Source organism: Vicia villosa, unplaced genomic scaffold (assembly GCF_029867415.1).
Source record: "Vicia villosa cultivar HV-30 ecotype Madison, WI unplaced genomic scaffold, Vvil1.0 ctg.002496F_1_1, whole genome shotgun sequence".
NCBI lineage: Eukaryota > Viridiplantae > Streptophyta > Magnoliopsida > Fabales > Fabaceae > Vicia > Vicia villosa.
The window spans coordinates 192,627-336,805 of record NW_026705948.1 but is presented as its reverse complement, the minus strand read 5'-3'; the positions used below and the strand labels follow the sequence as shown (position 1 = coordinate 336,805).

The 144,179-nt window shown below is 35.3% G+C and overlaps 6 protein-coding genes and 1 long non-coding RNA gene across 7 annotated transcripts; 2 read left to right on the top strand and 5 right to left on the bottom strand.

Moving 5' to 3' along the window:
- Positions 1–20,707: 20,707 nt before the first annotated feature.
- Positions 20,708–23,517, bottom strand: LOC131638996 (uncharacterized). The gene is made up of 3 exons (XR_009294825.1): positions 21,702–23,517; positions 21,183–21,257; positions 20,708–21,078 (listed from the first exon to the last, which is right to left on the bottom strand). It is a non-coding gene; the product is annotated as an uncharacterized LOC131638996 (long non-coding RNA).
- A 58,397-nt stretch (positions 23,518–81,914) lies between these two features.
- LOC131639001 (RPM1-interacting protein 4-like) lies at positions 81,915–86,375 on the top strand. The gene is made up of 5 exons (XM_058909526.1): positions 81,915–81,974; positions 82,610–83,018; positions 85,545–85,719; positions 85,843–86,032; positions 86,289–86,375. Exons 1-5 carry the CDS (start codon positions 81,915–81,917, stop codon positions 86,373–86,375), a joined length of 921 nt encoding a protein of 306 aa, XP_058765509.1.
- A 3,441-nt stretch (positions 86,376–89,816) lies between these two features.
- On the bottom strand, positions 89,817–94,086 carry LOC131639000 (uncharacterized). The gene is made up of 6 exons (XM_058909525.1): positions 93,755–94,086; positions 92,935–93,585; positions 92,472–92,769; positions 91,749–92,288; positions 91,125–91,661; positions 89,817–90,092 (listed from the first exon to the last, which is right to left on the bottom strand). Exons 1-6 carry the CDS (start codon positions 94,084–94,086, stop codon positions 89,817–89,819), a joined length of 2,634 nt encoding a protein of 877 aa, XP_058765508.1.
- Positions 94,087–105,278: 11,192 nt separating this feature from the next.
- LOC131639002 (23 kDa jasmonate-induced protein-like) lies at positions 105,279–106,679 on the bottom strand. The gene is made up of 2 exons (XM_058909527.1): positions 106,148–106,679; positions 105,279–105,732 (listed from the first exon to the last, which is right to left on the bottom strand). The coding sequence occupies exons 1-2, from the start codon at positions 106,595–106,597 to the stop codon at positions 105,541–105,543; spliced, it is 642 nt and encodes a 213-aa protein (XP_058765510.1). The 5' UTR covers positions 106,598–106,679; the 3' UTR covers positions 105,279–105,540.
- A 5,076-nt stretch (positions 106,680–111,755) lies between these two features.
- LOC131638999 (uncharacterized) lies at positions 111,756–114,947 on the bottom strand. The gene is made up of 5 exons (XM_058909524.1): positions 114,239–114,947; positions 113,927–114,145; positions 112,745–113,280; positions 112,420–112,636; positions 111,756–112,336 (listed from the first exon to the last, which is right to left on the bottom strand). Exons 1-5 carry the CDS (start codon positions 114,945–114,947, stop codon positions 111,756–111,758), a joined length of 2,262 nt encoding a protein of 753 aa, XP_058765507.1.
- Positions 114,948–119,568: 4,621 nt separating this feature from the next.
- LOC131639003 (23 kDa jasmonate-induced protein-like) lies at positions 119,569–120,665 on the bottom strand. The gene is made up of 2 exons (XM_058909528.1): positions 120,147–120,665; positions 119,569–120,051 (listed from the first exon to the last, which is right to left on the bottom strand). The coding sequence occupies exons 1-2, from the start codon at positions 120,594–120,596 to the stop codon at positions 119,869–119,871; spliced, it is 633 nt and encodes a 210-aa protein (XP_058765511.1). The 5' UTR covers positions 120,597–120,665; the 3' UTR covers positions 119,569–119,868.
- Positions 120,666–131,152: 10,487 nt separating this feature from the next.
- Positions 131,153–134,102, top strand: LOC131638998 (uncharacterized). Its single transcript, XM_058909523.1, has 3 exons — positions 131,153–131,559; positions 131,605–132,216; positions 132,653–134,102. Exons 1-3 carry the CDS (start codon positions 131,153–131,155, stop codon positions 134,100–134,102), a joined length of 2,469 nt encoding a protein of 822 aa, XP_058765506.1.
- Positions 134,103–144,179: the final 10,077 nt, after the last annotated feature.

Here is a 144,179-nt window from a genome sequence, read left to right as displayed (position 1 = left end):
TGATCTGGTGCGTTGGATGACTCATTAAATGAAATCAAGTGGTCCAGAAATTGAGGCACATGGCTTATGACGCGCCTGCAAAACACAGAATTAGTGGGAAATTTAAAACCTGCGCGCGCGTGCCATCCAATAGGAGGAAGACACGTCTTCATCTTCAACCTTCAGCCAGGGCTTTCAACAGCGCTTTTGTAGAAAAGCGCTATAATAAGTGAACCCTAAATCTGCAAAATAACGAATAGGGGTAAACAAGCATAAAAATCAGGCGCGATGGTACCATTTGATTCGTCTTGTTCCACTGAACTTAACCATGTCCTTAATTTTGCTTAATTTTGGCCCTAGTGAAGAACCCTAATTTTGAACTAAGCAAACCCTAAAATGGTATATGCTACAAACAGCCATTAAAGTCCAATTGAAGCTCCAGAAACGACCAGAGCTTCAAACCAAACACAATTATGCATCTACATCTTGTTAAATGTGCGTGAATGATGAGATATAAGTTGGTTTTTGTTTGAACAAACCGTGGCTTTATATAGCTCGATTCAGTGAAGTTTATGACTTGGAAATGATTGGAATTGTTTCAGTGTAGCTCAGAGATGATGTTTGAATGTTTATTTTATATTGAAATGGACTGAAACTTAAAATTCGAATTTCAAGTTTCTTTGAAAATTACAAGTGGTTACAAGTATGCTATATGCTTATGGATGCTTCTGAACTCGTCTCCCTCTTGTTACTGAACTAAGATAGCTTATTTATAAGCTATGTGTGCTTACAATTGAAGCTAATATGTGCCTTAGTTGCCTTTGTTGAAACTTTGCATTCTTTAATATTAAAAAAGCTTGAATTCTTGACCAAGTCACCTTGCCTTCAATGCACCTGCCTTGCCCTTTACTTCTCTGCAGAAAGATGAAGATTCTTTGGGGTGAGTCATGCTTGGAAGTTAAGCTACCATTATCCATGCATTTTCCTTTTAATTTTAATCTTAAAGTAAGATAAAATCATGCAAAAAATGGATAAAAAAGGTATGGGCTTAGTCTTGGTCGTGGGAGGCCCATAGTAACATGGAAATGATGTTTGAATGCTGAAAACTTGGCCCCATTTGGAAAAAATGCCATTTTGAACAATGTTGATTTCATGTATTTTCCCAAAATTTAGCCAACTTCAACAAGGTGTAAATCCTTCAATTTTTGTCATATGAAGGAGATCTTGCACTTTTTGGAAACCTCAAAGAGTCCTCTAACCAATGCCTTTGGTCTCATGTCAAAATGATTTTTGAAGCTCCTTGTGTGTCCTTTTGAAAAAAGTGTCTTTTTGTTGACTTTGAAAATGACCTGTAATGTCTTTGATCATATTTTTCAAATGGTGAATCCAATGACCATGGGATCAATGGCATTTGAAAGATAATTGAATTTCCTTCAAAACAAGCTTTGGTTTGAATTTTTTGGATGAAGGATGAGAGAGTTATGATCAGTCAAAGTTGAGTTGACTTTTCAGGCAAAAACCCTAATTTTGAATCTTAGGGTTTTGTTTATTTTTGATCTTTCCTTGATGAATTATGATCATCCAATTATCAAATGATGAATCCTTTGACAAAATATGGACTTTGACAAAAAATTTCATTTTTGACTGTCTGTTGACTTTTTTGGTCAAACGGGTCGTCTGTTGACTGTTTGAGCTGCTGACGGTGCGTCTGAGTGAATTGAAGTTTAAAAATTTGTATGATGGTACTTTGAGATATATGGATGTATATGAAATCCATTTGAGCTCTCAAAAACTTGTTGCTCCTGTAAAAACAAGAAAAACCCTGATTAGGGACTGTTTGTGTAGGAGACAGTTAAGCGTACCTGATTTTTGTGCAGTGTTGAGTCTCTGCTAATCGCGTGATATTCAGAAGACTTCTAGAACAAAAATCTTGGAATTTTGAATTGTGAAAGATTGATTTGATTGATGGTACAAAACACTGAGAATTGTACCGCCAGCAGTTTGGCTGTCAACTGACTGTTCAGGTATTGACGTAGCAGTTAGAGTGAAAAATCAACAGTCAAAGTTAATTTTCTTTTTTGTTGTTTTTTGTTTTTGTTTTATGTGAAAAATGAAAGTTTATTTACATGACTTGTTAGAAAAACACAGACATAATAAATAACTAATATTTACGGTATGCGGGCAAAATTACCGATAATAACCCTGAAAATCATTTAATGCACAGAAATAGGAATATTTGACTGGCAGAAAACACACAAAATATTATCTTAGTAATTAAGCAATATTATGACAAATAGTACAACATTTAATACTGACAGTACAAATATCACATACTATATTGAACAGTACGACGAATAAACGGTACATTTAAGAAATAAGAAATACGGCAAATTTTAAGAATGACGATTAATGACCCATGCTATGAACAATAACATGTAGATGATTGGGAGTGCAACCATTGCAGGTCCACACTCTTCAGGACTATGCAGGCAGAAGAAAGTCATGATCACCGTAGCAATGGTGATGACTGTAAGAAACAGTGTCTCTATCCACTTTGCCATTCTTGTCAGGGAAGAAGAGAAAATAGATATGAGATAGGAATTTGAAAGATGAGTTGGAATTTGATGTGAGATTTTATGGAAGAAAATGAGAGGTATTTATAGAATGGAAAGAAGGAAAGAGACGTTGGGGAATGATGTGATTCCGTACAAAAGGAAAATTTGAGTGGAAGTAAGATTTGAAAGAAAGTGTATGATAGTGTTGAAAAAAGGAGAGATTTGATTTTTGAAAAAAGAGATTTGAAAAGATTTTTGCAAATAAAGGAATATAGTACAAAAATTAGTGGGAAACAAAAGATAATAATAATCTACTTGTTACCAGTACAGTCTGAGTTTCCTGATTCTGCGCCTGCAAAAAGATTTAACTCTGTATCAATTGTGTCAGTACCATTTATCTGTAAATAAATAAATAGCATGTGTGAAGTAATACACAGTATTTGGTGTTTGCGTAAGAATAAATTCAACTGCAAGCCAAATTACTGTATAAGAAAAATTCTAAAAACTAAGTATTTCATATGTCAGGATATTTGTTGAAATAAAAATCCATGATTATATGAGACTCTTAATTTCCAGATTGGAGTTTTCTTGAAAAATATGTGGGCAAATTTTGGGGTATAACACAATGCCATCTTGGGAGAAGAGCAAGACCAAAATACAGAAGAGGATGATCTCGAAAGTGTCTCCGATAACGAGTCTCTCCATTCAGAAGATTGGAAGTTTCCTCAAAAGAAAAACCGACATACTCCACTTGGAAATGGGTATGCTCACACCGCTCAGTTTGCTGAAGTAGAAGAAGATCGTCTGAGTGTTGCAAAGACAGTGGTTGGTAAATCAAGACCTACCACAGGCCAGCTTAAGCCTAAAGTTCCAGATTACCTAGTGCACAATGGGGTTCGCCACTATTGGACAGCTGTTAAAGTTACAACTGTTGTTCGCACTCCTAAGTAGGAACTTTCACCGTTATTTTGTCCTCTCACCACAGCCCAGGGTGATGAGATGTTTCATAGGGCTTTGCATTTTACTATTTCTTAGGAAAATGTCCCTCTTTGCTTCGCCCAAAGCAATAGAGTTTTGTTTTATAGGATCTTTGTTTCAAGAAATGACTGTTAATAAATAAAAATGTCATTCTGTTCTTTCGTTTAGTTTTCCCTTTTCTTTTTTCGGAAATTGGTAATCCTAAAAAACACCCTTAAAAAAAACATCAAAATATTCCATTAACTGCATACACCGAGTCTTCCCTCGTTGTCTAAATAAAACTTATCACACATATGCAGATTAATCATAAAATACCCCGTTGAAACGTGCGACCGTATGACTTCTCCAAGCTTTGAGCTTCCTGTATTCGAGGCAGAGGAAGAAGAAGACGAAGAAATATCAAAGGAAATTTCACAATTACTTCAACAAAAGGAAGAGGCCATTCAGCCATACAATGAGCCTCTAGAGATCATTAACCTTGGTTCCGATGGAAACAGAAAAGAGGTTAAGATTGGAGCTTCGATCAGTTCAGAGATCAGAGAGAGTTTGATACAACTGCTCAAAGAATTCTCAGATGTCTTCGCTTGGTCTTATCAAGATATGCCAGGGTTGGATACCAGTATAGTGGAGCATCACTTGCCATTAAAAGCAGAATGCCCTCCGGTCAAGCAAAAATTGAGAAGAACTCATCCGGAGATGGCCATGAAAATCAAAGAGGAAGTTCAAAAGCAGATCAATGCAGGTTTCCTCGTCACTTCAGAATACCCTCAGTGGTTAGCTAACATTGTTCCCGTTCCTAAGAAAGACGGAAAAGTCCGCATGTGTGTGGACTACAGAGATTTGAACAAAGCTAGCCCTAAGGATGATTTTCCTTTACCACATATTGATATGTTGGTAGACAGTACAGCAAAATCCAAAGTTTTCTCATTCATGGACGGATTTTCAGGATACAACCAAATCAAAATGGCACCTGAAGACATGGAGAAAACAGCTTTCATCACCCCCTAGGGCACGTTCTGCTATCGCGTTATGCCTTTTGGACTAAAAAACGCAGGGGCAACTTATCAAAGAGCCATGACTACGCTTTTCCACGACATGATGCATAAAGAAGTGGAAGTCTATGTGGACGACATGATTGCCAAATCAGAAAATGAAGAAAATCACATACAGAATCTGACAAGGTTATTTCAACGCTTACGGAAGTTTCAGCTTCGCCTGAACCCCAACAAGTGTACCTTTGGTGTTTACTCAGGAAAACTCCTTGGTTTCATTGTCAGCAAACGAGGAATTGAAGTAAATCCAGACAAAGTCAAGGCAATTCAAGAAATGCCTTCACCCAGAACTGAGAAACAAGTTAGAGGATTTCTTGGACGTCTGAATTACATCTCGAGATTCATATATCTCATGACTGCAACTTGCGCTCCTATTTTCAAACTTCTACGGAAAAATCAAAGTTGCATCTGGACAGACGATTGTCAGAAAGTGTTCGACAGCATTAAGGAATATCTGCTCGAACCACCCATTTTGTCTCCTCCAGTGGAAGGAAGACCTTTGATAATGTACTTAACCGTCTTAGAAGATTCCATGGGTTGTGTCCTTGGACAGCAAGACGAGACGAGAAGGAAAGAGCATGCCATTTACTACCTAAGCAAGAAATTCACTGACTGTGAATCCCGCTACTCCATGCTCGAGAAGACGTGTTGTGCTTTGGCCTGGGCTGCCAAGCGTCTCCGCCAGTACATGATTCGACATACTACTTGTTTGATCTCTCATATGGATCCAATCAAGTACATCTTTGAGAAGCCTGCTTTAATTGGGAGAATTGCCCGTTGGCAGATGTTGTTATCAGAATATGACATTCAGTATCACGCACAGAAAGCCGTGAAAGGAAGCATCCTAGCTGAGCACCTGGCTCACCACCCACTCAATGGTCATGAATCCACCAATTTTGACTTTCCGGACGAGGACGTCATGTACCTCAAGATGAAAGATTGCGACGAGCCACTACCAGACGAAGGACCTGAGATAGGATCCCAGTGGGGCTTAATCTTTGACGGAGCTGTCAACGCTTATGGACGAGGAATTGGGGCAATCATTGTTACTCCTCGAGGTACCCATATTCCATTTACTGCCAGATTAACTTTCAAGTGCACAAACAATGAGGCCGAATATGAAGCTTGCATCATGGGTCTCGAAGAAGCCGTGGATCTAGGAATCAAACACTTGGATGTATACGGAGATTCTGCTTTGGTCATCAATCAAATCAAAGGAGAATGGGAAACACGCCAACCAGGGCTAATTCCTTACAAAGACTACGCGAGAAGATTGTTACCGTTCTTCGACAGGGTAGATTTTCATCACATTCCTCGTGAAGAAAACAACTTGGCTGATGCATTAGCCACACTCTCTTCCATGATTAGGATAAATCATTGAAATGACATTCCTCAGATCGATGTTATGCGCCTGGATAGGCCCGCTCATGTTTTCACAGTAGAAGCAATCATCGACGACAAACTGTGGTATCACGACATCAAGAACTTTCTTCAAAAGAAAGAGTACCCTCTTGGGGCGTCAAAGAAAGATAGAAAGACTTTGAGAAGGTTAGCTTGTAGATTCTTCCTGAATGAAGATGTTCTGTACAAGAGAAACTTCGACATGGTTCTGCTCAGATGCGTTGACAGAAAAGAAGCAGAAGTACTCATGAGAGAAATACATGAAGGTTCCTTTGGTACTCACACCAATGGACACACCATGACAAGGAAAATACTGAGAGCAGGATATTATTGGTTGACGATGGAGTCAGATTGCTACCAGTACGCAAAGAGGTGTCACAAATGTCAGATCTACGCCGATAGAATTCATGTGCCACCATCTCTCCTCAACATACTCTCTTCCCCTTGGCCTTTCTCCATGTGGGGAATCGACATGATTGGAATGATCGAGCCAAAAGCGTCCAACGGACATCGCTTCATCTTGGTAGCTATAGACTATTTCACCAAATGGGTTGAAGCAGCTTCATATGCAAACGTTACAAGACAAGTTGTCGTCAGGTTTATCAAGAATCACATCATCTGTCGCTACGGCATTCCTAGCAAGATAATCACTGACAATGGGTCAAATTTGAATAACAAAATGATGAAGGAGCTTTGTGAAGAATTCAAGATTGAACATCACAACTCATCTCATTACAGACCAAAGATGAATGGAGCTGTAGAAGCAGCTAATAAAAACATCAAGAAAATCGTTCAGAAGATGGTCATCACTTACAAAGATTGGCATGAAATGCTCCCGTATGCTCTTCATGGTTACTGTACACTAGTACGTACTTCGACTGGAGCAACTCCTTTCTCCCTTGTATATGGCATGGAGGCAGTCCTACCTATAGAGGTTGAGATTCCATCAATGAGAGTTTTGATGGAGGCAAAATTAACAGAAGCTGAGTGGTGTCAAAGCAGATTCGATGAATTAAACTTAATCAAAGAAAAGTGCATGACAGCTTTATGCCACGGACAGCTATATCAACAAAGACTGAAGAAAGCTTTCGACAAAAAGGTTCGACCTCGCACAATCAAAAAAGGCGACCTTGTACTCAAAAAGATTCAATCTTTTCTCACAGATTCGAGAGGGAAATGGACTTCCAATTATGACGGCCCCTACGTGGTCAAGAGAGCTTTCTCAGGAGGAGCCTTAATACTCACGACTATGGATGGAGAAGAATTCACCCGTCCTGTGAACATTGAGAGGGGTAGTTTACGCAAAAGTTAGGGATATATGGCAAGTAACTGTGTTCAGGACAAACTTGATCATCCAAAAATCCATAGCGGAGTATTCATCAGCAGTAGGTCATCTTCTACGAAGCACGAATACAGCGCAACTCGGAGTGGAAGGGAAAGATAACGGTCGTCACGTTTCATCGTAGCCCTTTTCCCGAAAAATTACCAATTTCCAACTTTGTAAATACTCCATGGAATCATGCATTTGGATGATTACCATTCCATAAATAATAATTTGAGCCTTGTGCCTTTCTTTGCAAATCGAGTCTTATTCAGTTTCTTGAAATGCATTTTAAGTTTAAAGAGTCATTTTCTTGAAACAAATGTTTTCATAAAATAAAATGAATTTACTTGCAAAAATAAAGGTGAAATTTCTTTCTAAGGTTTACAAACAATAGGAAGAATGCAAACAGTTGCTCCGAGAACGGTTGAGACTCCGGGAACCAAGATTTCCCCATGAGGTCGCTTTGCGAACATCTCCCGATGACGGATCTTCACTTCAATTCATATTACTCATTTCGGACAGCGGACAACTGATAACCAGGTATTCTTAACAGAGTTCAAACTACAAGAAGAAGACATCTTCTGATCAACAAGATTCAAGTCGTATCATAGGATTTTACATCCGCGACAATTCTATTCACATTCACTTTACACTTTATATTTGTCATAATATTCATGCATACATAGTCGAGTCAGGCTTTGATCATGTGAAAGCCCGAGTCATTAAGGTATGAACTCAAGTTTCCCCTGCAAGTTGTGGAGGAACTTTTTCCTTCAAGACGACAATTCGTACACAAGGATCTCCCCAAGCAAGTCAACAAATGGCAATCTCCTCTAAAGAGATAGTTTGTTCACTTTTGGAGTTCCTCAGCCGAGATTCTCCCGCAGAGCGACGCTCGACAATCTTCTTCAAATAAGATAGTCTATTTCGCATTTTGGAATTCCCTACAGGGTCGATGAGCGGTTCTCTTCTCCAAGTAGTGTGGATTCCCTGACTTAATTGACAAGTGTTAGTTTTTCCTCCTGGAAAACAGTTTGGTATTTCCCCAGCAGGGTCAAGAGATGCCACTTTTCGTCAAAGAAAATATTTCAGAATCTCCCAGCAGGTCAACAAATGATTCCCCAGCGGAGTCAGTGAATGACAGTCTTTTTCGGCAAAAGACAGTTTGCTCACTTTTTCGGGCAAAAATAACGAATGGCAGCCTTCTTCATGAAGACAGTTCGTTTCGCTTAAAGATTCCTCAACAAAATCAGCAAATGGCAGTCTCTTTCAGCAGAAGACAGTTTGCTCACTTTCTTTCACGACAGGATCAACAAATTGCAGTCTCTCCCAGTAGAAGACAGTTTGTTCCCCTAGCAATCAACAAATGGCAGTCTCTCCCAGTAGAAGACAGTTTGTTCCCCTAGCAATTGGCAAATGGCAGTCTTTCACCAAGGAAAGACAGTTTGTCTCTTAAATACTCAAGAAATCGACGAATGACAGTTTCTTCAAACAGTTTGTCTGTTTCTGGGATGTTTCATCCCCTTCAGAGTTGACAAATGGCAGTTTTCCTCCTAGAAAAACAGTTTGTTAATTCCCCTCGGAGTCGACAAATGGCAGTTTTCCTCTTAGGAAAACAATTTGTTGATTCCCCGGCATGAGTCGACAAACGGCAGTTTTTCCTCTTAGGAAAACAGTTTGTTGATTCCCTGGCATAAGTCGGTGAATGTTGGTTTTCACCCCGAAAACAGTTCGTCCGCTTTCAAGCAAAGTCATTAGCCCCTCCAAAGATCATGAGGCCATATGAAATTCTTTCAAAGACGTCAAGTCAAAAGGAAAGATGGTGAAGTTTCTCTACTACCATCAAATGGCATCTCATCTCCAAGTGCTGATGAGAAGTTTGATGAAGAAACAAACCTTTGAAGTTTCTTTACTACCATCAAATGGCATCTCATCTCCAAGTGCTGATGAGAAGTTTGATGAGGAAACAAATCTTTGGAAATTTTTCTCTTTATCTGAGATATTGTCCAAACACGACTGAGACCAGTTTCGAGATATAGACATCCGAAACAAGGGGGAGGTTGTTTACCTTTTTCTAAGTGTCAACACTTAGTTAAAGAAGATGGATTGTGCATTCTACACTGCCATCCATTCACCAGAGTCCACATCAAGTATTTCTACAGGAGTTTGTCTCCTCATCCCCCGCCAAGTGCGACAACGGGATCAAGTCATGCAAGGATTTTATCAATTACATCATCTCAGGAGCGCCCAAAATTTGGGCATTCTTTGATATTTAAGTCTCTTTCACGCAGGAGAGATCGAGATATCAATCTCTCTCCCTCCAGATAAAAGAAACTTAAATAGGGGCATCTGTTATACCCTAATTTTTGACCCCCCTGAGATGACATATCTTCAGGATTTTCATCAGGTCAAAGCAAGTACCCAGAGCAGTCACTTCTTCATCTGACATTTAATCGAGGATGTTCAAAGACAAGAAAACTCGGGCAAAGGATCAATCAGTAGATGGATTAGTCTCTAACATAATCATAGGACTCAAGAGCTTCATTTTCTCACCTATGATTGATTAGACACCCAGTCCTCTGAATACAGATTTACTCAGGTCACCAGACTAGGATTTTTGAGCCTATCAAGGACTAGAATCAGGGATCACCTTTGGGAAACCCTAAAAATCCCCAGGGGATCATTCAAAGACATCAATCATCTTCAAATAGCTCATATGACAAGATCCACTGGACATCACACCTCAATTCAAAGTCTACAGTCATTATTTTCATATGGTCGACAATTAGGGTTTTTGACCTAATTCATCAGGATAGTTGACTTTTAATCAGAGGCATGGATCCAAAACTCAAGACATGATTCAAGAACCTCTACTACCTCAATATAACCCATTTACATCACTCATTTGAGGAGAATATCTTGATTCTACACAAAAGTCCAAAATCTCACTTTATTTGGAAAAAGTCAACTGTATGGGATCACCTTTGACTTTTAAGATTTTTGGTAAAACCATGACTTTCAAAAATCAAAATCATCAATATATGGATATTAAAGTCATTTGACCAAAGAAATTCAAGAAGAATCATCAAGGAGCAAAAAGTCGGGAATTAGGGTTTTTGAGGGCATTGTGGGAACTCAAAATTTCACCTACACAACTCAAAACACTTCCAACATGAAAGTTGTAGATCTTGCAAAATAAAACAACATCTTACATAGGAACTTTTTTCAAAAGATCAACCATTTAAGAGTTTTGGAATTTTGAAGCTTTAGGTTATAAAAACTTAGAAATTTTTCTAAGTGTTTTTAACCTAGTTTTCATCCAACTTTGGGCTCATTTTTCACAAATTTCCCTAATGATTCTGAAGGAACCATAAGCTAATGATTTGAAGTAGATGTTTAGGGCTTTCCAAATTGTGTTCAACCTTCTCCAAATTCATTTTGAGCTAAGAGTTATGCTTGTTCAAAGTTGGCCTCATGAAGTGAAATTATAGGTCATGCCTCATTTTTGAACTTTGAAATTTTGTGCACATGACCTCATTTATGGATGCTACACGACCCATACCACATCTGAAAACATGCCATGCATTCATTTTCACCATAGCATAAGAATTGAGGAAGATTCCCAAAACAAGAACATGTGATTATGTAATGATTACATTTGGGAATTTATGGCAAATTGATGAATCACCCAAGGAATCTTCTCACCAACCAATTAGAGCTCATTTCTGTCTCAGAATTGTCCCCTAAGATCAAGCAAAATCGAGGGCTAGGGGATTGATCAAATGGAATCAAAATTCTCATCATTGCATAAGAGATATTTGCAAACTTCCTTCATGGCCAAGAAAACCAAATCAACCTCACTAAGCAAGCTCACTCCTCTGCAACTATACTGAACAATTTGCCTATAAATAGGAGAGCATACCTCAGTAGAAAAACACACCAAAGCAACATAATTCTTGCTTTCTCTTTTCTTTCTTCATACTTAGTTTTTTCAAAGGTCCTTTGGCAAGAAGACTCGATTTCTTCAAACCAAAGCTCTCTCTTTGAAAATAAGTATTCAAACACATTGAGGGAGGCATTTAGAGGTGATCCAAACCTCTGGAACACTTCTGGGCGTGGAGAATCATCATCTTCACCTCTCATTTGGAGCACTTGCAGTTGGAGGACCACAGAACAATTCAGGAGGTTCCAAGCAAGGTTAGGCATCCAGGCACGTTCCTCAGATCATAGTGAAGTTGTTCAGATGGCTGCAGCTCATCTGTAACTCTAGATTCATCATCCTCCATGTTCACTTGAAGCTCAAATCGAAGGAGTCTGTCATACCCCAAATTTGTCCTACCCTTTAACTTCTAACTGGCTTAGGCTTTGCATTCATGTACATACCTCCATTAGGTCATCTAACACACCATGCATTCATTCATTAAAAAATAATCTTGGTTCATTAAAATCATTGGTGATGGATTGAAGGCATCAATTGAATTTGAAGGTCAGGATTCCATCTATGCATGAAGATTGGAGTGCCCATTTGTTTGCAACTCAAGTTTAGCTGTGAGTTTCATACCATAAGTCAATTGGTCAGAATCTTTGTTACACATCATGGAGAAAAGCTTTGGGAAGTCATTTTGGTCACTGTAAACTTCTAGTCATATGTTGACTAAGTCTTATGGATTCTCTCTTTTGGGACCAATTACTACATATGGATCAAGGTTGTTATTTGGATTCATTTATTCAAGATTACAAGGATTGGGGAGGATTTTAGTTGATTACTTGAAAGGCAAGTCACATGGAAAGTCAATAAAAGTCAAAGGTGTATTCGAGGTCGAACTACATTGTCAAAAGTCAACATCCATATGAAAAGTCAAACTACATTGATACCATCATCAAACTTCATTATATTTTCAAAACCTGATTCAACTCCATCACATAAATTCAAATGCCATACAAAATATACTTTCCATTATACTTCCAAGTCCATTACAAAAGGTCCACAAAAATATCCAACATCCATCACAAAGGATTCAAATGACCAAAATCCAAAGAGTTTCATTCAAAATTCATTACATCCATTTCAAATTACAAAATTCAATTACACCGAAAATACAACACTTCCTAAAAACCTATCCTTCTCTTTCTCCATTTCTTCAGATTTGTTTCATCTGTGCCATGTTGATAAGCGTTTCGTGTTGTTCGAGCAACGGTGCATTCCACTTTGGTAGACTTTGCTCCAAACTTGATTAAACCTGCATATAAAAGAAACCAGCAATATCAATCTTGTTCATCCCTACAAACAGACCATGTACAAAAATCACAAACTCGTCCTAAAACCTTCACCAAATTGTCCAGGAATTTCGATGAGAACAATCAGCTTTTCACACGCATAATCCAGCAGCCACATTACTTCGTCAAGACTGAAACCGGGCCGCGCTCATTAACAAAGAACCAGCCCCTGTGCCATACAAATAAGCTGAGTCGGCGCCGGAAGAAAATGGACTGAACCGCAACTCAAAACCTGCACATCAAACCAGAAAAATAAAAGAAGGAATAGGTCCCTGCATCTCCATCAGAACTCTCCTAGTATCAAACCATCTTCATACCAAGTCAATTAAGCCATAACAGTGTGAACGAATCAGCTTGCTTCAATTAGCTTCAATTCAACAAGCCGTAAATCTGCAACCCGCGCCGTAACAGTTCTAACATGAACCTGCAGTAGTTCAGAAACCCAACAAATTCAAATCAGCTTTGCATTCAAAGGCCCAAACCAACGCCTGCATATACACGAAACGGCACAAAAAATAAGCATGCTATAGTCGTTCAGCACAGGTTATTCAAACATTCAATTCACCTACATACAGCCCTGCATTCTTACCAATTCTCATTGCTAACAGTTAGTTCTAATTGACTTTTAACCTCTATTTATTTACTGCTAGCCAACCCCATTTAACTAGCACTAACTTTCATAACTGCTAAATTGCCCAACAGAACTTAACCACCCTAATCACTTTCAGAATTCCCAACTACTAACCTTGAGACATTCCATAACATAACCAATTCATAACAAACTTCTCATAACTGTCCTAACAGAATTCCCTTTCCCACAAATTCTCATAACCGACTGTCAAAACTAACCAAATCCCTAACTAACATTGAGTCAATAGTTTTCAGCCTCTAACCAATTTCAGTTTTACATGTAACTACCAGTTCACTAACATCATAACTAACCTCGATCCTCACCACTAATCTCGTAACAGACCTCACAAATCTAAGGGCTCTCATTCCATTCCCCTGTAACAGAAATCTCTCAGCCCTCACAACAGCCAAACAGAAAAATAACTGACATAACAGAATTCAGAAAAACAGAATATAACCAACCTTCATAATCATTCAATCTCCACCCTTAACCCACAACCGAATTCATCTAATCCAAGGGTTCTAAAGCCTTCTAACCTTTAACTAACACTCCCTAACTGAATCGCAACTAACTCATAATCAACTTCAATCCCCACCATCCAATCACTAACCGAAATTCAAAATCCAATGGCTCACATCCTCCCTCTGCAACCTATATAAATCTCCCTTCCCTCCACAATTCAAAACACACGCTCATTTCTACCCTTCACCATCACCTTCTCCATTCTCTCATCAATTCTTCACCCTTCTCCATCTTCAATCCCTCTACATAATCATCACTCATTCAATCCTTTTCTTCTTCCTCTCATCTCAGTTTTCTCAGAATCTTCATCTCCCTCACCTCTCACCAAGAGCTCACGCACCATAGCTGTTAGAGCTTCAACATCCGAAACTCTAACAGTTGAGCTAAACCACATCGCACACATCAACACAAACTCTCCATAATCTCTCAATTCCTCTCAACACACAACAATCAAGCATACTCTGTATCTCTCTCGTTCTCACCGAGCTTATTTCTCACAGAGAATAGAGGAGGAAAAAGAAGGTTTCAGAAGTTAAAGAGTATCGTACCTGAGCTCTGAAGACGCACCGGGCAGCACTCCGGTGACAAGATGAAGGATTGAATCGGAGACGAATTGTTTGAGTCAGAGACGTGAGCGAAGAGATTGAGTCGAAAACGTGAGCGAAGAGAGTCGAGAGAGGCTTATCGGAGGCAAGAGACAAGAGGCTATGTGAATTTGTTCCAGTTGTTTACGATTCGAGGGAGGGAAATGTACGAGAACAGAAACTGTGAGGGTATGAGCGGCGCTGAGTTCTTGATGAGATGATGCTGTTTTGCTTCTCTATTTGCGGTGGTCGGAGAGTGGATCGGCAAGAGTGGGGAGAAGACGCCGCCGTCTGTTCGTGAGAAAGAAAGGAACGTGAAGAACTCCAATAGTCACAAGGTAATTGAACCCTAATTTCCCCTTTTACTATTTTTGATTAACGTTAGTCTTAATTGAGTATTAAGTGTGATTAACTGTGGTTAATGATGATTAATCAGATTAATTGAACTGAGAAGCATTAAAATCTGATATAAGATTGGGTGGTAAAAAACAAATGTCATTGGGCCACACGAATTGCCATGTACGCCCCCACCATGGCCCATCATACCGCTATTTCTTGTATAGAGTAAAACTGAACAACAACAAAAACTTCTGGTGGGCCTCTCCCTGTTGGGCCTGTACCTAACGTACCAGGCTGCAACTCCAACTTCAGTATTGCACCCCCTTGACTACATAAAACACATTAGATTTTGATTTCCTTTTAGATTTTTTTTCCTAGATTTTTTGGATATAAAAAGCATGTAAAAAATCATAGTTTTGTCCTAATATTTTAGATAATACTAACATTTAGAATCATAATTTTGGTTCGATTTTTAGGTAATATAAAAATGACATAAAAAATATTAGTTTTAGGCATTTAGGTTTTTAGTATAATTTTGACATTGAATTCCTTCATAAAACTCATAAAAATAGTAGTTTTTTTAAGTTAATTTTTGCACTAATGTTTGAATTGCTTTTGCATCATTTACATGTTAATTTTTGTATAATTGTTGTGATTTTGTTTCTTAGCTTTTGGCCATATTTTTGGCCTATTTTGTTAATACTATTCTAATGCTCCTTTTAGAATTTGGTCACCATGTTAATATTCTCTTTGTACATGAAGCAATAACAATTAGATTAGAAAATAGGATTAGTTCCCTTTCTCATTTTCTTTTTTCTTTTCAATCTTAAAAGACTTAATAAATACTGATAAAGATCATACTGTTACTATATTTCATAGTAGGAAAGAAATGATTAGGGCGTAGGCCCCGATGTATGTTCTTTTCTACTTAGCGGAGAAGAAATGATTGAGGTGTGAGGCCTCGATGTATTTCTTAGCCGTTATTTAGAGAAACGATTGTGGCGTAGGCCTCGATGTGCATTCTCTAAATATTCATATAAAAAACTTCTTTTTGTATCTCTTTTACTTAGCGGAAAAGAAATGATTGAGGTGTGAGGCCTCGATGTATTTCTTAACCGTTATTTAGAGAAACGGTTGTGGTGTAGGCCTCGATGTGCGTTCTCTAAATATGCAAAACAAAACTCCTTTTGGTATGATCTAAGTCACAAAGTTAAAATCCCTATAAAAAACACCAACCAAAAACACTTAAAACACTAATAAATGATCAGATTTAAAACAAAGTAAGGAAGTGATGTGAAGCCTTGTAGTGGGTTTTGTCATCATGGAATTACCCTAAAAGACACAAACCAATCTCTCTTTTTCTTCTTTTTAAGGGCATTGTTATCTCCGCTCTACTGCATCCTAGGCTGTCCCCTTATGCAAGAGCGCGAGCGTTAACTCCGCCCAACTAAAAAACACAAAAACAAACAGAAAATCGTGAGCCGAGCTACGGTAACTCTGATTCCTGAAAAGGATACGTAGGCAGCGGGGTAGGGCCCGTGCGAGTACAATTCTTTATTTTCCCTACATTTTGCATTCATTTCGCATTTAGACATAAACATAGTACACACCCTTTAGATAGAAACAAACATAGGTGGATACCATCGAGTACGATGGGCGCGAGGGGTGCTAATACCTTCCCCTTGCGTAACCGACTCCCGTACCTTGATTCTCTGGTCGCAAGACCCTGTTCCTTCCTTTGTTAGGTTTCCTAGTATTCCTTTCCCTTATGGGATAAATATATTGGTGGCGACTCTGTTCATTTTTCGCGAGCGTGCGACAGAGTCGAGTAGAGAAATTCAGAAGGTTTGAGGACACAACAAGCATCCAGTTAGCATCACTGAGTCCCAAGGAAGCTTTTGGGATCATTCATACAAGCCCAGGTGCTCTCTATCATCCTCAGGACCTCCGTTTTCAGAGGTAAGTTTCTGAACTCCATCTCTTTAATTTAAGCACTCTTTGTGATAAAGCTCGATTCTATCTTGTTCAGCATCATCAGAGGATTGAAAACCCTCTATCATCATTCATTTATCTTTCAGTATAGTCATTTAATTTGATTTTCAAATTTTAGGGTTCTTCACGTTTTTTAGTAAATTAGTTAGATGTAGTTAATATAAATTTGTGTTAGTTACATATTTAGAATCGTGAGTGAGTTTAGAACAAGTTTCATGTTTACACCTGGGCCATTGGTTGAGATTTGAGAGAATCAGAATTTCAAAAATGTTGGAGCTTGAGGTTGAAGACGAAGATGGAGGGTGGCTCCATTTTTCAAATCTCTGAACAGAGTTTATTTTATATTTAATGATATGTGTTTCATAAACGAATGAATAACTTGCCCCAGTGGTCACACATGCGCTCTTAGTCTCCTCATGCCCAAGGTCTGAGGTTCGAATCCCCCTCGCCTCAGACCTTTTGATTTTATTTTCTTTTTTGCTTCTATACACTTGAACACTATATGAATTGCATTGAAACCAGCTTGCTATCACCACACGCGCGTTGGCTCAGTGGTGTTTGTTTTGAGTGTGTGACCTAGAGGGCGTGGGTTCAAATCCTCCAAGGGCCAAACTATTTTTTAACACCCATTTTCTTTCATTTTTCTCACAAACTTCACACAATTAATTCACCTATCAAATTAAGTTATTTTCACTTCATTTTTCACACACTTATTATTTAATATATCTATTTTGTGAATAATCAAAAAAATCATAAAAAATATTATTTATTTCATGTGTTTTTATTAGGTTTAAAATAGTATGTTTTTAAGCGTTTTCTTAAATACTTTAGATATATATACTCATTTTGTTTTAACCTAATTATTTTGTGGGTAATTTTATGATAAAACCCTAATTGTTTAGGTCTTAATTAGGTAAAGAGCTTTATCTTTACCTTAATTAAGTTGACTTTTGTCAATTTTCAAAATTGTTTTCGATCTCCGATTAAACAAGATAATTAAGGTTTTCAAACAACAAAAACTTACATCATTCCAATCTTCATTTTCACTGCTTCACAAACAGTAAATAATCTCTGGGCCTCTATTAGAGTGTAAGACCCAACACCTTCTTTCTTTTCATAGTTTGTTTTACAAAACTGTATTTTCAAAATCTCCTTTCTGTTTTCAAAACATTCTTCTGGTATTTGAAGGGCATTATTCCCGGTGAAACTCTTCAGATACCTATGTGACCTATGTCCATCTTCACTTCTTCTGTTTTCAAAACCCTTAACTTTTTATCATATATATATTCAACTGTTATTCATCAATTATTGGTAAGGCTTTGTACATACTTCTTCAAAGGCCTCCACTCCATCCAGGTTAGGCTTTACAAGCTTTCAATTTACTGTCTTTATTTAAATTACTGTCAAATATAAACTATGCATATATTTGTTTAGAACTACATTTGAGTGTAAACCCTAGGACAGTTAAAATATATATATATATATATATATATATATATATATATATATATATATATATATTATAGGAATATGACCTAGGATTGAGAATGTCTTCCCGGTGAAGGCTCTTTCCTAATTAGAGATCTGTAGTTCAAACCCCCAAGATGAATTATTCCCGGTGAAACATCTTGGCAAAAACCTTAGAATCCAAAAAATAGGGCACATCTACCCAAGAGGAATTATTCCCGGTGAAACCTCTTACCCATTTGCTTAGAGCCAAAATAAGTTCAAAACCACACAGCTTTCTCTTGTGCTATAACAAGGACCCTCGATTAGCCTCCTCTTGGGCTTTGTACAAGGACCCACAGGCTTCTTAAAAGCATTTCCAGCTTCCTCTTGAGCTTGTATACAAGGACCCATCAGGTTTCTTATAAACATAGGAACAGGTCTTTAGTCACCTTTTAACATACCCTGGTGAGTTTCTTCCAATTTAAACCAGACTTTAAACAAGCTAAGTTTGTCTCAATTTCACATTGAGTACACCTTTTGGAATGAGAGAAATGGACAGTCTCTGTCACCCTTATCTTCATCAATTTTCCTTAGCAGAGTCTAGGATCCATGTTTGCTTATCCTCAGCAAGTGTCAGCCTTCATCTTGGGCTTTAAACAAGAAGTCTCCACTAGATAATCTTTCTGCCAATCATTTTAACAAAAAACCCCTGGAAAGGGTTAGCCTCCATTCATTCTTTCATTTTAACAAAACCCCTGGAAAGGGTTAGCCTCCATTCATTCTTTCATTTTAATAAAAACCCCTGGAAAGGGTTAGCCTTCAAAATCACTTCTTCAAAAACCAAAGATTCATTCTCTTAGGAGATATTTTTCCCAAAAAGAGTCAAAACCCCTGGAAAGGGTCAGCCTCCAAAAAACATGACAAAAAGTCAGTCTTTTAACAGACAATTTCTCCAGCTGAGTCAAAATCCCTGGAAAGGGTTAGCTTCCAAAAAAAATCAGTCTTTTAATAAATAAATCCTTCAGTAGAGTCAAAACCCAACAAAAAATAGTTAGCCTCAACCTTGGGCTTCATACAAGGCACCAAAACAATAAAACTCCCCTGTTAATAGTCAGCCTCAACCTTGGGCATTGTACAAGGCAGATAATAGAGTCTCCCCAGTGAGTCCTTCATTGTTCAGTAGCCACAACCTTGGGCTTTGTACAAGGCAGATAAACCATATGTCGTGTGTCAAAGATTCCTAACATCTAGGATCTTTTCCCATAGAGTCATCCATACGCAGTTTATTTAAGAGTCCGCCACAACTTTGGGCTTCATACAAGGCAGAAAATAATATTCCCCCTAGTTAGAGTCAGCCTCAATTCTAGGCTTTGTACAGAACACCAAATAAAACCCATCAAAATAGATTTTCCCTAAGTAGAGTCAGCCTCAATTCTTGGCCTTGTACAGAACATAAAAATTCCTTGTAATTAATCCTCAATGGAGTTTTCTCCCAGAATCATAATAATAATCAATCAATCAAAAAGCCTCAAGCTTGGGCCTCATACAAGCCAGTTAAAAATCAAATCTTTTATACAGTAGATAGACATAGCTTATCTCTATAGAGAGATCTTTCTTCTATCTCACCACATTCAAACAAACAAACATTACATTTCATTTCAATTTCAATCAAGTCTCCCATTTAGGATTTTGAAAGGCATGAGCTGGCAGTAAAACCCAGACATGTGGTAACTTTCCCTAATTTGGATGAGCATCTTTCTTTCATTTAAGAGATACTAGCATACTTGCAAACACACAAGTAAGGTCACTCTCTTAATGAAATGAATTCAATCATTCTGTCACTCTTTTAAAATGTTTGTGGTGGAATAGTAGAAATACCTCTCTATAAAGATGACTTCATGTCTCTTTACTGTAAACAGAGATTTAATTCAAAGCTTCAACCTTGAGCTTCAAGCAAGGCACCCAAAAATAATTAATAATTAATTAGTTCCCCGAACTACATTAAGCTCTGACTTCCATTAGGGATATGTAGGCATGAGGTTCACAAGGAATCTCAGCGAGCTAATAAAATATCAAAAATAGTCAGTCTGTCTGTCTGTCTTTCTTTTATTCAATTCAATTCCTTCTCCTAACACAAAGGAGAAACTTTCCCAATAATCATTAGCAGCACAAACACATTTAGACACAGAGAAGGTTCCTGTAGAGTACTACAAATATGTAGGGTGTTTAAACACTTCCCTATGTATAACCGACCCCCCGAACTCCAGAATTTCTAGTCTAGGTGTAATCCCCACACTTAGCAAACTCCTAGGGTTTAGTTGAGATCTTTTTTCCCCTTTCCTACTCGTAGGACAAATAAGAAAGTTCGTGTGATATCGTAGGAAGAACTGAAATAAAATTCATCCCACCACGGGCGCATTCTCCTTCCAAATTTCGCGTGAAGGGTATAGCGTGCCGTCCTCCCAAGTGAAAGGGGGAGGTAAAAAAAACGACAACCACATAATTCAAACAAGAATTGTACCAAACATAAATTGCATTTACCACAGAAGTTTTATTAATAATGTTTAGTAAAATCAAAAAAATACATATTTTCTTTTAGTTTAATGCTTAAACATTAACTCAAATACATAGCTTCAAACATTAACTCAAATACGTACACAATAGACACGATGGCTAACATTATTTAATACTAAATAAAAAATTGCACAGTTTCTTTAAGTTTAATGCTTAAGCAAAAGCCTAAAACAACAACATCCATCTCATTTAAGTTTGTCAAACTAATCGTCATCTCCATCATCCTTTTCATCATTTATGTCCTCCTCTTAAAATCTATCACCTATGTCGTCCTCTTAAAATTCTTCACCTACTTCATCCTCATCACTTGAATCGTCCTCTTAAAATTCTTCACCTACTTCACCCTCATCACTTGAATCGTCCTCTTTAAACTGGTCACTTGCGTCTACGTCCTCATCAACATCTTTATTGATACCTTGCTCTATTAGAAAATGAAAACAAATCAACCAAGACGTTTCTTACAAAAATCTAAGTCACTATCTCTTTTAACAACAAATATATTTTAACATCCAAGACGTTTCTCACCAATGTACAACATTAGGGTAAGCTTGTAGAGAGAAGTGAGTTCAACGAGAAGATCACCGATTATGGGAAGCATTCCTATATTTGAAAATAAACTTACAATTTTTGAAGGGGCGATGGCATCAATCAAATGTAAAATTAAGAGATTATTATACTATAAGTGAAATACAGAATTGAAAGCAAATTAAATGCAAAAAAATTTTTGAAAGAGAAATGAGATAGATGCGTACACTAAGATTGTGACAATGCTCCTTATAGTTAGCCACGGGAATTTTAACGTGTTCATATTATATAATCTGGACCATATTCATATACTAAAAGTGCCCAAACTTAATCATAAAAGGTTCAATTTAGATTCACAAATGCATGTCATCATAACACATCTAATGTTATAGCAATATATATTATTTAATCTAAATAATGCAGTAATGCTTAAGTTAAGTGTCAATTCATTCTAGAATCATTAAACTTCTCATTTGTCAATCCAAATGTAGCCTAAAAAAGAAAGAAAAATTAACATACCTTCATGTTCATAATACTTTTCTCAGCTAAATCAATTCTCCAAAAACAAGAAGCAGTGCATAACCCCTTTAACATTAACGGCAATCGGCAAGCCTAGCCATGCATAATTTCCTATGAAAAGAAAGAAAAAACTTATAATTTCTTTTGCTTTTATTCTTAATAATTTCTCACCGGCATACACTCCATCTGATTTACTTTGTACAGTTTCTAATGAAGTTGGTCCAAAAAGAATTCTTCTAAACAAATTTATGTTCAATCCTATATAACTCAAAGTCTTACTAACCACCATTCTTAAGACAATTATGCTTTCCACCATACTATAAATGATCATGACATGATATCACCTAAGTAGTAAAACTCTTCACTTAAGTTTAGCCTCTAAAAATATTCAAATGACACTTAACATCAATAAAATATTTATAAGAACTAAACCCCATAAGAGAATATTTCATAAAGACTAAATATATTTACCTTTTAATATTTCTTAATACAACACTTGAAAGTCAAAAGGGGTTAGGAAGTAAGTTCCCAAAACTTTTACAAGAACTAGAGACAGTACAATCAAAGAGGAGGCAGGGAATAGATTGTGTGAGCCAAATATTCAAAATGGACAGCATGTATGCAAAGAGGTTGAACTTCCACTTGAGGCTTTCATTGAACACAAGGAACCTACCATAGATTTATTTATTTATAATTTATCCAACCATTTACATCCTAAATTCACTTTATGAAACAACTTAAAAGTCTCAATATCGTGAATATTGAAGTGTATCATAACACAAATCAGCCCAACGATAAAAAAAATGCAACAAGATAAACAAGGTATCAACCAATATAGCACAACTAGAAATTACTAGTAGAAACATCAAACCATGCTAGTTTAATAGAACATGAAAAACCTGGAACCTTAACTTCCATCCACTTCCAAGTTTTGACTTTGGCTACCCACTGCAGCTTTAATAAAATTAAGAAGTCAAACACAATGAGTATGAAGTTTAAATGAGAATTATCATTTAAAATTAGGGATACCTCATTCTTCAGCTTCCATGTTATGTCTCTATCCTCACTAAACAATGTCATATCTAATTGCTATTGCCTTAATTCTCTTGACATCTTGTAGTGTCAAGATAGTCATTTAACTCTTACAATATTCTAATTCCCTCCCCTAAACCCTCACTCCACAGTCCTATGATTCTCGGAATTCAACATTGAAAACTGGATCGACATAAGTCGACACCCCTAATAACACTGATTTCCCTCTCAATCCATTTCATCACTACCTTCCGATCTCGTCTTACTCGTCACTTTCCCACTCCAAATCCCAACCCAACCTCCCACTCCTGACAATAAAAATGAAAAACACTCCTCCTATAATCCCAAAAAGGTTTTAAGATAAACATAAATTTCAACAAGAATTTAACCATTCATTATACCCAAATAATCAAAGATTTTAACAAACCATAAACCCTAACAGTTAAATATAATAAATATGATAACCCAAAAGAAGGAGACGAAAACATAGTAGAAGAAAAGAAAAACAACTGATTTGAGAGAGAAATTAAAGTTACTTGTTCAGCATAATACATTGAAGGGTGGTCAAGCTGCAAACAGGAAAAGAGGTTGAGATGCGAACAACTAAGGTTGGTTGAGGGAATAAGGAAAGGCCGAAGTTTGGTCAAGCTGAATGAAGAAGGGCCGAAGTCTGGTCGGGCTATTGATGCATGGTGGAAAACTAGGTTATGCAGCTGAACGGTGAAAGCACCACATAAGAATACGGGAAGGAATTGATGAAAGGATTTGTAAAAAAAAAATGAAAACGAAAGGATTTGTAAAAAAAATTGAGAAAAGAGTGAAAATATATGAGAAGATTTTATAAATAATAGACTTTATTTATAAATTTTAAAAATTAAGAATATTTAGATTTTAAATTTGCGGATGCTATTTTAAAAATTAAAAAATAAAATAAATAATGTCACTAAAATATATAATATAAACTCAACTTAACATATATAAAATTATTTTAATAAAATAATTATAAAAAAACAATTTTGTTAGGTTTATTAGACTCAAAATACACGCTATTAGCATTAGAAATTATCTCATGCTAAAATATTTGAAGCTAAATGAGAGTTTTGTCATAATGACATTAAATTAATTGATAAATTTAAAATTATGTGTAATCATAAATTATAAATGTGAAAAAATCTGGAGAAATGAATTAATTAAATTGAAAGTAAATTAGAGGGATAGTTGAGGCTAAACTTTTTGTTGTTTTTGAATTTTTTATGCAACAAATGTAACCTTTTATTTGGAATAATATAACAATTTAAAATTGTCCCCATAAACATTTAAGGGGACGTTTATTAGATATTGCCATAGATAAATTATAGGGACACTTAGAAATCGTCTCCAAAAATATTTTAGGGAACATTTGTCAGGTGTTGGGAGAATTATCTCGGCAACAATCAAAAATCGTTGCCTAATCTTTTTTGAGGCAACAATTTATACATGTTGCATAAAATAGTGTTGCCTGAAGCAATAAATGTCGTAGTGATGGTTGACAGCAAAAGAAATGGAGAAGAAACTATGAGCATCAATCTCTCACAAAGTTGCAAACTTTTCTCTCCCAAACCCTAGCCTCAATGTTTGGTTCACAATGAATAGAATAGTCTAATTTCACTTTTTTATCTCCCTAAATAACCTCCAATTCGTACTAACTTTTCATCTTTAAAAGATAAACCCCTCTCTCATGACAAGTGGCAACAAAGTAAAAGAACAAATTCTGCAGCGCAGTGTTTGCGGGTCAAACATTGTTTGCGGGGCAATCACTGAGTCTTTTGCCACATCATTTGTAATTCAAAACTGAACTTGTTCAATATTCATCAGTTGGCGGCGCAAAGGTTGTTTGCGGGGCAAACTGGCTTCATCAACACTTCTTTTGCTAATTTCACTTTTTATCTCCCTAAATAACCCCCAATTCGTACTAACTTTTCATCTTTAAAAGATAAGCCCCTCTCTCATGACAAGTGGCAACAAAGTAAAAAAATAAATTATGCAGCGCAGTGTATGCGGGGCAAACAATGTTTGCGGGGAAATCACTGAGTCTTTTGCCACATCATTTGTAATCAAAACTGAACTTGTTCAGCACTCATCAGTTGGCGGCGCAAAGGTTGTTTACGGGGCAAACTGGCTTCATCAGCACTTCTTTTGCTATTCCTAGTCTTCATGTAATTCCTCTTCCTTTCCATGATCTTCAAACCTTTTCCAAAAACACTACAAAACTAACAAACATGTGAAATAACTATTCAATTAAATCTAAAGCTAACACAATTGCAAAATTATTAAATTGTATGAATAAAAGTGTGATTATTGAGTAAAAAGTGGTTAAAAGGACCAAAAACATTATATGAAAATTAGTACTATTTGGTCCCTAATAACTCTCCCCAACTTACCATTTTGTTTGTCCCTAAACAAAAATTCACAAGAGTAGCAAGAGCAACACACCAAGAGAATGATGACAAGGTAACCGAACACTCAAATGGCTCAAAAGTATAAGTCCTTTCGAAGTACACCCACCACAATGCTAAAACAAAGCATGAGAAAGAATGATGGCAAAGTGCAAATTATTATCAAGAAATTCCAATAAGACATGTCAAAGTTGAATCAAACCTACACACACATCATAGTAATGATGAATACAAAAGGGTTTACTTTCACTCATCCGGGCATTTAAATCAACAACTTAAATCATGCATTTACCACAACAAGTTCAAAAATTATGTGCAAAGTGAGAATCAATAGGGCTTTCATAGGTTGTAATGTGGCTTGGGTTACAAAGAAAGGGTTTTATTAGAGGGAAATTAAACAAAAACGCCTATCCTAAGGAAGCATTCCTATCAATTCACTTAACAACAACACTTGCTTGAATCCCCTTTTCTTTCTTTTTCTTTTTCTCTTTTTTTCAACAACACATAACGGGAATGATTTTATTTCTTTTTCTTGCTCCATAATTCCAAAATGTGGTGTTGTTCTTTTCTTATTACCACAAAACTCATAAGTACCACTTTTTCATTTGTTTCAATCAACTCTCCCCAACTTTAGGATTCAAACCAATTTAGATACAACAATGCTCCCTACATAGACATAGGCACAAGGCAAAATTGCAACCATAGTGGTTGAAGGTTTCAATGAACAAAAAAGATTAGGATTCACATTAAACATATTCAATAATCACATGAATCCTAATATAAGCTCAATGGGGTTAACTAAGAATCACTCCTCACAAGGTTAATTGATTTAACTTTTTGGTCAAGTGGTTTTGCTCAAATTCAAACAATGCCTCTATCACTTTCACACTTTTCACAAACAAGAATAATGCATGGTTTAGCATGATAAAAATGAGTTGAAATAAATCCTGGTATCCCGCATTTAGTGTACAATGGAAAGTTTCCTCACAATTGGTTAAGTTCTAAATTTTGATTCAAAAATGACATGTGACTCAAGGATTTTATGCTAAGAAATTTGCACACACCATCAACTAACCATGTTAAGTCTAGAGAGCGATAAAGTGTACCTTAATTTTCCTTGATATTGATTCTCATCATTGCCACTCGAAGTATTCACAACATCAACTCTTGTCCGTGCCCATTGATTCCTCAAGCTTCTCTTTATAACAAGAACAATTAAACAAAAACAATTTGAAAAGTTAGGCTAATCACTTTCCACCCAAACACACAATTAAACTACAATAATAAAAATGCAATTGTAAAGATGTTCAAATGGTGAAACGAGAGCCACCCTAAAGTACACAATTAAGAACTGAAAAGTGAAACCATAAATAAATAAAACAAAACAAAATTAAGACTAAAATAAAAAAAAAAATAAACTACAAAAGTGCAACAACACCATTTCAATCTTCTTCTTCATCACCACCACCAACTGTCTCGATCACATCTTCCATTGTGTCATCCTCATTTCTGGTACCGCTGCCTCCTGCACCCTCCATGAAAGGTGGCCTGCCCACAGGCCAATTTGCGTAGGCATCATACTCTGCTTCCAAAGAGGTGCGCTGAAATTGTTGAGATAATGTTTGCACCAAGAACTGGTTTGATCTTTGAGTCGCCTCAAATTTCTCTGCACAATAGGTGGCAAAGGCCATGTGATCAAAAACAGGTGCTCGACCACCTCTGGACTTTGAAGCAGATGATCCTCCTCTTTCAGTTTTCTTTGTTTGGCCTTCACAAAACCTGCTCACAAAAGCTTCATTAATAACACTAGTGATTTTGAAATGTACCTCACTCGGGATGGCCACCCTTGCATTGTAACAAAGCACCATGATTAGACCGGGGTAGATAAGGACACCGGCTTTGCCTCCATGTCTTGTTCCCATAACCGTTACCCTCCTCATTTATTCAGAGATAATGCTGGCCAAATCAATTGGTACTCTATACAAAATGCAAAACAGCATGTATCCTACTTCGAGTGAGATGTGTGTCGTGTGAGTTCTTGGCCTGATGTTGTGTAATATCACCACTAGCAAAGCCTTAACCTCCACTTTAAAATCCTCTCTTTTTCCATCCTTTTGGCGATCCCGCCTCATTCAACTCATAGGTCTTTCCTTCAAGGTATAAGGACTCAGTAACAACTTGAATGTTCCAATCATTAGTGAGATACCTTCTGTGGTACTCACTTCTTACTCCTTCGGCTAGCTCCAATGGGGACCCTAAATATTCATTGATAGCGCTCCTCTTAAAAGAGATGGTCCTTCCCCTCACCACTGTTTTGTACATAAATTTTGCCCCGTCTTCTACCGGAAGGGCATTCGCATAGAATTCGCGAACGATATTGTAATTGATCTCAGCTACCGGTTCGCATATCTTCCCCCATTTGAGTGTTTCCAATGTTCGAACCAAATCCCGCATTGGGCCATTCGGTTTGAACCGGATAAACCTTTCATCCTGGACTGTTCGGTTGCACAAGTAAGTATATCGCTCTTCTTGTTCCTCTTCAATGAATCGTGCTATGGAATGACTAGGATTGGTGCTTCTGGTTTTTGTGCGCTTTGACATCTGCAACAAAATTTAACAACCCAACCATAGCAACCAGACTGTTAGTATTTAAAAATAGGAGCTTGTAAAACAAAACCCAGTTTGCGGCGCCATCAGTGTTTGCGGCGCAAACCTGATGTTGCAAACCCATTTCGCGGCGCAAAGGAGAGGTTGCGGCGCAAACTGTGTGAAACTCAACAAATATAGAACAGAAGGTTTGCTTGCAACACGTAAGAACCCACTCAAGAACTTTCAAACTCTGTACATTATGCAGTAAAATTAACACATGCAAGTTCAATTTTGACATTTGGTTTACATCTACTATGTTAATCAACAAGCCCTAACCTAGAATTATTTGAACAATAGAGATTGGAGAACACAAAAATTAAAACCATACCTTGAACTTGAATTAGGGTGAATGTAGAAATTTAAGAGAGGTTGTGTGTGAAAGTGTTGGTGAGACTAGGGTTTGAAAGTGGGAGATGAGAGTTTAGTGTGAGAGAGAGAGTGTGTTAGAGTGTAGGAAGAAGGGATAAAAATGAAAAGAAACTAGGTTAAAATAAAAAAAACTAAGTGTAAGTGAAAATCCTGTCCCGCAGTGTTTACGACACAAACCCTTGTTTGCGGGGCAAACAGGATAAATTTTCTTTGTAAAATGGGCTTACTCCCTGTTTGTGGTCTATTTGCGGGGCAAACAGTGATTGCGGCGCAATCACTGATGAAAATTTATTTTTCAAAATTGGCTTACCTGTTTGCGGCGCAAACACCTGTTTGCGGGGGAAACAGGTGAAATTTTCTTTGCAAATTTGGCTTACTCCCTGTTTGTGGTCCATTTGTGGGGCAAACACTGATTGCGGCGCAAACAGACTTGAATTTTTGAAAAAATGCCAATTTTTACACTTAACTTTCACTTCCTTACAAAAACAAGTATCTAACACCTACAAAACAGAAAATCCATGAAAACAACAAAGTATACCTACGACCTTGGGTTGCCTCCCAACAAGCGCTTTGTTTAACGTCGTTAGAGCTCGACGGTTCGATGATCTCTCACGGATCATTAAGTAAAATGGCACAAGCTTCGCGTACCACTTCTCCACCATGATAAGGCTTGAGTCGTTGACCATTAACTGTCCAAATTTCCTTAGATTTGGGATCCTCGATCACAACGGCTCCATAGTCCCTCACTTCCTTCACCATAAATGGTCCAGACCATTTTGACTTAAGCTTACCGGGAAACAACCGAAGTCGCGAGTTGAATAGCAACACCATTTGTCCCTCATGAAAACTTTTGCAGCGGACTTTCTTATCATGGTAAACCTTAGCTTTTTCCTTGTAGAGCTTGTTGGAGTGATACGCATGGTCTCTTAATTCTTCCAATTCATGGAATTGGTCTTTTCATTTATGGCCGGCTAGAGTGGTATCAAAATTCATAAATTTAAGAGCCCAAAGTGCTCTATGTTCCAACTCTACCGGGAGATGACAAGTTTTTTCGTAGACCATCTGAAAAGGAGTTAGTCCAATAGGAACTTTATAGGCAGTACGGTATGCCCATAAAGCTTCATCTAATTTCAATGACCACTCTTTTCTAGAGCTAGAGACTGTTTTCTCAAGAATTCTCTTTACTTCTCTGTTTGACACTTCCGTTTGACCATTTGCTTATGGGTGATAGGGAGTGGTCACCTTATTTTTTACACCATATTGTTCTAAAACTTTTTCCAGAGGTGTATTACAAAAGTGTGATCCTCCATCACTTATCAACACCCTTGGCACACCAAAACGTGAGAAGATATTTTTCTTTAAGAATTTAATCACAGTTTTGGAATCGGCCTTAGGTGTAGCAAGTGCTTCCACCCACTTGGATACATAGTCAACGGCAACAAGAATATATTCATTAGCGAAAGAGGGAGGAAATGGACCAACAAAATCAATGCCCCAACAATCAAAGACTTCAATTTCTAACATATTTGTCAAGGGCATTTCATCTCGTTTGCCTATTCCTCCGCTCCTTTGACATTTGTCATAACTTTTTGCATGCTCATGAGCATCTTTGAATAGAGTAGGCCAAAAGAACCCCAATTGGAGTACTTTGGTGGCTGTTCTCCATCCACTATAGTAGCCTCCAAACAGAGAGTTCTGACAATGCCAAAGAATATCTTTTGCTTCTTCATTGGTGACACATCTTCTCAAGATGCTGTCAACACCTTCTTTGAATAAATATGGGTCATCCCATACATAGTGTTTGGCATCCGCTAGAAACTTTACTAGCATAATTACCGCACCAATTTGGAGCAACGATTATGGGTGCGGTAACTAATTTGTCTTTCAGCTCAAAAAATGCTTTTAAACAAGACTCATCAAAATCAAAATGCGTACCTTTGTTGAGTAAATTACTCAATGGCTTTGCTATCTTCGAATAATCCTTGATGAATCTTCAATAGAAACCGGCATGTCTAAGAAAGCTTCTTATTCCTTTGATGTTGGTTGGTGGTGGAAGCTTCTCTATGACCTCCACTTTAGCTTTGTCAACTTCAAGTCCTTTGGAAGAGATTTTGTGTCCAAGAACCACTCCTCCGGTGACCATGAAATTGAATTTTTCCCAATTTAGCACGAGGTTGGTCTTCACACATCTCTCCAACACCACATCAAGATTCTTTAAGCATAGGTCGAAAGATGATCCATACACCGAAAAGTCATCCATGAACACCTCAATACACTCTTCAATCAAATCCGCAAATATGGCTTGCATGCATCTTTGGAAGGTAGCCGGAGCATTACATAGTCCAAAAGGCATTCTTCGATAAGCAAAAACACCAAATGGACATGTAAAAGCGGTCTTCTCACGGTCCGCCGGGTTCACCTAAATTTGGTTGTAACCCGAATAACCATCTAAAAAGCAATAGAAATTCTTACCGGCTAACCTCTCCAACATTTGATCCATGAAAGGCAATGGGAAGTGATCTTTCCTTGTTGCTTGATTAAATCTTCTAAAGTCAATGCACATTCTCCACCCGGTTACCGTTCTTGTCGGGATCAACTCATTCTTTTCATTTTGGATAACCGTCATGCCACCTTTCTTAGGAATAACTTGCACCGGACTTACCCATTCGCTATAGGAAATAGGATAAATCATCTCGGCCTCCAATAGTTTAACTACTTCTTTTCTCACAACTTCCTCCATTGATGGGTTGAGCCGCCTTTGAGATTGTGCCACCGGTTTGTAATCATCCTCCATCATGATTTTGTGCATGCAATAAGTTGGGCTAATACCTTTCAAATCGGACAAAACCCACCCTAGTGCACCTTCATGCTTCTTTAACACTTCAATTAAGCGCTTCTCCTCTTAAGTAGACAAAGAATTACTAATGATCACTGGCTTAGTGAAGTCTTCACCAAGAAAAACATACTTCAAATGAGATGGCAACATTTTCAACTCTATCTTTGATTCTTTGACTTTCTTCTCCACATTCAACTCTTCTACTTTCTCTTCATTATGATCAATCTCCCCACAAGATTCTAATTCATTCAAGAATGCTTCCATTTCTTTTTCTTCAAGCTCGGATAAGACATTGTATGCACCTATAAGAGATCTTTCCAAAGGATTAGAGATGTGAACTTGATTAGCAACCTCCTTAATTTCCTCGTCGGTAGCATCAACTCGGAATGTATCACGTTTATCCTTGGGATACTTCATGGCTTCAAAGAGATTGAAAGTAACTTCTTCATCTTGCACTCTCACCTTCATAAGACCATCATCTATATCAATCATCATCCGGGCTGTTTTCATGAAAGGTGTTCCAAGTATCAATGGTACATCACGGTCTTCTTCCATATCAACTACCACAAAATCTACCAGGAACAAAAATTTGTCCCATTTGACTAGCATGTCTTGCGCAACTCCGTAAGGAGAAGTGAGAGACTTATCGGCTAGTTGCAAAGTCATTCGGGTTTGCTTCATCTCGATGTTTCACAATCTCTTGATGATAGACAATGGAACTAAACTAATGCTTGAGCCGAAATCAATCAAACCATTACCTATGCAATGACCTCCAATTGTAACCGGCAAAGTGACACGTCCCGGATCGGCTTCTTTCTTTGGTAGTGTCTTTTGAATTATGGCACTACAACGAGCATCAAGTAGAATGGTCTCCTCTTCTGAATACCTCTTTTTCTTGGTGAGAATATCCTTCATGAATTTTGCATATTTTGGCATTTGTTCTAACGCTTCGGAAAATGGAATATTAACTTGGAGTTGTTTGAATATATCCATAAACCTAGCATGCTGCCTTGCATTATCCGTCTTTGACTTGGCATGTGGGTATGGTTAGTGTAACACTCCAAAATTCATATTAAATTATTTAATTAATTATTTATGATTATTGGTGAATTGTGATGAATTATATGACGTATTGTGTGGTTTTATTGATATATATTGTGGAGAATGACGATAAGTTGTGGATTATTAGTGAGAGGCAAATATAATTAGAGATTATTTAGATTTAAATAATTTTAATTATATTTTGTGGGATTTATAATAAATAATAATATAGGTTGCATTATTGAAATTATTATTATTATTTAAAATAAGGGTGAGTAGAGATTTTAAGGGCAAGTTGGTAAAATAGGGGGGAATAAGTGAGGATATTATTGAGAAATTATTATTAAGGGTCTAATAAGAATAAAAAGTGATAAATTATTCCACTATTCGGATTTCACGTATTTTTGGTGGGAAGAGGTCTGAAGGGGAAAACTGAAGAAGGCTAGGGCTCTGGAAGGATTGCTGCAGAGTTCAAGGGAAGAGAATTCAGATTCAAATCATAAGGTAAGGGTGACTATTCTTTATTAAATAGTATTATAGTGTTAATGACGGTAGATTAGATTAAGAGTTGAACCTCTATTTAGGATTGCTAAGGTTTATGAGATTCTGACACTGACATGCCCAATTTGATGAATATGATGCAATTGGTTTGTTATTATTGATGGATGATAGTTATATTGTATTGTTGTTGTGTTAGAATCATGAAAATTGATGAAAATTGGTCACTATAATGTGTGGGTTCGTATTTGATGTTGGTAGTGGAAGTAGGAATGAAGAAAAGTCATAAAATTAGAGTTTTCTGCTACAACAGCGTCAGGAACCGGTTCCTAGGTGGGAGGAACCGGGTTCCCAAAGTAAAAACCCGAAACAAGGTGATTTTGTATAGCAGGAACCGGTTCCCAGATGAGGAGGAACCGGGTTCCACAGATTTTATTGATTTTCACTTAACTTTAAAAGCTTCTAACTTTCAAACCATAAGTCCGTTTTAGACGCCGTTTTGGACGTTGCTTCTTAAATTGATTGCTCTACCATATGAAATAAAGAAAACAACAATAACTTGATTTTATTTTGAAAATTATCGTTTTCTCCAAATGTGGTTTATTTTTGTTTTGCATAGTTGATGAGGTGCAATGATTTATTGTTTGCATAATTGAATATGTGCAATGATGTGTGTTGTTATAATGTGATTGCTTCTGCTTGTTATGCAAATGGATGTTGTTCATGGTAAATATGGTTATCATGTGTTTTGATGAATGATGATGATTGATTTGTTTTGAATGGGTGTTTAGACATGTGCATACTTACGATGTTGATGTGATGAGATGAAATGAGACGATGATAAGCATCGTATTGATGATGATATAAGTATGTGATATGTGTGCATTCATTCATGAATTATTTGCATTGATGATATATCCCGATGATGAGTGGATTTTGTATCTCGATGATGAGTAGATCAGTTGGATGGGTTTAGCCCATGTTTGGTACCGCATGCATAAGAGTCTGCATGGTCTTTGTATAAATTGTGACATGCCAGGATGAAATCCGGTGTTATGATTGTGTTGTGTTATTGGTGCATATTTTTGACTTGTGCTTGTGATTGGTATGAAATTGATAAATCTGAATATGCTAAGTAAGGTGGATAATTGCTTATGAATTCTATGTCTGACGATTTATAATGCTATTTAATTTATGATGTAGTCTCACCCTTACTTTGATGATTTCAAATTAAAGTAGCGGCTTAAGCGATCGGTGAGGATGGCTTATGAAGTCATGTCTTTAGTTTTAATAAATAGGTGTCGGTGTCATGCTCCGTGACTTGTAACACTGGGGAACGCTTGATTGAGAGTTGTTTATGCTCTAGTATTTCATTGTTTGGATAATAATTTCTTTTGAAACTAAGGCATGTAACCTTATGAATAGTATTCTATGTGGTTTTAAGAATTATCCAAAGTTTGTTTAATTTCCGCTGTGATAAACATGAATTTATTTCCAATCAAATATTGTTTCTCAATAGAGAATGACCATGAATGTAGAATTTTATTTTAAATGAATTGTGACGCCCTTTTTTTCATGTTAAAATCTGATTTTGCACTATGTTTTTTTTCGGGGTAGTTAGAAGGGTGTTACAATAGTGGTATCAGAGCAGGTCGGTCCGTCCGGCCAAGTGTCGAGTCAGTTGAGTTGCGCGACAGTTGAATACTGTCGGCGTATTATCCCTTGTTATGCGACATGTGAGTGAATCACTGTCGGTACTTGTTTGTTTTGTTGTAGGAGTTGGTTCGAGCAAAGTGGGGGAGAAGCCTTGCTACTCGAAAGAGATTCCGTTGCAAGTTTGCAAAGAGGGTTGCTGTCGTGATGTTTCAGAAATCGAACTTCGGCGATGAAATGTATTATTCAAGTTATAAGAAGTTTGGAAGCAAAGAGATATGATAAGGGGATGTTAAGGATGTGATTGATTTGAAGAGGGTGAGTTTTGGAGCGGAATTTCTGTAAGCAAAACGCAGAAAAATTGTTGAATCGTTAGGAAACTTCGAAAATTCATAACTGGAGTTCTGGACATCCAATTTGAGTTCCGTTTGAAGCGTCGGAAAGCTAACGAGATGAGCTTGTTATAAAAATGGTTGTAGTAGCTGTAACATATTTGATTGTGACAAGATAATGTTGGAAAGAGGCGAAGTTGCGGTTACACTTGTTCTTAGAACTAGACTTGTTTGTTGGTACTGCACGGGATGTTAGTGTCAAAGTTGAACGAATGGAAGAAATAATTGAAAGGTTTGTCTCTCGGACGTGTTATTAGTATGTAGAAATGGGTTCAAGGTGATGTTAATGGTAAGAGTGCAAACGTTATCGAAGCGATGTTGTTATGAACCGGCGAGAGTATGGACTCATGAATTCGTATCAGTCGAGTCTGAGATGTGCGTAGATTATGGACGGTGAATTGATTGAGAATGAGGAATTATCCAATGGAAATGATAGTTGATGGATTAATTATGTAGATGGTATGTCTTGAGTATAGTTAGATTATAGTCGGGTGATTTTCGTAGTTGGATGAAAAGAAAGGATGTTGGTAGATCTTGGAAGCAAGGAGAGAGATGGAACTTATGTTCATCAATCTCAAATTCTGATCTTTGCAATTATGGAGCAACTGTCAGTAAAAGGGGCATAACTTTCTACTTGTGATTCAGACTAAAGCGATTCCGAACTTTTTGGAAAGCTTACCGAATTCCCTACAATTTGCATATAAGATATGTCATTAGGAAGTTTGTGAAGAGGGAGAAAAGTGTGTTTTCATATTTGGGTCTGATGCTTACTTTTTGGAAAATTCTTCATACGGGGATTCTGAACCAGTTCCATAGCAAGGATGATAACTTTTTACTCGTAACTCGGTTTTGAGCGATTCTTGATGTTCTGGAATCTACATGAGTTTCCCTTCATTTTAGAATATAATTTTGTGCTTGGGAGGTCTGTGTTGGAAGAGATAATTGTGTTTGAAGTTGGGTGATTCTTGTTGAAAATTGAAAAGGTGAAGAAGAATGTAAAATATTGATGAAACATTGGTATTTATAGGGATGCGACGATATCGAAAAATGCATTGAGATGCAATTTATGTAGAATGAGAATGATTATAGTGACGATGTTATGAGATGGTAATGTTGAGAGGAGAACGAGTTCAAGAGAGATCGTGATAATAATGTTGAGTTGTGAATTGAATGAGACCAAGTGTGAAACTAGGTGGATTATAAAGGTTCTGAGAATTAAAGAAAGACGATTGGTTGGTTAGCATTGTTGAAATTCTTAACTTGGATGAAAGTTGCAAGTGGGGCGAACCGAATCGGATTTTACTTGATGTAGTAGCAATTCGCGATGTTAGAAGGATGTTTAATTGATAATTGTGTGGTGCTAAGAGTGTGTATAAGAATGTGTATTAGATTTCGAATGTTTTTGTATTATTGGCGAGGTTGGAATTGAGGAAACCAAGGAGACTTTTGTATGCCTTATAGAATTGGCGGAACATTATGCTTATGGACTTGGGCACAAGTTGAAGTACGCTATTGTCGTTGGGTAATGATTATTTATGCCACTGTTATGGTTATCGACTGTCTATTGGCAAATTGAGGAACTGATCACCATTAATCTATTGTTGATAGTAGATGGAATCATAATTGATGGATAGATGTGTCATGACAACTAATATAGTATGTACATTGAATTGGTTGAAGTCAGGCCGAGCGCTTATGTATTATTAGACTTGTCAATGGTTGTTTTTTTAAAGAAGTGTGTGTGTTGTTATACGATGTGTTTTGGGTAGCCTTATGGATTGAATCCGGGATTGTGGAATCCATTGTGAATTGTGTCCTTTTGGAAAATAAATGCATTGTATAAATTAAAGGTAAATGCATGTTAATTGTGAATGAGTTGTTGCAGTTGGCGTAATTGATGTGAATGTATGTGGATTGTGTGTGATAGTATGAGATGAATGCATGAATATATACTGTGAATATGTATGCATTTCAAGAGTGTCTTGAGTCATTTTGCATGTGAAGCATCATGATGTACATTCTTGTGTTGTGTGATTCTAATGAGAATCTGTTGTAACATCATGTGCCTATGTGAGGTGTGAGCGATGATTACAAATGATTGTGTTCCTATGTGAGGTGTGAGCAATGGGTTAACATCGTATGCTCGATGGTGAGTTACATTAAGTAACGAACGATGGTTCCAATAAGTTCCTGAGTGAACTTGAGATGATTGAGTCGGTATTGCGTTGAATTTGCATAGAGTCGTGAGTCGGTCTCTATGATTTGCATTTATCACCCTTGTATTTGTGCGTTGATGAATGAACATAAATATGTATGTGTATGTTGAATGTTCCGAGGTGTTGTCTTACGGATCTAAGTTTGAAGTATTCGGTAATTACGAGAGAGTACAATACCTGTTGGAATAGAACTTTCGAAGAGTTAAGTCGAAAATCTTTATTATGTCGGTTTTGGTGATTGAAAGTTGTAGTAAACTTGGTAGAGTTGATACTTTATAGGTAATCATAGTGCACAGCGAATGCGTGGTGTAGTGCAGTTGTTCATACGTGAGTAAAAACGATGTTGGTAGGTTGGTTGTGTTAATGTCGTGTTTAAGTCGTGTGTTCTTATGTTGTTGTGTTCTAGATCTTAAACCGGAGAATTCTTAAGTTGGTTACTCTTTGTGTTGTGATGTTAAGTTGTAAAATGTGTTACTTGAGTAGCATCCGTGTTGTTTTCGCCATTGATGTTATGAATTGTTGTATCATACGTGGGGTTGCCTTTCGGAGATGATAGTTGGTTAGTCGGATGGAATAAGTAGTTGGAGTAGTTGAATCGGATAAATTTTTGAGGATGAAAATATTCTAAGTGGGGGAGAGTTGTAACACTCCAAAATTCATATTAAATTATTTAATTAATTATTTATGATTATTGGTGAATTGTGATGAATTATATGACGTATTGTGTGGTTTTATTAATATATATTGTGGAGAATGACGATAAGTTGTGGAGTATTAGTGAGAGACAAATATAATTAGAGATTATTTAGATTTAAATAATTTTAATTATATTTTGTGGGATTTATAATAATAATAATATAGGTTGCATTATTTAAATTATTATTATTATTTAAAATAAGGGTGAGTAGAGATTTTAAGGGCAAGTTGTTAAAATAGGGGGGAATAAGTGAGGATATAATTGAGAAATCATTATTAAGGGTCTAATAAGAAAAAAAGTGAGAAATTATTCCACTATTCGGATTTCACGTATTTTTGGTGAGAAGAGGTCTAAAGGGGAAAACTGAAGAAGGCTAGGGCTCTGGAAGGATTGCTGCAGAGTTCAAGGGAAGAGAATTCAGATTCAAATCATAAGGTAAGGGGTGACTATTCTTTATTAAATAGTATTATAGTTTTGATGATGGTAGAATAGATTAAGAGTTGAACCTCTATTTAGGATTGTTAAGGTTTATGAGATTCTGACACTGACATGCCCAATTTGATGAATATGATGCAATTGGTTTGTTATAATTGATGGATGATAGTTATATTGCATTGTTGTTGTGTTAGAATCATGAAAATTGGTCACTATAATGTGTGGGTTTGTATTTGATGTTGATAGTGGAAGTAGGAATGAAGAAAAGTCATAAAATTGGAGTTTTCTGCTACAGCAGCGTCAGGAACCGGTTCCCAGGTGGGAGGAACCGGTTCCCAGGTAGGAGGAACCGGGTTCCCATAGTAAAAACCCGAAACGAGGTGATTTTGTACAGCAAGAACCGGTTCCCAGATGGGGAGGAACCGGGTTCCACAGATTTTATTAATTTTCACTTAACTTTAAAAGCTTCTAACTTTCAAACCGTAAGTCCGTTTTAGACGCTGTTTTGGACGTTGCTTCTTAAATTGAATGCTCTACCATATGAAATAAAGAAAACAGAAATAACTTGATTTTATTTTGAAAAGTATCATTTTCTCCAAATGTGGTTTATTCTTGTTTTGCATAGTTGATGAGGTGCAATGATTTGTTGTTTGCATAATTGAATATGTGCAATGATGTGTGTTGTTATGATGTGATTGCTTCTGCTTGTTATGCAAATGGATGTTGTTCGTGGTAAATATGGTTATCATGTGTTTTGATGAATGATGATGATTGATTTGTTTTGAATGGGTGTTTAGACATGTGCATACTTACGATGTTGATGTGATGAGATGAAATGAGACGATGTTAAGCATCGTATTGATGATGATATAAGTATGTGATATGTGTGTATTCATTCATGAATCATTTGCATTGATGATATATCCCGATGATGAGTGGATTTTGTATCTCGATGATGAGTAGATCAGTTGGATGGGTTTAGCCCATGTTTGGTACCGCATGCATAAGAGTTTGCACGGTCTTTGTATAAATTGTGACATGCCAGGATGAAATCTGGTGTTATGATTGTGTTGTGTTATTGGTGCATATTTTTGACTTGTGCTTGTGATTGGTGTGAAATTGATAAATCTGAATATGCTAAGTAAGGTGGATAATTGCTTATGAATACTATGTCTGACGATTTATAATGCTATTTAATTTATGATGAAGTCTCACCCTTACTTTGATGATTTCAGATTAAAGTAGTGGCTTAAGCGATCGGTGAGGATGGCTTATGAAGTCATGTCTTTAGTTTTAATAAATAGGTGTCGGTGTCATGCTCTGAGACTTGTAACACTGGGGAACGCTTGATTGAGAGTTATTTATGCTCTATTATATCATTGTTTGGATAATAATTTATTTTGAAACTAAGGCATGTAACCTTATGAATAGTATTTTATGTGGTTTTAAGAATTATCCAAAGTTTATTTAATTTCCGCTGTGATAAACATGAATTTATTTCCAATCAAATATTGTTTCTCAGTAGAGAATGACCATGATGTAGAATTTTATTTTTAATGAATTGTGACACCCTTTTTTTCATGTTAAACTCTGATTTTGCACTATGTTTTTTTTCGGGGTATTTAGAAGGGTGTTACAGTTTGTGTTGGGATGGGATTGCTCGGACAATTGCTTTGCAAGTTGACCCACTTGATTTTCTAAATTCTTTATGGACGCTTCATTACTCCTTTGATTAGCCATGGATGCTTGTATGAATTATGTAAGAGTGTCTTCCAACTTTGAGCTTCCACCTTGTGATTGTTGATGTTGTGGATTTGGATTTTGATAAGGGCTTTGTTGATGATAGTGTTGATTGTTGAATCTTGATGGTTAAAATCCTTGAATGTTTCTTTGGTAAGGATTGTTGTGAGGTGGAGGTTGCCTTTGATAGCCTTGGTTTTGATTGTTGACATAATTGACTTCTTCACCTTCGGGAGGGGACAAAACCCGGTAGGATGGTCACCTTAACAAAGTTCACAACTTGCTCCTTGAGAAGTCATTTGCATTCCATGAATTTCCTTCATTTGTTGTGGGAGCTTCGACATTTGCTTGGTGAGTAACTCAACTTGTTGAGAGAGAATCTTGTTTTGAGCAAGGATGGCATCATTGGTGTTTAATTCAAGAACACCTGGATTTCTTTGAGATGGACTCCTATCATGTTGAGTTTGGAGATCATTGAGTGCCATACGATCAACTATCATTATTGCATCCTCCGTGCTTTTTGACATTAAAGATCCACCCGCGGTAGCATCCAAAAGTGTCTTGTGAACCGGTTGAAGCCCGTTGCAGAAGATGTGAATTTTTGTAAGATCATCAAAACCATGACCCTTGCATTTTCTAAGCATGGATTTGAATATTTCCCAAGCCTCATTTAAGGATTCGTTGCTTCCTTGAGTGAATACCGCAATTGCCGTTTTGGCTTCCATGAATCGGGATTGAGGAAAATATCTTTCTAAAAAAGTTGCTTCCAATAGATTCCATTCCGTCATCACATTTGGTAATTGATAAAGATACCATTCTTTGGCTTTCCCAATTACTGAATGGGGAAATAGCCTCTCGAACAATGATTCTTCATTTGCCGCATGAACTCCCGTTGAACCCGCAATCTCATAAAATTTGGTGAGATGTGCGAAAGGATCCTCGTGATCCATTCTGGTGAATGGATTTGCATAAAAAAGTTGAAGGATTCCGGTCTTCATCTCCATATTTGCTCTACCTTGAGCATTGCGTGCAAATTGGGTGGTGCGTCTTGGACTATTGGCGGACATTTTGGTTGGAACAACACCCGCCATGTCTCCTTCGAAAGTGTCTACAACTACTTCTTCAATTTGATTGTTAGAAGAAGTAGATGCCTCTTCTCTTTGTCGCCTCTCTTTGGCCAATTTCCTTCTTCTTCGTGCTTTGCTATTGAGCTTTCGGAGTGTTCTTTCAATTTCAGGATCGAAATGAAATTTCTTTTTGGTAGCTTTTTCTCGCATACACAACAATCTACAAAACTAGCAAACCAAGTGAAACGCAAAAGAATTAAGAATAAAGTCAAACTTAAAACAATCAACTATTGCAATGCTTGCAATATCAAACGCCAATCCCCTGCAACGACGCCAATTTGTTGAATAGTATATTCAAGGCAAATATTTTTGTATCGTATCCACAGAGATTGGGTGATATTACCGCCGTTCTATAGTTACTATCGCTTTAAGTTCAAATTGTAACAAAGTTGGTTTGAGTTGAGTTTCTATTTTTCTATTCAAAAGATAAAGTATGCAATAAAATAAGACTTGTTCAAAGATAAAAGAGTGACAAGATTGGTTTGGTTTCACTACCCCTATCTTCCATGTGACTTTAACACCAAATGCATAACTTCAATAGTGGTGAAATGGTCTAGTATCCTCCCAACAATGTTTATGTCTAAACAGAGTTGTGAAATTTAATATATTAATCTTTAGATGATCTCTCACTCTAACTATCAATATACTAATCTTGATTGTTTGATACAAATAGAAAAGTGGCAAATAAACCTATCTCTAGCATTTATTCACTACTTGATAAAATGTTGTAGGCCAAGACTTGAAATATATTTCTCAATCATAAATCAAATCTAAATATAAAAGATAAAACAACAACATTCATCCATTTCAATACCAATGAAGTTCATAAAAATGTGCTAGAGAAAATACATAGTTAACAAGGATATCTACTACCTCAAATCTTGTCAAAGTGGGATTTAGCTACTCATCACCATGGTTGACAGCAAAAGAAATGGAGAAGAAACTATGAGCATCAATCTCTCACAAAGTTGCAAACTTTTCTCTCCCAAACCCTAGCCTCAATGTTTGGTTCACAATGAATAGAATAGTCTAATTTCACTTTTTTATCTCCCTAAATAACCCTCAACTCGTACTAACTTTTCATCTTTAAAAGATAAGCCCCTCTCTCATGACAAGTGGCAACAAAGTAAAAGAACAAATTCTGCAGCGCAGTGTTTGCGGGGCAAACAATGTTTGCGGGGCCATCACTGAGTCTTTTGCAACATCATTTGTAATTCAAAACTGAACTTGTTCAGCACTCATCAGTTGGCGGCGCAAAGGTTGTTTGCGGAGCAAACTAGCTTCATCAGCACTTCTTTTGCTATTCCAAGTCTTCATGTAATTCCTCTTCCTTTCCATGATCTTCAAACCTTTTCCAAAAACACTACAAAACTAACAAACATGTGAAATAACTATTCAATTAAATCTAAAGCTAACACAATTGCAAAATTATTAAATTGTATGAATAAAAGTGTGATTATTGAGTAAAAAGTGGTTAAAAGGACCAAAAGCATTATATGAAAATTAGTACTATTTGGTCCCTAACAATAATCTAAAAGTTTATTTTTTGGCTCCATTATTTTATTTAAAAGTGAATTTTTTTCAATTTTTCTAGCAGAATATAATTATTATTATTTTCATCTTCGGAAGGAATTTCAATTTCTTCATTTTCTATTCCTTCTAGGGAGCAAATACTCCAAATTTCAGAGTTTTCTACAATATCTGAAGTTATTTCTAAAGTATCTTCTTTTATAGTAGATATGAGATTTGATTCTCTTGTAAATAAATTTTGTTTGTTTGGACAAACAGAAGATAAATGTCCAGGTTTGCTACAAGCAAAACAAGTAATTGTATTTTTATAAGTTTTGTTAGGGTTATATTTTCTAACATGTTTTTCTTTGTTTAAATACGGTTTTCTGGAATTAGATTTTCTTAAGTAATTTTTCTTTACATAATTTCTCTTAAATCTAGGCTGATTCTTCTGATTTTTATCATCATGATGCTTGCCATATTGTTGGGGAGTATTAATTTGTTTACAGAACCATACATTCTTTTGTTTTAATTATTTTTGAATTTGAATATAAGTACATTTCTTTTTTAATTCAGAAATAATGTATTGTATTCTTATTCCAATGTTATCAAATTCATTATGAACTTCTAATTTATTCCAATTTTCATGAATTTCGTGACCTAATGGTCCTGGTAATTTAGTAAATAATCTTTCTCCTAATTCTGTAGAAAAATAGTTTCCTGAAGTGCTTGCTAAGGCATAAAAATCTTGTAAAAATTCTATTATATGGTTCCAATCATATAATTGAATATGTTCTAAATCTCTCATGGCTTCAGCCTGTCTCATGGTTAGTCCTACATTGGCATCTTTTCCTGTAATAATTCTGTGTATTAAATATGTAAAATTGTGAATATTATTTCCTTGAGTTACTAATTCTGCTGATTTTTCTGGAAAATTAGCTTTAAATGCTTCCCAAGCAGCTCTAGCTATATCTCCTAAATAATTTTCAGCAATTTTAATCATCTCTCCACCTGTTGTAATATTATAATGTTTGCTTTCATAATCTCTAATTACCAAAGAAGTCCATTGTTCAATGTATGTATCTAAAAGTTGTGGATGGATATTAGTAATATTTAACATAACTTGTTCATATCCATACAATTTAGTTTCGTTAGGGTTTCTTTTTTCTAATATAAAGTGATGTAAATATAAAGAGTTGGAGGGGAAATTATCTTCTGTTTGTCCAAACAAACAAAATTTATTTACAAGAGAATCAAATCTCATATTGTTGTGAAAAACGATACCAATAACAAAGTATAATAGGGAATTATAGGGGAGAAGAAGAACACAATAATTGGTTATAACCGTTATTCTTTTACTTTCTCTTAAAACAAGATTACAAGTTTACAAGAATAACAAATAACCTCTCTCACCCTAAATTAGGATTTGCAGCTTAGCAATGATGAGAGACTAGTATGCTATTTATAATAAAACCTAACATACTAACTAATGGGCTTTTTCCACAAGGCCCATTACACAAGTCAACTTAATAAACAAGCTAACTTAACAAATTAGGGTTTAAACACTAAAACCTAATTTAACATGCTAACAACCCTAGCATCTTCGACACAAGCATGTGAACAACCTTCGACTTCATGCTTAACCCTGTCGAACCAAGAAGCTACCCTTCGGCCATACTAGAGTTCGATCCAAAATCTCACAAATCTCCACCTTGGATCTAACTCTACAACATCAGGGGAACAAACTAGCTTTCTTCATGCAGCTTTATCAACTGCATACAGTGGAAAAACTTGCAACTCGACAATGTCTTGGTGATCATATCAGCAGCATTGTCTTCAGTCGAAACCTTCAGCACTTGGACTTCTCCACGCTCGATTACTCCTCTGACGAAATGCAGCCTCACATCAATGTGCTTAGTTCGCTCATGATAGGCTGAATTCTTCGACAGGTGTATTGCACTTTGACTATCACATTTAACAGTGATACCTCGACCTTGAAGTTTCAGCTCCTTCGCAAAACCTTCAAGCCACAATGCTTCTTTCACAGCTTCAGTTAATGCAATGTACTCCGCTTCAGTGGTTGATAGAGCAACAACCTTCTGAAGTGTTGCTTTCCAACTAATTGCTGTGCCAAACATAGTGAAAACATATCCAGAAATAGATTTCCTGGAATCCATACAACCTGCATAATCAGAGTCGACATATCCTTCGATTACTGCTTTACCATCTTCACCCAAGGCTCCACCATAAATTAGGACTCTATTCAGAGACCCATTTATGTACCTTAAAATCCACTTCAATGCTTGCCAGTGAGCCTTTCCAGGATTCGCCATGTACCTGCTTACAAGACTTACTGCGTATGCTATGTCGGGTCTAGTACAGACCATAGCATACATCAAAGAACCGACTATATTAGCATATGGGATGCTATTCATATAGGCTCTTTCGACATCAGTACTGGGACACTGATCAATGCTCAGCTTGAATTGAGGGTTTGTTGGAGTCACAACTGGCTTTGAATTCGACATACCAAACTTTTCAAGAATCTTCCGTAGATATGCCTCTTGAGATAGGCATAACTTCGACTTCTTTCTATCTCTTCGAATGTCAATTCCAAGAATCCTGGAAGCAGCTCCCAGATCCTTCATATCGAACTCCTTATTGAGTTCAGCCTTCACCCTCATCACATCTTCGACACTGTTGCTTGCTATGAGAATATCATCCACATAAAGCAACAAAATAACAAATGAATTACCAGGTCGAAATCTGAAGTAAACACAGTGGTCGAACTGACTTCTAATGAAACTTATGCGTGCCATGAACTTGTCGAATCTCCTATTCCACTGTCGAGGAGATTGTTTCAGCCCATACAAAGATCTCTTTAACTTGCACACATAATCTTCCTCCCCCTTTTCGACATACCCTTCAGGTTGCCTCATCAGGATCGTTTCATCTAAATCACCATACAAGAACGCAGTCTTCACATCCATCTGTTCCAGTTCAAGATCGAACTGTGCCACCATGGCAAGCAACATTCGAATGGACCTATGCTTCACAACAGGAGAAAACACATCATTGAAGTCGACACCTTCTTTCTGAGTGAAACCCCTTGCAACTAACCTTGCCTTGTATCTTTTCGACGTCACTCCTTCAATTCCTTCCTTAACTTTGAAAATCCATTTACAGCTGACTAACCTTGCCCCAATAGGTTTCTTGATCAGTTCCCAAGTATGATTATCATGAAGAGATTTCATCTCATCATCCATGGCCTTCAGCCATTCAGTCTTATTTCGACTCCTCATAACTTCCTTATAGTCTCTAGGTTCTTCGTCTAGAACCTCACTTGCAGAGATTAAGGCATAAGCTATAAGATCTGCATATCCAAGTCTCTGAGGTGGCTTGATGACTCTTCTCGACCTATCTCTCGACAATAGGTAGTCATCGTCAGTTTCCTCAACTTCAGCATCTTCTGCTTCTTCTTCGACTTCATCTGGGATATGCAATTCAGCATCAACATGCTCCACCTCAACAGGAATTTCTACCTGTTCCAGCTCTTCGTCAGATGTTTCTGTACTTCGACCAACATCATCAGTTTTCTTAAAAGCCATTTCAGCTTCATTGAAAACTACATCTCGACTGGTGATACACCTCCTGTGACCTGGCTCTAGGCACCATAGCCTATAAGCTTTGACTCCTTCAGGGTATCCCATGAACATGCATTTCAGAGCTCTAGGTTCGACCTTGTCTTGCCTAATGTGAGCATAGGCCACACAGCCAAATACTCTCAGTTTGTCGAGATCTGGTGGATGTCCCGACCAAACTTCTTCAGGTGTCTTCATATCTAACGCTGTCGAAGGACATCTGTTTATCAGATATGTTGCTGTCGAAACAGCCTCAGCCCAGAACACCTTCTTTAACCCCGCACTAGTCAACATGCATCTGACTCTCTCCAAAATAGTTCGATTAAATCTTTCAGCCAAACCATTTTGCTGTGGAGTACCTGCAGTAGTTCTGTGCCTTGCAATACCAAAGGCAGCACAAAAGCTGTCGAATGCCTCATTGCAAAATTCAAGGCCATTGTCGGTTCTCAACCTCTTGACCTTCCTGCCAGTCTGATTTTCAACCAGAGTCTTCCAACTTTTGAAATTCTCAAAAGTTTCATCCTTAGTCTTCTGGATGAATACCCATAATTTTCTGGAATAATCATCTACTATGGATAGAAAATACCTTGCTCCTGAATGTGATGCACACCTTGCAGGCCCCCAAAGATCAGCATGGATGTAATCAAGGGATCCATGTGTTCTTTGTTTGCCTTTGTTGAACTTCACTCTGCAAGATTTTCCAAGTACACAGGGTTCACAAAACTTCAGCTTTTCGACTTTGTCTCCACCAAGCAGATTTTGTTTCCCTAATTCGACCAGACCCCTTTCACTGACATGGCCCAATCTCATGTGCCAGATTTCTGTCTTCGACAAAGGTTTCGTGGATACAACATTTGTCGAACCACTTACAACTTCAGCCTCAAGGGTATACAAGCCTTGTTTCTTCACGCCTCTCAAGACTTCCTTCGAACCCTTCATGACTCTTAGGATACTTTTCTCTCCTTGGAAAACATATCCTTTCTTGTCGAATTCACCAAGAGAAAGCAGATTTCTCTTCAAATCAGGAACAAACCTGACTTCAGTCAACAACCGTATTGACTCATCATGGAGCTTGAATCTAATAGATCCAATACCTGCAATCTTGCAAGCCTTGTTGTTTCCCAGCAATACTGATCCACCATCTTGATCACATAATTCCTCGAACAAGTCTTTGTTTGGAGTCATGTGCCAAGTGCACCCTGAATCCATAATCCACTCTCTTCTCGAGTCACTGCTTGAAACTACAAGAACATCAGATGATTCAAAATCATCCTGAACAATGGCTGCATTGCCATTATCCTTACCTCCATGATCTTTCAGGCGTTCAGGGCACACCTTTCTTGTGTGACCCTCCTTCTTACAATGATAGCATCGAATGCCAGATGCTTCGCCACTGTAAGACTTCGACTGGCTTTTGCCTTTCTTCTTGTCGAACTTACCATCCTTTCGTAAGAGTTTTCCTTTAACGGCTAAACCTTCGCCAACAGTCGAAGGTTTATGCTCCTTTCGTTCATTCAAGTCCTTAGAGTACAAGGCTGATTGAACTTCTTCAAACGTCAGGGACTCCCTTCCATACAAGAGAGTTTCTTTGAAGTGAGCATGTGATCGAGGCAAAGAACACAATAGTAACAGCGCTTGATCTTCATCATCGATCTTCACATCAATATTTTCAAGATCAAGAATCAGCTTGTTGAACATGTCCAACTGCTCAGCCAATACTTTGTCTTCAATCATCTTGAATGAATACAAAGCTTGCTTCAGGTAGAGTCGATTTACCAGCGATTTGGTCATATACAAACTTTCAAGTTTCACCCATAACCCTGATGCCGTCGTCTCCTTTGATACCTGCCTGAGAACCTTATCACCAAGGCTCAACAAAATTGCGCTGTGTGCCTTCTCAATCATAGTCGTCTTCTCCGCTGCCGTTAATGCAGCATTCATGGCTGCCTCTCCCTTCAACGCTTCCAAACAACCCTGCTGAACCAGTAGGGCTTTCATCTTCAAGCGCCACAGACCGAAATCATTCACTCCGGTGAACTTTTCAATCTCATACTTTGTTGACGGCATCTTCTCCACGCTCACCGCACCAATTTGTTGTGAAAAACGATACCAATAACAAAGTATAATAGGGAATTATAGGGGAGAAGAAGAACACAATAATTGGTTATAACCGTTATTCTTTTACTTTCTCTTAAAACAAGATTACAAGTTTACAAGAATAACAAATAACCTCTCTCACCCTAAATTAGGATTTGCAGCTTAGCAATGATGAGAGACTAGTATGCTATTTATAATAAAACCTAACATACTAACTAATGGGCTTTTTCCACAAGGCCCATTACACAAGTCAACTTAATAAACAAGCTAACTTAACAAATTAGGGTTTAAACACTAAAACCTAATTTAACATGCTAACAACCCTAGCATCTTCGACACAAGCATGTGAACAACCTTCGACTTCATGCTTAACCCTGTCGAACCAAGAAGCTACCCTTCGGCCATACTAGAGTTCGATCCAAAATCTCACACATATCTACTATAAAAGAAGATATTTTAGAAATATTTACTAGTGATAAGAATAAACATAAATAAATAAATAAGTTTAACAAGTGTGAAGAACTCATACCTAAGAGAATGTACGTCTATATATATATATATATATATATATATATATATATATATATATATATATATATATATATATATATATATATATATATATATATATATATATATATAGTGTGAAGGATTCATGTGATTAGAATTATCAATTAGAACAAATTGTGGATACCAATAAAGACTTATAAATTATGACAAATGACCACATTAATATCTTAAGACCAACCCAACTATATAGGTCTGGATTTCTTGAAAATAATTCAAGCCTAATTAGAACACATAGGTCAGAAATGCTAGAATTACCAGATGGTCATATTGAAGAATTTTGATTATTAAAAAATGATAGTATAAATCAATTATATAAAAAAACATATAAATTATGTACATTTGGGATTAATTACAACTGGTGTAAGAGGTTTAGTAATGAAACAAAATGGTGCCAAAGTACTAATAGCCATATTAGATACTAGGTATCCAGAACTAAATTAACAAATTATGGGAGTAATGGAAGTAGACATGTATAATAACTAAGGAATCCATTATTTATGCCCAAACTTTACCATAGGAATTAAAGACTTAAAATACATTAAAATTCAAGTTCAGAGTAAAGGATTTAAAAATTTTAAGGGATCAAATGTTGTGATAGACATTATTTTTCTTGGAAAATTATCAACATAGGTCTCACCAAAATTTAAACTGAAAATTGATGATATGGTTAAAACAATTACATCAAGAGGAATTAACTTTTTAGGTCCAGAACCAATTTCTCCTTCTCTTTTAGCTGGAGAGGAATGGAAAATTAAAAACAAGATTCCGACTGAAGATGAAACATCAACACCTACAGAGGTTATGACTTATACTACCAAAGATTGTTTAGCCTTAAGATTTAAAAATTATGAAGAAACCCATAGGCAAACTAATTCAAGAAATATTAGATGCTTTAAATGTAATTGGTTTTCTTCTTTTGATAAAAGATGGAAATGCCAAATTTGTTTAAAAAAAATATGTTCAAATTGCATTAAAAAACATTTTAGCATGGAAACAAAAATTCAAGAAATATTAGAAAATTCAAATCCTCCAAAAGATAAAAATTATTCAGAAAATAAAGTAGAAACCAAATTTAAAAACTTAGAAAATAAGGTAGACAAATTAGAAGCAAGACTTGAATGTTTAGGAGAAAAAATTAAAAAACTAACCGAAATTATTGAAAAAGGAAAATTACCAGCCTATGAAACTACTTTTAAATTAACCAAAATTACTCAGGAAGAAGTTAACATTATAAATAATATAGAAAAACGTTGTGAAATTCCTGTTCCACTAATTTGTAATAAAGCAAAATTAATACAAATTATAATACCAGCAAAAATTAATATTCATGGTTATGAAAATACTTTACCAATTTTAGTAGATTCTGGAGCAACTTCATCTACTATAGATGTAAAAATAATTCCAGAGGGCTTAAAAAATAAAATTGTTATAGTAAAACCATTATATTCTACACAGTTTGATGGAACTAAATTATTGACAGATTCATAATTTAAAAATATCCAAGTAAAATTCCAAACAAATTGTAATTATTGGTCCGATTATTATCAATCGCTCAATCTAAAGCAGGTATTATTCTCAATCAACAAAAGTATTGTTTGGATTTATTGGAAGATTCTGGATTCCTTGAGTCCAAACCGGTTGCCACTCCATCAGATCCTGCAATCAAATTGCACCAAGACTCAAGCCTACCATATCATGATATCCCTTCATATCGTAGACTTGTTAGTCGACTCTTATACCTTAATGCAACTCGACCTGACATCACTTTCAGCACACAACAACTTAGCCAATTCCTCGCTACTCCTACAGTCACACATTTCAATGCCGCATGCATAGTTTTGCGCTACCTCAAAACATGTCCGGCTCGAGGCATTTTCTTTCCACGTGACTCATGCCTTCAGCTAAATGGTTATTCTGATGCTGACTGGGCAGGATGTTTGGATACCCGAAGATCCATATCAGGACAGTGTTTCTTCCTTGGTAGATCTCTCATCTCCTGGCGCATTAAGAAATAACTCACGATTTCTCGTTCTTCTTTAGAGGCAGAATATCAAGCTCTTGCTGCAGCCACATGTGAGCTTCAATGGTTTCAATACCTCATGAAGGATCTTCACATCAGATGCCCTAGAACACCTGTGATTTATTGTGACAACAATAGTGCTATCCACATTACCTCCAACCCCGTCTTTCATGAAAGAACGAAACACTTAAAGATAGATTGTCACATCGTTCGGGAAAAACAAAGCAAGGGGATTTTGAAGTTGTTGCCTGTTAAATCCAAAGAATAACTTGCTGACTTGTTCACCAAGTCACTGCATTCACAACCTTTCCATGATCTATTGCTCAAGTTGAAGATGTTAGATATCTACCATCCTTCACCATGTGGGGGGGATATTGAAGTATGTGAATGAAGATGAAAAAGATAGAAAGGAAGCACACTAACTGTATTCTGTTATTTTCAGTTAGTTAGTTACTCTAGGGTTTTATTGTATGTAGCACAAGTTCACCTTCTTATGGTGCAACTTAAGACTTGTATAAATGCACATTGTGCTCACCCTAATGAGTAATGAGGATCACTTTTATTCTCTTTCATATTCATGTTGAGATCTCTTAATACAAATTTTTGGCCATTGATAATAATCGGACCAATAATTACAATTTGTTTGGAATTTTACTTGGATATTTTAAATTGTGAATCTGTCAATAATTTAGTTCCATCAAACAGTGTAGAATATGATGGCTTTACTTTAACAATTTTATTTTTTAAGCCCTCTGGAATTATTTTTACATCTATAGTAGATGAAGTTGCTCCAGAATCTACTAAAATTGGTAAAGTATTTTCATAACCATGAATATTAATTTTTGCTGGTATTATAATTTGTATTAATTTTTCTTTATTACAAATTAGTGGAACAGGAATTTCACAAGATTTTTCTATATTATTTATAATGTTAACTTCTTCCTGAGTAATTTTGGTTAATTTAAAATTAGTTTCATAGGCTGGTAATTTTCCTTTTTCAATAATTTCGGTTAGTTTTTTAATTTTTTCTTCTAAACATTCAAGTATTGCTTTTAATTTGTCTACCTTATTTTCTAAGTTTTTAAATTTGGTTTCTACTTTATTTTCTGAATAATATTTATCTTTTGGAGGATTTGAATTATCTAATATTTCTTGAATTTTTGTTTCTATGCTAAAATGTTTTTTAATGCAATTTGAACATATTTGTTTTAAACAAATTTGGCATTTCCATCTTTCATCAAAACAAGAAAACCAATTACATTTAAAGCATCTAATGTTGTCACTTCCAGCTTTGTAGTTCCAATTATGGTCACAATCTAAAAGTTTATTTTTTGGCTCCATTATTTTATTTAAAAGTGAATTTTTTTTCAATTTTTCTAGCAGAATATAATTATTATTATTTTCATCTTCGGAAGGAATTTTAATTTCTTCATTTTCTATTCCTTCTAGGAAGAAAATACTCTAAATTTCATAGTTGTCTGAAATATCTGAAGTTATTTCTAAAATATCTTCTTTTATAGTAGATATTAGATTTGATTCTCTTGTAAATAAATTTTGTTTGTTTGAACAAACAGAAGATAAATGTCCAGGTTTGCTACAAGCAAAACAAGTAATTGTATTTTTATAAGTTTTGTTACGGTTATATTTTCTAACATGTTTTTATTTGTTTAAATACGGTTTTCTGGCATGAGATTTTCTTAAGTAATTTTTCTTTACATAATTTCTCTTAAATCTAGGTTGATTCTTCTGATTTTTATCATCAGGATGCTTGCCATATTGTTGGGGAGTATAAATTTGTTTACAGAACCCTACATTCTTTTGTTTTAATTCTTTTTGAATTTGAATATAAGTACATTTCTTTTTTAATTCAGAAATAATGTATTGTATTCTTATTCCAATGTAATCAAATTCATTATGAACTTCTAATTTATTCCAACTTTCATGAATTTTGTGACATAATGTTCCTGGTAATTTGGTAAATAATTTTTCTCCTAATTCTGTAGAAAAATAGTTTCCTGAAGTGCTTGCTAAGGCATAAAAATCTTGTAAAAATTCTATTATATGATTCCAATCATATAATTGAATTTGTTCTAAATCTCTCATGGCTTCAGCAATTCTCATGGTTAATCCTACATTGGCATCTTTTCCTGTAATAATTATGTGTATTAAATATGTAAAATTGTGAATATTATTTCCTTGAGTTACTAATTCTGATAATTTTTCTAGAAAATTAGCTTTAAATGCTTCCCAAGCAGCTCTAGCTATATCTCCTAAATAATTTTCAGCAATTTTAATCATTTCTTCACCTGTTGTAATATTAAAATGTTTGCTTTCGTAATCTCTAATTACCAAAGAAGTCCATTGTTGAATGTATGTAACTAAAAGTTGTGGATGGATTTAAGTAATATTTAACATAACTTGTTCATATCCATACAAATTAATTTCGTTGGAGTTTCTTTTTCCTAATGTCCTTAAGTTATGGTTGTTGTTAGTTTAAATAGCCACAGGCAATCTTGAAGGGTGTCCTATAGAGTAACCCATTTGAGTTGGTCTACTATTTGGAAATCTAGATGTAGCAGAGCTGCTAGATTCTTCATTTACTAAATTTTTTTCTGAGTAGTATATCTTAGAATTTTCTTTTTCTACATTTTCAGTTTCTTCGAATAAATTTGTTAGACTTTGCACTTCTTCCAAATATTTTTCCATAAGGAATTTTTTTTTAGTATTCATATTTGCTAATTCAATTTTTGTATTGTATTTTTCCATTAAAAGTTCAACATTCTTAATTTTTAAAATTCTTCTAGTGTTAAAACTTTTTCACTAGTTTTCCTATGGGTTTCTTCATAATTTTAAAATCTTAAGGCTAAACAATCTTTGGTTGTATAAGTCACAACCTCTGTAGGTGTTAATGTTTCAGCTTCAGTCAGAATCTTGTTTTTAATTTTCCATTCCTCTCCAGCTAATAGAGAAGGAGAAATTGGTTCTGGACCTAAAAATTTAATTCCTTTGATGTAATTGTTTTAACCATATCATTAATTTTCAGTTTAAATTTTTGTGAGACCTGTGTTGATAATTTTCCAAGAAAAATAATGTCTATCACAACATTTGATCCCTTAAAATTTGTAAATCCTTTACTTTGAACTTGAATTTTAATGTATTTTAAGTCTTTAATTCCTATGGTAAAGTTTGGGCATAAATAATGGATTCCACAGTTATTATTCATGTCTACTTCAATTACTCCCATAATTTGTCTATTTAGTTCTGGATACCTAGTATCTAATATGGCTATTAGTACTTTGGCACCATTTGGTTTCATTACTAAACCTCTTACACCAGTTGTAATCAATCCTAAATGTACATAATTCATTTGTTTTTTATTTAATTGATTTATACTATTATTTGTTAATAATCCAATTTCATCAATATGACCATCTGGTAATTCTAGCATTTCTGACCTATTTGTTCTAATTAGACTTGAATTATTTTCAAGAAATCCAGACCTATATAATTGGGTTGCTCTTAAGAGATTAATATGGTCATTTGTCATAATTTCTAAGTCTTTATTAGTGTCCACAATTTGTTCTAATTGATAAGCATGTTTATTTTCTTTCCTATCTAAAAGTTTATTTACGTAGGAAGTGTTTTGGGTTTGGCTTAAAGTGGTGGTCCTATATGAGCTAGCCTCCTCATCCATTATTTTTCTATGTCGGCCAATAAAAGGATTCAAATTTTCAAATGTTTTTTAACTTCTTCTATGTTATAAGTTAAGAAGTTTTTGGTTCTAGTACTCCTTGTTTTTTTTTTAAATACTTATTTGTGAGAATTTTCAGCAAAAGAATCTATAGATACTTTTAACTCTTCTGACCCATTAATTGGACTTTTATTGTTTAACTGCTCCTTTAATATCATTAAAATTTGTTTATTGTAATTTATATTTTCTTTTAATAATTGCTCTAAAATTTCTAATTTCTTTTCTTGTTTATCTAGACAAGTTTTGACGTAATTTATATTAGATTCCATTTATGGCTGGTATCTCAAGCTCTGATACCAGTTAAGAGTTGGAGGGGTTGTAAATATAAAGTGAATGTAAAAGTGAATGTGATGTAAAGTGAGATAAAGTGATAGTGTAGTGTGTAGTCAGATTCATGTGATTAGAGGATTCATGAGATCAAAGTTATGTGCAGGGTATATGTATATATATATATATATATATATATATATATATATATATATATATATATATATATATATATATATATATATATATATATATATATATATATATATATATATATCAAGTTTTGAGGTCATTTATATTAGATTTCATTTATGGCTGGTATCTCAACCTTTGACACCAGTTAAGAGTTGGAAGGGTTGTAAATATAAAGTGAATGTGATGTAAAGTAAGATAAATTGAGAGTGTAGTGTGTAGTCAGATTCATGTGATCAGAATTATGTGCAGGGTATATGTATATGTATATATAGACACACACACACACACACACACACACACACACACACACACACATATATATATATATATATGTGTGTGTGTGTGTGTGTGTGTGTGTGTGTGTGTGTGTGTGTGTGTGTGTGTCTGTGTGTATACATATACAAGTTTTGAGGTAATTTATATTAGATTCCATTTATGGCTGGTATCTCAAGCTCTGATACTAGTTAAGAGTTGGAGGGGTTGTAGTTATAAAGTGAATGTAAAAATGAATGTGATGTAAAGTGAGATAAAGTGAGAGTGTAGCGTGTAGTCAGACTCAGGTGATTAGAGGATTCATGTGATCAGAGTTATGTGCAGGGTATATATATATTGTTGTGAAAAACGATGTCAAGAACAAAGTATAATAGGAATTAGGAAAGATAAGAAGAACACAAGAATTGGTTATAACTTCTATTCTTTTACTTTCTCTTAAAACAAGATTACAAGTTTACAAAAATAAGAAATAACCTCTCTCACCCTAAATTAGGATTTGCAGCTTAGCAATGCTGAGAGACTAGTATGTTTTTTATAATAAAACCTAACATACTAACTAATGGGCTTTTTCCACATGACCCATTACACAAGCGAACTTAATTAACAAGCTAACTTAACAAATTAGGGTTTAAACACTAAAACCTAATTTAACATGCTAACAATCCTAGCATCTTCGACACAAGCATATGAACAACCTTAGACTTCATGCTTAATCCTGTCGAACCAAGAAGCTACTCTTCGACCATACTAGAGTTTGATCCAATATCTCACAAATCTCCACCTTGCACCTAACTCTACAACGTCAAGGGAACAAACTAGCTTTCTTCATGCAGCTTTATCAACTGCATACAGTGGAAAAACTTGCAACTCGGCAATGTCTTGGTGATCATATCAGCAGCATTGTCCTCACTCGAAACCTTCATCACTTGGACTTCTCCACCAAGAAGATTTTGTTTCCCTAATTCAACCAGACCTCTTTCACTGACATGGCCCAATCTCATGTGCCAGATATCTGTCTTCGACTATGGTTTCGTGGATTTGTCGAACCACTTACAACTTCAGCCTCAAGGGTATACAAGCCTTGTTTCTTCACGCCTCTCAAGACTTCCTTCGACCCCTTCATGACTCTTAGAATACTTTTCTCTCCTTGGAAAACATATCCTTTCTTGTCGAATTCACCAAGAGAAAGCAGATTTCTCTTCAAATCAGGAACATACCTGACTTCAGTCAACAACCTTATTGACTCATTATGGAGCTTGAATCTTACAGATCCAATACCTGCAATCTTGCAAGCCTTGTTGTTTCCCAGCAATACTGATCCACCATCTTGATCACATAATTCCTTGAACAAGTCTTTGTTTGGAGTCATGTGCCAAGTGCAACCTGAATCCATAATCCACTCTCTTCTCGAGTCACTGCTTGAAACCACAAGAACATCATATGATTCGAAATCATCTTGAACAATGGTTGCATTGCCATTATCCTTGCCTCCATGATCTTTCAGGCGTTCAGGGCACACCTTTCTCGTGTGACCCTCCTTCTTACAATGATAGCATCGAATGCCCGATGCTTCGCCACTATAAGACTTTTGCTGGCTTTTGCCTTTCTTCTTGTCGAACTTACCATCCTTTCGCAAGAATTTGCCTTTAACGGCCAAACCTTCACCAAGAGTCGAAGGTTTATGCTCCTTTCGCTCATTCAAGTCCTTAGAATACAAGGCTGATTGAACTTCTTCAAACGTCAGCGACTCCCTTCCATACAAGAGAGTTTCTTTGAAATGAGCATGTGATCGAGGCAAAGAACACAATAGTAACAGCGCTTGATCTTCATCATCGATCTTCACATCAATATTTTCAAGATCAAGAATCAGCTTGTTGAACATATCCAACTGCTCAGCCAACACTTTGTCTTCAATCATCTTGAATGAATACAAAGCTTGCTTCAGGTAGAGTCGATTTACCAGCGATTTGGTCATATACAAACTTTCAAGTTTCACTCATAACCCTGATGTCGTCGTCTTCTTTGATACCTGTCGGAGAACCTTATTACCAAGGCTCAATAAAATTGCGATGTGTGCTTTCTCGATCATATTCGTTGTTAGACGATAGGAATGGTCTAGAGGGGGATAAATAGACCACCTTTTTCCGACTTAAGAAAATTTTAGCTTTTGAAAATTGACTTCCCTGAATCACTTAATCGTCTAAGAGCGATTATGTTATCGGGGACCGAATATGTGCACTAAACCGAACGGATGAAAATCTCAAGTGATGAATTACGTTTTAACGAATATATCAATTGTATCAATTGCACACTATATGGTATATTACTCACAATGAGCGTTTTCACTAAAATTTGAACAAAAATTTGATTGAGTAATTTTATCGAACACTTGGTGATCGATATTTTACCTAACCTTAGTTTTTGTTCAACAATGGAAATAAACGAAAACAAAGGAAAACAAGATAAAGTAAAAACAATAAGGAACACGATATTTGTTTAGGCAGTTCCTCTATCGTCCTCGCAGGAGTACTTCTACCCCTAATTTCAAATGAAATTAGGAAAGTTTTATTAGATTGCAAAATGTTTAACAAGGATAGAAAGTACCAATCACCAACTACACACATGCAGTAAAATTGAATACAATTCGATCCTCCCCTTGATTCAAGTTAAATCAAGTCAATGTCTATGATCTTCACCGATCAAGACCCCGATCATTCCTTTCTCAATCCTCCGGTTGTAGCAAGTTTGTTGAGCGGATCTTCAATCCCCCAATCCCTTATGCACGGCAGAATTGATTACCAAAGCGAATCGATCGTCAAAAACCTTTGAACAAAATCTTTGATGAAGAAGGAAAAACCCTAAGGTTTTATACAAGAAACACCCTCAACAATCTTCACTCGAACAAGATGAATGTCTACCGTCGAATCTCGAATAAGACAAATATCTACCGTCGAACCTTATCAACACACGTTCCTTACTTCGATCGAGAAAGATGATTATATGTGATTCTCGATCAATAAGCGAAAGGTTGAAGATGAGAAGAAGTTGAGTCTATCTTTCACGTTTCTTGTTAAAAATGCTTGAGAATGATCACTTGAGTATTTATACCACATACATTGCATAGGCCAAAATGAAAACAGCAGAAAACCAAATTTATTAGCGACAGGTCGACCTGCTCTCTGCATAGGTCGGCCTATTTAGTGTGTTGCACCTGAAAGTGAGCAATGTGTGACACTTGCGTCGACCTGAAGGGTCGGCGTGCGCATTCCCGTGAGTTCCTCAAACTACCATGCGTCGACCTAAGGAAGCAATGCGTCGACGCATTCTGTTTTTGCACTTGAGTAACCAAAATTTGATGCGTCGACCTGAAGGGTCGGCGTACGCATTCCCGTGAGTTCCTCAAAATACCAATGCGTCGACCTAAGGAAGCAATGCGTCGACGCATTCAGCTTTTACCTGAATTCCTTTACAAAGGGCTTGCAGTAAGTCGACCTATATTGTGTGTGAGTCGACCTATTGGTGTCTTGTAGCTAAAAGTGCTTGTTTTGGTTGCATTCGCTCGATTTCAATGATTCCACTTAAGTCTCACATACACCCCCTTTTTGATGATGGAAAAAATTGTGAATCTTTGTCAAGGCGTTGCTTAACCGAAATGCTTGCTCCCCCTTTCTGTATGCTCCCCCTTTCTTGGTGCATGTGTTTTCCATTGCTTGCTGATTCACTCAGTTTTCTACCCCTTTGACAACATCAAAAAGAGATAGGTGATATTATACATATATGGCGGAATGATATAATTCAATTTTGATCATTACTAAGCTCCTTTTTGCAATCATAATCATAAAGCAAACATTCACATAAAATATTACTTAATGATGAAATGAATAATAGGCAATATAACATAAATAACCAAACACGTATTGAGCACATAGCTCAATAAATATCCTTACAGTAGAGTGGTGTTCAGCATAAAATAAAATTAAGATACATAATACAATAAAAATTGTTCATGAAAGTGTGTAAATGGTGAATGCATGAAAAAGGCAAAAGAGAACACTAGGCATTAGCATCATCATCTCCTTCTTGAGTCGGTGGTGGTGGTTGAGCTGAATGAACTGGAGGAAATGGGTAGTGTTGCATGAAGGCACTTGTGAAGGAGGAAATTTGGTTGCTCTGTGCATCCAACATACCATAGAGCGTGTTGTACCTTGGCTCTTGAAGTGTTGAGTAGGCTGTAAATTGAGCACCTTGCTCAGTGACACGAGTTGTCAGAGTAGTTAGGCGCTCATTCATCAAATTTTGATTTTCAATTTCTTGAAGACGCATAGCCTCCATTAACTGTGTAATGTTTGAGCCGGCAGTTTCAGCACCCACATCTTCATCTTCATCTTCACCTTCAATATCTTCCTCTTCACCAATATTCATTTCATCCTCATCTTCTCTATTGAGGTCCGGATTGTTTCCTCGTAGAACAGCTCCATAGGCACCCGTGGCGCGATTGTAGAAGAAGCCCATCATATTCAGTGTCTTCTTTGTGAATTCTTGGTCAATGGAGATGGTCTTCTTGGGAAGCCGCTGAGATGGAATATTGACTTTATTAAGCACCCATTGGATGAGAGATGCATATCCAATAGTGGTGCCTCTACCTGACTCCTTTAATTCAAACATACGCTTCACTATAAAATGAGGCCAATTTACCGGAATTCTGCTCTTGATCAACCAAACCAAGTACACTTCTTGTTGATCAACACGAGAATATCCACCTTGTTTAGGTCGGATGATTCGTGCCACAATCCATTGTAGAATTCTATCAACAATGTTTAAGAGACCTGTAGTAGCGGACCGAGGGAACAAATTGCTTTGAACTATATGGTCAGCATGAGGGCGCCTCAACATGTTGTTCAGAGCAACATTGTAGTTAAACTGGGTCAACACGTTGGTATCAGTTACCGTGACGGCATTCTCACGGAGTGGAAATAGACCTAATTGCCTCCAAGTGTTGTCGGTGATGGCGTATGTGGTTGTACCCATCTGAAAGTTGAAGCAACTGCCTTGGAAGTGTCCTTGCATACCATTATAGAAAACCCTTACCAAATCCTCATTGTACTCATGGTTTAGTTCAAGAAAAGTACCCAAATTTTGAACTTCAAGTAGTTCCATTACCTGTTGAAGATGAAGTCTTCATAGAGTTCCTGTGAACACCATGAATTGTTTGATGACTTTTCGGTTTCTGAAATGGGAGGAGTATGATTCCACAAGTGCATCAGGAATAAGAGACAAAGCATCTTCAATGTCTTGTTGTGGTTGAGAAGAAGAGTCCTCTCTGCTTGCTCTCTTTCTCAATGATTTTTGGGAAGCCATGGATGAGTGAGAGGGAGGAGATGAGTAGTGCTTAGGGTTTGTGTGAGGGGGTCGGCGCAAGGAAAGGAAGGAATAGAATGAATTTGCTTTGTGTTCCTTTTTAAATGTAACCTAATTTTGAAATTCTGTGAACGATGCGTCGACCTATGCTGTGGATGCGTCGACGCATTAGCCTTAAATTTTTTTAAAATTATTTTTGAGTAGGTCGACTCACATAAAGAGTAGGTCGACCTAAGGCTTGCAAATTTCAAAATTTGGCTGTATGCAATGAATGTATGCATGTTATGACCAAATCTTGCATAGAATAATCATATTGATGAACAAATTTCAACTTTACCATAGTGATATATTAGCATGAAGTGAATTTAAGATTGAAACGATATTACCTTTACACAAGGGAGATGAGAAACAAGCCCTCACATATCTCTCAATGAACACTTTAAAAAATTGTGAGAGCATAGATAATAATAATAAATAAAGCATATGCAACTACTCATAGTTGCAACCTATCCGATATATCAAGGACGCCAAGTTCCCTACGGATGTGAAAGAAGGGCTCGGTAGCTAGTGGTTTTGTAAAGATGTCGGCAAGTTGATTTTTGCTATCAACATGCTCAAACACTACATCACCCTTCTCAACATGATCCCTACGGAAATGATGTCGAATTTCTATGTGTTTAGTGCGAGAGTGTAAGACCGGATTTTTGGTTAGATTTATAGCACTTGTGTTATCACAAAACATAGGGATATGATCAAGCTTGACATTGAAGTCAAGTAATTGTTGTTTGAGCCAAAGTATTTGAGCACAACAATTACCAGCTGCCACATATTCCGCCTCGGCGGTTGACAACGCAACGGACACTTGTTTCTTGCTATGCCAACTAACCAAGGAATTTGAAAAGAAGTGACATGTTCCACTAGTGCTTTTCCTATCCAATTTGCACCCGGCAAAGTCGGAATCGGAATATCCAACCAAAGAGCAATCACTACCTTTGGAGAACCATAAGCCATGCTTAGTTGTACCTACAAGATACCTAAGTATGTGCTTAACGGCTTTTAAATGAGACTCCTTAGGACATGATTGATATCTTGCACACATGCACACACTAAACATAATATCGGGACGGGAAGCGGTAAGGTAAAGTAGGGAACCAATCATACCTCTATACCTTTTTACATCAACCGGCTTACCATGTTCATCCCGATCAAGATTTACCGTGGTAGGCATAGGAGTGTCAATGGCCTTGGACTTTGCCATATCAAACCGTTTGATGAGTTCTTGACAATACTTGGTTTGACTCACAAATGTTCCTTCTTTTAGTTGCTTTATTTGAAGTCCAAGGAAGTAGTTTAGTTCACCCATCATGCTCATTTCAAATTCTCCCTGCATAAGCTTAGAAAACTCCTTTACAAGAGTCATGTTAGTAGAACCAAAGATAATATCATCCACATACACTTGAACTAATATTGAATGCTTTTCATGTCTCTTAATGAATAGGGTGGTATCAACTTTCCCTCTTGAGAAACCTTGATTAATTAGAAAATTGCTAAGCCGCTCGTACCAAGATCTAGGAGCTTGTTTTAAACCATACAAGGCACGCTTAAGTTTATAAACTCAATCAGGATAATCAATGTTTTCAAATCCGGGAGGTTGAGATACATAAACCTCTTCATTAATAAACCCATTTAGAAATGCACTCTTAACATCCATTTGATAAAGCTTAAAGTTTTGTGAACATGCAAATGCAATTAACAAGCGTATTGCCTCAAGTCGGGCGACCGGAGCATAGGTCTCCTCATAGTCGATCCCTTCCTCTTGGCTATACCCTTGAGAAACAAGACGGGCCTTGTTGCGAGTGATGATACCATTTTCGTCTAGTTTGTTCCTAAACACCTATTAATGCCAATTACTCGATGGCCTCGCGGAGGGGGGACAAGGTCCCAAACCTCATTTCTCTTAAATTGGTTTAGCTCTTCTTGCATAGCTAAGTACCAATGCTCATCGACTAATGCATCTTTGGGGTTTTTAGGCTCAATTTGAGAGACGAAAGAATAATAAAAACAAAAGTTACTTATCCTTGACCGTGTTGTCACCCCTTTTGATATGTCTCCTAGAATGTTCTCCATAGGATGGTCCTTAGAAGATTTCCATGCAAGAGGAAGATCACTCTTCTCGCTTGGTTTGTCTTCCACTTTCTCTTTAGGTGTTTGATCCACTTCCTCTTCATTATTCTCGGGTAAGAGGGATTCTTTAAATTTCTCAAGCTTGGCATCCGGATCATTTAGTAAACTCTCAGTTGAGACACCTGCACCATTAAGAACACTACCTTTTCCGACAACTTTCGGACAAGACTCATCAAAAGAGACATGTACGGACTCTTCAACAATATGTAACCTTTTGTTGTATACTCTATAAGCTTTACTAGATTGAGCGTATCCTAGAAAGATACCCTCATCCGCTTTTGCATCAAACTTGCCAAGATTTTCCTTTCCATTATTTAGAACAAAGCACTTACATCCAAATACATGAAGGTGAGAAATATTTGGTTTTCTTCCTTTCAAGAGTTCATAAGGTGTTTTGTTTAGAATAGGACGTATCAAGATCCTATTTAAAACATAACAAGCCGTATTTATGGCATCGGCCCAAAAATATTTTGGAAGCCCATGTTCATTGATCATAGTTCTCCCAAGTTCTTCCAACACACGATTTTTACGTTCCACAACACCATTTTGTTAGGAAGTTCATGGTGCGGAGAAGTTATGATTAATGCCATGATTGCCACAGAACTCTTCAAAGAGATGGTTTCAAACTCACCCCCATGATCACTTCGGATGGATACTATGTTAGTGTTCAATTTATTTTGAAATAACTTGGCAAATTTCTCAAACGCGGAGAAGGTTTCACTTTTGCTAGCTAAGAAAATCGTCCAACAATACCTAGAGAAATCATCAACTATGACAAACCCATAATAGTTTCCACCTAGACTTTTTATTCTAGATGGTCCAAAGAGGTCCATATGGAGAAGTTCAAGAGGTCTTGTAGTTGAAACAATGTTTTTAGATTTAAAGGAGATCCTCGTTTGCTTCCCCATTTGGCATGCATCACATAAGTGATCTTTGGAAAACTTTATTTTAGGTAGGCCGGATACTAAGTCTTTTGAGACGATTTTATTTAGCAAATCAAAGTTGACGTGAGCTAAACGTCTATGCCAAAGCCATGAGTCTTCACTCATAGTTGCTAGACATTTTGCTTCAATCAAGGATACATCATTTAGATCAAGCATGTATACATTATTTACCCTCAGGCCTTTGAACACATCATCTTTCTTGTTATCAAGCATGTATACATTATTTACCCTCAGGCCTTTGACTGATGCTAATAAGATTGTGTTTAAGGCCCTCAACTAGAAGGACGTCAGAGATAGTAGTAGAAGAGGGATTACCTACACTACCTTCACCGAGTATTGCTCCCTTGTTGTTATCACCATAGGTCACAAATCCTTTCTTCTTAGCCACAAAGTCATAGAATAAAGATATGTCACCCGTCATATGTCTTGAGCATCCGCTATCTAGAAACCATCTTCTTTCGGATGGCTCAAGACATTCCACCTACAAATTTAAACACGCGAAATAGGTACCCAATTTTCATTGGGTCCTTGTGTGTGAGTGAAACAAAGGTTGCTCTTGGGAATCCATTTGAAAATGCCTTTGGGAACCAAGAATCTCCTAAAGCGACATTTTTTAATGGTATGCCCCCTTATGCAACAATATAGACATCTTGAGTTTGAATTGTCATCACATTTACTAGATTGATCTTTTATCACATAAGTGTATCGTTGATACGGATTTATCATACTATTTTTGAAATGTGATCGATCAATAGCATATGTGATTTTTGGTTGTGAGGCCTTGTCTAATTTGGCTTTGATAGTTTTAACTTCTTTTTGCCAAATGTGACAAGTTTCACATCCTCCCCACTTAAACCAAGGACTCTTGTCAACAACGTTTGTGTCTTTGATACTTTTGATCATAGATTTCTTGAGAGTTTCTAATTCCTTTTCGGAATCGGAAACTTTCTTCTCAAGGTATTTGAAAATTCTTTTATTTGAAGCTAAGCGTTGAAATGCTTCCTTAGTTTCATGATGCAAGGTATCAAAGGCATGCTTTAATTCAAAATAAGACATAGCATCAACATTATTATATTTATCATGACTTACAATTTTCTTCTTCTTTTGATGTGCCATGAGACATAGGTTGACGGTTTCCTCTTCATCGCTTGAGCCTTCTTTGCTAGAGGAGTTACTATCACTTTCCCAAGCGATATAGGCTCTTCTTCCTTTTGTCTGCTTCTTTTAAGGTTTGCTCTTTGTCTTATCTTTCTTAAGCGAGGGGCAATCCGGTTTGTAGTGACCCGGTTTACCGTAATTGTAACAAGACCCTCTAGATTTAGTCTTCTTATACTCATCTTGCTTGTTAGTCTTTGATTGACGTCTGTAGTCAACTAGATTGTTGTCCGAATTCTTAATTTCATTCTTTCGAAGATATTTATTGTATCTTCTTACTAATAATCCCATATCTTCATCCGGACTATCATCTTCGTCACTAGACTCACTATCACATGTATCTTTGGTGGATGACTTAGAACTTGAAGCCTTTAGAGCAATAGACTTCTTTTCGGTGTCCTTTGACTTTTCTTTCTTTTCTTTCTTCTCGTGCTTGTTTAGGTTCATGAGATCTTGCTCATGTTATTCAAGCTTTCCAAATAGAGTCGTGAGATCCAATGTAGAAATATCATTGGCTTCTTTGATTGTCGTGACCTTAGGTTGTCATTCCTTACTAAGACATCTCAAAACTTTGTTAGTAGCTACGGCATTGGGAGTAATATGTGTAGCAACCTGCCCTAAAATAAAGATTCTAGAGTCTCCACCTATTCTGAAGGGCGAATAGGAAACCCTACGCAGTTTCGAGATCGGGGTAAGTTATTATAATCAGGTCGAGGGAAGGTGTTAGGCACCCTCAACCCTTTCCTAAAGGTTTGCATTTTAAGGTAAAGGTTTGTGGCTAGAATTATTGAGGTTTATAGCTAAGGAAATCAATAGGGGAAATTTGAGATTTTATGGAAGGGGACTCGCCTTGGTTATCCAAGTGCCTACGTATCTCCTTAGGGAGAATCAGAGTCAACGTAGTTCGGGCCCAGGGTTGTACGCCTTTGAATTTGAATTTGAGATGAAGTTGTTTGAAGGTTGTTTTGAAGGCTTTTTGAATGGCCTATCGTAGTTTGTGAAGTTGTGATTTGAAAGGCTTTTTGAATTGCGTGATTGAAAAGGATGAAAATCCGTAGTGTCGTGGTTTAGTGTATTTTGAATGTATTGGGCGTACAACCCTGATTTAATATGGCAACGTTAGATGCGATGACCAATAGATTTGGTCAGTATAGCTAACGGATTAAGGGGCATTGCTGGTTACTCAGATCGATAGATTGATCGTCGCGAGCAGCAAATTAAATGTGTTTTGGATTTTATGTATTTTTATCTCTCGTCTAATTCGACTAATAGCTTTAGTCGGGTCGAGGAGAGAATTAATGTTAATGGATAAATTAATTAGAAAAAAAAATATACAATTAATTGGTCAATTTTATCTACTCGCTGCAGTGGGTGTGTGTTATTCTTGGTAGTAAATTAGAGGATGTGTTAATAGCATTCAGTTAGGTCCATAAGACCCAATAACTCAACCCTAATATACAATTGCAAACAATAATCCTAAATAAAAATAAAGTAAAAATAATACAAAAAAATATGACAGAAGCTAGAGTTGGGGCGGTACATCCCCTCTCACATTATTTTTGACTCTTCAAAGTAATTAAACTAAAAGAACAACAAAATAAATATAAAAAAAAAAGATTGAAACAAGAACCTGTCCATTACTATCAAAATTACAAGTGAATGAGAGAGAGCATCTTCCTCTCCACACAAACCGTTAACGTCATACCCCCCTCTGCCTCCATTGAGAGTTGAAGCCGACGAAATCGGCAAACCCCACGGTGCTGGTAACGGCGCTGGGTGATGTGTCGATCGGAGGTGGCTTCGATGGTGGTCCGATTATTGTTGTTGTTGAATGGGTGGCGGAGAAGCTTGCTTCGCGGTGGGAGATAGTGTTCGCGGCGGTTGAAGTCGGGTGGAGGCTACTGTGGCCGATGGTTGGGTTCTGAAACGGCGATCTCGCGGTTGAAAGGGTGGCGGAGAGGGATCCGCTATTGTGCTTTGTGGCGGCGGAGCGAGTTTTGGTTTTCTTTGTTTTTTTTCTTCAGAATTTTCTTCTTTTTCCGGATCCTTAAACCGGCTTATCTTCTTTTCACCTGTAAACATAAGCTACTGCAAAAAAAAATTATGGTTAGTTTAATTTATGTTATTGTGAATGATGATATTGGCCATGGTGGTGTAAAGAATAATGATACTGATATTGAAGGTAAATTGGAGGGTGGTGTTTATATAATATGTTTTAAGGAAAAGATGAGTTTATGGTGACTTTGCAAAATATATGCATTGTTAGCATAGTTAGAGGAAAGACAATGTATGGATTGTTAGTACGGTTCGAAACGTAAATGAAAAATTGGTGTGTTTAATTAGTATGAAAGTGATAAACAAAGGATCCTCTTGCTAAAGATAAGTATGGGATTGTGGTTATGTCTTTGAGGCAAGGTTCCGCTGTTATAAAAAAAAAAGGTTAGAAATTCGGTTTTGAAGTATATACGTGAGAAAGTTAGTGTATCAAATTGTGTTGGCCTCCCCTAATGTGTATAAAAATGTTCCATTTATATTAGTCAAATTAGGGTTTTCTAATCTAATGGGCCTATTGCCCAACTAATTAATTTAATAAAAATAATAAAAGGATAAAAATCCTAATAATACTAATATTAAAATTAATAGTGATGATTCTAATTATATTAATATTAAATAATAATATTAGTTAGTTAATAGAATTGCAATGGATAATAACAGTTAATAAAATTACCATAATAACCAAAAACAAAAAAATGTTAGTAAAAGCAATTATATTCAAAAACAATAGAACCCTTGTGGTAATTGGGACCAATTGTTTAGATCCCAAAACACCTGTTAATTACGCCCTTGTTTTAACTCAACCTGATTTATAAGAGAGCGAGTTTGACAATAGAAATGTCAAACCCTATGGCTCTTAATTCTGAACCTTGATGGGTTAACGGACGTAGATTCGATCGGACAAATTTTGGGGTATGACAGTTGCCCCTGTTCAATCTTCTTAAACCTGAAGAGTTAGATAGGCACGTCTGCCTATCGTGATCTAAAAGGTGGAAGATGATTGAACACTGAAATGCCCTGAAATTTGCCTTTGTTGGAAAAGAATTCCGCAGGAAATGGGCTTAAAGATGCCATCCAAGGTAAATGCCGTTTTCCAGAGTGTGGAGCAAACGCTTTTGAAAGGAACCACTGTGTCTTGGTTGTAGCACGGCCTAGAAAGGCAACCTGAATTTTATGCAATGTTATGATGCATGTGATGTATGATGCAGTGAACTTCTCAAAATAAATGAGAGCGATGTATGTATATGCATTATGTATGAAATGAGGTGTGTTAGTTGAATGATGCATGATTGTCAGTTAAAGTATGTTAGTAGCTCTGAAAAGAAAGATAACACCTTTGATTGTTATTGATGATGTTTTGGAGAATATCACTGCCGAGGGACTAACGTGATAAACCCAATTGAGAAACCTTTTGAAAATCTTTGTTGTAAAATCCTTTGTAAAACCCCGTTTTGCTTGGAAAAGCTCCTAGAAAGGATGGAATACGTCTTAAAGAAAACTGCCTAGAAAGGCTCCTGCATCATTTAGGATAATTTGCTATGCTTATAGCAACTTCACCTGCACCATTTAGGATAATTTGCTATGCTTATAGCAACTTCACCTGCACCATTTGGGATCATTTGCCATGCTTGTAGCAAACTCACCCGTACCATTTAGGATCATTTGTCGTGCTTGTAGCAAACTCACCTGCCCCATTTAGGATCATTTGCCGTGCTTGTAGCAAACTCACCCGCCCCATTTAGGATCATTTGTCGTGCTTGTAGCAAACTCACCTGCACCATTTAGGATCATTTGCCGTGCTTGTAGCAAATTCACCCGCACCATTTAGGATCATTTGTCGTGCTTGTAGCAAATTCACCCGCACCATTTAGGATCATTTTCCGTGCTTGTAGCAAACTCACCCGCACCATTTAGGATCATTTGCCGTGCTTGTAGCAAACTCACCTGCCCCATTTAGGATCATTTGCCGTTCTTGTAGCAAACTCACCTGCCCCATTTAGGATCATTTGCCATGCTTGTAGCAAACTCACCCGCACCATTTGGATCATTTGCCCTGGTTCGGACAAATTTCACCTGTACCAAAGGAATTGCCTGCCATGGTTCTGACAAGCGTACCTGCATAAGAGTAATCATTTGCTATAGTTCTAGCAAACTTACCTGCACGAAAAAAGATTCACCTGTTTGGAGACTCACGACTCGAGGGTCGGAGAAAATACACCTTTCACAACACGAGGGTTGGAAACTCACGACACGTGGGTCGGGAAATACACCTCTCACAACACGAGGGTTGGAGACTATGCTTTTGTAGTATGATTTGAATTTTGATGTAACAGTCAGACGGGAACTGACTACCAAACGAGAATTGGATTTGATGGTTTTCCAGGACGAGAACTGGACTTTGTAATGATTTGCCAGGACGAGAACTGGACTTTGTAATGATTTGCCAGGACGAGAACTGGACTTCGTAATGACTTGGATTGCCAATAAAAATTGGGCTTTTTGTGATATGTATATGCTAATGCTAATGCGTATGTATGTATGCTAATGCTGATGCAATCCCAAGATTTTATCTCCTTAAACCCATTGAACTTTGTTTAAACCATATTTGCACCTATACGTCGGCTATGCTTATGCTGGCTTGGATAATGCTCATGCATATGTGTAGTTTGTTTATGAAATGAATGGAACGAAGTAATGTCTTCAGTAAGACTACCTGAAAAGGTTTTTTTTTTGGAATGGATGTGAATGTTTGTCTTAAAGAAGACTACCTGTAAAGGCTTTTATCAAGGATGAGGAATGTCTTAAAGAAGACTACTTGGAAAGATTGAACAATGTCTTAAAAGACTACCAAAAAAAAGATTCTTAGAAAGTATAGAAATTTTATCTTAAAGAAGACCACCTAGAAAGGCTGAAAGATGTCTTAAAAAGGACTACCTAAAAAGGAATGTCTTGAAGAAGACTACCTAAAAAGGTTCCTAGAAAGGAAAATGAATGTCCTAGGAAAGACCACCTAGAAGGGTTCGTCGAATGTCTTAAAGAAGACTACCTGAAGAGGTTCCTGAAAAGGATGACAATTTGTCTTGAAGAAGCCTACCTAAAAAGGCTCTTGGAAATAGCGATGATTGTCTTAGAGAAGACTACCTAGAAAGGTTCTTAGAAAAAGAATGTTTTAAAAAAAGCCTACCTAAAAAGGTTCTTAGAAGGGATCGTAAGATTTGTCTTAAACAAGACTACCTGAACAGGTTGGAAGATGTCTTAAAAAGACTACCTAAAGAGGTTCCTAGAAAGGACCGTAGGGTTGGTCTTAAAGAAGACTACCTAAAAAGGTGTGGCGTAATGTATCGATCAATGTATGTAATGCATGATTTATATGTATTCGCATGATACTCCAAAGATAGGTTGTTGATAACCAAAGCGTATATAGCTCGCTGGAGTTACAGGTTTGTTTGATAAGGTGGGGTGTGATGCTAGCGCGATTCCCCGATACCTGTTTTTGAATATCGTAGTTAGGAGAAATATTTGTTCGATGTTGTGAAGCGTGAGAATGCCTTATGCTGTGCGCCTTGCCCCAATTTGGCTTTTGAATTACTCCACGCCTTTAACCTTTTGAGGTTCTCCATGTCTTTCACCTTTTGCAATTCACACCTTTAACCTTTTCGAGGTTCTCCACACCTTTAACCTTTGTGGTTCTCCACACCTTATGGATTTGATATCCCATGCCCCAATGTTTAGTGGAAAAAAGGTGCCTATGATCTCCAAGCTATGAAGGAAGTGCCCCGGGAAATAACCTTGTCATATGCTTTGACGTTTAGATTAAAGGGTATGCCCTTGATCTCCCGGATATGGAGGACTATCCATAGTGTTCTATCCTTTAAAGTTTCTCCCATGTTTGACATGCCCCTGATTGAGATTGTTTCGAGATGTGCCCCAAGTCGATTGAACCTTAGGAAGAATGCCCCCAGTTAATAGAATTTTTTTGCTCGTATGCCCCTGCGATCCTTGAGTTTTTGCCCCTGTTAAGGGGAACCCCCTAGATGTGATTCCCCCCATTCCAGGGTCTTTATTAGAAAGATCGCCTTTGATTAAACCAATTTTGAGGTCTCCTGGACGCTAAGTGTATACTTGTAGATGACGTTGTATCTTTTGAGAAGTAACTCCAATGCAATGTGTATGCAAGTTTTGAAATCGAAGTCCGTTATGAATTAGGACGGGATGATTTAGAAATGAATGCTTGAAGAAGCACAATGGTTTAGAAATAGTTTTTAACAAACTTAGGAGTCAGTATAACAAATCCTGCGTAATATGCTTTCATAGTTAACCTTGCCTCAATTAGGACTTTTGAATGTTGTAACTTGGCCTGGTTCACAGTTTTAAGAAACAACGGATATAAGGCTCAAAAATTTTATTTACCCCACCCCTTTCTCCTTGATGTTCTCCAAATCCTAGAAATTCACCTAATCCAATGAATGTTTTTTGTTTGTAAGAAAATCAGTTCTGATGTTGAGCAGAAGCCTTTAGTAAAGACCCAAGCGTTGATGAAAATATTGTAGAGATCCAAGCATTGATGTGAAGCTTTGATGGTTTGGCAGTCACAAGATTATCCTTTGTATTTCGCCTTTGTTTTTATCCCTTATTTTTGCATGAACCAACTCTTTTGAGTTTGATCCATCGGGATGCCCAAAATTTTGCCTAAGTCATTTTTGTTTTCTTTTATGAAATTTTCTATTTTGACTTAGCGGGCGCTTTTCTCTTTTTTCTTTTGAATACTCCTTTTGAGATTTGATCTTTGGATATGGAATGTTGTGACTGCTATGTTGATTTTGATTTGTAAGCTTCGACTTTGATACTTCCTCGATCTTTGAATGATGTGTTGAGGAAGAAGATGTTGTGAATATCATCTCCATTGCTTCCTCAATCTTAGATGAACGCGAGGAAGAAGATATGCTTGAACCTTTGCTTGATCCTTATGCTTGAACCTTTGCTTGAATCCTTGCTTGAATTGACTGATTCTCTTGACAACCAAAATACACCATTGGATTAATTGAAATCTACCCTGCCCCTGGTTAAAATCAAGGTTTATTTGAAAAGTAGAAACAAACTCCAACTCCTGGCTCGAGGGGGTGACGAGGGATTAACATCCTTATATCTCCACTGTTTAGGAATTGAAACAATGCCTGTACATCCTCGGCTCGGTCTTACCTTGAAAGCATATGTTTAGCTGGACTTAGTTATTTGTATTCGTCATTCTCCCTTCAGTTTGTTAATAATCCTAAATTTGAAATTGAAAGTCGTTGTAGTGAGCGAATGAATCGATTTCAAAACCTGCATGGTCATCCCATTAGACTTGCTAATCCGAAGGTGCAACTTTTTATCTTGAGTAATACTTAGCGATCGTAGGGGTTGAAATTCTGAGCATGATAGACACCTATTGACCCTAGGGATAATCTCCTTTGTAGAACCACTGACCCTGTTTCACTCCTTAGTTGATGAACTTATAGAAGTGAAGGGTAATCTCGAGTTCTCCTTGGACATGTCAAACATGTTGGGAATAAATTGTTAGCGGTGGGTTTTCGTCGTATCGGAACTTCATGAGTTTCCTTTGACTGAACCTCTTTTGCTTTCCCTAAGGATAGTATCACTTATGACCCTTTTGCCCTTTGGTGTGAGGTTAACACATGTCGCCTTCCCTCCATCGTAGTTATGCATCTTCGTCCAGGATATTGCCCCAGTTGGACTAATCCTTGTACCCAGGTTATCGTAGAGCGTCCTTGTAAGTTTGATATGTTCTAAGATGAACCCCTTTATGACTAGATACATCTTGAGTATATCTATGAGGGAACTTCTTTGTTGAACTAATCCTTGCTCGATGACAACCTTTACTGTATTTACAAACCCGTTACGGAAAGGCATGGACATCCGGCTGGCATGATGAGAGACATCCTCTTTTTCTTAGACCAAGGTCATTCTCAGTAATTTATCTTCTTTTCTCCATAGTTTATGATCCTTCTTTATTCTCTTCGTGAGTCCCGGGAGATCGGCTAGCGCGATAGGTGCGGATGCGGGTGAAGATGCAAATGTAGATGAAAATGTATGACTGCATGAAAATGCGAATGCATGGATATGCGAGAGACTCCTTGTATTATAACTCCATGTATGCAATGCAGACGTGTAACATATGATCCTAGGGATAGCCTTAGAGGCGACATTAGACCCTCGTGGAATCTTTGCAGGATAAATGTTATGGCACGCTAAGGGAAATCCCTTAAATTCGAGAGTATGCAGAAGGTAGCGGCTGGTGACCGTTCAAGACAGTCACCAAATCTCATGGCCATCGAGAGGCCAATCAACGTGTACCAATAAAGTTGTCCTTGATGGGAAAGTTCTCTATACGGAACACAACCTATATAAGGACGATATCGGATGAAGTGAAATCCCTACAGGCTAGGGATGACAGATGTAGAGATGGGAATCCAAACCCTACAAGTTAGAGGGTGGCGGAAACAAGCATGGAGTGACCGTTCAGGATAGTCACTAGATCTCATAGCCATCGAGAGGCCAATCGAACGCATGCTAATGAAGTTGTCCTTCGGGGAAGGACGCGTCGTTGTGAAAACACATGGATGTAAAAGAAAAATCCCTATAGGCTAGGGAGTTCGCAAGAGCAAGCACGGGGTGACCGTTCAAGACAGTCACTGAATCGCATGGCCATCGAGAGGCCAATTGACGTATGCTAACAAAGATGTCCTTCGTATGAAGGATGCGTTTTTAGAAATATAGTCCCTACAAGCTAGGGAACGCGCAGATGTAAGCACGGGGTGACCGTTAAAGATAGTCACTAGATCGCATGGCCATCGAGAGGCCAATTGACGTGCGTAAATGGAGGTGTCCTTCGTGGGAAGGACATGGTCTTAGAAATAGGGTCCCTGAAGGCCAGGGAACGCATAGGAACACCTGCAAAAATAAAATTGCCAGACATTCACAGTATATAAATTGCATATATAATAACAAGTACGTAAGCACATAAGCCCTAGGTTCATAGGTCCGACGTAACGGCTTAGGGTGCCTACCCTTCCCATTGGTGTGTTCTAGAAGGTCTCATGGGGTCGTTCGTAGCCGCCGAGAACTTTTTGTCTCTTTGGATTTTAGAACAACTCATTTATCCATGAGGTTCGAGTTTTAGGGGTAGGTTCCCAGAGAGATCAGCCAAATACCAAGTCCAGCCCTCAACAAGGTCAAGCCTCATATCAGACCTTTCCGGATATTCAACCAACTCTGAGTGGAATTATAATAAGACTCGTAGGCGATGTAATTCCCCTCTGGTCATTATTATAATTCCCATGCTTAGGCTTAACAGCAATATATATCCCAGAAAATACAGTAAAACAGGTAATAATTAAATAAACATTTAAAAATTACTGTAAAAGATAATTACTGTAAATAAAACCATAAATAAATAAAATAAATAAATTAAATTAAATATTTGCATAAAGAGAAAAAAAACCCAAATCCTAATTCACAACCCTAGTTTTGGCAAATTAGCCAAACCCTAAAAATAATTCGCCAAACCCTAATTTATTCGCCAAAACCTAAACCCTGTCAAAACCTAAAGGAGCATAATAATTTACAGTTTTGTTATCACTAATCCCCAGCAGAGTCGCCAGCTGTAGCAACCTGCCCTAAAATAAAGATTCTAGAGTCGCCACCTATTCTGAAGGGCGAATAGGAAACCCTACGCAGTTTAGAGATCGGGGTAAGTTATTATAATCAGGTCGAGGGAAGGTGTTAGGCACCCTCAACCCTTTCCTAAAGGTTTGCATTTTAAGGTAAAGGTTTGTGGCTAGAATTATTGAGGTTTATAGCTAAGGAAATGAATAGGGGAAATTTGAGATTTTATGGAAGGGGACTCGCCTTGGTTATCCAAGTGCCTACGTATCTCCTTAGGGAGAATCAGAGTCAACGTAGTTCGGGCCCAGGGTTGTACGCCTTTGAATTTGAATTTGAGATGAAGTTGTTTGAAGGTTGTTTTGAAGGCTTTTTGAATGGCCTATCGTAGTTTGTGAAGTTGTGATTTGAAAGGCTTTTTGAATTGCGTGATTGAAAAGGATGAAAATCCGTAGTGTCGTGGTTTAGTGTATTTTGAATGTATTGGGCGTACAACCCTGATTTAATATGGCACCATTAGATGCGATGACCAATAGATTTGGTCAGTATAGCTAACGGATTAAGGGGCATCGCTGGTTACTCAGATCGATAGATTGATCATCGCGGGCAGCAAATTATATGTGTTTTGGATTTTATGTTTTTTTTATCTCTCGTCTAATGCGACTAATAGCTTTAGTCGGGTCGAGGAGAGAATTAATGTTAATGGATAAATTAATTAGAAAAAAATATATACAATTAATTGGTCAATTTTGTCTACTCGCTGCAGTGGGTGTGTGTTATTCTTGGTAGTAAATTAGAGGATGTGTTAATAGCATTCAGTTAGGTCCATAAGACCTAATAACTCAACCCTAATATACAATTGCAAACAATAATCCTAAATAAAAATAAAGTAAAAATAATACAAAAAAACATGACAGAAGCTAGAGTTGGGGCGGTACATCCCCTCTCACATTATTTTTGACTCTTCAAAGTAATTAAACTAAAAGAACAACAAAATAAATATAAGAAAAAAAAAAGATTGAAACAAGAACCTGTCCATTACTAGGGGTGATCGCGGTGCGGTTTGGGCGGTTTTGACGAAAAAAATCATCCGAACCGCAAGAGAAAAAATTGTGCGGTTTGGTTTGGTTCGGTTGGCTTTTAAAAAAAATCCGAACCAAACCAAACCAACCTAATGCGGTTTGGTTCGGTGCGGTTGGTTCGGTTTTTTAGAAATATTTTATTGAACCATTCATATACATATAGATGATAACATAACTTTGTATTTAGACATTCATACACTATCAAATAACAACAAAACCCGTCATATTTTGACAATAACTTTCTATTTAATATGTAAAAATTAAATTGGACAAAAGTGGAATAATAAACATAAAATAATAGTATAAAATAATATAAAAATTATTAGAATGAAACAAAAAAATAGAAGATACGAGAGATTAGTGAATGTGAAAAAGAAAAAACAAATGAGTTGGGAGATTAGAGAAGAAGATGTGCGATAAAAACAAAAGGGAACATTTGCATAAAAATGAGAAGGTGAAAAAGAAAGAATATAAGAGAGTAAAGATTATAGAAAAAGAGGGAAGATGTATGTGACAAAGAAGAAGCGATAATGCTATTAGAGATTTGAGAAGATCGGGACTAAAATCATGTGTAAGGATGAGAAAATTGTTCGTAATCATAAGGTTAAGGTATTATAGATTTAAGTTTGGGTTGGATGTGAGTTAAGTAAAAGTTAGGTTGTAACATAATGCGGTTTGATTCGGTTTGGTTCGGTTTATAAAATACAAACCGCAAACCAAACCGAACCATGCGGTTTTGTTAAAAGATGACCCAAACTAATCCGAACCAAATGCGGTTTTTTGCGGTTTTGGTTTGGTTTGGTTTGGTTTGCGGTTTTCTATTGGGTTGGTTTGGTTTTGATCACCCCTATCCATTACTATCAAAATTACAAGTGAATGAGAGAGAGCATCTTCCTCTCCACACAAACCGTTAACGTCATACCCCCCTCTGCCTCCATTGAGAGTTGAAGCCGACGAAATCGGCAAACCCCACGGTGCTGGTAACGGCGCTGGGTGATGTGTCGATCGGAGGTGGCTTCGATGGTGGTCCGATTATTGTTGTTGTTGAATGGGTGGCGGAGAAGCTTGCTTCGCGGTGGGAGATAGTGTTCGCGGCGGTTGAAGTCGGGTGGAGGCTACTGTGGCCGATGGTTGGGTTCTGAAACGGCGATCTCGCGGTTGAAAGGGTGGCGGAGAGGGATCCGCTATTGTGCTTCGTGGCGGCGGAGCGAGTTTTGGTTTTCTTTGTTTTTTTTTTTCAGAATTTTCTTCTTTTTCTGGATCCTTAAACCGGCTTATCTTCTTTTCACCTGTAAACATAAGTTACTGCAAAAAAAAATTATGGTTAGTTTAATTTATGTTATTGTGAATGATGATATTGGCCATGGTGGTGTAAAGAATAATGATACTGATATTGAAGGTAAATTGGAGGGTGGTGTTTATATAATATGTTTTAAGGAAAAGATGAGTTTATGGTGACTTTGCAAAATATATGCATTGTTAGCATAGTTAGAGGAAAGACAATGTATGGATTGTTAGTACGGTTCGAAACGTAAATGAAAAGTTGGTGTGTTTAATTAGTATGAAAGTGATAAACAAAGGATCCTCTTGCTAAAGATAAGTATGGGATTGTGGTTATGTCTTTGAGGCAAGGTTCCGCTGTTATAAAAAAAAAGGTTAGAAATTCGGTTTTGGAGTATATACGTGAGAAAGTTAGTGTATCAAATTGTGTTGGCCTCCCCTAATGTACAAAAATGTTCCATTTATATTAGTCAAATTAGGGTTTATTAATCTAATGGGCCTATTGCCCAACTAATTAATTTAATAAAAATAATAAAAGGATAAAAATCCTAATAATACTAATATTAAAATTAATAGTAATGATTCTAATTATATTAATATTAAATAATAATATTAGTTAGTTAATAGAATTGCAATGGATAATAACAGTTAATAAAATTACCATAATAACCAAAAACAAAAAAATGTTAGTAAAAGCAATTATATTCAAAAACAATATTTCCCTTGTGGTAATTGGGCCCAATTGTTTAGATCCCAAAACACCTGTTAATTACGCCCTTGTTTTAACTCAACCTGATTTATAAGAGAGCGAGTTTGACAATAGAAATGTCAAACCCTATGGCTCTTAATTCTGAACCTTGATGGGTTAACGGACATAGATTCGATCGGACAAATTTTGGGGTATGACAATATGTCCCAAAGTGTGTAATCGATTGATAATGTGAGAAAATCTCTTTTGCATATCCGCAATGGTTTCACCTTGCTTCATATGAAAGAGATCAAACTCTTGCGTTAAGGTATTGATTCTAGCTAGCTTAACATCATTAGTTCCTTCATGGGAGACTTGTAACGCATCCCATATTGCCTTAGCCGTTTGACAATGCGACACACGAAAGTACTCATCGACCCCTAAGGAAGCTATAATAATGTTTCTAGCTTTCCAATCATACCCGTAATTCTTTTCATCTTTTTCATCCCATTGTGCTTGAGGTTTAGGTCTTGTGATGCCTGCATCGTTGGTTATGGTGATAGCCATAGGACCATTGACGATGACATCCCATATTTTTCTATCAACTGAGTTGATATGAATGCACATACAGTCTTTCCAATAACTATAGTTTTCACCGGTGAAAACAGACGCTTTATTATACGCCCCTTTTTGACCGCTCTCCATTTTCTAAAAAGTTATATCAAGCACTAGAATAAACCGGAGCTCTGATACCACTTGTTATACGATAGGAATGGTCTAGAGGGGGTGAATAGACCACCTTTTTCCGACTTAAGAAAATTTTAGCTTTTGAAAATTGACTTCCCTGAATCACTTAATCGTCTAAGAGCGATTATGTTATCGGGGACCGGATATGTGCACTAAACCGAACGGATGAAAATCTCAAGTGATGAATTACGTTTTAACGAATATATCAATTGTATCAATTGCACACTATATGGTATATTACTCACAATGAGCGTTTTCACTAAAATTTGAACAAAACTTTGATTGAGTAATTTTATCGAACAGTTGGTGATCGATATTTTACCTAACCTTAGTTTTTGTTCAACAATGGAAATAAACGAAAACAAAGGAAAACAAGATAAAGTAAAAACGATAAGGAACACGATATTTGTTTAGGCAGTTCCTCTATCGTCCTCGCAGGAGTACTTCTACCTCTAATTTCAAATGAAATTAGGAAAGTTTTATTAGATTGCAAAATGTTTAACAAGGATAGAAAGTACCAATCACCAACTACACACATGCAGTAAAATTGAATACAATTCGATCCTCCCCTTGATTCAAGTTGAATCAAGTCAATGTCTATGATCTTCACCGATCAAGACCCCGATCATTCCTTTCTCAATCCTCCGGTTGTAGCAAGTTTGTTGAGCGGATCTTTAATCCCTCAATCCCTTATGCACGGCTGAATTGATTACCAAAGCGAATCGATCGTCAAAAACCTTCGAACAAAATCTTTGATGAAGAAGGAAAAACCCTAAGGTTTTATACAAGAAACACCCTCAATAATCTTCACTCGAACAAGATGAATGTCTACCGTCGAATCTCGAACAAGACAAATATCTATCGTCGAACCTTATCAACACACGTTCCTTACTTCGATCGAGAAAGATGATTATGTGTGATTCTCGATCAATAAGCGAAAGGTTGAAGATGAGAAGAAGCTGAGTCTATCTTTCACGTTTCTTGTTAAAAATGCTTGAGAATGATCACTTGAGTATTTATACCACATACAATGCATAGGCCAAAATGAAAACAGCAGAAAACCAAATTTATTAGCGACAGGTCGACCTGCTCTCTGCATAGGTCGACCTATTTAGTGTGTTGCACCTGAAAGTGAGCAATGTGTGACACTTGCGTCGACCTGAAGGATCGGCGTGCGCATTCCCGTGAGTTCCTCAAACTACCATGCGTCGACCTAAGGAAGCATTGCGTCGACGCATTCTGTTTTTGCACTTGAGTAACCAAAATTTGATGCGTCGACATGAAGGGTCGGCGTGCGCATTCCCGTGAGTTCCTTAAAATACCAATGCGTCGACCTAAGGAAGCAATGCGTCGACGCATTCAGCTTTTACCTGAATTCTTTCACAAAGGGCTTGCAGTAGGTCGACCTATATTGTGTGTGAGTCGACCTATTGGTGTCTTGTGGCCAAAAGTGCTTGTTTTGGTTGCATTCGCTCGATTTCTATGATTCCATTTAAGTTGTAGTTTATTCACAATGTTTTGACATCATGAAAACTACACCTTGCCCTCACATTCGTCTTCTCCGCTGCCGTCAATTCTGCATTCATGGCTGCCTCTCCCTTCAACGCTTCCAAGCAACCCTGCTGAATCAGTAGGGCTTTCATCTTCAAGCGCCACAGACCGAAATCATTCACTCCGGTGAACTTTTCAATCTCATACTTTGTTGAAGGCATCTTCTCCACACTCACCACACCAATTTGTTGTGAAAAACGATATCAAGAACAAAGTATAATAGGAATTAGGGAAGATAAGAAGAGCACAAGAATTGGTTATAACTACTATTCTTTTACTTTCTCTTAAAACAAGATTACAAGTTTACAAGAATAACAAATAACCTCTCTCACCCTAAATTAGAATTTGCAGCTTAGCAATGATGAGAGACTAGTATGCTATTTATAATAAAACCTAACATACTAACTAATGGGCTTTTTCCACAAGCCAACTTAATAAACAAGCTAACTTAACAAACTAGGGTTTAAACACTAAAACCTAATCTAACATGCTAACAACTCTAGCATCTTCGACACAAGCATGTGAACAACCTTCGACTTCATGCTTAATCCTGTCGAACCAAGAAGCTACCCTTCGACCATACTAGTGTTCGATCCAATATCACACTTATATACACACACACACACACACACACACACACATATATATATATATATATATATATATATATATATATATATATATATATATATATATATATATATATATATATATATATATATACGGGAAGACTCAAGTGAGAACACTTGGTTATTATGAGAAATGAGAACAATGAATAACGATCATTAAATTTAGATTTGTTGATTTCAATGGATTGGATTGGTTTCTCTTTCTATGATCCTTAATATTTATTTTAAATCAATATAGAAAGAGAAATCAATCCAGTTCATTAAAATCAACAAATCAAAATTTAATGATCGTGATTTATTGTTCTCATTTCTCATAATAACCAAGTGTTCTCACTTGATTCGTCTATGACTCAAGTGAGAACACTTGGTTATTATGAGAAATGAAAACAATGAATCACGACCATTAAATTTTGATTTGTTGATTTTATTGGGATGGATTGGTTTCTCTTTCTATGATCTTTAATATTTAATTTAAACTACATACATATAATAGGTTAAAATGTTATTAAAGAGGTTTTCTCCAAATTTTACTTTATTTAGATTTATTAGTTTATTAAATATGCATTTTTATTAGTAAAACTAATAAAGTGTAAGTGTAACCCCACCAACCCTCGAGATCACCCCACTATAAAATTAAAAAAGCGTCAATCAAAATTAAAAAAAAATTCACCCTGTTACGGTGTTATCTTCTTCCAGTCCCTTGGTAAAATGTAAAAAATGTCACATATTTTTAGAGATTCATTTGTCGAACGCGCAATTTCTTTATTTTTGTCAAAAGTTAGTTTAGAGATATGTAATGGGTAAAAAAAGAGAATATAACAGTAATTTGGAGGAAGAAGATTTCAATTAAGAGAATGTCAACTCAATGATTTCATCACTGAAATCAAGAGAAAAAGTACAAGATTAGGTAGAATGAGAATAATGCAGAGAGAAAATTCAGATAGGGAGAGATACAAGAATAATTTCACATCAATACCATTCTACCAAATAATATTCTCTTTTATAACCATTCATTCCCTTAGCTTCCAGCTGACAAATTTCTCTCTCTTCCCACGTCCCAATTCCACTACTGCTGCAAGTTTGTTATGATTGTTTCCATGTGCCTCCTCATTTGCCTTATCTCCTTGCCCACATGGTTTATTATGCATGACATTACCTTCCCCTATAAAACCAACCTTGTCCTCAAGGTTGAGATTGGGATAATTGGTCTTAATGTCTTCCAAATCTTCCCAAGTATCTTCACCTTCTAATCCATTTTCCCATTGTACCAACACTTGTTCAATTTGATGTGATCCTCTTAGAACAGTTATGCTAGCTAACACTCTTATAGGTTGTATGATTGGTCCCATCTCTGTTACAATCAGTTGAAATGGCATATATGATTCTTGAGAACTCCCCTTGAACAAAATTAGACTTTAATTTCTTTTGGTCAACATGCTTTTTTTGGTTTCTGAGAAACATGAAGCAATTCAATTCGAATTAGTGTCATATTGTGTTAGTTTTCTAGGTTTTTATTAATATGCTAGTTTCATAGTTTAAATCATGTTGAGTTTCTTACTATGTTGCACCGATACATCATAAAAAAGCGTACCTATGTTCGTATCGAACACCAACACTAATACTTATGATTATATTTATTTTATTCATTTCTTCAAATTATTATCGGTGTTACCGTGTCAATGTTGGATCGTGTTCAAGGTGTATGTGTTATATGTTTCTAATTTAGCTTAGCCTTGTGAATACTTAATAGAGTTTTTACTTATTTTTCTTAAAGTATGAATCAATTACCTAGTTGATAATTAATAGTCATAATTCTAATGGGAAGTGTGATTACTTGTTATTTTTAGTTTTTGATTGAATCAAAATTTTTCAAAACAAGATGCTAGTTGAGTTGTACTTTCACTTTGGTCTTTTCTTTTTTTTAAGTAAAATCTTAATCCGCAAATTCTTAGAGATGTTTTTTCACTTTGGTGGTATATACTAAATCTTGCATTTTTGACATACAACTTCAGTAGCCACAATTTTCACAATGACATCGTTAGCCTGACTCTAATACTATGTTAAAAGAAAATCATTAGTGTTTGGAACTTGTAATCTGGCATCGATTTTATTGAAAATCTACTTAACAGAATGTTTTCAACGTGTCAATTTGGCAGCAACGTACTCATGTACCAAAATTTGGCAATTGGGAGGGTAGTGACAATGTTCCTTATACGGCATATTTCGACAAAGCTCGAAAGGGCAGAACTGGCACAAAGATGATAAACCCAAATGACCCTGAGGAAAATCCTGATTTAGTTTTTGATAATCCATCATCTAAACAACCACCTTCGTCCAAATCCAAACCTAGAGTCGATTCAGAGGATCTATATGGAAAGGGATCAGCTCGAGCAACAATTGAGACACGTAAAAGTCTCGTATATGGTGATCCTAAGCAATATGTTGATTCTCCAGCTCGTCATGACAGTGTAGGCAATCGGAGTTCCAATGACTCTACACCTCATCTTGGAGTAGGTTCTGCTGATAACCTACGAAGACCTTTGTAACATCCCTATTTTCTTTATGTATGAGAATAATTATTAAGAACTTGGTTAGAAAGGGACCGAATGGCAAACTCGTAATTGTTGTTTAGTTGAAGGACATCTTTGCCTTTCCAACTCTAATAAGTAGTATAAGGCCTTGTTTGGTGGATACACTTTCCAAAATCAGATTTTAGATGATGGAGTGGAGAAAGAGAAGGAAGAACGCCTTATGTTCATCATCAACATTTGTATTTTCGTACTCCAAGAACAACCCTCACAAATCAGGTGATAAGTTTTTACTCGTAACTCCGATTTAAGTGATTTTGGACTTTTCGGAAAGGTTACAAAATTCTCTTCGATTTGGATATAAATTTCGTGTCCATAGGTTCTCTATTGAAGGAGAAAAATGCACTTGAAGTTTGCGTATTGTTGCTGAAAGTGGGTTAAAGAAGAGTTACGGGATTGGTGGACTTGGAGAAGAAATTTTGGTTAATATAGAAGCTCAATGACAGCATGTTCAACATCCTAATCTCCATTGACACCAGGTGAGTCTCATTAGATATTGACTTGGGGTTTTAGGGATGATTGCATGAATTGGAAATTTGGGGTCTAGTGTAAGAATCTCTAAATGCATGTTGACAGATTGTATGAGTGCATGTGATTTTTCTGCTATAAAATGTGGTAGTATGATTTAGATGATAATTGAGTGTTAGAGAGATTTGGATTGAAAGTGGATTGGAGTTTGAACCTTTAAAATGCAGAATTTTTGGGTCTGTCAGTCATGTAACCGGTTACATGGTTGATGTAACCGGTTACATGTGTGAAAAAGGGTAAAAAATGCAGTTTTTGGTCATGTAACCCGTTACATGATTCATGTAACTGGTTACATCACTGTTGGGCAGATTTTTCAAAACTTCGGAAATTCATAACTTTTGCATCGTAAGTCTGATTAATGCGTACTTCGCACCGTTGGAAATCTTATAAGACATACTATATAGGAAAATTATCCCCAATGTTAGAATATCGTTTTTCGATATACCTAATGCACATTCAGTTAAGTGTTGTGAATGGAGTTTTGTGAAACTAATACCCCGAAAGTAGTTCTGTTCCGAATAAGAGAACTGAATGCCTCCTTAGTCGTGTGAGACTTTTGTAACTGGTATTTGAACATGATAATGTTTTATATGATCATGGATGTGTTGATTTTCAATATGTGAATTATTAATTGATGCATTATATTGATATGCTATGTGATAATCATATTATGTTTATTCGTCCGTTCCGATTGATGTTCGGAGATGGTTGCTTGTTTGTGGCGTGATGCTATGTGTGATAATGATCACTTATGTTATGTTGTTCTGATTGAACATTCGGAATTGTTTGATTTGTATGGCTCGATGAGCATTGATTAATGTATGCTTGAATCAAAGTAGACCTAGGCTACTAGGTGGTAAAGCGCACATGACATATATCACCATTGCGGTGGCTGAAGGGGTTACCTTCAATATGAAAACATCGGCACATTGGTAAGTCATACACACCTGAGCTACCATTGTGATGCACTCAGAGGGTCTTTATGGCGTTTCCTCTAGCAGGTAAACATCTTCGTGCTTGGTATGGTGGGGATATGATGCCATGTAGGTAATATCATGTCAGGAAAACTCACCTCTAATGATGTCACGTAGATAATCACTAGGCTTTCACCCGGTGGGCTTGTGTAGTCATTATGGCATATTTGCACTAGCGGTTAAACATTTGCGTATAGATGATCGACGGGGTTGTGGCGCCACTTAGGCAAGGTCACAATAGGAAAACTCATAGAGGATGGAATTCCATGCAGGAATGATCTGTTTCATCTAGCGGTATGCATGTGCAAGTCTTTTGACGCGTAGACACAAGAGGTAACTCATCGAGGGTGTGGTATTGCGTAGCCTCAGTAGAAAGTTAGAACTTACTTCTGGATTCCTCGTACAAGGGTACGGGTCTGAATACTCGTTTGTTTGGCTCGAGGGTCGCGCCCGACAGGAGGCTGACAGGTTAACCCAGAAGACCTATTCTGGAGGAAACTGGTACTCATGTTTGTTTGTTGATCTCATTGGTTAGTCAAGGGACTTCCAATGTGGATTGTATCCTTGTTGTGTGTTTGTACCTGGCCGTAAGGAAAAACCCCGGATCCAAGGCGGATCCGTTTGAGTGCATGTACCTTGTAGAACCGAGTGAACCCATAAGATAGGGAGACTCACTGAGATTTAGTAATCTCACCCCAATCCTCTTATTATTTTTTCAGGAACAGGTTAGAAATAGAAGAATTGCTAGATGACCCATATCGAAGACCGTGGACAAGTTATTGGCTGGAAGACCTTCTAAGACGTTATCTTTCCGCTGTGCAATGTTATAGACAAGTTGATTGTATACAGTTTTGTTGGAAGCTTGAATTGTATATGATTTTCATTTCTTGTTTACATCGCTTATGTATGTTTCTTGTACCATTTATAGCATCACTACATATTATTCTAGACATATATGTACGGGGTGTTACAAGCTTCAAGACAAAGTACTGCTGGGTCTGAGTACAGCATTGAACGATCACCCCTTCATAGTCAAGCAAAACCTCCGGGAAAAGATAATCCCTCGTTGGAAACAAAGAATTCTTACGACAACAGCCATGGTACACCAGGAAGATCTCGGCTAAGACCAGTTAATCGAGGGGATGAAACCATTAGTTTTCTTTCCTGACATCCTATTTTGTTACCATGCATGACATGAAGAGGAAAAATGTGCATATCTTTATGAAATTTTCCATTGCAAATATGTTATGATTTTAGCATTGTGATGTTGCAGCCTGAGAAAGGCGCGGCTGTTCCAAAATTCAGTGAATGGGATGTGAGTAACCCTGCATCAATCGAGGGCTATAATCACATTTTCAACAAGGTGAGAGCAGAGAGACAGGGTGGGCCCGGACATGCACCCGGCACACCTAACAAGAGGCCACATGTTATCCGCAACCAACCTTCCAATGGCAAAGTCCAGGTATGCCTGTAGTTCTTGTTTAACTCAATGTTTTAAAAACACGACTAGAGATCAAATTGGTGAAACCTCCGAGTTAGGTTCTACCAAATAAATAAATAAAAGTGTTTCCAAAGCTTGAACCATTATTGTTGAACTGGCTCAATTCCGGTTAACCTGAAACTGGTTTGTTCGCTCTGGTTTTTAAAACATTGGCAGATTGATAATTCTGAAGTTTTCGTTGTACTAATGATAATCTTTGTACTCTTTGCTTCTTCAGTGTTGTTGCTTTGCTTGGGGGAGAAAATTATTTATTGGAAAGTTTGAAGTTTATTTTCTGAAAAGAAAAGTGAAAATAGTGTTGTGAATGATCATGAGGTTTGTGTCACACTTGTAAATATCCAAGGTCCTCTTTCCTTGTGGGAAGACATAGTAGTATCATTGAATTGCATCTGTCATATAAACTTTGTGATTCTTTTCCTTCCCTGTATGTTTTTTTTCAGATGTGGTCGGTAAAAAGATAATTTGCTTGCAAGATTGTGATTTTTCTATTTTTGGCCTTCTGTGGCGTTACTGTTATGTTTTTACTATTCAATATAACTGTATTTATCCAAAATATATAAGAGATTGATTCTGCGTTCAAGTCAATGCTGAACTTGTGTATTTTAGTTTGGAAATATGATTTATAGCAAATTGTTGCAAAAGATCTTATTATGAACTTGATAATCACTTCTCATAACCACATAAAGGTGAACTTTGTAACACATTGTAAGATGTGTTGAATTTGGATGTTGATTTTGCTCTTGCAAAAAAGTAAATTGAAAGGATTAGGTAAGTTATCCTCCTCAAAGTTGTCAAACAAAGCTTAGTTGAATGAAGTGAGTCTACAAATTGAAAGAACTAGTTTCATTAAATGACTTTGGATGGCTTTCAAAAAAATGTCTTGGAGGAAGTTCTTCTAGACCCTTAATCTTTTGACAAGCCAATGTTAAATATTTTGAGGAAGAGCTTTGCCGCCATATGTTTTTCTTCCCAACTCGAATGATTAGTATTTGTAATTGCGCATAGAAGATATCCGATTTTTATGAGGAAGTTCTTGTAGACCCTTAATCTTTTGACAAGCCAATGTTAAATATTTTGAAGAAGAGTTTGCCGCCATATGTGGTTCTTCCCGACTCGGATGATTAGTATTTGTAATTGTGCGTAGAAGATATCTGATTTATAAAAAAAAACATGAGCCAAACAAAATTTTGCTATGAATAAGATTTTGTTCTCTACAACTTATTTTTAAACAATATGAACAATATTATAGTATTACTTCACAGTTTAATTACCAGTGCCGTTTTGAGTGTGTGTAAGACCGCTTATATTATAGGGTCTCAAACTTTTTCATGATTAAGTTATGGTAAAAAAAAATATTCATACATATATTTCATGTCAATTTACCGTTAATTAGAATCTCTTAACAAAATTTCACGACTCAACTGAAAATAATTTTAATTTTTACACCGAATCTTTAAAAGTTGAGACGATTAAGTTAATTACTCATAATAAACATTTGGAGCAAACTCAAAGGTAGGTCTCTCCAGATACATTACTTTATTACTTTATGTAAATAGATAACTGGGTTAAATATACAAATCCCCCTGTAATTTGTTTTTTAAAAATCTCCTTGTAATATCCAGATTCCCTCACTTAAGCCCCTGATTGCCACATTGCAGGAAAGATTCTCTTCTCTTGCCTGCGTGACAGTCCACATGGCTTTTTTATTTATTTTTTATTTAATTTAAAATACCATGTGGATTATTTTTATTTTTTTTATTTTTTATTTTTTTTATGTTTTTATTATATAATATATATTTTTTTATATTTTTAATTTTATTATATATTATATATTTTATTTTATTATTTATTTATTTTTAATTCGATTTATTTTTTTCGTATTATATTTATTTTTAATTTTATTTTAAAAAGTATTTTAATTGGGCCAAGAACTAAGAGCATGAATATCGCCTGTGATACTACCGTTCCTACACAATATTCAATGTCATGCTGGAAGAATAGATGGATAATTGATCAGAATTTCCGTATCTACATTTGCAACCGTTCTCAAATGTGAGAACGTTTTTACACTTATTTATGTGGGCCATTTGATTATAAATTAATGAAAATTGCAAGAATGTAGTTGATGAGTGGTAAATGTGGGATCAATTTTAAAGTTTTTGACGAGTAGTATGGATATTTGAAAAATATAGTTAAAGTGTTTAGAAAATATAAAAGTATGATATAATATTAAAAATTGAATGAGTCCCATTTAAAGAACTCAAATGAATATGATGAATGTGGATGCTCTAATACACACAAGCCCATTGCCAACAACACTCTTTTTGGTCCATGTAATATTTCATTTAAACACTATATTCATTGCGGACTTGGATCCTCTCCATCTCTTTTTCTCTCCATCCCTCTCCTTCCTCTCTATCTCTCTCTTAATCTCACTCTCTTCATTATAAAATTATTTTTGCTTAAGAGAGAGAGTGAGATTAAGAGAGAGATCATAGAGAGGAAGGAGAGAAAATGAGAGAAAAAGAAATGGAGAAGATGCAGAATACCTTTGCTAACTTTAGCCTAATAAAGAGATACATAAATTAATATATTTAATTGTTTAATGAGAGAGAAATATTTATTAGAGTAAAAATGGAGCAAAGTCACCAAAGGCATGGTTTTGAAAGGTAGTTGATCTCAACCCTTTTGGGGAGCTGCACTCGTACAACTTTCCCTGCAGGTGTAACCAAACCAAGTTCGCTAACATTCACCTAAAATTGCAGTAAGCAAGAAAATGATGAACATATACCTGCGATTATAACACTTCTCTCTAAATTCAAGGAGAGAACAAATTACACTCTCTCTTAAAATAGAAGAACACTCAGTAAAAAAACCTTATAGAAAAATACAATATATATTTTCTCACTAAATTTTTCTTCTTAGTTTGCTATACTAATTTTTTGTTGTGTTAATACCATATGCTTAGCCTATATATACTTAAAAATTAGTTGGTGTAGCATGATATCTTAATTCAACCATAGCTGCTAGCAGTATTAAGTTGAATTAATGCACAACATGGTAACTCGCCTTTAACATGGTAATTGGTACGTAGTGCACATCTTGTTTCTAGAAGCAATTGATTTTGCATGATGTGAGAGGTTTGTAAGATAAATGGTAAATACACACACTGTAAACACACTTTATGAACACTTGGTCGTGTAAAAATGAAATGCTTTCATACTATATAAATAACAGTAGCATGGAGCATGTCCATTAATCTATTTTGTCATTAGCCATGCAGAACCTGTTCTAAACAATTAATGCAGTAAAAATAATATTAATGAGAAACTTGAAGTTCCAGTATTAATACATGATTATGTTGGAACATACAAATCAAATTAAGGTTTCTTTAATGGGGAAAATGATCAATTGAAGAAGATGAAGATTAAAGAATGAATAGAAAATAATAGAGAGAGAGAGTAATTGAGGGTGAGATAGTGAATTGGCATTAACCACAACATAGGAGTAGTGAGCTCCTTATATAGTACAAGTTACAAAATGATTGGAATGATTTAAAGCACCCTAAAACAAACAGAAAAACAGTTGGGCTTCAGTGTAACCGGTTACGGCAAACAGCGTAACCGGTTACGCAAACGCAACATCTACAGTAAATCTGTTTTACGGGTTCGTAACCGGTTACGGTAACAGGCGTAACCGGTTACGCCAACTGAAGTGCTAAAAACAGCAGTTTCAACACACCACCTCACTTCAGTTGGTCCAAGTCCACCATGCTCAGCTTCCTTCTCAGCCTCTTGAACACCTCATTGGTCACACCCTTGGTCAATAAGTCAGCTACTTGATCTTCGCTTCGACAATACCCCAATCGTAACTTTCCATCGCTCACTAACTCCCTCAAGTAATGAAACCGCATCTCTATGTGCTTGCTTCTTCCATGTGCAATTGGATTCTTCGCAAGGTTGATCGCGGAGACATTGTCGACAAGGAGAGTAATAGCCTCACCCTCACTACTATTAAGCTCCTTCAATAGATTCATAAGCCACATGGCTTGGCAAGCACACAACGATGCCGCAATATACTCGGCCTCACAAGATGAGAGTGCTACCACCGGTTCCTTTTTCGAACACCAAGAGATTGGAGTTCTACCTAGCATAAAGATGTATCCAGCTGTTGACTTTCTATCATCCTTATCACCACACCAATTGGAATCGGTGAAACCAAGTAAATCACACTTTCGGCTCGTATCCGATGCCGGAAAGAGAATTCCACAACCAAGAGTCCCTTTAATATATCTAAGGATCCTCTTGACAGCTGCCATATGAGATACCTTTGGTCTCTCCATGAATCTACTCGCAATACCGACACTAAATGCCAAGTCCGGTCGCGTATTGCACAAATACCGCAATGATCCAATCAATATTCGATATTGAGTTGGATCAACATCTTGCTCATCCTCACTTTTGGACAGCTGTAGCCTTGCTTCACATGGTGTAATGGCAACATTGCAATGTTCCATTTCACACCTCTTCAAGATCTCAAGTGCATACCTCCTTTGGTGCATGAGCAGTCCCGTTTTTGACCTTTGGAACTCTATGCCAAGGAAGTATTTCATGATTCCAAGGTCCGTCATCTCAAACTCGCTCATGAGTTCCTTCTTGAACCTTGAAATACTCTCCTCACAGCTGCCGGTAATCAAGAGATCGTCCACATATAAGCAAAGGATTATCACTCCATCCTTAGCATTTGATCTCACATATACACCATGTTCGGACACACACCGCTTGAAGTCAATGTCAACAAGGAAGCCATCTATGCGTTTGTTCCAAGCTCTTGGAGCTTGTTTCAAACCATACAAGGCTTTATGCAACTTGTAGTATCTCATCTCTTGATTCTTTACTTCAAAACCAGGGGGCTGTCCAACATAAACTTCCTCATCAAGTGGACCGTTCAAAAACGCAGATTTGACGTCCATTTGATAAACGCTCCAATTGTTGTTGTTTGCAATACCAACAACCAATCGGATGGTCTCAAGCCTAGCCACAGGAGCAAACACCTCCTCAAAGTCTATTCCTTCACGTTGCAAAAACCCTTTCGCTACAAATCGAGCCTTATACTTGATTATCTCGCCCTTCGGATTTGCTTTCACTTTAAAGACCCAACGGACACCAATTGGCTTCTTACCATGAGGTAGATCAACTAACTCCCAAGTACCGTTTTTCTCGATTGATTCCAGCTCCTCTTTCATTGCACAAATCCATTTTGGATCCCTTAGAGCCTCCTCCGTATTCACCGGTTCGGATTCGGCCATAAGCGCAAAATGAACGAAGTCACCTTCATTATTAACTTCGTTATCTTGGAATCTCTCACATTCTTGGAGTCTAGAAGGCAACACTCTTTGCCTTGTTGATCTTCTACGGTGTCCTTCAGTTTGAACATCATTCGGAGGCTGCGGAACTGTTTCGGGACTGACTGGATCATCAAAAAATACAGCAGTTGGGATTCTGTTCTGCTCGTAACCGATTACGCCTGTATGTACTGCCTGGCTGTAACCGGTTACGCTGTTCCCTGCAGAATTCTGACTCTGTTTTTCCTGTCCGTAACCGGTTACGCCAGTTTGTACTGGCTGGCCGTAACCGGTTACGCTGAGACTGCTGCTGTTATTTTCTTCAAAAATAACATCTCGACTAATTTGAATCTTCCGATTTCTCGCATCGAACAGTTTGTAACCGCCTGTAGAGTGATATCCAACGAATATCATCTCTTCTCCTTTATCGTCCAACTTCTTTCTCAATTGTCCCGGCACATGTTTATAAGCCACCGAACCGAATACACGCAAATGACTTAGATTCGGTTTGAATCCACACCAAGCCTCTTCCGGTGTAAGCTTTTCAAGCTTCTTTGTAGGACAACGATTCAATAAGTATGTGGCTGTAGAGACCGCTTCTCCCCATAGTTCCTTCGGTAGGCTTTTACCGCTTAACATGCTTCGAACCATGTTCATAATCGAACGATTTTTCCTCTCGGCAATACCATTTTGCTGCGGCGTATAGGGTGGTACAACCTCACGCACTATACCCTCATCATCACAATACTTCCCAAACGCAACCGAGGTATACTCACCTCCACCGTCCGTTTTGAGAACTTTCAACTTGCGACCGCATTGCCTCTCCGCCATGGACTTAAACCTCTTGAATACATCAAACACCTCATCCTTTCTCTTGATGACGTAAGTCCACAACTTTCTACTAAAATCGTCAATGAATGTGACAAAATATCGATTGCCACCAAATGTGTCCACTTGCATAGGTCCACAAACATCGGAATACACCACCTCAAGGTGTGCATTGGTCCTATGACCCGCATCCTTGCTAAAACTTCCTTTGTGTTGTTTTCCTTTCACACATTCCTCACATAACTCAGCTGGAATGTTAATGTGTGGCAGCCCGGTAACCATACCTTCTTGTTGCAACGCTTTGAGATCACGAAAATTCAAGTGACCGAGACGGTAATGCCATAACCACTCCTCTCTACTTGCAGCTGTAGCTAAGCACCTATGCTCCAATACTTTCAGCTCAACTTTGAAAGTCCTATTGGTAGCCATGGGAGCCTTTAGGATCAACACTCCACTAGCATCAACAACCCGCAAGATCTTATCTTCCAATCGTATATTGTAACCTTTTTCGAGCAATTGACCAATACTCAAAAGATTACACTTAATACCTGGAATATACAGCACATCCTTGATCATAGAATGTCCACCATCCTTTTTCTTGATCAACACATCACCGACACCTTCGGCCATGAGAGTGGAATCGTCCGCAAACTTCACTTTGTTTTTCGCCACTTGATTGATTTGCACAAACCAATCTCTTCTTCCAGTCATATGCGTTGAACATCCGGAGTCTAAGTACCACTCCTCTTTGCCTTGAGTTCCATCACGAACCGAAATCATCACATTTTGTTCCGAACTCAAAACTGTCGCTTTTTCTGCACTGCTGCAGCTGCTGTCCCGTGACTTGCAGCTGCTGTCCAGCACCTCTGTCATGCCTTCGCACTCATCGGTAATCATCATTAAGAGTGTGGCTTCATCATCCACCTCTTGCCTAGCAACCTTGGCTTCATCCCCTTTAGTTTCAAGCTGTTTAGCACCACACTTTGCTTGAAAATGCCCAAGTTTCCTGCATTTCCAGCATTGTACCTTGCTCATGTCTCTTGGTTTTCCACCTCTCGCGTTGCTTCGATCACCATAACCGTTTGAGCTGCTGCTCTCACCCTTTTGTCCCTTCGAATGTTTAGGTTCACCATCGCCTTGCTTCCCTTTCGAAGGCCATTTCCCTTTCGAACCTTTACTCCTTTCATTGAAACGAGCTTGCAAAGCTAATTCCGCCTTTGCTTTATCGCTTCCTCTCTCGTCCATTCTTTGTTCATGTGCTTCTAGGGAACTTTGAAGCTCATCCTTGCTCAGCAACGTAAGGTCCTTCGACTCTTCAATAGCAACCACAATGTTGTCGAATCTTGACGTCAACGAACGTAGGATTTTTTGACACAACATTCTGCTCTAAGATCGTTTCCCCACACGACTTGATTTGATTCACTAAGCGCGTAATGCGCGTCACATAATCGTTGATCGTTTCCTTCTCTTCCATTTGCGTTAACTCAAATTGCCTCTTGTGAGTTTGTAACCTCACAACCTTCGCCTTCGCAGCCCCAGCATATGCTTTCTCAAGAATTAACCAAGCTTGCCTCGCGGACTCGCAATCACCGACCTTTTCGAAGTTATCACCATCGACGCAAGAGTGTATCAAGAAGAGAGCTTTGTAATCTTTCTTCTTCTCTTCCCTGAAGGTGGCTTGATGTGCAGCTGTAGGTTCAGCCCCAAGAGGTGTGACTCCATTGTTGACGATATCGAGAACTTCTTGATATCCAAACAAGACCTTCATTTGCTTAGACCACTTGTCGTAATTCTTCGAATCAAGAATCGGTAAATTGGATGGGATTCGATCATTGGTACTCATTGTTGCAGCGGAATCGGATCACAACCAGAGCTCTTGATGCCAAATGTTGGAACATACAAATCAAATTAAGGTTTCTTTAATGGGGAAAATGATCAATTGAAGAAGATGAAGATTAAAGAATGAATAGAAAATAATAGAGAGAGAGAGTAATTGAGGGTGAGATAGTGAATTGGCATTAACCACAACATAGGAGTGGTGAGCTCCTTATATAGTATAAGTTACAAAATGATTGGAATGATTTAAAGCACCCTAAAACAAACAGAAAAACAGTTGGGCTTCAGTGTAACCGGTTACGGCAAACAGCGTAACCGGTTACGCAAACGCAACATCTACAGTAAATCTGTTTTACGGGTTCGTAACCGGTTACGGTAACAGGCGTAACCGGTTACGCCAACTGAAGTGCTAAAAACAGCAGTTTCAACAGATTAATATTAAAAGAACAAATAAGGAATTCTAGTAGTAAAGTTAAGATGGATAAGTGGAATACCAAGTGACCAGCATGAAGAATGAGTGTAATGACTGATGACTGATACAAGCAAACAAAGAAAGAGTGTTGTGTTGTGGATTATAATCCATCTTTAGATTGTGTTTGAAGAAGGGTATATTAGATACCACTTAGCCATGGTAGGAGAGAGTTGATGTTTGCTGCAGCAACTGTTGTACTTTGCTGGTGTTAGCTCTGTTGTTGGTGTTGCAATGGGTTTTAAAAACACATATAGTCCCACATGGTTTTTGTCTTTGAAGCAAAAAGCTTAAGTGTATATAAAGAAAGTCCCATAGCCGTTCATGAGTTGAAAACAGACTATGAGCAAATGGGCCACATGCCCAAAATGTTTAATATTAAATTTTTATTTGAATAATTTCTAAATTTAAAAACTATACGAAAAATATTAATACAAAATTTAAAAATAAAAATATATAATATATTAAACAGTAAAATAATTAAAAACAAAAATTAAAAAAATATAATATTTAATAAAATATAATATTATTAAAATATGTTTAATATTTAATAATATATAATTAAAAAAGTAAAAAATAAGATTAAAAAATTAAAAAATATCACTTGAAATAAAAAATAAATAAAAATACCATGTGACTGCCATGCAAGGGAGTTTCTATATTTAACTCTAGATAATTTGATGAATTGGTTTTAAAATCTTTTATGATTTTGAGATAAATTGCACAAATTACATGAAACATAAAAACAATGATATTTTAATTTCATAAACTAGTAAAAAAAACCCATGCAGACCCACGCATGGGTCGATTAATAAATATGAATTGATAAATATTACCAATTGACAATTGTTGTAATATAAAATTTAATTGTATAAATGTAATAGATTGAAGTAGGTCTAAATTCAAATGTATTTTGACAACTATTTAATTTAAATATTGATTATACAAACCAAAAGCACTGAAATTTAAACATCTAAAATAACTACTAATGTATTAGCAAAATATGTCGACAACCGCATCAACTTCACGACACTCTTCTAGACAATCCATGGTCCTGTAAAAGAAATGCAAGCTATAAAAAAAGAAATAATCATAGAAAACAAAAACTCTGCCTAATTCTATATCAGCCCAACAAATGTTGGGCCAGTTTATTTCGGCTTTAAAAAAATGGATTTTTTTTTTGTATTTTTTAAAATAGATTTTTTAAAACCGTTTTTTTAAATATTACAAGTTTTTTTATATTCGTTTTTTCTAAAATGAAACATTAATTTTGACATCTTATAACATAAACATACATAATTGAAGACCAAAATTTAGTCAAAATCATAATTTTTTCAAAAAGTTGTATTTCAAAAATGATTTTTATGAAAATCTATTTGAAATAGCTTCAAAATTAAGTGATTTTTTGAAATTTTGATATCCAAATTTTTTGACCATAAATAGATGAAATACCTAAAATCACATTTTAAGAATAACTATTTAAACAAAATTTTCATTTGAAGCTTTTATAAAAAGTTTCTTTGTAAAAATTTTTTTAACAAAATTTGATAACACTATAAAAATCATTTTTATTTAAAGCCAAAACAAACGGACCCGCAATCAGTTTATCATTCTCAAATTGGCATTCCTATAAAAAATCCATATTTTCATAATACTTGAAAACTACACGAAGAAAACATAAGTACCCGACGCATTCGTCGCTCACCTAAATCAAATCTAACTAACAACTAGGCTCCCATTTAAACTTTTAAATCTTATGAGAATTACCCCATCATCCTTCACAATGGTTCAATAACTTCTTTTTCCATCATGTGACCAATGTCGCTTCCAGCCAGCCCCTTGATCACCTTCGCACGCCTGTGTCCCATTTCTTGTAAAGATTAAACACAAAATCCAAAACATCTAGTTAAACTAGAAACGCTAACATTTTAATTATACATAAATTGATTCAAGCACATAAAATCAAATGAAGTATACAGAAAATTGAATTTGAATAAAAGTTAGATAAAATTCACAACACTTTAGAACAACATCGAGAATCAACTTGCAGCCAAGAGGAGAAGAGGTTGTTCTAAAACGAAGTTAAAGTAACATAGTATTGCAGTGTTTAGATGCTAGTTTGGAGAAGATGATGAATTAACATTGGCGGCAAGAATAGAAATTTGAATGTATGAATTGAATTGAAACAGCTAGGGTACATGTGTTTATATATTGGACCTAAGATGCTAAAGCCCATTTAACAATATGAGCCCAAAGCAATAATCTGTTAACTAAGAGCCCCATAGGATAATAATGTATTCTAATAGCCCCCCATAAGCTAGGAATATATAGAATGAAGTCCTAGCTTAGAAATATTATCAATAAAAGGTGTTTTGTCCAATGGTTTTGTGAATACGTCTGCGAGTTGTTGTTGTGAAGTTACTGGCAGTAGATGAAATAGACGCTGTTGCAGCTTTTCCCTTACAAGGTGGCAGTCGAGGTCGATGTGCTTTGTACGTTCATGAAAGGAGGAATTGCTTGCAATGTGTCGAGCTGAAGCATTGTCACAATACAAGTTGGCAGGTGTTTGAAGAGGTATCTTGAGCTCTTGAAGTAGATTCGTGATCCATTGAATTTCGCAGACCGTTGTTGCCATTGATCTGTATTCTGCTTCTGCTGAACTTCGTGAAACTGTTGGCTGTTTCTTCGATTTCCATGAGATGAGCGATTGTCCTAAGTAGATGCAGTATCATGTGATTGATCTTCTAGTGTCGGTGCAAGTTTCCCAGTCAGAGTCGGAGAAAGCTTTGAGTTGAAGTTGTTGTGTGCTGGGAAAGAAAATGCCTTGTGCTGGGTGACTTTTAAGATAGCGTAAAACACGCAAGGCAGCCTCATAGTGGATGTCTGTTGGAGTTTGCATATGTTGACTGAGTTGTTGTACAGCATATGCAATATCTGGGCGCGTATTGAGAAGATATATCAGTTGTCCCACGAGCCGTCTGAATTTTGTTGGATCAGTCATAGTGTTTCCTTTAGTTGCTGAGAGTCTTGTGTCACGAGCCATAGGAGTTTTAGCCGGTTTGCAAGCAAGGAGTCAAGCTGATGAGAGTAAATCGAGGGTATATTTCCTCTGATTGATGTTGATTCCTGTTGTGTTCCTTGCAACTTCAATGCCTAAAAAGTACTTCAATGGTCCAAGGTCCTTCAAATGGAAGTGTGTATGCAGAATTTGTTTTGTGTTGTTGATGATTGTAATGTCTTTTCCTGCAATCAACAGATCATCAACATAAATTAGAAGAAATGTGAAAGAATGTGCGGAGTTATAAATGAATAATGAATGATCACAAGCACATTGTTTGTAGTTATTTTTGAGAAGAACTTTAGATAACTTCTCAAACCACTGCCTGCTGGATTGTTTTAATCCATAGAGTGATTTCAGAAGTCTACAAACTTGGTTTGGTGAAGAAGTAGTCATCCCTTTTGGCAAGTTCATGTATACTTCCTCTTCTAAGTCACCATGTAAAAAAGCATTGTGTACATCCATTTGAAATAGGAAAAGATTTAAGGAAGAAGCAAGAGCAAGAAGAATTCTTACAGTTGTTAATTTTGCTACAGGAGAAAAGGTGTTAAAAAAATCAATACCCTCAATTTGTTTGAAACCTTGGGCAACAAGTCTGGCCTTGTGCCTTTCTAAAGAGCCATCAGAGTTATATTTAGTTTTGAAAACCCACTTACAGCCGATTGTTTTCTTACCTGGGGGCAGAGTGGTGATGATCCATGTTTTATTAAGTGTCAAAGCCGATTGTTTAGATATATCATATAATGGGGATGAATGTGAAACATGACATATGAAATCTTTTAAGTATGCAGGGGCTGACTTGGTTCTAATGGAGTGTCTAACATTAGTAGTATCATGGGTTTGGTCATCAGAATTAGGGTCAACTTGGTTATCTAGAATAGTGGTAGGGTCCTGAGATTGTGTATTAGTAATGGGCCCAGTAGTAGGGTTGTCAGGTTCAGGTTGTATGGTTGGATTATTAGTAGGTGTGGTGGTGATGTTATGTTGTTGAGCTGTGGAAGTAAAGTTACCTGGATTGCTATATGAGTTGTGTTCTAAGTCAAAAAAGAAAGGTGTGTTAGAATCTTCAGGTTGGGGTGTTAAGTTCTGAGAATGTGGTGGTTTGAAGGGAAAATTTGTTTCATAAAATATGCAGTTTCTGGAGGTAAGTAAGGATCTGTTTTGGAGGTTGAATAACAAGTATCCCTTAATGCCTAAAGTATATCCCAAAAAAATACATTGGGCAGCTCTGGGATCTAGTTTATCCCTGTCTCTGGTTAGTGTTGATGCATATGTTAAACACCCAAATGTTTTGAGATTGTCAAAGGATGGAGGGGTTTGGAATAGCAGTTCATATGGAGTTTTATGCTGTAAAGAGGGACTGCATATTCTATTAATCAAATATGAAGCATGGCATAATGCAAATGACCAGAATGACTTAGATAAGTTTGAATGGAAAAGTAAAGATCTAGTGACTTGAAGTAAATGCCTATGTTTTCTTTATACTATGGAATTTTGTTGAGGTGTCTCAACACAACTCCTTTGATGCACAATACCAAGATTAGCATAATAGGAAGTCATTAAGAATTCAGGTCCATTATCTGACCTTATTATTTTAACATTGAAGGAAAACTGAGTATTACAGAAATTAAGAAAGTTTTGAATGTGCTGTCTTGTTTCAGATTTAGTATGCATAAAAAATGTCCAGGTATACCTAGAATGATCATCAACCACATTTAAGAAATATCTAAAACCATCTAATGAGGGAACACTAATAGGGCCCCAAATATCCATGTGAATCAAATCAAATGGCTTATTAGAGATAGTGTTACTTGTTGAAAAAGGTAATTTGGTTTGTTTAGAGAGATGACAAGTATGGCATGGTGAATGTTTTTGTGAAGTAATGATAGGGAAAGTTTTAGACATGTGAGATAATACTTCATGGGAGGGATGTCCCAGTCTATAATGCCATAAGGAAATTTGATTATTATTCACATTTGTGTCAGAAATGACATTATTACTAGTGGTGGCAGTATTATCCTCCTGTATAGGAGTTCTATGTAAAATATAAAGGCTGTTAAGGGTTGTTACTTGGCCAATCTTCTGCTTGGTAGACACATCCTGTATGGAACAGGAATTGTGTAAGAATTCTACACTATATGCAGAGTTTTGACAAAGCTTTGAAATAGAAATGAGGCTAAATTTGAACTGTGGTATGTAGTATACATGTTGAAGTTTAAGATGTTTGTTGATATATACAGTTCCAGAAAAATAAGCAGTCATATGAGTGTCATTAGGAAGATTAATTTGCACAGGTTGTATGCAATGTAAGTCAGAAAAACAAGTTATGAATGGGCAGACATGATGAGAAGCGCCCGAGTCTAAAATCCAGATAGAGGGATTAGATAAAGTACTACCTGTATGGTTCATACCAGAGATTACAACTTTGTCATCTTTAGGGGCTTCCTTCTTTGATTGTTGGAGAAGCTGCAGGAGAAGCTGATAATCTTATTTGGAGATGGATGGTAATGCATCCGTGGTAGGTTGAGATTTCTACTCTGTTGGGTTCTTTGAGTTCTTGTTGCGGTATCCTAGTGGAAAGCCGTGTTTGAAATAACATGTGTCAATGGTGTGGTTGGTTTTACTACAATTGGTGCACACCATTGAAGACTTGCCCGTGCCACGACCTCTGCCCTTGGGATTGTTGTTGTTTTCATATAGAATAGTGGAGCTGGAGGTGGTTGGGATCTGTTGTTGGGCAATCAATGAGTATACGCGATTGATAGGTGGAAGGGGATCAAGTAGTAGAATTTGTGTGCAGATATTTTGATAGTTGTCATTCAGACCTTTCAAGAAACATGTTACGTACTCCATTTGTTTGAAATCACGAACCGCCTTGGATAAGCCACATGTGCAAGGAATGGGGCAAGTACATGAAGGATTAGGGTGCAAATCTTCTAATTCGTCCCAAAGAATCTTCATATCAGTGAAATAAGTGGATAAAGAACGATCACCTTGTTGGATTGAGTGGATATCGCGAAGGAGATCAGAGAACCTGAAATGGTTTCCTTTGGTGAAGCGCTCGCAAAGATCCTCCCAAAGGTCATAGGCTGAGTCAAAACAGATTGTGCTCTGCGCAATGTGAGGTGAGAGAGTTCTGTTTATCCATGAGAGCACCATGCTATTGGCGCGATCCCACAGCTCAAAGTTCTTATCCGATTCAGAGGGTCTTGGAAGCGTTCCATTGATGAAGGAAACCTTGTTCTTGGATGTGAGAGCTCGTTTCATGGACTTGCTCCAATTATGATAGTTGTTATCATCAAGAGGAGGTGCGACAATGGTAGCTTCAGGGTTTTCTCCAGGATGGAGGTAATAAGGGTTTCTAGGGTTCATGGATGGATCTTGATGAGTGGTCGGTTCTGTGTTGTGTATAGAATCAGAATCACTTCCATCGGGTGCCATGAAAGAGATGAAAAGAAAAGAGGAGATGAACTATTGGATATGCAGGTGGGTTAAGGAGTGAATGAATGATAGGGTTTTATCTACTGATACCATATTGCAGTGTTTAGATGCTAGTTTGGAGAAGATGATGAATTAACATTGGCGGCAAGAATAGAAATTTGAATGTATGAATTGAATTGAAACAGCTAGGGTACATGTGTTTATATATTGGACCTAAGATGCTAAAGCCCATTTAACAATATGAGCCCAAAGCAATAATCTGTTAACTAAGAGCCCAATAGGATAATAATGTATTCTAATACATAGTCAACAAACTAAATGAACACATGTCATTGAACAAAGTCTTGGTCATTTATAAATTTTTCACATTAGGTGATGTAACCATCTAACCCAAAAACCATGTAATGAAGTAAACAAATGCTTAATATACCAAAACATCATAAGCTTATTTTTTGTCAAAATCAACTTATAAGTTGATTTTGACAAAAATATGTGTTTGGTAACATTTTTAACATTCAACTTATAAGTTGTTTTAAAAAAAATTCACACCAACTTATTTTAGATCTTTTTTTTTTTTAATAAGCAATGAGATTAAAAAGGAGTATTATGGATACTCCGAACCGAAACCTACATTAGGAAAACTCCTGCTACTCAAAACAATTGAGAGGAAGGATATTCCAAATATGAAAGTTACAATAATCCTTAATGACATAATACGATTGAAGCCAATTCCAAGATATAAAAACAATGCCCGACACGCATTCGGAGAAGCTAAAAGACTCACTTCTAAAAATGAGCGCATTACGCCTCAACCAAAATATTCCACGCTGTAGCTAGCCAAATAACCGCAATGATAAATCTCTTGGTTTTAACCTTCACCTTCTCAAAGAAATCAAAATACCCCTCGAATTCCTCCAAAACTAAATTGTCAATCAGACCAATCCATTCGAACACCTTCCTCCAAATACTAGATATGACAATGCAACCGCCTAAAAGATGAGATAAATTTTCCTCCTCCAATTGGCAAAAAACACAGCTTATCCCTCCATCTACCAAAGATATTCCCCTTTTTAATAATTGATCCTTTGTGGCTAGTCTATTATGGAAAATTCTCCACCCGAAAAAAAGGATTTTAGGAGGCGCTTTAATCCTCCAAAGAAAACCAATTTTCTTGAGAATAGAAGAGCATAAGGGGGGACTTTTAAGCTTTTCATAGAATCTATCATAGCAAGAATTTAACTTAAAAACTCCTTCATTGTTACAGCTCCAAGTAAATCTGTCTTCAATCCCTTCCGTAGGTCGAAAGTCAGCAAGTTGTTCGACCAGCTCCTGCCATAATAAGACGTAGCTGCTGCTGTTGAAAAACAATTCTTCCGCTGACTTCCAAGACCAAACAACATTTGTACCGCTGCCAGCATCCATTATCGCAACAGAACCGGACCTCGCATTCACAAAAAGCTCCGGATACTGATACATCAAAGTTGGCTGCCCCTTCCAATTGTTGTACCAGAATGGGACAGCAGAGCCGCTACCCACTTGACACCCGATTTCACCTGCAAAATTATGATTAACGAGAGAAGCATAATTATCGGATATTAAGATATCCCTCCACCAAATAGAATCATGTTTCTTAACGACCGAGATATCACCAACAAGGATTTTCAACTTTAAATTTCTGTATCTTACCTTAAGAATATTTCCCCACACCGCCTCATCCTCCACCAAAATCCTCCACTTCCATTTGCTAAGTAACGCTAAGTTCATTATTTCTACGTTTTTGACTCCCAAACCACCTTCCTCTCGAGGTTTTTTTCAACATCGGTGACATTGCCGGATTCTTCAAGGTTCCGACAAACGCTCTTCCATATCTAATGAGGTCCTCCGGTTCCGCTGCTACCGCAAAAGATTTAACAGCTGAAGCCCCACCATATCTCATCTCAGCTGCCCTATGGTTCATCGCAACCTCCGCAAAAGACCGATTATCAATCCTTCCTGAACCGATTCTTCCTTTGTCTTCATTGCCTCTATTGTTCACTTGGATCCCCCTCGTTGGAACTCTTGTCTTAGAGCTCTCACCTCTCTGAAATCTAGGGAGGTTGGCAAAGAGCTTCTTGCCCTCAAGCATAGTGTTGTCTAACTTGATTGCAAGCATATTCTCATCCTCCACATTATGGAAGCGTGCAAAGCCGAATCTTTTACCTCTACGATCCTTCCGATGAGGGATAACCACCTCAACTAAATCACCATACTCTTTAAATCCATGAAACAGGTCCTTGGCACTCCACTCAACCCCAAACTCCGTAACCAAGCAAATTACTTGAATACCCCTACTTAACAATAAAACAATAACTTTACCAAAAATGTGATGTACTTATAAGTCATTTTACCCTTTTTACAATTTATAAGTTACTCTTATCCAAACACGTAAATAAAAATCTCATTATAAGTTACGTTAGCCAAACAAGTCAAAATAACTCTAACAACTTATAAGTTATCTACTTATAAATTGTTTTCCAACTTATAAGTTGGTCACTTATAAGTTAAAAAAAAATAAGCTTAGCAATACACCCTCTTTATGGGCCCGGTGTTAAAATTGGATTATGATTAAATTTTTAAAATGTCGGATCAGCTTTTCTGTTGTCGAGAGACGTCTCCACGGGTATGCCGTCCGTCCACAGCCGCCCCGGACGCGCCCTCTAGGGCTTCGGGAAGGTTCACCCCTATTTTATGGAAATAAAATTCAGTTTTTTCGATTTAATTTAATTTGTTTGTAAAATCGTTTTGTTGGCTTTAGAATTTTTCAAAAATTGTGAATCTTGGTTACATTAAAATGCAGAATTTTTATGAGCGACTCCAATTGGCCGTTCATTAAAATTATTTTTCAAAAATTAATTATTAATTTAACAATCCAGAAATCTCAAAATTGTCTTGAGGCACTTAGAAAACTTCAAAAATTATTAAACTTGATGGAGAAATTCTACGTGCTTTATGGATTACAAAAACAATTATCCCATAATTTTATAAAATATTTAAAAGGCCCAAATATGTTATATGCGGCATCTGTTTTTGTCTGAGGTGTCGAGCCGTCAACGTGGTGGAGTACTTTGTATCCACGAAGATGAAGCCTGAAGAGTTTGACCCAAGCGGAGTAAGAGACTACGCACACCTTACTAATTATACATGATTATTCTTTTTCTCCTCCTAACCCTAACTCTTAACGACGCTCGTAACCTCCAATCTTTATATCCTTCAAACCGTCGTCGTTCGCCACTCCGACATCCTCTCTTCAGGTCGCACGACCTTCTCCTTCACCTTGCCAGTCTTTATCACTAACGCGTGACCTCCTCTTTTTCCGGCCGCTCTTTCTCTCTCTCGACTACCTCTTTTTCTGGTCGCGCTTTCGGTTTGGTTTGAAGGAAGAGGAGGTGGTGGGTGGTTTCAAATCTACAATGCGTGGTGTTTTCGGGGGTTTTAAGATGGCTTGGTTTTCGATGGACGTTGGTTAGTTTTCTGGGCTTGTTTTCACTGGATTCGAGGGATCTCCGGTGGGGTGGTGGTGGTGTATGTAGGTCCGGTGGTGTAGGTGGCGGTGGGGACTGATGGGCAGTGGGTGGTAGATGGTTCATAGCCTATCATTAATATACTAATTTAGCAATATATATCCAATTATTTATTTAATTAAAATACCCTTTCTCACAGGTAAGAAGAGGCGACGGTGTGTCGGTGTACACTTTACACCAAAGTCATTTACCAGTCGAGGTATTGCCTCAGGGGCATGTTCCACTTATTTAGAGTCTGTTTGGTAAGACAAAAAAAAGAGCTTTTAGCTTTGAGCTTTTAGCTTTTCAGCTCGTATTAATAAAAAAACTCTGTTTGGTAATTCTATTTTAGCTTTTAGCTTGTAGCTTTTTTACTAACTTTTAGCTTTTTTTTTCAAAAGCTATTTGAAGTAGCTTTTGAGCTTGTAGCTTTTAGCTTGTGAATTTTTCTTCCATTAATACCCTTATTATTTTAACTAAAATATATTATTACCTTCATTAATTAAAATGCCATTAATGTCATTTTGTATTTATCAGCTAATGAAACAGGTAATTTACCAAACACTCACATTAGCTTATCAACTATCAGCTACCAGCTATCAGCTACCAGCTAAAAGCTAAAAGCTACCAGCTAGTTTTACCAAACAGAGCCTAAGAAAAAGAGGAAGTATATGTGTAGCATGTCAAGTCTCTTGAGAATATTAGCTCGCTGCATTAACACAAATTTAAAATGATACTTGTACATGAGTACATCACTGAAGAAAGAAAAAAAACAGAAAAGAAAATACAAGAAATAAAAATACAAGCATACATCTCATAACATACACACGACTAGTGCACTTTGACTACTAATTATTGAGCATTCAAGCATACAACTCATAACATAAACACGATTAGTGCACTTTTATTATTAATTATTAATTATTGAGCAACGAACTCAGGGGTTGATTTGCCTCATGGCAATGGGCTAAATTTGTGCTGGAGTATTGCAATGAATTCTGGCGAAGTGATGCCACCAATACTGACTGTTGAGGCAAGGTATTCGTCATCATCCTTGGTGATTTTGCCAGCTTGTTCTAGCTTTTGCCCTTTAATGTAATCCCAATGAGGTGGAAAATGATCCTTTTCACGGACCTCGGTGTAAGCCTACAATAAACCATTGTATGATCATTTTATGGCTATTTGTTTAAAAACTCAAGCATTGTATGATACCATACCCTGTGTTTTCTTCAACTTGTAGAAAAATATCATGTATGAGTTTTGATCAATATATTAAATTAACATTTATTCAATTAAACGGTAAAAATAATCAATTAACAAATACAACGAGTAAGTAGAAATCAGTTCTTGTAACAAGTAACTACCAGTTTCATCAAGTATTTATCTATTTTTAATAAATAAAAACAATATCACCTTTGCAAAATTCAAGTGAAAGGAATAGGGCCTAAAAGTTGTTTTGATTATATATATTCTTAAAAGCTAAAATAGGGGCTCAAATCACTAGAAATATAAAAATATGTGTATTATAGACCATTAAAAAAAAGGCAAATAGAAAACTTACTGAATTTTGTGTGGAGCCCCATGGGGTAGACCAAGCAACCAGGAAGTCACGCACATCTCCTTTAATATTCTTTCCACGGTATACCCGAGCAGCTTCGCAACCATAAGTTCCCGAGGTTGGATGTGTGTGGAGGAAAGCGACCCACTGGCCGTTGTCGAAGGACCGAGGCGGCTCCTCCTTCTCAACAGAACCATGCCAATCCTGTTTTTGGCCATCCACGATCTCAAGGGTATCCCCAGTAGCATTATAGAGAAGACAAAGTGTGGAAACTCCGTCACCATAATTAAACTTAAGAGTCAATGCATGGTTGAGAGCATTCAAATTTTTGTCTTCTGAATGGATCAGCCTCACTGCTTCTCTTGCTCTATCTTCTTGTGTTATTGTTTTGCCTTTATACCTCGACATAGCTTTTAAGGTTTCATCTGTTATTGGTACTCCAAAAGCACTCATGATCTTATTTTCTTTCCTTTTTTCCTCTCTTTCTTGTGCTCTTTTTTTTGAAGTGCACTATCTTTTGTGTTCAAATAAATGCTTCTATGTCACCACATTTATAGTACAAGTGTTGCTGTGAGGGGTTTGTTTGCAAATATTTTTTAAGATAAAAAAGGAGTAAAAAGGGAATTTTTTTTTTAAGCCAAAAAAACTATATGTTTCATTACATTAGACCAAAAACCGCAATGTAAAACACTATAGAAAACAAAAAAATACACGTTTTCAAAAACCGCAATGTAAAAGCAAAATTCTATTTTTTAATTAAACGACTTTCACTCTAAATTATTTTAGGCTAATTAGTATTTTGCCCCATAAACTTTGTATTTCGTTTTAATTTGTCCCCTGAACTCATTTACAGTTTCAATTTGTCCCTTGAACTCATTTACAGGAAGGTAGTGATTGTCATTTATATAAGTTCTTCAAAAAGAAAAAGCATTGATATTAAAACTTACAGGGTTCTAACAAATTAAAATTAGACTAACGTAATTTTATAGGAGTGTAAAATTTAATCAACTAAAAAGAACATGTTTAAAATATATATTAAAGAATGTGTTGTAAGAATTTTTTTTTTGTATTTTTTATAGTGTATATATGATTTCTCATATGAGCACCAAAAATTAATTATCACATATTTAGTTACTCTTGCATAAAATTAAATATAAATTTTATTCACTAAATAAAATTAAGACAAAATCTTCTTTTAATTTTTTTAATTAAATGAAAAATTAAATGATTTTTTTATTATAATTAATTATGAAAAATGATTTTTTTATCATTATTCTTACTTGATCTATTTCATTATTATTATCAACCGTAGAAACATGAATTTGAATTATTTATAACTATATTTTAATAATTAAAATTATTTTAATTTTTTTGAAATTTAAATTATTTTTAAATTTTAAAATATGAATTAGAATAGAAATATATAATAATTATTATTTATAACTTATAAATCATATCAAAATTTATGATACGTGAATTTGGGATTTTTTCGGATGTATCTCCGAATTAATCAAAAAAATTTGGGTATATTTCAGAGATGTATCTCCGAATTAATCAAAATCCTAATTTTTTGGATTTTTTTCGTAAATGCATCTCCAAAATCTATAAAAATTTTAAAAAAAAAATTACTTCAGAGATGTATCTCCGAAGCAGATGTATTTTAGATTTTTCGAAGGTTTTCCCGATAAAGATAAAGCTTGTTGAGATGTTAAAAACAATAGTTAATTATTTTTACTTCACTGAGTTGATTATTTTTATTTCATCGTGGTCCCTTCCATTATTTTTTCTTCCACAATCAATTATCACTGAGTTGTCTATTCCATTGAGTTGTCTATTCAAAGCGTGGCTCACGTGTGTATTATAAAATCAATATTTTCTCTTGTCATAACAAAAAATACAATTGATACAAAAAAAAGCCAAAAATGTATATGCTTATAATAAATTAAGTGTGAAAACATAAGTGGTCACACGGACAAAAATAATGTCGGACATTTTGTATGCTATTTGGAATAATGGAAGGGACCATGATGACTGATGACACAACCATTTAGATAACAACAAATATAATACTCTGGCAAGAAGTAATGGAAGGGACCAAGATGAAACAACCATTAGACAATGGAAGGGACCATGATGACACACCCATTTAGATAACAACAAATATAATATACTCTGACAAGAAGTAATGGAAGGGACCACGATGAAACAACCATTAGACAACAACAAATATAGGAGGGACCACGATGACACATGGTTACTGATATAGGGATTTTTGTAGATCTTAGCATGAAAGACTTTAATCAATTATCACTAAGTTGTCTATTCAAAGCGTGGCTCACGTGTGTATTATAATATTATTATTTTCTCTATTCAAAGTGTGGCTCACGTGTGTATTATAATATTATTATTTTCTTTTGTCATAGAATAAATACAATTATAAAAAAAAGCCAAAAGTGTATATGCTCATAATTAAGAGTAGAGATTCTCTCCATTTCTCAAAAGAAATGGAGATTGTCATTATTAAATTTTTAAAAAATAATACTTTTATATTATCTATAAGTATGACATATATTTTATATACTTTGATATTTATACAATGCAAACTTATATAGGTAATTGCACTTTCTATTTCTTTGAAGAAATGGAGAGGATATCAACTCCATAGTTAAGTGTGAAAACATAAGTGGTCACACAGACAAGAGATGATACTACGAAAAGGAATTTCCGAAGTAATTTTTTTTCAAAATTTTTTCAAAATTCAGAAATATACTTCCGAAAATATTAAATAAAATTTTTTGGAAATTCATTTCTGAAAACACTCATTTTTAAAGGTTTCGGTAGTATACTTCCAAAAAATTGCTTCTAGACTTTTCTAACCTCCTAGATAGACAATAATAAATGCTTTTTATTTTCATTAAAAATGGGGTTAGTATCATTGATTGACGAGTAATAAAACTATCATTAATTGATGATTAAATAAAATATCCTTAAATTGATTGGAATAATTGATGAGTAAATAAAATATCCTTAAATTGATTGGAAATTTAATAAATTTTAATTAATGGTTAAAATTAAGAATTTTTATGGTACAATTTTGATTTTAATGGAATAGAATTTTAGTTTATTTTTAATTGATATACACTTTAATGAAAACAAAATTACATTTCAATAAATCATAAATGCCAAAAAATAAAAATAATAATTTCACGTTAACCATAGTTATTTGTATAAGGAAAAAAATATTTTTTTATAAATTTATTTTCTTTAAAATAAAATTATATATAAATTACGTTTAATTTATTTTTTCTATAAATAAAATTAATAAAACTTATTTTTATATATTTTTATCAAATATATTTTAAAATAATAAATAAAATTTGAGTTTTCTTAATTAATGTAAATATGAACTTTATAAATCGTTAAGGAGAAAGTATATTTGGTTAAGTTTTGTATGTATGATTCTCATTTTTTTATTAGTATAGAAAATTTGTGGTTCATTAATTGAATTTGTATCTCCACATGCTAAAGTGAACAAGTAAAATCAAGTGGAACTCGCGCAATGAATAAATATATGTTATAATATATTTTATCTTGATATATATAATATATTTTAATTAATACAATTAATTATACTATTAATTATATTGATTCACCTTGATTTTAATTTTTTTAGTAATTATTGGATTTTTTCGGAAATGCATATTCAAAATATTCTAAAATTAAAAATTGGAATATTTCAGATATGCATCTCCGAAGACACTCCTCTCTCAACAATAAAAGTTGGTTTTGGAAATTTATCTCTGAAAACACTTTTTTTATGTTTTCGGAAATACATCTTCGAAATCACATTTTTTTTGTGTTTTTGAGAAGTGCATTTCCGAAATCAATTTTTTTAAAAAAAAAATAATAATTTCAGAGATACGTTTAACTTATTAACTTATTAGTTATCACTTTCAGATGACCGGGTATCTTATTAGCTATCATTAAATTACTAGTAGAAGACCCGTGCGTCCGCACGTGTAATTCATATCGTAATGTGAATAATATAGTACAAACGAAAGAAGCACATATATCTTAATGAAGAGAGCACATATATCTTAATGGTTCTTAAGAATATACTTAGAAATGTTAATGTAAAACATCATTTTTGGAAGTAAAATATTACAAATATCACTGATAACTTTATATATATATATATATATATATATATATATATATATATATATATATATATATATATATATAAATATTTTGTTGAATAAGATTAAAAAAGTATTGTGGTGATAGTGAATCGTGAAAATAATGAGTTTTTCAGTAATAAAATTAATAGAAGTTAGAAAAAGTTAAATCAAATCTAGTACCCAAAGATTTACTACAAAATATATATAAATTTTTAAATACATAATTGAGCAGGAGTGATGTTGGAACACAGTTTTTGTTTTAGAAATGCAATGGTGCCTATTTTCATTTTATATATGAGTTTAATGGATATACACCGACAGTGTAAAATAGTTTTACAGTGTCATTCAATAAACAACCACCAATTTGCCATGTTATTGAATTTTTTCAAAAGTAAAAAATTATTTTAATTGGATACTTGATTGTGATTGGTTGACAGTGTAAAACTATTTTACGCTGTCAGTACATCACTATTTTCTCTTTATATATTAACAGAACAAAACCTTACAACATATAAAATAATATAATACAAATTTATTTGAAAATTTTCAATTCATACAAAGGTACAAAGAGATGAAGGCTAGCATACACTTTATTTAATTTAAGTACCATTTTGCACGTTTTGCATAATAGTGTCATCTTTATCATAAAAGCAAATTGGATAGAGAGATAAGACCAATTGTATTCCAAATGAAATTAATAAGAGTGAATCAATCTTTTGTCCAAGTTATGTAGGAAGTCAGATACATAAAATATTAAATTTATATAACAATGGTACCTAAAATTTAAATCATTGTTGTAGACACATCTAAACATACAATGAGAAATTAAAATACTACATTAGGTAACTTGCATATTTACGACCAGTGTGATAAGCTAGTATTACATTATCTATTACTAGTAGGAGACCCGTGCGTTTGCACGGGTAAGTTTTTTCTTAATATATATAATATATTATAAACGCAATGTACACATATGTAAGTTGTAAGAATGAAATCATAATTTCAGACATATTATGTTAGTGTTACCCATAATTAGTAAATATGTAAATTTCTCCCTTAAAATATAGATGTCAAAAGTTATTATGTAAGATTACCGACTATTTTCAGATGATACAAAAAATCAAGTCTTAATATTATAGTTTTGGGCAATTCTAGAATAAAAGATGGGGTATTGATTGTAATCCTCAAAAGTGCTTTGCTAATGCCAAATAGAATGTTGTTCAGCATCAAATTCCTAAAATAAAGAAAAATATCATTAAGAATATCAATAACTTAGCAAATAATTATATAATATAAAAGTAAACCATTGAAGATGATATATTATCTCTTAAGGTACCACATATGAAAAATAAAAGTATTCAACGAACATGACATATTATAAAACAAAGAATTTAAAAGGCTATAATAGTGTAGAAAATGAGTTAAATTACCTATACAACATTGTGAAAAACTTCTTTGAAAACCAAATTAGTAGTTTGAACTAATGGGATTTTGTCTTTGTCATGAATGAGGAATTTCAAACCTCCCTTGCTTTTAACTCTAGACATTGCAACATATAGTTGTCCATGGCTGAAGACATCTTTAGGCAAATATAAACCAACATGGTCTAATGATTGGCCTTGAGATTTATTTATTGTCATGGCAAATGATACAATTATGGGGAATTGTCTTCTAATAAGTTTGAATGGCCAAGGAGATTGAGAAGGAGACAGAGACATCCTAGGTATGTAAATAGTGTTTCCAATATTAGTACCTGATATAATCTTAGCCTCGATGACATGATTTGCTAACCTTGAAACGGTCAACCTTGTACCAATGCAAAGTCCCTCAGATTGATCCAAATTCCTAATCAACATAATGGTAGTGCCAATCTTTAATTTCATGGAATGATTAGGTAGACCAGAAGTTTTCAAACAACTTAAGAATTCAGGAGTCAAATGCTCGAATGCCTCATTGTCATTTGCTTCTGATCTATCAATAGAATCGCTGCTCAAAAATTCTTTCTCATCACCTGAATAAACAAAAAAGTGTTTAGAATTACATACATAAAATAAGCATAAAACTAAATGGCATCCATGAAAAATAAATTAGCACCTGGAAGAAGGTTAGTAATGTAATCATTGATTTCATCCATAATTTCAATAGTTGAAGCTAAAATAGCTCTACTTTGAAGGAAATCAGCTCTTCTGTAATTTTCAAGTAGGTTGGGATATGTACTTGTAACAATGGTTTCAATTGGGTCCACAAAATTTGTTAAAAGAAACTCAGGTGGAATAGGAATTTCAGCATATCCATCATTTGTTTTGGAGATCTTTCCATCTCCAACTTGTAAAATCCATTTTGAGAAACTTTAAATTTCTTCAACATTGTTAGAACTTGATCCCGAGACCAACCGCATATTTTTGGTTAGTCTTAGAACCTTGCAATGTTCCCAAATATAAGAGGCATTTATGGTTGAATGCACAATATCAGACCTAGTTCCTCTTGGTACAACCGGTAGAATTTGCCGAAAATCACCACCAAATACTACAACCTTTCCTCCAAATATTTCCTTACATGGTTTATTTGGTTCCCCCATGATATCCTTGAGAGACTTGTCAAGTGATTCAAAACACCACTTATTTGCCATTGGAGCCTCATCCCATATAATCAACTTGGTAATTTTCAACAACCCGACAAGGTCGTCTTTTTTATCAATGTTACATGTAGATGAATCAAGACATGGTACTGGAATTTTGAATCTAGAATGGGCCGTTCTTCCTTCTGGTAGAAGTAGACTTGCAATACCACTTGATGCAACGTTCAAAACAATGTCACGATTTGAACGTACGGCTGCTGAAAGTGTGTTCCACATGAATGTTTTTCCAGTTCCCCCATAACCATATAAAAAAAAGACACCTCCATTTTGATCTATAACAGCTTGATTGATTTCGTTAAAAATCTTCAACTGTTCATCTATATGAATAAAACAAAAATAGCATTAGTCAATGTACTCCAAACATAATAGTCTCTGTACAAACATATATTACCCAAAAATAGCATTAGTCTCTGTACAAAATTCTTTTTAATTTCGTTGGGTGTATACAAATTAATTGATTTACGTTCATGAATAAAAACAATATTAGCCCAATTGAATAATATTTGTATAACTTCTTTAAATTATAAGTCTTATTTAAGTTTGTTTTGTGTTTTTAATTTCTGTGTGTTTTCTGTTATTAATTTCAACAAGTGTTAACTATCGTACTCAATGACATAAATTTGGAAGCCTTGCAAACAAACAAATTTATGATATTGGATGGTTATAGCCCGTGGCCAAATTGGGCACTCGCGTGATTTATGATTTAGAATTGCAGCCTACAGTAGTGCTGCATCCTGAGCACATAATTTTTATAAAGTCTCCCCTAATCCTTAATTTCAATTGAGTATTTTAACAATAAAAAGTATTACTCGTAAAGGTATGAATTTAATTAAAGTTGAATTGATTAGCCAATAGGTATTTACATTGACCTATATTAATACTGTGTATCTATATTAATATGAATATATATCTTATTAATAGGGGTATCCAAATTTTATCAGCAATTATTGATATAGGTTGTACCTGTTAAGGATTGATGCAATTCTTGAAATTTGTTTGTCTCTGCTGCAACATCATATTGTCTTTCATCGTATATCAATCGATTCCCAAGAAAATCTATAACATAATCTTTTGGATATGGCATTGGCTTAAATTCATGTAAGCTCCTTCTATTTTTTTGTAATTGCTTTTCAATTTTCAACAAAGTAAGTTGTTGGGTTTCTTCAGTAGATAGAGACAACCCTGAATAAATATGATACTATTAGTAAAACAAACGTAGCAAAATGAACGCATTAGTTGGTGGATTTATTCAACACAACATAATGAATGCAATACCTGGATTCATTGACAAAGTCCTTTGTTTGTATAGAATTCCATCCGACAGATATATCCAAGTGTTTCGCCAGACATGGTCAGGTCGATTCATTGAAGCTGATAACAACATAGTAACAAACACTTTTCTTAGGAATATGCCTGAGCCCCAATTATATGCCTCTTTTATTTCTTCAATGAACTCTTTGTCATTTTGTAGAAATCCCATTGCAAAGCAAGCCTCACGGTAAGTTTTATGTTTAACCCCTTCAACTGTTTTGAGATCATCATAACTTGTCGGTCCTTTCTTTACAGTTAACAACATTCTCATATAATACAATTCTCCTATTGTGGGGGGCACCCAAATTAAACGTCCAATTGTGTAACCACGCTTCCTCGGTCTCCAACATTGTGTTTTTTTTATATACACAAATTTAGAGACAAATTGCCCATAAGTCAATAACTTGGCATCCTCATATTCGTTGTTTGCAACAAACCATGAAGTAAACATTGATTCAGTCACACTTGCTTTAAGTAGGACGTTTCCAATTTGTTCAAAATCTTTGTAGTACACTGAATTCTCTCCTTCCAAGTGAAAAAATAATCGTTCAACAGCTGGTTTTCTTCCATGAATAGAATAGGCAAAAATTCTCCAACATGCTTCACTTGGAGACACATATCTACAATCAAGGAGAAAGTATATTTGGTTAAGCTTTGTATGTAAGATCCTCATTTTTTAATAGTATAGAAACTTTGTGGTTCATTAATTTAATTGAATTTGTATCTCCACATGCTAAAGTGAACAAGTAAAATCTAGTGGAACTCGCGCCATGAATAAATATATGTTATAATATATTTTATCTTGATATATATATATATATATATATATATATATATATATATATATATATATATATATATATATATATATATATATATATATTTTATAATATATTTTAATTAATACAATTAATTATCCTATTAATTATATTGATTCACCTTGATTTTAATTTTTTTAATAATTATTGAAATATTTCAGATATGCATCTCCGAAGACACTCCTCTCTCAAAAATAAAAGTTGATTTTGGAAATTTATCTCTGAAAACACTTTTTTTATGTTTTCGGTAATACATCTTCCAAATCACTTTTTTTTTTGTTTTCAAAAGTGTACTTCCGAAATCAATTTTTTTTTAAAAAATAATAATTTTAGAGATACGCTTAACTTATTAACTTATTAGTTATCACTTTCAGATGATCGGGTATCTTATTAGCTATCATTAAATTATTGCCAGTTGCCACACTAATAATTTGTTTCCATTACGAAGAAGTCAATTAAGATACAGAACCATTTCTTCAATAATTTGTTATTTTTTATTTTTTTTTGACAAAAGAAAACTATATCATTTCATTAATAATAATATTCTGGATACATGTTGGAATATCAGTAAAATTGTGAAAACTAGCTAGGGATGGAGCCACCCGTGCAAGAGCATGAGCAACCTCATTGGCTTGTCTTCTAACGAACTTAACATGAGAGTTCCTTAAGGAGAGAGTAATTAACCTTCTACAATCATTGATGATAGCTCCAAATTCCGAGTCGTTTGGCTTCACAGAGATCACACCATCGACAACTTGCTTTGCATCTAATTCAAAATCCATATTATCAAAACCCAAATTGATAACCCACTTTATAGCTGACAACAGTCCTATGGCTTCTCCTATAGTCACTTCAGTACATGGGGAGAACCATTCTGTTCGAGCTGCAATAAACTGACCCGCATCATTTCTAATACAAATACCAATGCCTACCTTATTTTGGGTGAAGGATGCATCAATATTGCACTTGAGACGACCAGCAGAAGGTTTGCACCACCTAGTAATAATTGACCGAGGATTGTTAATCTCACTGTTTTGGCGATGTTGTTGAGCATTTTTCCATCCCGCCAAAAGTTGAGCCGCTCGCTGACATATTACCTCTGTCGGTTCTTCCGCGGAATTCCAAATATGATTATTTCTCCCTTTCCAAATGCTCCAAAGAATGACGGAGAACAAAGATAGATGGTCATGATTTGAAACCTGCAAAAAAGAAAAAATAACAGAAGCGAACGTCCCTCCATTGCTGATACATTGTTGCAACATGGGCAATAGCCCCACTTTAGTCCAACACTCGATACTTTTGGGACACTGGAAGAAAAGATGGTAGGAATTTTCCTCATTATTACTACAACCAACACAAGTGGCTGGGCAAGAGATCCCTTTATCCAAAAGCCTCCGTCTAGTAGACACACAATCTCGACATAGCCGCCACAAGAAATTCTTCACTCTCGGGGGAGTTTTAATATTCCATAACAGATTCCAATTTTCATTAATTCTAAGATGAGAAGTATCAATAGCTTCATTGATGCAATAACGATAAGCACTACGAACCGAGAATTTTCCATCTTTTTCACACCTCCAAATCAATTTGTCATCACGGACCGAAACAAAGAGCGGTGTGTTTTGCACCTTTTGCGCAATCTCTTCCCCTACTAAAGACAAAACCAACTCATGATTCCATTGTTTACCATTTGGCATCAACAAATCGGAGACTTTGAGATTACTCACAAGTAAATTATGAGGCCACGGGTTTTCTATAGAAGTACCATCATAAATCCAGTTTTGATTCCATACCGAAATATTCTCTCCTGATCCTATACTCCATTTGAGACCTCCCTTCATCACAAATTTGGAGCTCCAAATACTTCGCCATACATAACTGGGATTATGACCAATATTAGAGTTGAGGTAATCAGAATTAGGAAAATACCTGGCTTTGTAAAGACGAGAGACAATAGTATAGGGATTAGCCATAATTCTCCAAGCTTGCTTGCTTAGCATCGCATAATTGAAAGCACTGCAATTCTTAAATCCCATACCCCCAACATCTTTCAATAATTTGTTATTATCATTAACTTATTAGTTATCACTTTCATATGGTCCGGATAACATAATAAAAAATCTAGGAAAATGAAATAAAGTGGATTGAATAAAAATATTCACTCATTATTTATCTATCAAAAAATGTGTGAATTGATTTTTACATAAATAACTAGTCAGAGATCCGTGTTTCCGCACGGGTGAATTTTTTCTTGTGTAGTATTTTTTGAACGATATGAATAATATGAATAAAAGGAACTATGAGCAATTTGCACATAAGCAAAATGTAAAATAAATAACATGTGAGTTGGAGAAAAAAAATGAAAATTTAATGAATGCAAATTAATTTTTTTTTAAAAATGCAAATTTAAAATATTTTATTTAATTGAAAAATGAAAAATAATTATATAAATTTAATTGTATTAAATAATCATAAAAAAAGAAAAAAAAAGAATCATGAGATAGAGATAAAATAATATTTAAAAATAAAAATTTTGTCAATTAAATTAAAATAAATATTGTATTGATATTAACTCATAAAATTTTTTATATATTAAAATAAAAATATATATAATACTATCATTAAGTTGATTTTTAATAAATAGTTTTCTTTATAAGTAATTTAGATCTAGCAGGGTCCAAACTTGTTGCTATCACTATACTATATTATACTATATTAACTATAAACCGATATATTTTATGTTTATATTCATGATAAATTTATTTGATACCCTATAAAATATAAAATATAAAATGTATTTATATTCATATAAATTTAAAATGAGATATTTAATTGTAAAATGAATAATGATCATATATACGTTAAATTGAATAAAACAGCCATACAAAAAGAAGAAGAAAACATGAAACTTTTTTATATTTTAAAATAAAGATTATACCTATTAAACAATGATAAATATTGATTAAAATAAATATGTTACGGATAGTGACTCGTGAATTAAAGCATGTTTATGACCCGTGAATTAAAGCATGTTTATTATTAATGTGTGAAATCTCTGTCCATATTATCCATCAACCATCAATAGCAAACAATGAAATAATGTCGGTTTAAAAAAGTCATTTTGTGAAGACCGATTTTAGTCCCTCACAAAAATTACAGAAACCAAATTAGTCCCTCACAAATAAAAGGACCCGATTTAATCCCTAACAAAATTTAACCGGGTCATATTAGTCTTTTTGTTAATATTTTTTTCAAACCGATTTTTTCATACTTTTAAACCGTGACAGGACTGCCACATTGATTTTATATTTTATATTTTTTCAATACTAAATTGATTTTTAATTATAATTTCATTTTTAAACAATTCTAATTTAATAATATCCAAAAATTCAAAATTGTTTCTTATAAGGAATTTAATCCAAAACTTTTTAACAATATCTTAAGTCTTTATCACTAAGCCAATATGTATTCATGTCAAATAATTTCCAAGATTTTTAATAATATTAAATAATTCTAAATTTAAAATAAAAATTACAAAATTTGTACAAATGAGGTCTCGAACCTTAGTCCGATAAATGATAATCACTTTAGAATTAGACAAATATTTACTTATTTTAAATAACACACAAATGAATATTTACTAATTTCAAATAATACATCAATTTAAAAAAAATTATAAATGTATATCCTCAATATATTTAATCGATTAGAAATAAATTAAATTATATGTAAATTAAAATTAAATAACACACAAATAAATATTTACTTATTTCAAACTAATTCAAGATAAATAATAATTAATTAATTTAATAGTAATTCGACTCATTAGTTTAATACTGATCAATTAGATTAATAGTAATTAAATTAAAATTAGTAAATATTTATTTGTTTGTTATTTGAAATAAATAAATATTTATTCTAAATTATTAACTTAACTATTCATTATTAAGAATATTAACAGTAGAAATTAATTTGTCTTTGAACGGACTTGGATTTTAGACCTCATTGATACAATTTTTAACTTTTTTGTTTTAAATTCACAACTATTTAATATTACTAAAAATTATAGGAATTATTCGTGATGAATGTACATTGGATTAGTGGTAAAGACTTAAGACATTTGAGTTTTTTGATATTATTAATTCAGAATTATTTACAAATGAAATTATAATTAAAAATTAATTTAGTATTTAAAAAATGAAAAATATAAAATATAAAACCAATGTGACAAATCTGTCACGGTTTAAAAGTATGAAAAAAACCGGTTTGAAAAAAATATTAACAAAAGGACTAATATGCCCCGGTTAAATTTTGTAAGGGATTAAATTGGTCCTTTTATTTATGAGGGACTAATTTGGGTTCTGAAATTTTTGTGAGAGACTAAAATGGGTCTTCACTCTTTTATAAATAAGTAAAAAATTATTTCATACAAATTATAATTCATACTGAAGTACAAGTTGCTCAACGAAAACCATCTAATAACAAAAAGTTACACATTTATTCATACTGAAGCTTATACACTTGATACAAAAGTACAAGATGCTCAACGAAAAGCATCTAATAACAAACAAGTTACACAGTTATTCATACTGAAGCTTATACACTTGATACAAAAGTAATTCCAAATGGAGACGCAACACAGGAAATAAGTGAACTAACAAGTGATAATACAAACACAGGAAATAAGTGAACTAACAAGTGATAATACAAACACGACACGAGAAAAATAACAATTTATTGAGAGTTGAGACTTCTCTTCAATCGTGATATTGATGATCATGGACTAAAAGGGATCTTAATGATTGCCTTAAACACTGGACTTGTGCCTTTAGCAGTATCAACATCTATCTTGATCCCGTCCCTGTCAACTTTATCGTGATAATCGCTATTATTTATCTTAGGATATATATCACTCCAACGCCCTGGAAAACTGTCAACTGCACCCATCTCACAGTAAGCCTACACAAAAGAGAGGGGATTTAGTTCATTACTTGTATGAAAAAGCATACATTTCGACTGATAATTTAATTACTAAACAGTAAAATGTTTTTTACCTTGTTTCTGTACCAACCTCCCCAAGGTGTAGACCAAGCAAGCATAAAGTCACTGTAATTTCCATTCGCTGTCTTGCCGCGGTACACGACCGCAGCTTCAGAACCGGAGGATGCACCGGTGTCATGGACATGATGAAAGGCTCCCCATTGGCCATTACCGATCTCCGTAGGATACGGAGTTCGGCCAATGTAGCCATACCAGTCATGGTCGGTAACATAAGAGATAGTGTCTCCAGTGGCGTTGTACACTAGGCACAACGTGGACACACCATCACCATAATACTCCTTCACAGAATCTACATATTTTGCAGCTTTTGCGTCCTTATCGTCTTCATTAATCAGATGCATAGCTTCTCTTGCTCTATCTTCCTGGGTTATTGTTTTGCCAATATATTTTGCCATTTCCTCCAATTTATCATTATCTACAACGACACCAAAGGGATTTGCCATTGTTCGTTGTTTTTAGTCAAAGTTTTTGTTTTCTGGTAAGTGAAGAAATTTTAATTTGCTTTGTTTGAGAGAGGCTGAGAGATACTATATATATAGCGGGAGAAGCTCCTCTCCAGTTTTCTTATGTCCATTTCTCTGCAGTAAGAGGCCTAGATGTTGCCAACTCACAAATGCTAGATCCAACGGCTCTAATTCCATTTTGCTCCATTTTGGAATATAATAAAACCGCATATAATAAAACCGCATATCATCACGAGGGACATAGTTGGTGTCTAGCCGCCACCAATTATCATATGCATGGCATAATTTATTTTGTCTTTCTCTCAGAATAATTAATCAACAACAACAAAATGAATTGATAATTTGTGACTTTAGGTAAGTAGGTAAGCTTAGATCAATAAAGAGAAAGCTCGTTGGATTTTGTTACAAGTATGCCACATTTTGAAAATCAAAATACTAAACTGCCATGTTTGGAATTTTTTAACTAGAATGCCACTTTTTTTGCTACACACTCGGCCAATGGTTGGCTGAGCCATTGAAGAGCTTGTTTTTTTTTCTAATTTTTGTTATTATTTAAATATATTAATTAATATAAATTGAATATAATTAATATAATATAATTTAAATATGTTTGGAAAATAAATAATAAATCGGCCGCGTATTAAATCGAAAAATAAAAATAGACACATTAAAATGATCAGTGCGTCACAAAGTTCAATAAATATATTCAAAAATATTCGAAATCACAAATAAAAATGCCCGAATAAACAAGCTATGACGGTAAAAAAAGTGACTGCAAACGGAATCAAAAAATAAAATGAAAACACTGATACGACCCACATGCAACGTCGATTAGTAAAATAGTCAGATAAAAATCAAAAGTCAAAAAATTTTGCTCGCTAAATTGTCTTTACCGGTTAGTCTATATTAATTAATATTCAATTTATATAACATCACCTTTAAATAAAATGTATTAATTAATATAAATGTAATATTAATTAATATAGACTCACCGAATATAAAGATAATTTGTCACGCGGGCAAAATTAGCGGGCAAAATCTTTTCACTTTTAGTTTTAATCTGGCTATTTTACGAATCAGTGTTGCTCGTGGTTAGTATCAGTGTTCATTTTATTTTTCAATTATGTTTGCAGTCACTTTTTTTTCTGCAGTCATAGCTTATTTATTTGGACATTTTTATTTGTGATTTCGAATATAATTGAATATATTTATTGAACTTTGTGACGCTCTGATCATTTTGATGTGTGCGTTTTATTTTTCAATTTAATACGCGTCCGATTTAATTCATCTTAAATTCTTACCTGACCTTTTTTATTTATTATTTTAAAAAATAAAATAAATAACATTAATTAAAATATTCATGTAATAAGAAAATTAAAAATATTAATTAAAAATATTATATTAAAATATTAATAAAAGTATTTATTGAATTTCATTAATATTTTTAAAAATTTAAAAAACATATTTAAATTATATTATATTAATTATATTCAATTTATATTAACTAATATATTTAAATAATAACAAAAATTGAAAAAAAACAAGCTCTTCAATGGCTCGGCCAACCATTGGTGTAGCAAAAAAGTGGCATTCTAGTTAAAAAATTACAAAACGTGACAGTTTAATATTTTGATTTTCAAAATGTGACATACTTGTATAAAAATCAAGCTTGTTGAGATGTTGAAAACAATAGTTGATTACTTTACTGAGTTGTCTATTCAAAGCGTGGCTCGCGTGTGTATTATAATATTATTATTTTTTCTTGTCATAACAAAAAATACAATTGATACAAAAAAGCCAAAAATATAATACTCATAGGTCACGAGATGATAGTATATTTAAGTGTGAAAACATAAGTGGTCACAACCATCTAGACAGCAACAAATATAATACTCATAGGTCACGAGATGATAGTATATTCAAATTAATATAATTGTTATTATCATTAACTTAGAGAATTTATTTGCAGTCCCTCTAGGAAGAACCTTCAGCGCGAAAAATCAAAAACACTCCTATTTAATAAATGCATTTTTGAAGTATTTTTTTTTGAGAATTTCTTTCTTCACCTTCCTATGGGGCTGACCCCCAGCGAAAACCCCTAAATATCCTCTACTTCGAAAATGTATTTCTCAAATTTTTTTTTTTCAATTTTTTTTAAGAATTCGGAAATGTATTTCCGAAATCCCATTTTTTTGGATTTCGAAAGTAGAATTCCGAAAAAACGCAGAAGTTTTGAAGTATAGAATTATTTTGAAATGGTGGTTTAAAATTAAGATCTTCAAAGATTTATCCTATTTATTAGTTAATAAAGAAAAATATATCGATTTTAATTATAGGGAACAACCAACCACTTCAAATTTTGAACCGATCAAATAAAACATCTTATAAATAGAATAAGTACATTCCTTTTAGAATAAAAAAAAGATATTTTAATAATTTTGGAAATTTGTTATATTGAATTAATAAGTACATTTCATTTTCATACTTTGTTTTTTTATTCTTTTGAATCTATCAACTATTATTATTTTTAGTATATTAAAAAAATATAAATTTTGATTCCTCTAACTTATTTGCTACTATTTTAATTTAATTTTTTTTTGCAAAGTTTCACGTGGCACTTGTGTATTTCAAATAATTTTTTTATGACATTTCATCAATACAAATTTAAATTATTAGTTTAATAATTTTCCTATTTAAATTTTAAATTTTATTAATTTATTTATAAATTTGAGTTAAGTTTTAATTGTTAAAATTAAAATTTTAATTATATTTTTTTTTATAAATTTATTACTTTTAGATATTTAATAATTAACGTAATGAATTTTAATTAAAGTTAAAATTATATTTTGTAATTAACTACTAAATTATTTATATTTATAATTTAGCTATTTTATAATAAACGTAATAACTTTTAGATAATCTCAATAATTTAGTTAAATAGTTACAGTTTTATAAATAATTTATTTAATAATTCAACTATTTACCTTTTAAATAGTTAATAATAGTTAAAAAATAAATTAATAAAGATTAAAGTTATAAATAATTAAATTAGTAAAATAATAATATTTTAAAAAATATATAATTTTTTTGATTAATTTATATGTTCTAATGATTATTTAATGATATATCATTGATAAAATATATATTAAAAAAATAAATAAAGATTAAAAAATAAACAATTAAATTAAGAGAATAATAATATGAGAAAATGAGTGATGCACTGACAGTGTAAAATATTTTTACACTGTCAACCAATCACCACCCATGTATCCAATTAAACTATTTTTTTATTAAAAAAAATCTTAATGACATGACACATTTATGATTTTCTATTGGATGACAGTGTAAAATTATTTTACACTGTCAGTGCACTACCTTTTAACTCTAATAATATTTTAAAGTTTTATCAAAATGAAAAGAAATAATATTTGAAAAGAAAATATTGAATAATTATTTTTACTAATTTAAAGTTTTATGTATAGAATTAAAGTACCAAAATGAAAAGAATTAGTAATTAGCAGACATAAATATAATTGAATAGAACAATTTATTTTTATTTTTTTAAGAACACTTAATCTAATCTTGGAAATTAATAAATTAATTTTATCAAGCAGTTATATAATCAATTAATTTTAATCTAATGTAAGTAATTATATAATCTTAATTGATACAAATTAATTATATAATTAATACAATTGATTCCCTTTGATTTTTGTTTTCTGTATCAGACAATATTTCGGAAATGTACTTCTGAAATATTTTAGGGTGAATTTGGAAGTAGATCTCCGAATTCACCTTTTTTTTATTGGAAAAAAGAGTATTTCGGAAATGCATCTTTTTTCGGAAGTATTTTCGGAAGTGCATTTCCGAAATCAATTTTTTTCAAAAAAAAAAAAGATTTCGGAAATGCATTTTCGAAATAGAGGAACATTTTGGAATGACCAAGAAGGTTGGGGGTTTATAAAGAAATTTCCATTCTTTTTCAAAATTTTTTTTAGAATTCGACAATACACTTCGGAAAACATTAAAAGAAATATTTTATTTCCGAAAACACCCATTTATAAAAGTTTCGAAAATATACTTCTTAAAAATTGGTTCCAGACTTTTATAACTTCCTAGATAGTTAATAATAAATGCTTTTTATTTTCATTAAAAGTGGGTTTAGTATCATTAATTGACGAGTAATAAAACTATGATTAATTGATGAGTAAATAAAATATCCTTAAATTGAGTGAAAACAACAGTTGATTATTTTTACTTCACTGAGTTGATTATTTTTATTTCATCGTGGTCCCTTCCGTTATTTTTTCTTTCACGATCAATTATCATTGAGTTGTTTATTCCACCGAATTCTCTATTCAAAGCGTGGCGCACATGTGTATTATAATATTATTATTTTTTCTTGTCATAACAAAAAATACAATTGATACAAAAAAAAAGCCAAAAATGTATATGTTCATAATTAAGTGTGAAAACATAAGTGGTCAGTCCTTGCAAAATTATTTAGCAACGCGACAAAAATAATGTCGGACATTTTGTATGCTATTTGGAATAATGGAAGGACCACCATGACACAACCATTAGATAACAACAAATATAATACTCTAGCGAGAAGTAATGGAAGGGACCAAGATGAAACAACCATTAGACAATGGAAGGGACCATGATGACACACCCATTTAGATAACAACAAATATAATACTCTGTCAAGAAGTAATGGAAGGGACCACGATGAAACAACCATTTACATAACAACAAATATAATACTCTGGCGAGAAGTAATGGAAGGGACCACGATGACACAAGGTTACTTTGTTACAAATTTGATTATTAGAGATCACAGTAGTTAAATTATTTTAATTACTTTGTTACAAATTTGATTATTTGGTTCTTTACTTTACATAAATAACTTGTCAGAGATCCGTGCTCCCGCACGGGTGAATTTTTTATTGTGTAGTATTTTTTGAACAATATGAATAAAATGAACTATGAGCAATTTGCATAATTAAAATGTTAAAAAAAATAACATGTGAGTGGAGAAAAAAAATGAAAATTTAATGAATGCAAATTAAATTTTAAAAAAAATACAAATTTGAAATAATTTATTTAATTGAAAAATAAACAATAATTATATAGATTTAATTTTATTAAATAATCATATAAAAAGGAATAAAAGAATCATGAGATGGAGATAAAATAATATTTAAAAATAATTTTTTTGTCGATTAAATTAAAATAAATATTGTTTGATATTAACTCATGAAATTTTTTACATATTAAAATAAAAAAATATATAATATTATCATGCAGTTGATTTTTAATAAATAGTTTTTTTTATAAGTAATTTAGATCTAGAAGGGTCCAAACTTGTTGCTATCACTATACTATATTATACTATATGTTAATAGTATATAAACTGATATATTTTATGTTTATATTCATGATAAATTTATTTGATATCCTATAAAATATTTAAATTCATATAAATTTGAAATGAGATATTAAATTGTAAAATGAATAATGATTATATATACGTTAAATTGAATCAAACAGCCATACAAAAAGAAGAAAAAACATGAAACTTTTTTTATATTTTAAAATAAAGATTATTTCTATTAAACAATGACAAATTTTGAATAAAATAAATATGTTACGGATAGTGACCCGTAAATTAAAGCGTGTTTATTATCGTATTAATGTGTGAAATCTCTTTTCATATTATCCATCAACCATCAATAGCAAAAAATGAAATAATGTCTGTTTAAAAAAGTCATTTTATAAATAAGTTAAAAATTATTTCATACAAATTATAATTTGAGATTATTTAGACAATAAAATGATTTGGAAGCTATAAAATTATGCAGAACTTAAACTCTATTATCTTTTATATCTTAATATTATAATCCTTTCACAGAACTTTAATCAGAATCTATTTTCAGTCTATAATCACATAATGGTTCTTAACATTAAATAGCTCAAAATAGAACGACAATGGTTAATTTTGTGTGCAGTGTAGTTAACCATTGTAATATTTAAAAAAAAAAATTTTAACTAGTGCCTTTGGAGTACTTTTTAAGTGATTAAAATGATAAATTTTTTGAAAATGTGTGTAATGAATACATTGAAGATGCATTGGAAATTGAAATCATAACTTTTATAAAAAATCTTTTTTTTATTTAGTATATTTAAAGAATGTCCTGTGGGCACTCGTTAGCGATACCTAAAAAAACACAAATTAAGCAGGCGAGCACTTTTCTCAAAAAGCTAGAACATGTAGCTTTTACAAAACCATACTTAATTAAAATTTAAAGTAATCCTACTGTAAGGAAAAATCTTAAATAGCCAATAACTAAAATTCTAGTCTGCTTCTTGCCTTAAACATGATGCAAATTAAGAAAGACGCAAATATGATTTGCTTATTTTTTTTTTAAGAACTAATGCAAGTTTGTATTTCTTCCAATGTTTTTCTTTCGGTTTCTGAGACTACTTTTGCAACAAATAGAATGGTTAAGAGGGAACGTCCAGCATACAAAAATATAGTACCTGTCTCCAAAACAATGCAATTATTATTTAAATCTGATAATTGACACAAGAAAATTGAAGGTATAAGAAACTACCCACGCTCCTAGCCAGGCTACCAAAACCACCAAACAACCAGCAATTCCCTTCACATTTATAGGAAACACCTGCAATATCAAAATTTGTTTTTCAAAAGAAAATGTTAGTATTATCCTTGGTGCAGATCGAGTCATCAATCTCCTTATTTCTTCGGTTGTTATTTCTTATCTTAGGGTAAGAAGTGTAGATAAACCATTATGAATATTGTGTCAACACTACAAGAAAAGTGTGTTATAGCCACGTGAATTTGCGACGTGATTATCACGTGGCAAAAAAAGTGAGTTGCGACGTGATAATCACATCACTCTAAGTTTCTAATATTAAAAAATTAAAATCAACGTTGGCAAATGGGGTGTCAGAAATATTATTTTCGAAAAACATTTGCGACGCAACCAATAAATTAAAATAAAATAAAAGCAAACATGTAACGTTCTCTAGGTTGTTAGATTTTGTTTTTCAAAAAACATTTTGCGACGTGATTATCACGTCGCAATCAATAAATTAAAACAAAATAAAATAAAAACATGTAACGTTCAAAGGGGGGAATTTCAAATTTTCAATATTTGTTTTGCAGCGTGTATATCACGTCGCAAATATTTTTGTATATCACGCCAAACAAATTAGACTCACTTAATGAAGTGATGTGTGCAGTTGACTGACACATTTATATCCGTTAGCATTTTGCGACGTGATTTTCATTTCGCTAATTTGCAACGTGAAAATCACGTCGCTACATTTATTATATCTTTTCACGTTTCGTTCCATTTTCTTGAAACCATTTTCATATTTCTTCCTCTCTCAAGTTGCTCTCTCCTCCCTCTTCAACCCACCATCTCTTCCTCTCTCAAATTTCTCTTCTATTTTCATACAATCTTCATCCAATTAAAGATATGTAATCTTCAATCTTCACTTGTTCTTGTTAATTTTTTTTTAATTTTTCGTTAAGAATATATAACATTCTGATTTTGATTTAATATGTGTAGGTGAAACTCAAGAATTTCTGATTTTGATTCAACTACAAGATCTCAATAAATATTGTTCAAGTTCATTCAGGGTTTTTTTCAATTTTATTTATAAATCTGATGTGATTATGTTATAGATTTGATATATAATTTAGATTTTTATATGTGATTATTAATTTATCTAATAAGAAACATATATAGATTTAATAAAAATAGATTTTATGTTATAATTTTTGATATATATATTGTTAGAATGTTAAAAACGAAAAATATTATAAATAATATCTATCATTGTTAGAATGTATATATTGTTAGAATGTTATATGTATCATTGTTAATATATATTGTTAGAATGAAAATATTATATATAATATGTATCATTGTTATATATAATTTTTAATATATATTGTTAGAATGTTAATTTCTAATATGTATCATTGTTATTTTTAATTTATAGTATATATTATAAAAACAGAATATATTATAGTAGATTGAACTTGTGTTAATTTTTTTTGTGTGTGTTTGTATATATTATACAGTATATATTATAAAAACAATATATATATATATATATATATATATATATATATATATATATATATATATATATATATATATATATATATATATATATATATATATATATATATATATTTTAGATATTGAATTGAGAAGAAGATTGAAGATAATAGAAATGAAGAAGGTTGATCTAAAAGATTGAAGGAGTTTGAAGAAAAAGATAGGTTTTGCAATTTTTTTGAATTTTACATTTAATATATTTTATGGATTTGGTTAGTTTTTAGGTTAAATTTGATTTTTGTTTTTGTAAAACTTATTAGCAAGTTATAATAAATACATATTTATTAAAAACAGAAAATATATGTTATATATATATATATATATATATATATATATATATATATATATATATATTTATTAAAAATGAAAATATATATTATATACATTTTTATTATAAAAAAACAAAAAATATATATTAAATACATATATATATATATATATATATATATATATATATATATATATATATATATATATATATATATATATATATATATATATATATATATATAAATTTTTAATTAAAAACTGTTTAATTTATGTTGTATAAAAACAGAAAATATATGTTATATATATGTTTATTAAAAACGAAAATGTATAGATTTAATTAAAAACTGTTTAATAAAAATGTTTTATAATAATAAAAACTGTTTTAACATATATATAAAAATTGTTTAATATAATAGTTAATAAAAATGTTTTATAAATCTCAAGCGATTTCCGGCACACCGAGAGCGATTTTCGGCGTGTAAATCTAGGGTTCCATTTCTCAACCTTCATCGTGCGTGGTGTGTCTCTGGTCAGGTTTAAAGTCCTAGCCTTCGGGTTTAGGGACCACTAGGATGTAGGGTTTCAACTTCGGTCATGACGCGGGGTAGAGGAAGGCCAAAGAAACAGGTTTCATCTTCTCCGACGACTCCCCTGAACTCGGAGATAAAAACGGATGCAAGCAGAGCTTCAGCGAGTTTGAAGATAACTATGGAAGAGGAAGCATCAGAGGAATCAGAGGAAGAAACAATTGCTCAACTGCTTGTTCAAAACCCCACGCTGACTCAACCTGTGGGTGAAAGGGACAGAAACAAATTATGGGTGGATGTGATAAGCGGAAACAGATTACCTACAAATGGACTTGCCATTCAGTTTAATGCCCCCAAAATTATTGAGGGGGAAATGGAAGTAGAGATAGAGGAGGCGGATGTGGAGTCTGAGTTACGCTTTTGGGATTCAACTTTGATCATGTATGCTTTGGGTAAGAACCTAAGCATGAATGCAGTGAAGAACATTATGCTTAAATTCTGGAATTTCGTCTCTCTCCCAAGCATCTACTACCACGAGGAAGGATATTTCCTCCTGAAATTCCAAACCACTGATGACAGAGATCAAGTTCAGATGAAAGGTCCTTACACAATTCATGGGGCTCCCATGGTATTAAGGGAATGGAATCACGAGTTTGACTTTAAACGTTATATGTTAAGAACTCTGCCGATTTGGATAAAACTACCAAATCTACCTCTCCACCTTTGGGGGCAAAGAGCCTTGGGAAAATTGGAAGTGTATTAGGATCCCTTCTATGCACAGATGAATGCACGGCCAATAAGCTACGAGTATCTTATGCTCGGATCTTAGTGGAGATTGACATCACTACTAAGCAGAAAGATAGCATAACCATCAGAGATACAAGTGAGAGGAAGATTACTCAGCTTATAGAATATGAATGGAAGCCTAAGTATTGCGAAATCTGCAAAAAGACAGGACACTCATGTGTGGAGGAGAAGAGCAAAGTGCTGAAACAATGGCAGCCTAAGAAAGACCCGGTGAAGAACCCTGATGTGAGTAAGCATGTTGATGAACCTGAACCCTCTCAAACCTGGAACCAAGTTAGCAAAGGAAAGAAAGGTATGATGCCTCAAAGCACCCCTGTTACAAATGATGGTGATATACTAATATCTAATGATTTTGAGTCACTCCTATTTGTGAATGAATTGGGAGTGAATTATGACCTACCAATATGATAGTATCATGGAATGTGAGGGGAATGAATAATATAGGGAAGTGCATAGAGGTTAATTCCCGCCTGAAGAATCTGCATCCTACTATGGCTATTTTGCTTGAAACTAGGATAAAGATGAATAAAGCTGACAAAATAAGGCGCCATTTGGGCACACACTGGTCTTACATGGATAACTACCTCAACCATGCGAATGGCAGGATTTGGCTAGTACTGATCAATTGCTCCATGTGGGGGTGTATGATCTGGCAGGTTCTCTACAATTCTGGTGCACTTATATATATGCCTGGAATACCTTAAATGATAGAAGAAATCTGTGGAAGGATATTTGTCAGCTTAAGCCCCCTGCCAGTGAACCGTGGATGTTAATGGGTGATTTCAACAATGTTTTGAGAGTTACAGATCGTGTGGGTGGTAGAGAGGTGACTGCATCTGAATATGAAGACCTAGTTACCATGATGGATAATCTTGAACTGTTTGAAAAAGAAAGCCAGGGGGACCATTTTACTTGGAACAACAAGCAATCAAATGGGATGATATACTCTAGAATCGACAGGGTTCTTGGGAACATACACTGGCAGCAACGTAACATTGACACTACCTTATATATCATGGAACCGGGTGTATCTGACCATTCTTTATTATGCCTCAAAGACAACATACAAACCAGTCCCTTTAAAAGACAATTTAAATTTCCCAATGTGGTAACCCAGACTGAGGGGTTTCTTGCTGCGGTTAAGGCCAACTGGGACTTACCTATGGAAGGTGGAGCAATGTACACCTGCTGAAAAAAACTGCAACGGCTGCAACCTATTATCAGAAATCTTTGCAAACCTTTTAAGGGCATCCAGGGTCAAATTGAGGAAGCTCGGGATGAGTTACAAAGTGCTCAAGTTGAATTGCAAATGGACAGATTGAATGGCTCAAAGGCAGAAAAAGTGAAGAACCTTACTGAGAAGGTGATTCATTTGAACAATATTGAGGAGAAAATGTTAGCCCAGCGTGCAAAAATAAACTGGATTAGATTGGGAGATGGGAATAATAGGTTCTTTCATGCCACTCTTAAAGGAAAGAACAAGCAGACTAGGATACAGTCCTTGCAAACTGGATCAGATGATATTGTAACTGACCAGCAGAGTATTAAGGAGGAAGTCATACAATTCTACAAAAATCTTGTAGGCACACCTGCTAGTGATCTTACTGGCATAGATATTGAAGCAATGAGAAGGGGTCCCCAACTTAATAGAGATCAAATGGAACAGCTCACTGTCCTTGTCACTGATGAGGAAATATACCAGTGCCTAATGACCATGAAGGACCAAACAGCCCCGGGTGGAGATGGCTATAATGCCAAGTTCTACAAGGTAGCTTGGGACATTATAAAAGCTGATGTTTGCCAAGCTGTTCGAGAATTCTTTGAGAAGGAGAAAATGTACAAAGCTGTTAATAACACCATTGTAACAATCATCCCTAAGAAAAGTAATGCCTCCAAAATTCAGGATTATAGGCCAATCTCATGCTGTACCATCCTTTACAAGCTCATTTCAAAGGTTATGGCCTCAAGATTGGGAAAAGTGATAGGCTCCATTGTGCACCAGAGCCAAACAGCTTTTATTCCAGGTAATCACATTCAGGATAATATTTTGTTGGCCTTTGAATTGATCAATGGTTATAGCAAAAGAGTGCCCCCCCGAGGTGTATGATCCAAATGGATCTCCAAAAAGCATATGACTCAATAGATTGGAATGCACTGGAGACAATCCTTAGAGAAATGAATTTTCCTCATAGGTTCATCAGATGGGTAATGCTGACTATCAATACAGTATCGTATAGATATAAAGTTAACAATGAGCTGACTGATTTTCTAGTGGCCAAGAGAGGTCTCAGGCAAGGAGACCCTCTCTCACCTATGCTCTTTGTCTTGGTGATGGATTACTGCATCGGGTCTTACAGAAACTGAAGGATAATCCCAACTTTAAGTTCCACTCAAAGTGTAAGAAGCTGGGCATTATCAACCATAGCTTTGCAGACGACCTGCTTCTCTTTGTCAAAGCAGAGACCACTTCTGTTAGCCTCTTGATGGAAAACTTCAAAAATTTCTCTTCCTCTACAGGCCTTACAGCTAATATGCAAAAGTGTATGATCTATTATGGCAATGTGGCGCAAGTTTCCAAGAACACTCTTTCTCAAATAACCAACTTTAAGGAAGGGACCCTACCATTCAGATATCTTGGCATCCCACTATCTAGTAAAAAGTTATCTGTTGTAAACTGTATGGTGATGGTTGAGAAGATGACTGGGAAAGTTAGGAATTGGACTAATAGCCTGTTGAGCTTTGCAGGAAGACTGCAACTTGTAAAGAGTGTGCTGTTCGCGATTACGAACTATTGGTTCCATTGTGTCCCATTGCCCATGAAAGTGATTCAATCTGCTGAAGCTGTTTGCAGATCATTTCTTTGGTCTGGTAGTGACAAGATAACCAGGAAACATCCTGTATCTTGGGGGCAAACTTGTAACCCGAGAAAAGTTGGAGGGCTGAACATAATTGACCTAAAGATTTGGAGGAAAGCGAGCTTGTTGAAAATGCTTTGGAACCATAGTGGCAAATCGGATAGCTTGTGGATAAAGTGGATACACTGCTATTATGTCAAGAGTTTGACCATCATGACTGTCCCTGTCAAAGCCTCTTGTTCATGGATCCTAAAAACAATCCTGAACCAAAGGCAAGCTGCAATGGACCTGCCCTGTTGGAACTCTATGATGCTGCACCCTAAATTTAGCACCAGAATTGTCTACCATGAACTGTTGCAAGATCTTCCCGTGGTTCAGTGGCAAAACTTAGTCTACAAAAACCTAGCTAGACCAAAAGCTCAGTTCATCTTGTGGATTGCGTGTAACAACAGACTCCCCTGCAAAGAACGTCTCCATCATTTTGGCCTCCTAAACAGCAACGAATGCACTTTCTGCAATGAGATAGAAACTTTGAATCACCTAATGTTTGAATGCAGAATTACTCGTGAGATCTGGACTTATATTCTCTCTTGGATGCAGCTGGTACATACACCACTTAGGTGGGATGAGGAAATTCAGTGGGTTATGAAGAAGAGCAAAGGAAAAGGTAGTAAAGCATCAATCCTGAAGTGTGCGTTTACTGAAACAATTTATGAAACTTGGCTGTTCCGAAATAGGTGTTGTTTTGGACGATCTAAGGTGAGTGACAATGGTAGCATAGGACCGAAAATTATCGATCATATTGTTTATAGGAGCTGGCTGAATCATAAACTTAGGCACTATGTTGCTAAGTTAATGATGCCATAGTGAGATTATGAGTGGCGGGATCTCTTGATCGCCTTGTATTACACTGTTTTTGGTTTGAATAAAGTATTTTCATTTCCAAAAAAAAATTGTTTATAAATAATTAAAAACTGTTTAATAAAATCTGTTTTATAATAATATTTAACAAAAATATTATATATTAATAAAAAACGGCTTTTTTCATTAAAGATGAATATAATAGTTATGTCAAAAAAATATTATTAATTTATAAAATAAAATTATAAATTAAATATTATTAAAAAATGAAATATATACTTTTTTAATTGAAAATTTTGTTTTTTTAAACAAAATATATATTAAAATGAGATTTATATTATATATGTATATATAAAATAAAACAAAATAGTATATACTTATATTTTATAGTCTTTAAAAAAATAATATGTTATTTAAGAACAAAATAGTGTGAAGTAGTATTTTTTAATCATAACATTTTAAAAAAAGTTACTATATGTTTATTTATTTTATGGTAAAATAAAATATATATTAAAATGAGAATATATTATATATGTATATATAAAATAAAACAAAATAGTTTATACTTATATTTTATAGTCTTTAAAAAAATAATATGTTATTTAAGAACAAAATAGTGTGGAGTAGTATTTTTTAAACATAACATGTTAAAAAAAATGATTATATGTTTATTATATTTTTATGGTAAAACAAAAAGAATATGTTTAATAGTTAAAACAAAAACAAAATCTTATATGTTTATGTTTAATAGTATATATAGTATTTTTTTTAATAGTTAGAACTACAGCAATATGTTTAAGAATATTATTAAGTTGATTCATTAATATTTTTAAATTTCTAATTAAAAAGGTATTCATTATATAAATTTACAGTATGGAATATTATCTGTATTATCTTAGTTGGATGTACGATAGATTATATCCAGGAAGATGTACACTTAAACCCAATTTTATATAAGGAGTTAATGAGTTTATTGCGTGGACGTTTGCTCATGAATGTTGTCGAAGAGAAGGAGAAGTTAGGTGTCCTTGTCTTAAATGTGGATGTAGACATATAATTAGTGACTCAGAGGAAGTAATACGTCATCTGCATAGAAGGGGTTTCATTGAAAATTATTGGGTTTGGACGTATAATGGTGAAAAACTGCCGAGTAACGTACCAGAGACTAGCAACACGCATGCCTCATGTAGTCGACGGCCTATGGAATATGAGGAAAACTTTAATCTGATCGGTCACATGGTTGAGGATGCTTTTGGTGTGAACGTGACCTATGATCAACCTGAAGATTTTGACGGGGAAGAGTTGCCGAATGAGGAAGCGCGAAAATTTTATCAGTTGTTGAATGAGATGAATATGATGTTGTTTGAGGGGTTGTCAGACTCAAAGTTATCAATGTGTGTGAGATTATTGGTTGCCAAGTCTAATTGGAATGTTCCTGATCAGTGTTTGGAGCACTTCGCAAAAATGATGTTGGACTCAACTGCTACAAAAGACAACTTTCCTACGAGTTTCTATAATGCAAAGAAGTTGGTGTCGATGTTGGGTTTAAGAGTAAGAAATATTGATTGTTTCATTAATGGTTGCATGTTGTTTTATGACAATGAGTTTGGTACTCAAGATGGATCGTTGGAGGAATGCAAGTTTTGTCAGAGTCCAAGATATCAAGTTCACAGTAGAGCCATTAACAGTAAGCAAGAACGTGTAGCAGTAAAGTCTATGTTCTATCTTCCGATAATACCAAGGTTAAAAAGAATGTTTGCTTCAATGCGTAGTGCAAGTCAAATGACATAGCATCATACAAACAAAACAAATTCATGCACTATGTGACATCCATCTGATGGCCAGGCATGGAAGTACTTTGATGATGTGCATCCCGATTTTGTCGAAGAACCTAGAAATGTCAGGCTTGGATTATGCTCTGATGGTTTTGCTCCATATGTCCAAGCATCGGGAACTATGTATTCTAGTTGGCCAGTTATTGTAACCCCTTACAACCTCCCTCCTGAGATGTGCATGACAAAACCATACATGTTTTTAACGTGTGTCATTCCAGGACCGCCAAATCCAAAAGTCAGAATTGATGTGTACTTACAACCTTTAATTGATGATTTGAAGAGGTTGTGGAATGGATAGTGGACATATGATATATCCCGTAAACAAAACTTTATTATGCGAGCTGCCTTGATGTGGACCATTAACGACTTTCCAGCATATTGCATGTTGTATGGTTGGGGTACGCATGGCAAAATGGGTTGTCCGCATTGCATGGGATACACCAAGGCATTTACGTTGGAGAAAGGGGGTAAAAGCTTGTGGTTTGATCCTTTGTCCATTGGCAGTACTCGGCCTTTTATGCCGTTATTCTCCTCTCAGTATCCTTCAATGTCGTTCCCATCTGAGAGTCTGTATTTTATTATCCCATCTAGGGCACCACCTGGTTATGCATTCCAGCAAACACAAATGCCCTCATCCTTCCAGCATACTGCGGGATCTCGTTTTCCACCTCCCACACAGATGCCTCCATCCGTCCAGCAGACTGGAGGATCTAGTTTTCCATTTCCCACACAAATGCCTTCATCCTTCCAGCATACTGGAGGATCTAGTTCTTCACGGCCCACACAGATGCCTCCATCATCCTTCTAGCAGACTAGAGCATCTAGTTCATCACGGCCCAGACAGGTTGGTCGCACCCCACATCCCACCATACATGTACCTGCTATTGCACCACAAAATTTTCCCTCTTTATTTGAGCTATAAGTTAATAATGACGTTTATTTCGTCATTCAAAAATTGAAGAAAATCAATAAAAAGTTCTGGTGGTTTTAAAGAAGCGCAATGTGAAGAATGGTTTAAATAGTGAAAATATGAAAAATTCACAAGTATTATTTGGAAGGTGGTATGAGCGGAGTTCTCGCATGCCCCGACTGTTTCGACGATATCTATAACTTTCGTGTTCGGCTCGGAAGCCAGTTCTTTGAGGAAGGTCGTCAAATTTGCAAATTACTTGAGATTTCGCAGTGAAAAATGGTGTTGAATGTAGGGTTTCGGGCCTCGGAAAATTCATATCTCACAATCCGCTCGTCGGATTCGCTCGAAAATGTAACTGGAGCTCTGTGTCATCATTACCAAGATTTCATATGTTCGGACCAAAGGCCAATTGTGCACTGAAAATTCCCAGCATTTTGAAGAATGTCACAATCTTTCGGTAAAAAGTGCGTTTTCGAGGTCGCGCCAAGTTTGAAAATTCATAACTTCTTCGATTTTTATCATATGAAGTCCATTTTGGAGGTATTTTCTCAGAAATTTTGTTAGCTTCGATTCTTCGTCACACATGCTTGTTCAAATTTTGAGCCAAAGATGGATTTTTATCGAATTCTTTGAGCGGTACTCACAAAATTCTACACAGTTGCGCCAGATGAATCAGTGTTTCTCGTCATTCAAACGCGCGTAATTTCTTCATCGCTTATCGGATTGAGACGATTCTCGCGTCTACGAGTCACGAATTTGGTCATCTTCGCAATGGCCTTGGTTTCGTTCCGAAATTCAGAGCCGGACTGAGTTTCCTTAAAAACGAGCCAAAAAAGAGATAATTAAGGGTATTTTGGACGTTTCACCAATCACACTATATAAGTTATTTTTCTTCACATTCTCTCATAACTTTAATTCACCAATTTTTTCACAAACACTTTTTTTAATTTCTCTCTCAACTTTCAAAGATCAAAACCACAAATTCTATAAAACTTTCATCAATATTCATCAATCTTCTTCAAAAATCAAGAGCGACATGGATTGAAAATCAAGATCTCGAGTTCAGATTCGCCTCTATCTCCATTAGCTCGTGCACATCACTCTCTCATTCCTCTCAGGATTCACTTTTTGATTTCGTTCGTGTTCGCGTTCGCGCTCGTGTCGTGTTCGTGTTCGCGCGTCGGTTTAAATCTTCATCCGGTAAGCCTTTGAAACTTGAATTAAGTGTTTAATTATTGATGTTAACATGATTTGAATGCTAGATCTAGTTGTTGATGATGCTTAATTGATGATGATGATGATGATGACTAAATATTAGATTCATTAAATCTTTGCTTGCAATTGCATGTGGATACAAGTTTGGCGCACTATGTGTTTGATACAATGCTTGTATGAATTTGTTGCTTGATAATCAATGATGTTGACTTGAAATCTATGTGGATTGATGCCTAATTGTGGTTGTTGGATGCTCATAATGCTGTGCAAATTGAGTCTAATTCGTGCTTGATAATAATTCTTGATGGATGCATGTTTGAATTGCTTTGAAGGTTGATTGTGCTGTTTTTTTTTACTCTGTGCTCAACGTAACCGGTTACGCTTCAGGCCGTAACTGGTTACGAACCCGTGTTTGCCTTGTTACGCTGTTTTTGTGCACAGCGTAACCGATTACGCCCTAAGACGTAATCGGTTACGAGCTTGTTTTTTGCCTCTACTTTTGCTTCTGTGTACAGCGTAACTGGTTACGCTCCTGGCCGTAACCGGTTACGAACCCGTGTTTTTCCCTACTTTTGCTCCTGTTTGCAGCGTAACCGGTTACGCTTCAGGCCGTAACCGGTTACGGCTGTGTGTTTTGTTCCTAACTTCAAAAATTCATATCTTTTGACTCGTAACTCTGTTTTGTGTGTTCTTTATATCGTTGAAAAGCTTGTAAAATGTACTTTCTGATGGATTGATTTTTCTTGCTGAATTTTATGTCCTTCATGATTGTATTTTGGCTCGCTTCTGGTGTGTTTTTATGCGCGTTTACTCGTGTGTGATTGTTGTTCGTTTTGATGTGTGTTTCAACATGTTTTCATATACTTTCTTACGTGTGTCATCGTCGATCTGTATTGGTTTATTTGTTTCGTGTTTCCGCCTCTTATGTTTTTATCCATTTATCGCTTAGCTCGTAGCATAATAACGCAATTCTGATTGTGATATGTTGTTATCTCTAACGTGTGTGCTAGTGTGCGAGGCTTTTGGACGGTTACCGATCGATGATTATTCTATAAGTGTTCCGCTTTACTTGCGAGACACGATTTCATTCATTCCATTCGTGTTCTCATCCTGGAGACACGTCTCTATTACTTTATATCTGCTTGTTTGGTTGGCTTGTTCCTTTTGCAGGTGTATTGTGATTATGCTCGACGCGCATGTTGACCTTCGTGTGCTTTCATGGCTAATCGGTGTGCTGACTATTTGCTTTTGCTTTGCTAGCTCGCTCGTGGGATCCTAGTTTCCTTGCTCTCTTCGCTTTAGTTTACGGATCATCATCCGTTTAGTATTGATCTCGTTTCATTTTATTTTTCTTGCACTTTATCGCTTTCTCGCATCATCCTTTAACATGAGAAGTAGGACTTAGACATGCATCTGGCCAAGTCCTCGAAAGAGATTCTGTTTTTGTCGGTGTGCTTACATTTGTGCTTTGCGGCAAGGAGTCACGGTTCAATAAGTCCTATATGGCACTCCGTTAAGTCCTCTTGGAAGGCATGCCGAAAGGGTTAGCAATCAACCCCGCCCAGTCTCATCGAGTCCGTTCAGTATGCGCACGCCACGCGTTGCTTGCTTCTGAACTAGCACAAGATCTTATTATCGAGTATGTCAGGAAAAGGGTTCATGCAGCCGGACCCCCGCATTTCCTATAGCTCGCGTTGCTCGATGTTGATGCTCGGTGTACGCACGCACCGTTTTTCCTTTCAGATCCGTGACGGCTTGGTTGCTGAGAGGGACCCGCTCCTCTTGTCTATGGCCCGATCATGAAGGATAGAAAAACACTTAGAAAGGGGGGGTTTGAATAAGTGTAGTCTAAAAACTTGAACGATAAAAATAATATGCACAGTTATTTTTATCCTGGTTCGTTGTTAACTAAACTACTCCAGTCCACCCCCACGGAGTGATTTACCTCACCTGAGGATTTAATCCACTAATCGCAACAGATTACAATGGTTTTCCACTTAGTCCGCGACTAAGTCTTCTAGAGTATCCTGATCACAACCTGATCACTCCAGGAACAAATGCTTAGACACAAGCTAAGACTTTCTTAGAGTATCCTGACCACCACGTGATCACTCTAATTACAACTGCTTAGACACAAGCTAAGACTTCCTAGAGTATCCTGATCAACACTTGATCACTCTAGTTACTTACAAATTAATGTAATCAATTCTAAGAGTATTACAAATGCTTCTGAAAAGCTATAATCACAACAGTGATATTTCTCTTAACGTTTAAGCTTAATCTCACTAATATATTACAACAGCAATGTAGTGAGCTTTGATGAAGATGAAGTTTCTGAGCTTTGAATTTGAACAATGTTTCAGCAAGTCTTTCAGAATAATTTCGTTCAGAATTGGTAACCTTGCTTCTCATCAGAACTTCATATTTATAGGCTTTTGAGAAGATGACCGTTGGGCGCATTTAATGCTTTGCGTATTCCGTACAACATTGCATTTAATGTTTCACGCTTTTGTCAACTACCTCGAGCCTTGTTCACGCTGTGTCTACTGACGTTGCCTTTAATAGCTTCCAACGTTCCTTTTGTCAGTCAGCGTAGCCTGCCACTTGTACTTTCTTCTGATCTGATGTTTGTGAATAAAATATTTAAATATCATCAGAGTCAAACAACTTGGTGCATAGCATCTTCTTGTCTTCTGACCTTGAAGTGCTTCTGAGCGTGATACCATGAGAACTTCAGTGCTTCTGCTTCTGATCTCAAGTTCTTCTGATGCTTTCATAGACCCATGTTCTGATTCTGCCTTGACCATCTTCTGATGTCTTGCCAGACCATGTTCTGATGTCTCATGCAGAACCTTCTGAGACAAAGCTTCTGAGCGCTGATTTGTGCATACTCTTTATATATTTCCTGAAAGGGAAATTGCAATGTATTAGAGTACCACATTATCTCACACAAAATTCATATCCTTGTTATCATCAAAACTAAGAATATTGATCAGAACAAATCTTGTTCTAACAATCTCCCCATTTTTGATGATGACAAAAACATATATAAATGATATGAATTTGCGATCAGAAAGAGCAGACGGCTAAAGACAAATTACACAGCTATAGCATAAACATGTGAATATGTCTCCCCCTGAGATTAACAATCTCCCCCTGAGATGAATAATCTCCCCCTGAAATAAATACTCGAAGAACTTTAATAATAAAAGACTTCCCTGATTATTTCGGTAGAGACGATCACATAAGCTTCTGTCTTCTGATAATTCATAGCTTCTGACTTCTGCTTCCATTGGACAGCTTCAGAACTTGAATTTCTTTAGATCCCTAGAACACTCACAGCTTCTGATTCCTGCTTCCATTTAGGACAGCTTCAGAACTTGAATTTCTTTGATCTTCAGAACATTCACAGCTTCTGATTCCTGCTTCCATTTAGGACAGCTTCAGAACTTGAATTTCTTTGATCTTCAGAACATTCACAGCTTCTGATTCATGCTTCCATTTAGGACAGCTTCAGAACTTGAGTTTTCTGGATCTTTAGAACATTCACAGCTTCTGATTTCTGCTTCCCTCGGATAGCTTCAGAGCTTTGAATTTCTTCTTACATCACTTCATGCTAGATTGTATCAGAACATTGTTGAATGTACCAGAGCATCATCAGAGCATCTCTACATCCTGAAATGTTACAGAACAAAACTAAACGACAAAAGTCAGCATGAATGAGTTAGAACATAAAATGTGTATCAGAACACAAAATATGTATCAGAGCCATATAAGCCATATAGAATATATCAGATCCAATAGACAATGTATCAGAGCAAATAGACAATGATTTGGATCATATTCTATTATCAGAATTTCTGATCATTCTTCCTTCTTGCTTCTGATTCTGAAGCTTCCTAGCACTCAGCTTGCTTCAAGAATCCAAGAGCTATTTCTGATCATTCTTCCTTCTTGCTTCTGATTCTGAAGCTTCCTAGCACTCAGCTTGCTTCAAGAATCCAAGAGCTTGATTCATTTTGTTGCTTCTTATGTTGATCTTGAATCTTTGATTCCTGCAACAACACAACTTAAAAACATAGATCTTTGCAAGTTCTGTTAGTAAATATGGAGCCTTTTTACTCGGTAACTGATAATATTAATCAGATCATTTATCATATATTTTCTCCCCCTTTTTGTCATAACATCAAAAAGCATAAAAGATTCAGATGTAAAGCAAGAGACAAAAGGAAAGAAACATAAATAACTTTTCATTGATTTCAACAAGAAGGATTACACAAGGTGTATGCAGAAAACAGATGCAACAAGGAAAGAAAACTACAAAGACTTAAAGCCTAAGACTCTATCCTACGCAAAGACTGCGCAAACAACTCAAGAACCCTCTGGTCTTCAGTTTGTTCAGCCATGAAAGCTTGAAAACTCTTCATGCCTGTCCAGACTAGAACCTCCACTGTAGGAGAGATCCAAGAGACCAAAGAGGAAGTGAGGGACAGTTCATAGACAGGGAGCTAATGTTGCAAACGGGCTCCAGTTACTCAAGAAGGTCTTCTTCCTTTGGATAAATGTTGATAACAGCATTGAAGAAGAGATCTGTCTTGAAAGAGACTTGGAGAGCCATCCCAAGATATGCTTCACATCCTGTAACTGATTAACCCTTTCATCCGTTCTCATTGAGTTGAAAGGATTCATGATGAACGCTAGGTTGAAGATTAATGAACTAGGGTTTATGCCAAAGAAAAACTTTGTTGGACAAGAGAGAAAAAGAAAGAGAAAGAGAGCCAAGACTTATTGAAAAAATGCAACGAAATGAAGGAATAAATAGAGGGAAAAAGAAGAGAGAAACATTCGAGGAATATAAAAAAGAAAAGAAGGACAATAAAAGAAATGATGAATGGAATTTAATGTAACATGACGTGAGGAGAGATAATAATGACAAAAGACGAGATTTGTAAAGAAATAGTGAACACGTGTTTACCATCTGCACGCACGCTTGTCCAGAAATAGTGAACACGTGTTTACCATCTGGATAGCCAGTTACAGCTGTTTTGCTTTTAAAGAGATTCTGAATCAACTTAGACAATGAAACGTTAATAATAACTGAATCACAATTTCTAATTGATTTCAATCAGAACTTCTTAAAAAAAATCCAATTTCATTTCAGAAGATACTCATACATAAGATCTTCTCATCTTCTCATTCTGGGCATAAATCCATACTGATATTCTTCAGAATGAACTTAAACCTATCTTCAGCAAGGGGTTTTGTAAAGATATCAGCCCATTGATGGTCTGTATCCACAAAGTTTAAAGATATAACACCCTTCTGAACATAGTCCCTTATGAAATGATGTTTAATCTCAATATGTTTAGCTTTTGAATGTAAAATAGGATTCTTAGATAAACATATAGCAGAAGTATTATCACAGAAAATAGGAATGTTACTCTCATATATCTGATAATCTTCCAGCTGACTTCTCATCCAGAGCATTTGTGTGCTACAACCAGCAGCAGCAACATATTCTGCTTCTGTTGTTGAGAGGGCAATAGTAGCTTGCTTCTTGCTGTACCATGAGATCAGATGACTTCCAAGAAATTGACAACTTCCAGAAGTGCTCTTTCTTTCTATTCTATCTCCAGCATAGTCAGCATCACAGAATCCTACTAAGTTGTAATCTTTAGATCTTCTGTAAACTAAACCAACATTAGTAGTACCTTTCAGATACCTTAGAATTCTCTTAACCGCTGTTAAATGAGATTCTCTTGGATCTGATTGGAACCGAGCACACAAACAAACACTAAAGAGAATGTCAGGTCTAGAAGCAGTTAGATATAGAAGAGATCCAATCATACCTCTGTACAACTTCTGATCTACCTTCTTACTTACCTCATCCTTACCCAGTACACATGTTGGATGCATAGGAGTTTTGGCTTCTTTGCTTTCAGAAAGATTAAACTTCTTCAGAAGTTCTTTCACATACTTTGTTTGATGAACATAGGTTCCATCGGAAGTTTGGTTGATTTGAATCCCAAGGAAATACTTGAGTTCTCCCATCATGCTCATTTCAAATTCAGCCTGCATAGACTCAGCAAACTCCTTTCCAAGTGTAGCATTAGATGTTCC

Bases quoted from the DNA above. Each gene is read 5' to 3' on its own strand.
- LOC131638998 (XM_058909523.1), top strand. From the start codon at position 131,153: ATGGGTGATTTCAACAATGTTTTGAGAGTTACAGATCGTGTGGGTGGT. The intron at 131,560-131,604 runs GTACACCTGCTG...ACCTATTATCAG, and splicing joins CCTATGGAAGGTGGAGCAAT to AAATCTTTGCAAACCTTTTA. The intron at 132,217-132,652 runs GTACAAAGCTGT...CTGATTTTCTAG, and splicing joins TTCTTTGAGAAGGAGAAAAT to TGGCCAAGAGAGGTCTCAGG.
- LOC131639002 (XM_058909527.1), bottom strand. From the start codon at position 106,597: ATGAGTGCTTTTGGAGTACCAATAACAGATGAAACCTTAAAAGCTATG. The intron at 105,733-106,147 runs GTAAGTTTTCTA...GGTTTATTGTAG, and splicing joins GGGGCTCCACACAAAATTCA to GCTTACACCGAGGTCCGTGA.
- LOC131639000 (XM_058909525.1), bottom strand. From the start codon at position 94,086: ATGAGTACCAATGATCGAATCCCATCCAATTTACCGATTCTTGATTCG. The intron at 93,586-93,754 runs GTTACAAACTCA...GTTGACGTCAAG, and splicing joins GCGAAGGCGAAGGTTGTGAG to ATTCGACAACATTGTGGTTG. The intron at 90,093-91,124 runs GTGTTTGCTCCT...AATCTATTGAAG, and splicing joins AAGGAATAGACTTTGAGGAG to GAGCTTAATAGTAGTGAGGG.
- LOC131639001 (XM_058909526.1), top strand. From the start codon at position 81,915: ATGCTTTTTTTGGTTTCTGAGAAACATGAAGCAATTCAATTCGAATTA. The intron at 81,975-82,609 runs GTTAGTTTTCTA...TCTACTTAACAG, and splicing joins TCGAATTAGTGTCATATTGT to AATGTTTTCAACGTGTCAAT. The intron at 86,033-86,288 runs GTATGCCTGTAG...TTGCTTCTTCAG, and splicing joins CTTCCAATGGCAAAGTCCAG to TGTTGTTGCTTTGCTTGGGG.
- LOC131639003 (XM_058909528.1), bottom strand. From the start codon at position 120,596: ATGGCAAATCCCTTTGGTGTCGTTGTAGATAATGATAAATTGGAGGAA. The intron at 120,052-120,146 runs GTAAAAAACATT...TCTTTTGTGTAG, and splicing joins GAGGTTGGTACAGAAACAAG to GCTTACTGTGAGATGGGTGC.
- LOC131638999 (XM_058909524.1), bottom strand. From the start codon at position 114,947: ATGAGGATCTTACATACAAAGCTTAACCAAATATACTTTCTCCTTGAT. The intron at 114,146-114,238 runs GTATTGCATTCA...ATATTTATTCAG, and splicing joins GACTTTGTCAATGAATCCAG to GGTTGTCTCTATCTACTGAA. The intron at 112,637-112,744 runs GTTCTAAGACTA...GGAGATGGAAAG, and splicing joins ATATTTGGGAACATTGCAAG to ATCTCCAAAACAAATGATGG.